Source organism: Moschus berezovskii, chromosome X (assembly GCF_049115385.1).
Source record: "Moschus berezovskii isolate FMDL1 chromosome X, NW_MosBer_1.0, whole genome shotgun sequence".
Lineage (NCBI taxonomy): Eukaryota > Metazoa > Chordata > Mammalia > Artiodactyla > Moschidae > Moschus > Moschus berezovskii.
The window spans coordinates 3405146-3549324 of NC_142488.1; the positions used below are offsets into that span (position 1 = coordinate 3405146).

At 41.9% G+C, this 144179-nt stretch overlaps 1 protein-coding gene and 1 long non-coding RNA gene across 2 annotated transcripts; one reads left to right on the top strand and one right to left on the bottom strand.

The window, feature by feature from the left end:
- Window positions 1-36487: 36487 nt before the first annotated feature.
- On the top strand, window positions 36488-79257 carry LOC148773201 (odorant-binding protein-like). The gene is made up of 6 exons (XM_088834001.1): window positions 36488-36565; window positions 37038-37177; window positions 43772-43839; window positions 48364-48474; window positions 50400-50501; window positions 79139-79257. Exons 1-6 carry the CDS (start codon window positions 36488-36490, stop codon window positions 79255-79257), a joined length of 618 nt encoding a protein of 205 aa, XP_088690127.1.
- Window positions 79258-94953: 15696 nt separating this feature from the next.
- LOC129535571 (uncharacterized) lies at window positions 94954-99740 on the bottom strand. Its single transcript, XR_016036905.1, has 4 exons — window positions 99653-99740; window positions 97999-98100; window positions 97742-97785; window positions 94954-95113 (listed from the first exon to the last, which is right to left on the bottom strand). It is a non-coding gene; the product is annotated as an uncharacterized LOC129535571 (long non-coding RNA).
- Window positions 99741-144179: the final 44439 nt, after the last annotated feature.

Genomic DNA, 144179 nt, shown 5'->3' on the forward strand with positions numbered 1-144179 from the left:
TCTGTTAGTATGCAGGTTATTGTGTAAGATTTATTTTCTAAAAGTAATGATTGACTGTGTGGTTTATCCAAGGGAACACCATTTCCAAAGAGACCCTTGGAAAGAATCCTATTATTCTGAGGTGGGGAGCAGGTCAGCACAGAGTATTTGTAACCTTCTCTGCCCCAATGTGGGCTTTTTTCTCCTAAGTAGTAAGAGGTCGTTCTGGTAATGCACTGCTTCAAGTCATCTGAACAAGGCATATCAGTAGTTTATTTTCAGTGATTTCTCTACAGACCCCTTTTTACCCATTTAATCCTTAATATAATATTTACTCACTAACTCAGTTGTTTTTCCCAGTGAGCCAAAAAGGCTGGACAGCAGTTCTTGAAATTTTTAGAATTTTTAATGGAAAAAACAAATTTCCTAACTCAAGATCCCAGAAACAGTGAGTCATTTTGTTCACCTTTTTAAATTAAAATTTACTTATTTTCATCTTTATTTACTGCTTTTTTTTGTCAAATAAATACTTTAAATGATTTTTTTTCTTAGTACAGAAAAGAAGAAATGAGATTCAGATTTCCTGAGTCAACGAAGTGAGAACTGACCCAGTGCTGTCTGCTCCTGCGACTGATTGGAGATCAGATTCATTCATTTCAATTGAATTCAGACCTTTGAGGAGAGTTTGTCGTCTCAAGGGTGTCCTCAGCTCACATCCTCAGAGGATCACTTCCCTTCATGTTCACATGGACCGAAAATAGTATCTATATTTTATCCTTTTACTCTCTTTTCTTTCAGTTGCAAAGTCATGTTATCTCCATTGTTCATGCATTCCTCTGTATATTATCGTGTCATATTTTCAGCTGGAAAGTCTGCGTGATTGAAGGTTTCATGTCTCTGAATATCCTGAAACCGTTTCCTCTCCTTGTTCTTTCACCCAGATATTAATTTAATTTTTTTTTTGATCTGTTTCTTTATCTAGGCTGCCCCCATGCAGCATGCAGGTTCTTAGTTCTCCAACAGGGATGAAACCCGTATGAACCCTATACTCTGTGCAGGGGAAGGACAGGATCCTAACCACTGGACCACCAGAGAAGTCTCTGACTCGGATAAATTTCAGTGGTCCAGTGATCCCAGCTAACACTCCTTATCAACCCATCATCACCCTTCCATCTCTACTTTTGTACCGCCAGCATTCCCAGGGTTTCCTTTTGGACTCTTACCAACATGTGTCCCCTGGGAGTGTATCCTAGGCCCATCCCATCTTAGGAAGTCTTTCTAACTGCCAATCAAGGGGAGATTAGACACTAATTCTTCTCAGAGATTCTTGCGACAGTTGCAGTAATCGTGTTGGTTTCCACTGGTCTCCGTACTCTTCTTCCCTCCCTGTGCTCACACTCTGTTCTCTATATCTGCCTCTCTGTTTCTTCCGTACAAACGATATGCAGCTGATGAGAAGGTGGCGAAACACAGGGAGCACAGAGAGGCGCTCTGTGGTGACCTGGAGGGGTGAGATGCAGTGAGGGGAGGGGGCTCAAAAAGGATGTCATTAATGAATAATTACGGCTGATTTCCAATGTTGTATGGCAGGATCCCAGAGAACATTGTAAAACATTCTCCACCAATTAAAAGATAGAATTGAAAAGAAATAAGATTTCATTCTTAAGGAAACTGATTAAAAAAATCCTATTGTTTTATACTGCAAAGTCTCGTATGCCCTTTCATCCCAACTCTCTTTAATATTGGTGAAAATGTTGGCAATAGAATAATAAATAAAACCAGAACCATCCTATAAAAACAGTACTGCTGTAATTCCCTCCAAATAAGGCTAAGTACTGCTTGTTACAGCTTCCTGTTTTCTCCTCAAATTTATGCATATTTTTGTAACTGAGAAGCTTCTAACAACAGGTTATTAATTTTGCTTTACTTTTCTGTTTTTTCTTTTTTTAAATTTTTCTTTCTGTAATCACTGTTTTTACATTTTAGATTGCGCAACTCCTAACTAAACAGTGCTAGGAGGACTATTGATCTTGGCCACTCAAAATTCCAGGTTGCCTCAAGGATACATGGTCAAGGTTGCAATGCAGTTAGAGTCTAAAGTTGAACCAACAAAACACAAGCCCACTATTTTTAAGAAACTAATTGTATATATGACTTTTATTACACAAATATAGTACTAGATTTATTTCTGCATTAATTTATTTGTCTGCACCAGGTCTCAGTTGCTGCATGCAAAATCTTTGTTTCATCACAGCTGGGATCTTTAGTCATGGCACATGGGCTCTCTAGTTGTCCTACTGACAGACCAGTGAATCCGAGAAAGGTGTTGGGGAGGCAAGCAATAGGAATTACTTTGGACAGTCGGCTGAGAAGATGGTAGAAGAATGTCTCGAAGTAAACATCTTGTCAGGGTCTGGAGGCCAGGTTCTTGTATAGAGCTGAGGGAGAGCAGTGATGACAAACTAAAGTCAAAAGGCAGAATAGCACGTGAGAGTCAGTGAGGAAGTAAAGTAAAAAGGATTTTCAGTCTTGCAGATCATCCCAGAATGGGCCAGCCTTCGGAATGTGTGTGGTAATTTCTTTTATTTCTTTAATTTATTTTTATTGAAGGCTAAATATTTTACAATATTATATTGGCTGCTTTTGCCATACATTGACATGAATCTGCCCTGGGTGTACATGAGTTCCCCTTCTTCAACCCCTCCCTCCTCCCTCCTCTCCTTATCCTTCCTCTGGGTCATCCCTGCACACCAGCCCTGAGCATCCTGTAACATGCATGGACCCTGAACTGGCGATTCATTTCACATATGATAATATACATGTTTCAATGCCATTCTCCCAAATCATCCCACCCTCACTCTCTCCCACAGAGTCCCAAAGACTGTTCTATACATCTGTGTCTCTATTGCTGTCTTGTATACAGGGTTGTCATCTCCATCTTTCTAAATTCCATATATATGCATTAGTATACTGTGTTGGTGTTTTTCTTTCTGGCTTACTTCACTCTGTATAATAGGCTCTAGTTTCATCTACCTCATTAGAACTGATTCAAATGCATTCTTTTTAATGGCTGAGTAATACTCCATTGTGTACATGTACCAAAGCTTTCTTATCCATTTTTGTGCAAGTGGACATCTAGGTTGCTTCCATGTCCTTACTGTTATAAACAGTGCTGCGATGAATATTGGGGTACACGTGTCTCTTTCAATTCTGGTTTCCTTAGTGTGTATGCCCAGGAATGCGACTGCTGGATCATATGGCAGTTCTATTTCCACTTTTTTGAGGAATCGCCACACTGTTCTCCATAGTGGCTGTACTAGTTTGCATTCCCACCAACAGTGTAAGAGGGTTCCCTTCTCTCCACACCCTCTCCAGCATTTATTGCTTGTAGACTTTTGGATAGCAGCCATTCTGCCTGGTGTGAAATGGTATCTCATTGTGGTTTTGATTTGCATTTCTCTGATTATGAGGGATGTTCAGCATTTTTTAGTGTTTGTTAGCCACCTGTATGTCTTCTTTGGAGAAATGTCTCTTTAGTTCTTTGGCCCATTGTTTGATTGGGTGGTTTATTTTTCTGGAATTGAGCTGCAGGTGTTGCTTGTATATTTTAGAGATTAATTCTTTGTCAGTTATTTCATTTGCTATGATTTTCTCCCATTCTGAAGGCTGTCTTTTCACCTTGCATATAGTTTCCTTTGTTGTGCAGAAGCTTTTAATTTTAATTAGGTACCATTTGTATGTTTTTTCTTTTATTTCCAATATTCTGGTAGGTGGGTCATGGAGGATCCTGCTGTGATTTATGTCGGAGTGTGTTTTGCCTATGTTCTCCTCTAGGGGTTTTATAGTTTCTGGTCTTACATTGAGATCGTTCATCAATTTGGAGTTTATTTTTGTGTATGGTGTTAGGAAGTGTTCTGGTTTCATTCTTTTACAAGTGGCTGACCAGTTTTCCCAGCATCACTTGTTAACGATACTGTCTTTTCTCCATTTTATATTCTTGCCTCCTTTGTCAAAGATAAGGTGTCCATAAGTGCCTGGATTTATCTCTGGGCTTTCTATTTTGTTCCATTGGTCTATATTTCTGTCTTTATGCCAGTACCATACTGTCTTGATGACTGTGGCTTTGTTATACAGCCTGAAGTCCGGCAGGTTGATTCCCCCAGTTCCATTTTTCTTCCTCAAGATTGCTTTGGCTATTAGAGGTTTTTTGTATTTCCATACAAATTGTGAGATTATTTGTTCTAGCTCTGTGAAAAATATTGTTGGTAGCTTGGTAGACATTGCATTGAATGTATAAATTACTTTGAGTAGTATACTCATTTTCACAATATTTTTTCTTCCAATCCTCGAATACGGTATGTATTTCCATCTATTAGTGTCCTCTCTGTTTTCTTTCACCAGGGTTTTATAGTTCTCTATGTACAGGTCTTTTGTTTCTTTAGGTAGATATATTCCTAAGTATTTTATTCTTTTCGTTGCAACAGCGAATGGAATAGTTTCCTTAATTTCTCTTTCTATTTTCTCATTATTAGTGTATAGGAATGAAGGGATTTCTGTGTGTTGATTTTATATCCTGAAACTTTACTGTAATCATTGATTAGCTCTAGTAGTTTTCTGGTAGAGTCTTTAGGGTTGTCTGTGTAGAGGATCATGTCATCAGCGAACAGTGAAAGTTTTACTTCTTCTTTTCCAATGTGGATTCCTCTTATGTCTTTTTGTGCTCTGACTGCTGTGGCCAAAGCTTCTAAAACTATGTTGAATAGTAGTGGTCAGAGTGCGCACCCTTGTCTTTTCCTGACTTTAGGGGAAATGCTTTCAGTTTTTCACCATTGAGGATAATGTTTGCTGTGGGTTTGTCATATATAGCTTTTCTTATGTTGAGGTATGTTCCTTCTATTCCCAACTTCTGGAGGGTTTTTAATCATAAATGGATGTTGAATTTTGTTGAAGGCTTTCTCTACATCTACTGAGATAATCATATGATTTTTATTTTTCAGTTTGTTAATTTGGTGTATTACGTTGAATGATTTGCGGATATTGAAGAATCCTGGCATCCTTGGGATAAAGCCCACATGGTCATGATGTATGATCTTCTTATTGTGCTGTTGGATTCTGATTGCTAGAATTTTGTGAAGGATTTTTGCATCTACGTTCATCAGTGATATTTTCCTGTAGTTTTCCTTTTATGTGGGATCTTTACCAGGTTTTGGGATTGGTGTGATGGTGGCCTCATAGAATGAGTTTGGAAGTTTCCCTTCCTCAGCAATTTTCTGGAAGAGTTTGAGTAGAATAGGTGTTAGCTCTTCTCTAAATTTTTGGTAGAATTCAGCTGTGAAGCCGTCTGGACCTCGGCTTTTGTTTGCTGGAAGATTTCTGATTACCGTTTCAATTTCTATGCTTGTGATGGGTCTGTTCAGATTTTCTATTTCTTCCTGGTTCAGTTTTGGAAAGTTGTACTTTTCTAAGACTTTGTCCATTTCTTCCAAGTTGTCCATTTTATTGCATATAATTGCTGATAGTATTCTCTAATGATCCTTTGTATTTCTGTGTTGTCAGTTGTGATCTCTGCATTTTCATTTCTAATTTTATTGATTTGGTTCTTGTCCCTTTTTTTCTTGATGAGTCTGGCTAGTGGTTTGTCAATTTTATTTACCCTCTCTAAGAACCAGCTTTCGGTTTTGTTTTTTGCTATGGCCTCTTTTCCTTCTTTTGCATTTATTTCTGCCCTAATGTTTCAGATTACTTTCCTTCTACTAACCCTGGTGTTCTTCATTTCTTCCTTTTCTAGTTTCTTTAGGTGTAGAGTTCGGTTATTTAGTTGACTTTTTACTTGTTTCTTCAGGTGTGCCTGTATTGCTATGAACCTTCCCTTTAGCACTGCTTTTACAGTGTCCCAGAGGTTTTGGGTTGTCGTGTTTTCACTTTCATCATTTCTATGCATATTTTGATTTCCCTTTTGATTTGTTTGTGATTTGTTCATTATTCAGCAGCGTGTTGTTCAGCCTCCATATGTTGGCATTTTTAATAGTTTTTCTCGCGTAATTGAGATCTAATATTACTGCATTGTGGTCAGAAAAGATGCTTTGAATGATTTCAATGTTTTTTAATTTACCAAGGCTAGATTTATGGCCCAGGATGTGATCTATCCTGGAAAAGGTTCCATGTGCGCTTGAGAAAAAGGTGAAATTCATTGTTTTGGGGTGAAATGACCTATAGATATCTACTAAGTCTAACTGGTCTATTGTATCATTTAAAGTTTGTGTTTCCTTGTTAATTTTCTGTTTAGTTGATCTATCCATAGATGTAAGTGGGGTGCTAAAGTCGCCCACTATTATTGCATTGTTGTTAATATCCCCTTTCATACTTGTTAGTAATTGTCTTACATATTGCGGTGCTCCTATGTTGGGTGCATAAATATTTATAATTGTTATATCTTCTTCTTGGATTGATCCTTTGATCTTTACGTAGTTTTCTTCTTTGTTTCTTTTCACAGTCTTTGTTTTAATCTCTATTTTATCTGATATGAGTATTGCTACTCCTGCTTTCTTTTGGTCTCTATTTGCGTGGAATATCATTTTCCAGCCCTTCACTTTCAGTCTGTATGTGTCCCTCGTTTTGAGATGGGTTTCTTGTAGACAACATCTATGGGGGTCTTGATTTTGTATCCATTCAGCCAGCCTTTGTCTTTTGTTTAGGGCATTCAACCCATTTACGTTGAAGGTAGTTATTGATAAGTACGATACCATAGCCATTTTCTTTATTGCTTTGGGTTCAAGTTTATACACCCTTTCTGTGCTTGCTGTCTAGAGAAGATCCTTTAGCATTTGTTGGAGAGCTGTTTTGGTGATGCTGAATTCTCTCAGCTTTTGCTTCTCTGTAAAGCGTTTGATTTCTCCTTCATATTTGCATGAGATCCTTGCTGGGTACAGTAAGGCGTTAGGTTATTTTCTTTCATCACTTTAAGTATGTCTTGCCATTCCCTCCGGGCCTGAAGAGTTTCTGTTGAAAGATCAGCTGTTATCCTTATGGGAATCCCCTTGTGTGTAATTTCCTGCTTTTCTCTTGCTTCTTTTAATATTTGTTCTTTGTGTTTGATGTTTATTAATTGGATTAATATGTGTCTTGGGGTATTTCGCCTTGGGTTTATCCTGTTGGGGACTCTCTGGGTTTCTTGGACTTGGGTGATTATTTCTTTCCCTTTTTTTAGGACAGTTTTCAAGTATTATCTCCTCATGGTCTTTCTTTTTGTCTACTTCTTTTTCTGGGAATCCTATGGTTCGAATGTTGGGAAGTTTAGCATTGTCCCAGAGTTCTCTAAAATTGTCCTCATTTCTATCAATTCGTTTTTCTTTTTTCCTCGCTGGTTCATTTATTTCTACAATTCTATCTTCTAGCTCGCTTATCCTGTCTTCTGCCTCTGTTATTCTACTGTTTGTTCCCTCCAGAGTGTTTCTGATCTCATCTATTGCATTTTTCATTGTATATTGACTTTTTATTTCCTCTAAATCCTTATGGAATCTTTCTTGCATCTTCTCAATACTTTTCCCCAGGTTATCTATCTGTAACTCCATTTTGCTTTCAAGATTTTGAATCATTTTCACCAGCAAAATTCAAGATTCTTTATCAGGTAGATTCCCTATATCTTCCTCTTTTGTTTGTGTTGGTGGGCATTTATCTTGTTCCTTTACTTCCTGGATATTTCTCTGCCTCTTCATCTTGCTTACATTGCCTTGCTTGGGGTGGCCTTTCCGTCTTCTGGCAGTTTGTGGAGTTCTCTTTATTATGTAGTTTCCTCACTGTGTGTGGAGTTGGACGGGTGACTTGTCAAGCTTCCCTGGTTAGGGCAGCTTGTGTCAGTGTTCTGTTGAGAGGAGCTGGATTTCTTCTCTCTGGAGTGTAATGAATTGTCCAGTAATGAGTTATGAGATGTCAGTGGGTTTGGAGTGACTTTTGGCAGCCTGTATATTGAAGCTCAGGGCTATTTTCCTGTGTTGCTGGAGAATTTGCGTGGTATGTCTAGCTCTGGAACTTGTTGACCCTTGGGTGCTGTTTGGTTTTAGTGTAGGTATGGAGGCAGTTGATGAGCTCCTATCGATTAATGTTCCCTGGAGTCAGGAGTTCTCTGATATTCTCAAGATTTGGGCTTAAGCCTCTTCCCGCTGGTTTTCGGTCTTATTCTTGGAGTAGCCTCTAGACTTCTCTATCTGTCATTTCCAAGGTGGTTCCCTCTGTATTAGCTTCTGCTTGGTGGTCTATTCAGTGTCTACTTTCAGCCCTGACACTAGGGGGCGGTGGTGGACACTTTTTAAGGGTAAGTTTTTCAGTCTTTTTCTGGGAAGGGAGGAATGCTGCAGGCAAATATCTCTGGAGTCTGTGGGGAGTTCTCGCAGTGTCTCAGCCACAATGGGTTTGTCCCCACTCACAGCATGTGTGCTGTACCAGTCTACAATGCACAGTCTCTAGGTGCTCTGCTGGGAACTGTCCGAGGCCAGAGCTGGGTTGTATGCACTTCCCAGGTCTGAGTGGCTCAAGTTCAGTTTCTCGGGTACTCCACACAGGCGCAGGCTTCGTTGGGCCTGCGTTTTGTGCCTTCCCTGGTCCAAGCAGCGCAGGTGACCAGGTGTTTTTTCAGTGTGGTCTCTGTAACTTATGGCCTCCCCAGTCCCTTCCATTTGGTTTTCTGTGTGTACAACCGACGCAATTTTTGAGGCGGATAGCTACCGGCCCGAGCGCAAGAAGTCTTGATTAGCAACAAAGCCAGCCTGCAGTTTGGTATCGGATGCATTTCTGAGGCCGTGGTTGTTCCCTCTGGCTCTGGTTGCACTCCCTGCCTGTCTCGGAGGGGGATGAGGTTCTTTGTTCTGTGAGCGGGGCTGGCAGAGTCTTAGGTTAGGTCTTTCCACCTTTTCACGATGGAAGCTATCCCAGTCTGCTTTGCTATCCCCAGTTAGTTCTCTCAGATGGTTCTCGTGGCATTTATGCCCAGTCCTCTCTCTAAGCAGTTCAGCCGACTCCTCCCTGCCCAGCCCCCTCTTGCTAATGGCGGATGCAGGCGTCTGCGCTGCTTCTCCTCTTGGAGTTAATGTTTGGCGGGTAATCTGTGGGTTTTAATTCTTTCTTTCTTTTTCTGGCTGGTAATGTGGCCCTCTGAGGTTCCAAGGCTTGCCACAGACTCGCCAGTGAGTGTTTCCTGGTGTTTGGAAACTTCACTCTTTTTAAAGCCTCCCTAGCCTGGACGGAGCACCGTCCTTACTTCTTTTGTGTCTCTTTTTATCTTTGATGTTTTTTCCTACCTCCTTTTGAAGACAATGGACTGCTTTTCTGGGTGCCTGATGTCCTCTGCCAGCATTCAGAAGTTTTTTGGTGGACTTTACTCTGCCTTAAAATGTTCCCTTGATGAATTTGTGGGGGAGAAAGTGGTCTCTCCGTCCTGTTCCTACACTATCTTGTTCCCTTCCCCTGGGTAATTTCTTCTTTTCATAGCTGGGTAGGGTCAGTTTATCTCCCTGTGAGCTGAGAAAAGGCACTTTCACAGTCAGGCTGAAGGGTAGTGCCTTCTGAGGCAGGCCATAAGATATGATTATAGTAAGAATGGCAACAGAAAGCAAGTTAAAGAAACAGTTACAAATGGACTCACCTTTGGTTCTTCGCTAAGTTCGACACTCTCACAGTCCATTCCACAATCTTATGGAAAAAGTGGGTAGTGGCTGTTCTGCTTCATCAGAAGGACGCTTCTGGGAGTGTCAAGGGACGGGGCTCTGAGTGTGGGTATGGCATAATTCCTCCTGGAGGAGGCCGCCATTAACCCCACCATAGAGTTGCCAGAACTTACACAGGACTCGAAATAGACTCTTGGAGGGTACAGCAGGAATTTGTGCACCAGGACCCAGGAAAAAGGAACAGTGACCCCACAGGAGACTGTCCCGGACTTGCCTGTGGGTGTCCGGGAGTCTCTGGTGGGTGAAAGTGTGGATTGGTTGTGGCCTGCTCAGGGTTAAGCACAGGAACTCTAGCAGTACATGCATGGGAATATTTGAGGGAGGTCACCATTATCTTCAATACTTGCACCATAGTTTGGCCCTGAGGGAACACAGCTCCACCCATCAACAGAAAACTGGATTAAAGATTTAGTGAGCAGGGCCTCACCAATCAGAACAAGACCCAGTATCCCCCTCAGTGAGACTATCCCATCAGGAATGTTTCATAACCTTCTGATCCTGTTCCATCAGAGGTCAGATAAACTAAAAATCACAATCATAGAAAACTAAACAATCTAATCACATGGAAGACTGCCTTGTGTAACTCAATGAAATATGAGCCAGGCTGTGTAGGGCCAGCCAAGATGGACAGGGCGTGGTGGAGAGATATGACAAAATGCGGTCCATTGGAGAAAGGAATGGCAAACCACTTCAGAATTCCTGCCTAGAGAACCCTATAAAGAGTAAGAAAAGGCAAAAAGATACGGCACTGAACGATCACCTCCCCAAGTCAGTAGGTGACCAATAGGCTACTGGAGATCAATGGAGAAATATCTCTAGAAAGAATGAAGAGACGGAGCCAAAGCAAAAACAGTACCCTGCTGTGGATGTGACTGGTGATACAAGCAATGTCCGATGCTGTAAAGAGCAATATTGAAGGAACCTAGAATGATAGTTCCATAAATCAAGGTAAATTGGAAGTGATCAAACAGGAGGTGGCAAGAGTGAATGTCGACATTTTCGGAACCAGCGAACTAAAATAGACTGGATTGAGTGACTTGAGCTCAGATGACCATTATATCGACGTCTATGGGCAGGAATCCCTTAGAAAATGGATCAGCCATCATAGTCAACCAAAGAGTCCAAAATACAGTACTTGGATGCAGTCTCAGAAACGACAGAATGATCTCTGTTCATTTCCAAGAGAAACTATTCAATATCACGGTAATCCAAGTCTATGCCCAGACCAGTAATGTTGAAGAAGCTAAAGTTGAAAAATACTATGAAGACCCACAAGACCTTCTATAACTAACAAAATAAAAAAGATATTCTTTTCATTATAGGGCCTGGAAGGCAAAGTAGGAAGTCAAAAAACACCTGGAATAATAGGCACATTTGACTTGGAGTAAAGAATGAAGCTGGACAAAGGCTAACAGAGTTCTGCCCAGAGAATGCACTGGTCATAGCAAATACCCTCTTCCAAAAATACAAAAGAAGTCTAGACACATGGACATCATCAGATGGTCAGCACTGAAATCACATTGATTATATTCTTTGCAGCCAAAGATAGAGAAACTCTATGCAGTCAGCAAAAACGAGCCCGGCAGCAGACTGTGGCTCAGATCGTGAACTCCTTATTGCCAAAGTCAGCCAGAAAATGAAGCAAGTAGGGAAAACCACTAGACCATTCAGTTCAGTTCAGTCGCTCAGTCGTGACCCTAGGAATCACAGCATGCCAGACCTCCCTGTCCATCACCAACTCCCGGAGTTCACTCAAACTCATGTCCATCGAGTCGGTAATGCCATCCAGCCATCTCATTCTCTGTCGTTCCCATCTCCTCCCACCGCCAATCCTTCCTAGCATCAGATTCTTCCAGTGAGTCAACTCGTTGCATGAGGTGGCCAAAATATTGGAGTTTTAGCTTTAGAATCAGTCCTTCCAATCAACACCCAGGATTGATCTACTTTAGAATGGACTGGTTGGATATCCTTGCAGTCCAAGATACTCTCAGGCATCTTCTCCAGCACCACAGTTCAAAGGCATCAATTCTTCAGTGATCAGCTTTCATTACAGTCCAAATATCACATTCAAATATGACCACGGCGAGGAATGACCTAAATCATATCCCTAACGATTACACAGTGGAAGTGAGAAATAAATTTAAGGGACTAGATCTGATAGACAGACTTACTGAAGAACATTGGACAGAGGTACATGACATTGTACACAAGACAGGGAGCAAAACCGTCCCCAAGAAAATAAATGAAAAAAAAAAAAGGTGTCTGAGGAGGCCTTACCAATAGTTGTGAAAAGAAGAGAAGCAAAATGCAAAGGAGAAAAGGAAAGATATAAGCATCTGAATTCTGAGTTCCAAAGAATAGCAAAGAGAGGTAAGAAAGACTTCCTGAGCGATCAATGCAAAGGAATAAAGGAAAACAATAGTATGGGAAAGACCAAAGATCTTTTCACGAAAATTAGAGATATCAAGGGATCATGTCATGCAAAGATGGGCTGTAGAAAAGACTGAAATTATAGGGACCTAACAGAAGCAGAAGATATTAAGAAGAAGTGGCAGGAATACACAGAACAAGTGTTCAAAGAAGATCTTCAATACCCAGATAATCACGATGGTGTGATCACTCACATAGAGTCAGACATCCTGGAATGTGCAGTCAAGTGGCCTTAGGAAACCTCACTACGAAGAAACCTAGTGGAGGTGATGGAGTTCCGGAGGAGCTCTTTGAAATCCTGAAAGACGATGATGTGAAATTGCTTGACTAATTATGCCAGCTAAATGGGAAAGCTCAGCAGTGGACACAGGAATGAAAAAGTTCTTTTTTCATTCCCACCCTAAAGAAAGGTAGTGCCAAAGAACGCTCAAAGTACCGCAAAATAGCACTCATCTCACATGCTAGTAAAGTCATGCTCAAAATTCTCCAAGCCAGATTTCAGCAATATGTGAACCGTGAACTTCCAGATGTTCAAGCTGGTTTTACAAAAAGCAGAGAAACCAGAGATCAAATTGGCAACATCTGCTGAATTATCGAAAAAGCACGAGAATTCCAGAAAAATATCTATTTCTGCTTTACTGACTAGGCTAAAGCCTTTGACTGTATGGATCAGAAAAAACTATGAAACTTCTGAAAGAGATGGGAATAGCAGACCACCTGACCTGCCTTTTGAGAAACCTGTATGCAGGTCAGGAACCAACATTTAGAACTTGACATGGAACAACAGACTGGTTCCCAAAAGGAAAAAGAGTCCGTCAAGGCTGTATATTGCCACCCTGCTTATATAACGTATATGAAGAGTACATCATGAGAAATGCTTGGCTGGAAGAAGAACAAGCTGGAATCAAGACTGTCGGGACAAATATCAATAATCTCAGATAAGCAGATGACCCCACGATTATGGCAGAAAGTGAAGAGGAACTAAAGAGCCTCTTGATGAAAGTGAAAGAGGAGAGTGAAAAATGTGGCTTAAAGCTCAACATTCAGAAAACCAAAATCATTGCATCTGGTTCCATCACTTCACGTGAATTAGATGGGTAAACAGTGGAAGCAGTGTCAGACTTTATTTTTTGGGTTCCAAAATCACTGCAGATGGTGACTGTAGCCATGAAATGAAAAGACGTTTTCTCCTTGGAAGGAAAGTTATGACCCACCTACATAGCATATTAAAAAGCAGAGATATTATTTTGTCAGCCAAGGTCCATCTAGTCAAGGCTATGGTTTCTCCAGTGGTCATGTATGGATGTGAGAGTTGGACTGAAAAAAGAGAGCTGAGCACTGAAAAATTGATGCTTTTGAACTGTGGTGTTGGAGAAGACTCTTGAGAATCCCTTGAACTGCAAGGAGATTCACGCAGTCCATCCTAAATGAGATCAGTCCTGAGTGTTCATTGGAAGGACTGATGCTGAAGTTTAAGCTCCAATATTTTAACCACGTCATGTGAAGAGTTGATTATGGTGGGAGCAATTGGGGGCAGGAGGAGAAGGGGAGACAGAGGATGAGATGGCTGGATGGCATCACCGACTCGATGGACATGAGTATGGGTGAACTCAGGGAGTTGGTGATGGACAGGGAGACCTGGGTGCTGCGATTCATAGGGTCACAAAGATTCGGACACGACTAAGTGATTGAACTGAACTGAATACTAATGTCATCCTGGGCATTCCGTGCACAAGCCTTAGTGAGTGGAATGTATGTTCCTTTCTTGAGAATGAATAGGATGCATTTCAGACACTCTCCTTTGATCAGACTGACCCCTTCCGTACAGTACACTGGAAGTGAAAGTGTTAGTCGCTCAGGCCTGTCCATCTCTTTAGGATGCTTTGGACTGTAGCCAACCAGGCTCCTCTGTCCATGGCATTCTTCACTGGAGTGTGTTACCGTTTCCTCTTCCCGAGGATCTTCCTCACCCAAGGATAGACCTTGGGTCTTCTGCATTGCCAGCAGATTCTTTACCATCTGATCCATCAGAGAAGCCCGTATGGTGGAGGATCCATAACTCTGAACCATGATGCTTTAGTCTCCTTTCTCCCTCTTCCCTGGACACCTGAAGGCATGTCTACCAAATCTAGATAAGGAGTGTCTCTGATGAACACCTGTCCTATAAAAGGCACAGTTTCCTGATTACTTAATGTGGACATTTGTGTGTTTTAAATGAGTTGACTTTTGCACAGTCCTGCATGTGCAGGGCAGATATTCAATCGATTTATTTAAACCCTCAGCAATCAAATAACACGAATCAAGACATGATGTAATGATGGGGAGCAATACGATGTGAGAGGGAGTGTGAGTGTGAAGAGAGCAGGATCATGTTAATCAGAAACCAGCAAAGTCGTCTTCATGTTGTTGATCTTGATTCCACGGAGACAAGGGTATGTCTGGTCTCAGTGAATCTTTCCGTAGGTGAATAAAAGAGAACCAGACGTTGAGTAGAGTTGACCGTGTGATGGCTGACAGGGGTAGGCCTCAGGCAGTCAGCTGTCCAGGGTACAGGGAGCTGGTCGCTGAGCCAGTGTCCAACTCCAGGTGGACGTTAGCACTCCACATCTCTGTGACTGTAATTCCCTGTGGAATTGTCCCTAGGTTGGACACAAGGTTGGAAATTTACTTGGGGATTGATTCTATGAATAATGATTTCACAATGCATGTACATTTTCATCTAATGATGATTTTAAGGCTTGGTAATTTCAGCAGACAAATCAAATCCTGCAAGTTTTGTCTTTTGGATCTTCAAGAATTTAATTCTTTACTTTTTTCACATATTAGAGTATAGTTCATTATCAATGTTGCATTGATTTCAGGTGTACATCCAAGTGATTATATATACAAAAATTAGTATCTATTATTTTTCTGATTCCTTTCCCATTTAGGTTTTACAGAGTATTGCGTACAGGTCTTTGTGCTGTGCAGTTGAAAACTGTTCTCTATCCATACTGTATATAATAGTTTGTATCTAATAACCCCACACTTCTCAGAGTGTAAGGTATCTGCAAACAATTCAGGAGACCCAGGTTCGATCCCTGTGTTGGTGAGATCCTGTGTAGGATGGAATGACTACCCTCGCCAGAATTTTTACCTGCAGAATCCCATGCACAGTGAAGTCTGGAAGGCTATGGTGCATGGGGTCACAGAGGTTTGGACATGACTGAGCAACTAGCCCTTTCTTTCACTTTCTCTTTCCAAGCACAAACCTCCCCACTTTTCTCTTCCCCAAGTCCCTCCGACTTGACAACCACAAGTCTGTTGTCCACGTCTGTGAGCCTGTTTCTGTTTTGTAAATAAATTCCTCCATGTCATGGTTTAGATTCCAAGCAGAAGTGATATCTATGAGAAAGTGAAAGTCACTCAGTCGTGTCCAACCCTCCGTGACCCATTGGACTGTAGCCCACCAGGTTCTTCTGTCCATGGAGATGCTCCAGGTAAGAATACTGGAGTGTGTTGCCGTTTCAGTATCCAGGGGATTTTCCTGAAACAGAGATCGAATGTGGGTCTCCTGAATTGTTGGCAAATTTGTGACCATCTGAACCATGGCATTTTATCAACACCAAAATTAAAGGTGGACTCTAAAGAAAGCTGAGCACCAAAGAATTGATGCTTTTGAACTGTGGAGTTGGAGAAGACTCTTGAGAGCCCCTTGGACTGCAAGGATATCCAACCAGTTCATCCTAAAGGAAATCAGTCCTGATATTCATTGGAAGTACTGATGTAGAAGCTATAACTCCAATACTTTGGCCACCTAATGCGAATAAATGACCTATTTGAAAACATCCTGATGCTGGGGATGATTGGAGGGTTTGGAGACGGGGAGGAGAAAGGATGAGATGGTTGGAGGTCATCACTGACTCAATGGACATGAGTTAGAGCAAGCTTCGGGAGTTCATAATGGACAGGGAGGCCTGGAATACGGCAATCCATGTGGTCACAAAGAGTTGGATATGACAAGTAGTGAACTAAACTGAAGACTATAAGTGATATTTCTGGCATTGGTCATTATCTTTCTGACTTGTGCATCCATGTTGCTGTAAATAGAGTTAGTTGCTTCTTTTTCTGGCTGAGTAATGTTCCCTTGAATATAGGTACCACTTCTTTGTTATCACATTCACCTAGATGCTCGTTCTTTTAGTCACTCTTTTTGTTAAGATTCTTTCTCAAAAGAACATTAAGCGCCATACTTTAGCTTAGATCAGTGTCTTTTCTGGAGGTTGTATTTGTTTAGAAAGCTTAAATATCTCCCTTTTGGAACATCTGAGAGACCAGATCCAGACATCCTAGACTGAGAAGTTAAGTGGGTCTTAGGAAGCATTATAAAACAACGCTAGTGGAGGTGACAGAATTCAAGTTGTCTTCTTTAAAATCCTGAAAAATGATGCTGTTAAAGGGCTGCAAGCAATGTGTCAGCAACTTTCGAAACCTTGGCAGTGGCCAAGGACTGGAAAAGGTCAGTTTCCATTTCAATCTCAAAGAAGGACCATGACAAAGAATGTTCAAATTACCGCACTGCTGTGCTCATTTCACATGCGAGCAAGATAGTGCTCAAGATCCTTCAAGTCAAGATTCAGAGGTACATGATCAGAAAACTCCCAGAAATATAGGCTTGATTAAGAAAAGGTAGAATAACACGATCAAATTGTCAACATTCAGTGGGTCATGGAGAGAGCAAGGCAATTCCAGAAAAAACAATTTTTTTCCGGCTTCATTATGGGAAAGCTTTTGACTTTGTGGATCACAACAAACTGCGGAAAATTCTTCAAGATATGGTAATACTGGATTGCCTTACCAGGCTTCAGAGAAACCTGTATGTGGATCAGTCAGCAACAGTGAGAACTGGACATGGAACAACATATTGGTTCAAAATTGGAAAAGAGTACAAGATAGCAAAAACGGTCATGAGGCTTCTATAACTTATATGCAGAGTACATCATACTAAACCCCAGGCTGGATGAATGACAAACTGGAATCAAGATTGCTGGAAGAAATAGCAACAGCATCAGACATGCAGATGATACAACTTTATGGAAGAGAGTGAAGAGGAACTAAAGAGTCTCATGATAATGGTGCAAGAGGAGACTGAAAAAGCTGGTCTCAAACTCAACATTCAACACCAGGAAGATCATGGCCTCTGGTCCCTCACTTTATGGCAAATAGAAAGTGCAAGAGTGGACGCAGTGACAGGTTTTATCTTCTTGGGCTCGAAAATCTCTGAGGATTGTGACTGTAACCACGTAATTAAAGATAACTGATACTGGGAAGGACAGCTATGACAACCCAAAACAGCTTATTAAAATTCAGAGGCATCACTTTACCAACAAAGGTTATTTTAGTCAAATGAATGTTTTTTTTTTCCCCGTATTTATGTATGGATTTGAGAGTTGGACCATAAAGAAGGCTGCGCACCAACGAACTGATGCTTTTGAATAGTGGTGCTGGAGAAGACCCTTGAGAGTCCCTTGGACTGCAAGGAGATCCAACCAGTCTATCCTAAAGGAAATCAGTCCTGAATATTCATTGGAAGGACTGATGCTGAAGCTGAAGTCCCAGTCATTTGGCCACCTGATGTGAAGAACTGACTCACTGCAAAAGACCCTGATGCTGGGAATATTTGAAGGCTGGTGGAGAAGGGGATGAAAGAGGATTAGATGGTTGGATGGCATTATCCGCTCAAAGTACATGAATTTGAGCAAACTCTGGAAGATCATGGAGGACAGGGAACTTGGTGTGGTACAGCTCATGGGGTAATGGAGAGTCAGACATGACATAGCGAGTTAATATCAACAAGAAGGATGTGGTAAACTTGAGTGTATATCGATTTTGTAGGATTCTCACAGATAATTTTCAACAGATTTATGAACTGAGGTCCCGCACACCACAACTAGACTGTACTCCACCATCACCACAAGTGGAGAAAGCCCAAGGGGAAAAGGGAAGACTCAGCAAATCAAAAATAAATAAATAAAAATCAGAAAAAGAATCTGTTAGGTTTATCTGCACGCACGTTCTATAAAGCATCTTAGGCTTCTCAGAACACACATTCTATAAAGCATCTTAGTAAGACAGCAAGGAGTGGCTGGTTAATTGTAGGAAACGGTGTGGATGAGGAAAATCGTACCTCCTTCTGTTGCCATGGATAACCGCAGCATTCTGTCCAAGCATGAAGTGAGTGGGTCCATACAGGATGGACCGTTCTTCATGCCCGCCATGGGCCACAGTAATCTAACTGACAAGTTAAGGGTGGGCTGCTTGTATCTTTTCTCTCTCTCACAGATGCGGGTCTCAATGAATTTCAACACATAAGTGGGGACGAAAACACTCTCTTAGTGTATAATATCAACGTGGATGGACATGGCAAGGAGACAGAACTGGTGGAATTATTTGGTAGGTATGATATTCTAAAATTCCCATAACCACTGTCATGCAACAGGTACACTGTCAGGACTTTCATTCAGAATATCAGGAGGTGCTGACAGTATTCCATATTCAGGGTGCAAGGCCTGCTTATTTATGCTCACCAAATGAAGGATCCTGGAAGGTAATTTACCAAGAAAGAGGAGGCCATAGGGTGCAGAATATCACATCATCAGGCATTTCACAATGATTCCTATGTGTTGAAATCTTAAAAGAAATGAAGTTTTGCTAGAATATTTTATTTTACATATGTCAACAAATTTCAAGCCATGTCTGTAATGAAGCTGACTTTATTTCATGTTTAAAATTTTATTTATATTTTAATTGAAGGATAACTGCTTTATAGATTGTACTGTTTTCTGCCAAATACCAATATGAATCAGCCATAGGTAAACATATGATTGTGTGAAAGGTGCTCAGTCTTGTCTGACTGTTTGTGACCCCATGGACTATAAAGTCCATAGACTTCATGAGGCCAGAATACTGGAATGGGTAGCCTTTCCCTTCTCCAGGGTAACTTCCCAACACACAGATCAAACCCAGGGCTCCCACACTACAGGAGAGTTCTTTACTAGCAGAGTCACAGGGAAGTCAATAGGTATATATATATATATATACACACACACATATATGTCCCTTCCATTTTGAAACTGCCTCCTATCTCCCTCCCACCCCTCTAGGTTGAAATAGAGCCCCTGTTTGAGTTCCCTGAGACATACAGCAAATTCCCATTGGCTATCTATTTTTCATATGTTCATGTCATTTTGCATATTTCTTGACCATACATCTTACCGTCTCCTCCCCTCTCCCCATGCACATACGTCTCTTCTCTATGACTGATTCTCCACTGATGCCCTGCAAATAAGTCCATTATCAGTACCATCTTTCTAGATTCCATAGATATGCAGATTCCATATGTATGTGTTAGTATACAATAACAGTTTTTTGATACACTGTAAGCCTTGGAACACTTATAAGATAAACCTTTGACCTGTTCCATGTTTCAAATGCATTGTTCTTATCAACACTGATATCATCCCGTCAAGTAACCACACAGGAGCACTAACAGGTGTGTGTGCCATGCGGACAACAGATGTCTATTTCAGAAAAGGTTACTGGGTAGAATGGTAGGTTCATGAAAGAGTAAATCACACCTGTTATTATGTGTGATCAGGTGAATGTGTCCGTGGAAGGACAGAAAGGTGGTTCCTACTAAGTCTGGTGTACAAACAGATATGAGAGGCAGGTATATATGCGAGGAAGGTGAGACAAGTAAGTAGGTTCCATAGTAGGATGGGCTCAGCCCCAAATTCATGAAGATCCTGGCAAGATTTTGGGGGTCCAGCTCCTGATGCTGAGGAGTAAGTTGTTCTACTAACCAAGCTGGACTGGGGTCAATTCTTAAGACAAAAGCACATGTTTGTGTCGTGGGAACCACTGAGAGCTCTTAGATTCTACAAGTGAACATCTGATTGTCACGTTCCATTTCTTCTTCTGTAGACTGAGAAATTTCCATGGGTTCCCGGGGGTTGACAATTCTGTTTTTTGCTCGGTGATTTTACAGGCAAAGGAAATAATGTAGACTCGAAATACAAAGAGAAGTTCGACAAGGCGGTGGGAGAAAAAGGGATTCCAGAAAAAAATGTCCTGGACTTCACCGACATTGGTAAAGGAATTAAATTTTTTCCCTGCACATACCATTCACCTGTTGTGTATAAACCAGAAAACAAGTCAACTTATTCAAAATGTCTTCTTCCACAAGTAATCTCTTTTAAGATCCGTTATTAAAACAAAGGAAGGAAGGAAGGAAGAAAACTTGGAAATGCTGGGGAATGTTAGTAATCGGTGGCTCTTTCATTGCTCCCATTTTGTTTTTCCCTAGATAACTGTACAGAGGAGTGAAAAAAAGTGACTCTGACACTCTTGTAAGTAAACACAGTCCATTATTAACTCTGCCCCTTTCAGATGAAGCAACAAGTAACACTATTATTTCATATTTGTGAAATGTTAGTTCCACCACTTTAAATGTATCACTAAAGAATTTTTTGTTCAATAATGTCGCTGCTCTTGAGGCATATTATTGAAAGCACTTTGATAAATTAACGCCAAGCAGCTGTGGTGAGAGAGTCTTATCCTGCAGAAATCTTGCAGACCAGAGTCATTTGACAGAAGCAGGAATTCCCATGAGTTGGTGGAAATTATTAGTGTTCCCATCAGTCCTGATCTCGTGGTTGTCCCCACACATTCCTCCCCCAAGAGAATCGATATGAAACAGAGCTCTGCTTCCCTGAAGCACGGCTTCCCTGATACCTCAGTTGGTAAAGAAACCGCCTGCAATGCAGGAGACCCCGGATCGATTCCTGGGTCTGGAGGATCTGCTGGAGAAAGGAAAGGCTACCCACTCAAGTATTCTTGGGCTTCCCTTGAGGCTCAGTGGGGGAGACCTGGGTTGAATCCCTGGGTTGGGAAGATTCCCTGGAGAAGGGAAAGGCTTCTCCAGTATACTGGTGTGGTGAGTTCCATGGACTGTCATGGTCCATGGCATTAAAGGAGTTGGAGATGACCGAGCGACTTCCACTTTCACACTTTCCGCAAGACCAGTGTTTGATCTCATATGATTCCGAGAGAAACAGTAGATGTCTTCCCACCACACTGTCTGAAACATGCATTTGCGATGTATTCCTACTCAGATGTTCCAAAAGGGAGATATTTTAGCTTTCTAAACTAACACAACCTCCAGAAAGGACACTGATCTAAGCTAAAGTGTGGCGTTTAATGTTCTGTTGAGAAAGAATCTTAACAAAAAGTGTGACTAAAAGCACGAGCATCCAGGAAAATGTGATAACAAAGATGTGGTACCTATATTCAATGGAACATTACTCAGCCAGAAAAAGAAGCAACTAACTCTATTTACAGCAACAGGGATGCACAAGTCAGAAAGAGAATGACCAATGCCAGAAATATCACTTATAGTCCTCAGTTTAGTTCACTACTTGTCATATCCAACTCTTTGTGACCACATGGATTGCCGTATTCCAGGCCTCCCTGTCCATTATGAACTTCCGAAGCTTACTCTAACTCATGTCCATTGAGTCAGTGATGACCTCCAACCATCTCATCCTTTCTCCTCCCCGTCTCCAAACCCTCCAATCATCCCCAGCATCAGGATGTTTTCAAATAGGTCATTTATTCGCATTAGGTGGCCAAAGTATTGGAGTTATAGCTTCTACATCAGTACTTCCAATGAATATCAGGACTGATTTCCTTTAGGGTGAACTGGTTGGATATCCTTGCAGTCCAAGGGGCTCTCAAGAGTCTTCTCCAACTCCACAGTTCAAAAGCATCAATTCTTCGGCACTAATCTTTCTTTAGAGTTCACCTTTCATTTTAGTGTTGATAAAATGCCATGGTTCAGATGGTCACAAATTTGCCAACAATTCAGGAGACCCACATTCGATCCCTGTTTCAGGAAGATCCCCTGGATACTGAAACGGCAACACACTCCAATATTCTTACCTGGAGCATCTCCATGGACAGAAGAACCTGGTGGGCTACAGTCCAATGGGTCACGGAGGGTTGGACACGACTGAGTGACCTTCACTTTCTCATAGATATCACTTCTGCTTGGAATCTAAACCATGACATGGAGGAATTTATTTACAAAACAGAAACAGGCTCACAGACGTGGACAACAGACTTGTGGTTGTCAATTCGGAGAGACTTGGGGAAGAGAAGAGTGGGGAGGTTTGTGCTTGAAAAGAGAAAGTGAAAGAAAGGGCTAGTTGCTCAGTCATGTTCAAATCTCTGTGACCCCATGCACCATAGCCTTCCAGACTTCACTGTGCATGGGATTCTGCAGGTAAAAATACTGGCGAGGGTAGCCTTTCCATCCTATACAGGATCTCACCAACACAGGGATCGAACCTGGGTCTCCTGAATTGTTTGCAGATACCTTACACTCTGAGAAGTGTGGGGTTATTAGATACAAACTATTATATACAGTATGGATAGAGAACAGTTTTCAACTGCACAGCACAGAGGACTGTACTCAATACTCTGTAAAACCTAAATGGGAAAGGAATCAAAAAAATAATAGATACTAATTTTTGTATGTATAATTACTTGGCTTTACACCTGAAATCAATGCCACATTGATAATCAACTATACTCTAATATTTAAAAAAGTAAAGAATTTAATTCTTGAAAACCCAAAAGAAAAAAGTTGCAGGATTTGATTTGTCTGCTGAAATTACCTAGCCTTAAAATCATCACTAGATGAAAATGTACATGCATTGTGAAATCATTATTCATAGAATCAATCCCCAAGTAAATTTCCAACGTTGTGTCTATCCTAGGGACAATTCCACAGGGAACTTACTGTCACAGAGATGTGGAGTGCTGACGTCCACCTGAAGTTGGACAATTGCTCAGCGACCAGCTCCCTGTACCCTGAACACCTGACTGCCTGAGGCCTACCCCTGTCAGCCACCACACGGTCGACTCTACTAAACCTCTAGTGCTCTTTTATTCACCTACAGAAAGATTCACTGAGACCAGACATGTCTTTGTCTCTGTGGAATCAAGATCAACAACAGGAAGACGACTTTCCTGGTTCCTGATTAACATGATCCTGCTCTCTTCACACTCACACTCCCTCTCACATCGTATTGCTCCCCGTCACTACATCTTGTCTTGATTAGTGTTATTTGATTGCTGAGGGTTTAAATAAATCGATTGAATATCTGCCCTGCACATGCATGTCTGTGCAAAGGTCAACTCTTTTAAAACACACAAATGTCCACATTAAGTATCCAGGAAACTGTGCCTTTCATAGGACAGGTGTTCATCAGAGACACTCCTTATGTAGATTTGGTAGACATGCCTTCAGGTGTCCAGGGAAGAGGGAGAAAAGAGACTAAAGCACCATGAGTCAGAGTTATGGATCCTCCACCATACGGTCTCCTCTGATGGATCAGATGGTAAAAAATCTGTCTGAAATGCAGAAGACCCAAGGTCTATCCGTGGGTGAGGAAGATCCTCGGAAAGAGGAAACGGTATCCCACTCCAGTGAAGAATGCCATGGACAGAGGAGCCTGGTTGGCTATAGTCCATAGCATCCTAAAGAGATGGACAGGCCTGAGCGACTAATACGTTCATTTCCAGTGTACTGTACGGAAGGGGTCAGTCTGATCAAAGGAGAGTGTCTAAAATGCATCCTATTCATTCCCAAGAAAGGAACATACATTCCACTCACTAAGGCTTGTGCACAGAAAGCGCAGGATGACATTACTATTCAGTTCAATCACTTCGGCGTGTTCGAATCTCTACGACCTGATGAATCGCAGCACCCAGGTCTCCCTGTCCATCACCAACTCCCGGAGTTCATCCAAATTCATGTCCATCGAGTTGGTGAGGCCATCCAACCATCTCATCCTCTGTCTTCCCCTTCTCCTCCTGCCCCCAATCCCTCCCACCATAAGGGTCTCTCCCAGTGAATCAACTCTTCACATGAGGTGGTCAAAGTATTGGAGTTTAAGCTTCAGCATCAGTCCTTCCAATGAACACCCAGGACTGATCTCATTTAGGATGGACTGCGTGAATCTCCTTGCAGTCCAAGGGACTCTCAAGAGTCTTCTCCAACACCACAGTTCAAAAGCATCAATTCTTCAGTGCTCAGCTCTCTTTTTCAGTCCAACTCTCACATCCATACATGACCACTGGAGAAACCATAGTCTTGACTAGATGGACCTTGGTTGACAAAATAATATCTCTGCTTTTTAATAGGCTATGTAGGTGGGTCATAACTTTCCTTCCAAGAAGAAAGTGTCTTTTCATTTCATGGCTACAGTCACCATCTGCAGTGATTTTGGAACCCAAAAAATAAAGTCTGACACAGTTTCTACTGTTTCCCCATCTAGTTCATGTGAAGTGATGGAACCAGATGCCACGATTTTGGTTTTCTGAATGTTGAGCTTTAAGCCAACTTTTTCACTCTCCTCTTTCACTTTCATCAAGAGGCTTTTTAGTTCCTCTTCACTTTCTGCCATAATCGTGGGGTCATCTGCATATCGGAGGTTATTGATATTTGTCCTGAAAGTCTTGATTCCAGCTTGTGCTTCTTCCAGCCAAGCATTTCTCATGATGTACTCTGCATATACTTTACATAAGCAGGGTGGCAATATACAGCCTTGACGGAATCTTTTTCCTTTTGGGAACCAGTCTGTTGTTCCATGTCCAGTTCTAACTGTTGTTTCCTGACCTGCATACAGGTTTCTCAAAAGGCAGGTCAGGTGGTCTGGTATTCCCATCTCTTTCAGAAGTTTCATAGTTTATTCTGATCCATACAGTCAAAGGCTTTGGCATAGTCAATAAAGCAGAAATAGATAGTTTTCTGGAATTCTCGTGCTTTTTCGATGATTCAGCGGATGTTGGCAATTTGATCTCTGGTTCCTCTGCTTTTTCTAAAACCAGCTTGAACTTCTGGAAGTTCACAGTTCACATATTGCTGTAATCTGACTTCGAGAATTTTGAGCATGACTGTACTAGCATGTGAGATGAGTGCTATTTTTCGGTACTTTGAGCATTCTTTGGCATTACCTTTCTTTAGGATTGGAATGAAAACTGACCTTTTTCATTCCTGTGTCCACTGCTGAGTTTTCCCAATTGGCTGGCACAATTAGTCAAGCACTTTCACATCATCATCTTTCAGGATTTCAAAGAGCTCAACCGGAACTCCATCACCTCCACTAGGTTTCTTCGTAGTGAGGCTTCCTAAGGCCCACATGACTTCACATTCCAGGATGTCTGACTCTATGTGAGTGATCATACCATTGTGCTTATCTGGGTCTTGAAGATCTTCTTTGTGCAGTTGTTCTGTGTATATTTGCCCCCTCTTCTAAATATCTTCTGCTTCTGTTAGGTCCCTACAATTTTAGTCCTTTATCGAGCCCATCTTTGCATGAAGTGTTCCCTTGATATCTCTAATTTTCTTCAAAAGATCTCTAGTCTTTCCCATTTATTGTTTTCCTTTATTCCTTTGCATTGATCACTCAGGAAGTCTTTCTTACCTCTCTTTGCTATTCTTTGAAACTCTGCATTCAGATGCTTATATCTTTCCTTTTCTCCTTTGCCTTTTGCTTCTCTTCTTTTCACAACTATTAGTAAGGTCTCCTCAGACACGTTTTTTTGTTTTGTTTTTGTTTTTTTCATTTCTTTTTCTTGGGGATGGTTTTGCTCCCTGTCTGTTGTACAATGTCATAGACCTCCGTACATTGTTCTTCAGTAACTCTGTCTATCAGATTTAGTCCCTTAAATCTATTTCTCACTTCCACTGTTTAATCGTTAGAGATATGATTTGGTCATTCCTTCCCATGGTCATATATGAATGCGAGAGTTGGACTGTGAAGAAAGCTGATCGCCGAAGAATTGATGCCTTTGAACTGTGGTGCTGGAGAAGACGCTTGAGAGTCCCTTGGACTGCAAGGAGACCCAACCAGTCCATTCTAAAGGAGATCAATCCTGGGTGTTGATTGGAAGGACTGATTCTAAAGCTAAAACTCCAATACTTTGGCCAACTCATGCGACGAGTTGACTCACTGGAAAGAGTCTGATGCTAGGAAGGATTAGGGGTGGGAGGAGACTATGGCGCAAGTATTGAAGATAATGGTGACCTCCCTCAAATGGTCCCATGCATGTACTGCTAGAGTTCCTGTGCTTAACCCTGAAGCAGGCCAACATCAATCCACACCTTCAACCACCAGAGACTCCCCGAAACCCATAGCTAATTCCGGGACAGTCTCCTGTGGGGTCACTGTTCCTTTTTCCTTGATCCTGGTGCACAAATTCCTGCTGTGCCCTCCAAGAGTCTATTTCGAGTCCTGTGTAAGTTCTGGCAACTCTATGGTGGGGTTAATGGCGGCCTCCTCCAGGAGGAATTATGCCATACCCACACCTGAAGCCCCTGTCCCTTGACACTCCCAGAAGCGTCCCTCTGATGAAGCAGAACAGCCACTGCCCTTTTTTTCCATAAGATTGTGAAATGGACTTTTAGAGTGTCGAACTCTAGCGAAGAACCAAAGATGACTCCAGTTGGAACTGTTTCTTTGACTTGCTTTCTGTTGCCATTCTTATTATAATCATACATTATGGCTTGCCTCAGAAGGCCCTACCCTTCAGCCTGACTGTTAAAGTGCCTTTTCTCAGCTCACACGGAGATAAACTGACCCTACCCAGCTATGAAAAGAAGAAATTACCGAGGGGGAGGGAACAAGAGTCGGAGGGATAGGACGGCAAGACCACTTTCTCCCCCACAAATTCATCAAGACAACATTTGAACGCGGATTAAAGTCCACCAAACAACTTCTGAATGCTGGCAGAGGACATCAGGCACCCAGAGAAACAGCCCATTGTCTTCAAAAGAGTTAGGTAAAACATAAAAGATAAAAAGAGAGACAAAAGAAGTAAGGATGGAGCTCCGTCCTGGGTAGGGAGGCTTGAAAAAGAGAGAAGTTTCCAAACACCAGGAAACACTCACTGGCGATTCTGTGGAAGCCTTTGAACCTCAGAGGGCTAAGAGAACAATCTGAGAGAACTAACTGGGGCTAGAAAAGCAGACTGGGATAGCGTATCTCGTGAAGGGTGGAAAGACCTAACCTAATACTCCACCAGCCCCGCTCACAGAACAAAGGACTGAGCAGAGTGAGCTGGCTGTGGTCGGCCCAAACCCCATGCCCCGCCGAGACAGGCAGGGAGGGCAGCCAGAGTCACAGGGGGCAACCGCGGCCCCAGAAACGCATCTGATACCAAACTGCAGGCTGGCTTTGTTGCTAATCAAGACTTCTTGAGCTCGGGCCTGTTGATATCCGCCTCAGAAAGTGCGCCAGTTGTATACCCAGAAAACCGAGCGGCAGAGACTGGGGAGGCCATAAGTTACAGAAACCGCACTCACAAAACACCTGGTCACCTGAGCTGCTTGGACAGGGGAAGGCACAAAACGCAGGCCCAACGAAGCCTGTGCCTGTGTGGAGTACTCTAGAAACTGAACTCGAGCCGATCAGACCTGGGAAGTGCATAGAACCCAGCTCCGGCCTCAGACAGTTCCCAGCAGAGCAACCTAGAGCCTATGCAGTATAGACTGGGACAGCACACGTGCTGTGAGTGGGGACAAACCCATTGTGGCTGAGACACTGTGAGCATTCCCCACAGATGCCAGAGATATTTGTCTGCAGCGTTCCTCCCTTCCCAGAACAGGACTGAAAAATGACCCTTAAAAAGTGTCCACCACTGCCCCCTAGTGTCAGGGTTGAAATTAGACACTGAAGAGATCAGCAAACAGAAGCTTAAAACAGAGAGAACCGCCTTGGAAATGACAGATAGGGAAGTCTAGAGGCTACTCCAAGAATAAGACCGAAAACCAGAGGGAAGAGGCTTAAGCCCGAATCCTGAGAACACCAAAGAACTCCTGACTGCAGCGAAAATTAATCGATAGGAGCTCATCAAACACCTCCATACCTACACTACAACCAAGCACCACCCAAGGGTCAATAAGTTCCAGAGCTAGACATACCACACAAATTCTCTAGCAAGACTGGAAAATAGCCCTGAGCTTCAATATACACGCTGCCTAAAGTCACTCCAAACCCACTGACATCTCATAACTCATTACTGGACAATTCATCAAATTCCAGAGAGAAGAAATCCAGCTCCACCCACCAGAACACTGACACAAGCTTCCCTATCCAGGGAACCTTGACAAGTCACCCATCCAACCCCACACACAGCGAGGAAACTACATAATAAAGAGAACTCCACAAACTGCCAGAAGACAGGAAGGCCACTCCAAGCAAAGCATTATAAGCAAGATGAAGAGACAGAGAAATACCCAGCAAGTAAAGGTACAAGATAAATGCCCACCAACACAAACAAAAGAGGAAGATACAGGGAATCTACCTGATAAAGAATTTCGATTTTTGATGGTGAAATTGATTCAAAATCTTGAAAGCAAATTGGAGTTACAGATAGATAACCTGGAGAAGAGGATTGAGAAGATGCAAGAAAGATTCCATAAGGATGTAGAGGAAATAAAAAGTCAATATACAACGAACAATGCAATAGATGAGATCAGAAACACTCTGGAGGGAACAAACAGTAGAATAACAGAGGCAGAAGACAGGATAAGCAAACCAGATGATAGAATTGTAGAAATAAATGAACCAGAGAGGATAAAAGAAAAACGAATTGATAGAAATGAGGACAATATTAGAGACCTCTGGGAAAATGTTAAACGTCCCAACATTCGAATCATGAGAGTCCCAGAAGAAGAAGAAGACAAAAAGAAAGGAGATAATATTTGAAAACTTTCCTAAAATAGGGAAAGAAATAATCAAACAAGTCCAAGAAAGCCAGAGTCCCCAACAGGTTAATCCCAAGGTGAAATACCCCAAGACACAAATTAATCAAATTAATAAAGATCAAACACAAAGAACAAATATTAAAAGCATCAAGGGAAAAGCAGCAAATAACACCCAAGGGGATTCCCATAAGGATAACAGCTGATCTTTCAACAGAATCTCTTCAGGCCAGGAGGGAATGGCAAGACATACTTAAAGTGATCAAAGAAAATAACCTAACCCCTTATTGTACCCAGCAAGGATCCCATTCAAATACGAAGGAGAAATCAAACGCTTTACAGAGAAGCAAAAGCTGAGAGAATTCAGCATCACCAAAAGAGCTCTCCAACAAATGCTAAAGGATCTTCTCTAGACAGGAAGCACAGAAAGGATGTATTAACTCGTACCCAAAGCAATAAAGAAAAAGGCAACTGGATCATACATATCAATAATCACCTTAAACATAAATGGGTTGAATGCCACAACCGAAAGACAAAGGCTGGTTGAATGGATACAAAAACAAGACCCCCATATATGTTGTGTAAAAGAGACCCACCTCAGAATGAGGGACACAAACAGACTGAAAGTGAAGGTCTGGAAAAAGATATTCCACGCAAATAGAGACCACAAGAAAGCAGGAGTAGCAATACTCATATCAGATAAAATAGAGATTAAAACAAAGACTGTGAAAAGAGACAAAGATGGAAACTACATAATCATCAAAGGATAAATCCCAGAACAAGATATAACAATTATAAATATTTATGCACCCAACATAGGAGCACTGCAATATGTAAGACAATTACTAACAAGTATGAAAGGGGAAATTAACAACAATGCAATAATAGTGGGAGATTTTAATACCCCACTTACATCTATGGATAGATCAACTAAACAGAAAATTAACAAGGAAACACAAACTTTCAATGATACAATAGAACAGGTAGACATAATATATATCTATAGGATATTTCACCCCAAAACAATGAATTTCACCATTTTCTCAAGCGCACATGGAACCTTTTCCAGGATAGATCACATCCTGGGCCATAAATCTAGCCTTGGTAAATTCAAAAACATTGAAATCATTCCAAGCATCTTTTCTGACCACAATGCAGTAAGATTAGATCTCAATTACAGGAGAAAAACATTAAAATGCCAACATATGGAGGCAGAACAACACACTGCTGAATAATGAACAAACCACAGAAGAAATCAAAAGAGAAATCAAAATATGCATAGAAATGAATGAAACTGAAAACACGACAACCCAAAACCTCTGGGACACTGTAAAAGCAGTGCTAAGGGGAAGGTTCAGAGCAATACAGGCACACCTCAAGAAACAAGAAAAAAGTCAACTAAAGAACCTAACTCTACACCTAAAGAAACTAGAAAAGGAAGAAATGAAGAACCCCGGGGTTAGTAGAAGGAAAGCAATCTGAAACATTAGGGCAGAAATAAATCCAAAAGAAACAAAAGAGGCCATAGCAAAAATCAACAAAGCCGAAAGCTGGTTCTTAGAGAGGGTAAATAAAATTGACAAACCACTAGCCAGACTCATCAAGAAATAAAGGGACAAGAACCAAATCAATAAAATTAGAAATGAAAATGGAGAGATCACAACCGACAACACAGAAATACAAAGGATCATTAGAGAATACTATCAGCAGTTATATGGAAATAAAATGGACAACTTGGAAGAAATGGACAAAGTCTTGTCAAAGTACAACTTTCTAAAACTGAACCAGGAAGAAATAGAAAATCTGAACAGACCCATCACAAGCACAGAAATACAAGCTGTAATCAAAAATCTTCCAGCAAACAAAAGCCGAGGTCCAGACGGCTTCATAGATGAATTCTACCAAAAGTTTAGAGAAGAGCTAACACCTATTCTACTCAAACTCTTCCAGAAAATTGCTGAGGAAGGGAAACTTCCAAACTCATTCTATGAGGCAACCAACACACTAATCGCAAAACCTGGTAAATATCCCACAAAAAAAGAAAACTACAGGCCAATATCACTGATGAACATAGATGCAAAAATCCTTCACAAAATTCTAGCAATCAGAATTCAACAACACAATAAGAAGATCATACATCATGACCATGTAGGCTTTATCCCAGGAATGCAAGGATTCTTCAATATCCGCAAATCAATCAATGTAATACACCACATTAACAAACTGAAAAATAAAAATCATATGATTATCTCAGTAGATGCAGAGAAAGCTTTCGACAAAATTCAACATCCATTTATGATAAAAACCCTCCAGAAGTTGGGAAAAGAAGGAACATACCTCAACATAATAAAAGCTATATATGACAAAACCACAGCAAACATTATCCTCAATGGTGAAAACTGAAAGCATTTCCCCTAAAGTTAGGAACAAGACAAGGGTGTGCACTCTAACCACTACTATTCAACATAGTTTCAGAAGTTTTGGCGACAGCAGTCAGAGCAGAAAAAGACGTAAGAGGAATCCACATTGGAAAAGAAGAGGTAAAAGTTTCACAGTTCGCAGATGACATGATCCTCTACACAGACAACCCTAAAGACTCTACCAGAAAACTACTAGAGCTAATCAATGAATACAGGAAAGATGCGGGATATAAAATCAACACACAGAAATCCCTTCATTCCTGTACACTAATAATTAGAAAATAGAAAGAGAAATTAAGGAAAGTATTCCATTCACTGTTGCAACGAAAAGAATAAAATACTTAGGAATATATCTACCTAAAGAAACAAAAGACCTGTACATAGAGAACTATAAAACCCTGGTGAAAGAAATCAGAGAGGACACTAAGAGGTGGAGAAATATACCGTGTTGGAGGATTGGAAGAAAAAATATTGTGAAAATGAGTATACTACTCAAAGTAATTTATACATGCAATGCAATGCCTATCAAGCTACCAACGATGTTTTTCACAGAGCTAGAACAAATAATCTCATAATTTGTATGAAAATACCAAAAACTTTGAATAGCCCAAGCAATGTTGAAGAAAAATGGAACTGGGGGAATCAACCTGCCGGACTTCAGCCTCTATAACAAAGCCACAGTCACCAAGAAAGTATGGTTCTAGCATAAAGACAGAAATATAGACCAATGGAACAAAATAGAAAGCCCAGAGATAAATCCAGTCACTTATGGACACCTTACCTTTGACAAAGGAGGCAAGAATATAAAATGGAGAAAAGACAGTCTCTTTAACAAGTGGTGCTGGGAAAACTGGTCAGACACTTGGAAAAGAATGAAACTAGAACACTTCCTAACACCATACACAAAAATAAACTCCAAATGGATGAAAGATCTCAATGTAAGACCAGAAACTATAAAACTCCTAGAGGAGAACATAGGCAAAACACGCTCCGAAATAAATCACAGCAGGATCCTCCATGACCCACCTCCCAGAATATTGGAAATAAAAGCAAAAATATACAAATGGGACCTAAGTAAAATTAAAAGCTTCTGCACAGCAAAGGAACCTATAAGCAAGGTGAAAAGACAGCCTTCAGAATGGGAGAAAATCATAGCAAATAAAACAACTGACAAAGAATTAATCTCAAAAATATACAAGCAACATCTGCAGCTCAATTCCAGAAAAATAAACTACCCAATCAAATAATGGGCCAAAGAACTAAACAGACATTTCTCCAAAGAAGACATCAGGTGGCTAACAAACACATGAAAAAGTGCTCAACATCCCTCATAATCAGAGAAATGCAAATCAAAACCAGAATGAAATACCATTTCACACCAGGCAGAATGGCTGCTATCCAAAAGTCTACATGCAATAAATGCTGGAGAGGGTGTGGAGAGAAGGGAACCCTCTTACACTGTTGGTGGGAATGCAAACTCGTTCAGCCACTGTGGAGAACAGTGTGGAGATTCCTCAAAAAACTGGAAATAGAACTGCCATATGATCCAGCAATCGCATTCCTCGGCATAAACACTGAGGAAACCAGAATTGAAAGAGACACGGGTACCCCAATGTTCATCGCAGTACTGTTTATAACAGTCAGGACATGGAAGCAACCTATTTGTCCATCTGCAGACGAATGGAAAAGAAAGCTTCGATACATGAACACAATGGAGTATTACTCAGCCATTAAAAAAATACATTTGAATCAGTTCTAATGAGGTAGATGAAACTAGAGCCTATTATACAGAGTCAAGTAAGCCAGAAAGAAAAACACCAGCACAGTGTACTAATGCATATATATGTAATTTAGAAAGATGGAAATGGCAACCCTGTATGCAAGACAGCAAAAGAGACACAGATGTATAGAACAGTCTTTGGGACTCTGTGGGAGTGGGTGAGGGTGGTATGATTTGGGAGAATGGCATTGAAACATGTATATTATCACATGTGAAACGAATCACCAGTTCAGGGTTGATGCATGTTACAGGATGCTCGGGGCTGGTGTGTGGGGATGACCCAGAGGAAGCATAAGGGGAAGAGGGAGGTTGGAGAGGGGTTCAAAAAGGGGAACTCATGTACACGCGGGGCAGATTCTTGTCAATGTATGCAAAACCAACCAATATATTGCAACATAATTAGCCTTCAATAAAAATAAATTTAAAAAAAAAAAGAATAAATTACCACACAAATTCCGAAGGCTGGCCCATCCTGGGATGTTCTGCAAGACTGAAAATCCTTTTTACTTTACTTTCTCACTGACTCTCACACTCTATTCTGCCTTTTGACTTTAGTTTGTCATCACTGCTCTCCCTCTGGCTCTATAAAAGACCTGGCCTCCAGACCCTGACAAGATGGTTTCTTCGAGACATTCGTCTACCATCGTCTCAGCCAAATGTCCAAAGTAATTTCGATTCCTTGCAGTCCCACCACCTTTCTGGGATTCACTGGTCTGTCAGTAGCACAACTAGAGAGTCCATGTGCCATGACTAAAGACCCCAGCTGTGATGAAACAAAGATTTTGCGTGCAGCAACTGAGACCTGGTGCAGACAAATAAATTAATGCAGAAATAAATAAATCTAATACTATATTTTTGTAATAAAAGTCATATACACAATTACTTTCTTAAAAATAGTGGGCTTGTGTTTTGTTGGCTCAACCTTAGACTCTAACTGCATTGCAACCTTGACCATGTATCCTGGAGGCAAGCTGGAATTTTGAGTGGCCAAGATCAATAGGCCTCCTAGCACTGTTTAGTTAGGAGTTGCACAATCTAAAATGTAAAAACAGTGGTTACAGAAAGAAACAGAAAAGTAAAGCAAAATTAATAACCTGTTGTTAGAGGCTTCTCAGTTTCAAAAATACGAATAAATTTGAGGAGAAAACAGGAAGCTGTACCAAGCAGTACTTAGCTTTATTTGGAGGGAGTTACAGCAGTACTGTTTTTGTAAGATGGTTCTGGTTTTATTTATTATTCTATTGCCTACATTTTCACCAATATTAAGGAGAGCTGGGCTGAAAGGGCATACAAGACCTTTCAGTACAAAGCAATAGGTTTTTTTTTTTTTTAATCAGTTTCCTTAAGAATGAAATCTTATTTCTTTTCAATTCTATTTTTTAATTGGTGGAGAATGTTTTACAATGTTCTCTGGGCTCCTGCCAATGCAAATCAGCCATAATTATTCATTAATCACCTCCTTTTTGTGCCCCCTCCCCTCACCGCATTTCACCCCTCCAGGACATCACAAGCGCCTCTCTGGGCTCCCTGTGTTTCACCAACTTCTCATCAGCTGCATATCGTTTGCGGGGAAGAAACAGAGAGGCAGATATAGAGAACAGAGTGTGAGCACAGGGAGGGAAGAAGAGTACGGAGGCCAGTGGAAACCAACAGGATTACTGCAACTGTCGCAAGAATCTCTGAGAACTAGTGTCTAATTTCCCCTTGATTGGCAGTTAGAAAGACTTCCTAAGATTGGATGGGCCTAGGATACACTCCCAGGGGACACACGTTGGTAAGAGTACAAAAGGAAACTTTGGGAATGCTGGTGGTACAAAAGTAGAGATGGAGGGGTGATGATAAAGGGTATTAGCTGGGATCAATTGACCACTCAAATTTATCTGAGTCAGGGACTTCTCTCGTGGTCCAGTGGTTAGGATTCTGTCCTTCCCCTGCACAGAGTATAGGGTTCATACGGGTTTCATCCCTGCAGGAGAACTAAGAACCTGAATGCTGAATGGGTCAGCCTAGATAAAGAAACAAACCAAAAAAAAAAAAACAAAGAAAATTAATATCTGGGTCAAAGACCAAGGAGAGGAAACGGATTCAGGATATTCAAAGATATGAAACCTTCAATCACGCACTTTCCAGCTGAAAATATGACACGATAATATACAGAGGAATGCAGGAACAATGGAGATAACATGATAAAGTAAAAGGAAAAAATATAGATACTATTGTCAGTCCAGGTGAACATGAAGGGAAGTGATCCTCTGAGGATGTGAGCTGAGGCCGCCCTTGAGACGACAAACTCCCCTCAAAGGTCTGAATTCAATCCAAATGAAGGAATCTGAGCTCCAATCAGTCCCAGGAGCAGACAGCACTGGGTCAATTCTCACTTAGTTGACTCAGGAAATGTGAATCTCATTTCTTCTTTCCTATACTCAGAAAAAAATGAATCTTTTAAAGTATTTATTTGACAAATAACAGTGAATGAAGATGAAAATAAGTAAATTTTGATTAAAAAAAAAGACCAAAAAATAAAAAAATACTCACTGTTTCAGTGACCTACTGTTAGGAATTTTGATTTTTCCATTAAAAATTCTAACAATGGCAGGAACCTCTGTCCAGCGTTTTTTGCTCACTGTGAGAAACAACTGAGTTAGTGAATAAATATTGTATTACAGATTAAATTGGTAAAACGGTGTCTGGACAGAAATCACTGAAAATAAACTACTGATAGGCCTTCTTCAGATGACTTTCAGCAGTGTATTACCAGATCGCCCTCTTAGTACTTAGGAGGAAAAAGCCCACATTGGGGCAGGAGAAGGTGATGAATACTCTGTGCTGACCTGCTCCCCACCTCAGAATAATAGGATTCTTTCCAAGGTTCTCTTAGGAAATAGTGTTCCCTTGGCTAAACCACACTGTCAATCTTTACTTTTACAAAATAAATCTTACACTATCTCTTCCATATTAACAGAACCATGCAGAAGTGAGGCATATGTACCTGGGACAGCTCATCTCATTTTGGATCTCTTGATAAGCAGGAAAATAAATAATTGTCCTCTTGCTATATTGCAGGTACTGCAGTTTCTCACTTTAAAGGTCAAATGCCCACATCCACATATGCTTCTCTTAAAACAAATATCATTATTAAAATGACAGAATGCCAGAAAAGTTTATCTCTGCCAACAAGGATACTGAAGGTGCCATCTGTTTTAACTGTGGTCATATGACGAACAACCATTGGTTCAGGATGTGTCACGCCAACAGATACAGGCTATAAAAGCGGCAGCACTTTTGCATCCTTTCCAACCACTGGGACACCCTCGGCTTCTAGAGCAGAAGGGCCACGAGACTCAACAAGATGAAGGCTCTGCTATTCAGTCTTGTCCTCGGTCTGCTTGTTGCCAGTCAAGGTGAAGCTCAGACAGACGCCTCACAGGTACCAGGGCATTTGAACGGTGGACAAGCTTGGGAGGAGTTCTTAGCGTGTATCCGTGTGAGTGTCCTTTTCGAGGTTTTGGTCATGTGGACTGCTAAGTCTCGCCATCTCCCTGCAACTGAAAATTGCTCCATTCACTGGCTCTATGCCTGCTGTTTGTGAGGTCTGTATCATCTCTACCATCCATTCATCGGCTCTCGTGTATGTTCACTACTCGTGTAAAACCGAAGGATGGTCTCACAGGTGTTGGATTGGGTCTCCTGCATTTGACAACATAGCTCAAGCTATCTCAGTAATACCTCAATTATTTCCTTTATCTGAATTGAGTTTTCACGTGATTATATACGTAGGGCTGTGTTGATAAAGATAGGTAACTTCTGCTAAGTGAAAGGGCAGGGAACCACCTGAGGGATGGTATCGGGCAGAATTTACATAGATGGACTAAGTATTCTGAACGGATCTTTGCTTTTAGTTTACAGGAAGATGGTTAACCCAATACACGGCAGCCAATAACAAAGAGAAGATCACCGAGGGGGGGCCATTCCATGCTTTCAAGCGTTATATTGAGATTGATGAAGAAAATGGCACAATACACTTACAATTTTATGTCAAGTAAGTAAAACTCACCCAAAAGGAAAACACCTGTAAACTCTGGCCTGAGGGAGGGTGTCTCTTCCCCGTCTGCAGGAAGTTCTCGGGGTGATGTTGAGAGGAAGACACACTGAGCTGTGGGGCTGAGCTGGGGAGAGGGCAGTTTCTCTGTGAGCACCAGGGAATGTCCCGAAAAGTCTGCAGAGAGGGGAAACCAGAAGCTCCACTGTCATCAACTCATTAGAGAAAATAGGGAGGAAACAGCCGAGGAAAGAGGCTCATGTCCTGGAACCCACAGTTCCCACCAGGCGCTTGACCCCTTCCTGCAGAATTTGTAAGAGACGGTTCCCATTGAGCCCAGAAGTGAGAACAGTGGGGAGAGCACACAGTGAGCTCTGCCCTCGGGGCTTCCTCACGGGAAATTTCAACATCACTGAGTTTCCCAAAGTCGTCAGAGCCCCTAGTGACTTTCCCAAGTCCCTTCCCAGGCGCATCCATTGCACGTGACAGCAGTTCGATCACTGGTTTGGGAAGATCCCCTGGAGGAGGAAATGGTGACCCATTTCAGTATTCTTGCCTGGAGAATCCCATGAACAGAGATACCTGCTGTTCTATATAGTCCAAGGGGTCGCAAAAAGTCAGACAGCACTGAGCAACCAAGCACACACACACAGAGATCCAAGTACCATTCATGGAATGTCCACTATACGGCAGATGGTATCCTAGGAACATGCAAAGTATGGCAGAAATCAACACATTTCTTCAGCAATTATCTCCTACCCAACTCCACCCGAAAAAAGCAAACCAGAACATGGAACCTCAGGTATACATTGTGAGGAATAAAAATATTAAGAACAGAAACAACTAAATATGTTATGCTTGGAGATATTGCTTTATAAATATATATCACGGATTATGTATTGTATATAACCATATGTTACATAGCATCAGTTCATTCGCTCAGTTGTGTCTGACTCTTTGTGACCCCATGAACTGCAGCAAGCCAGGCATCCGTGTCCATCAACAACTCCCATACTTCACTCAAACTCATGTCCATTGAGATGGTAATGCCATCCAACCATCTCATCCGCTGCCGTCCCATTCTCCTATTGCCCTCCATCTTTCCCAGCATCAGGGTCTTTTCCGAGGAGTCAGTTCTTTGCATCAGGTGGCCAGAGTATTGGACTTTCAGCTTAGCATCAGCCTTTCCAATGAATATTCAGGACTGATTTCTTTAGGATGGGCTGGTTGTATCTCCTTCCACTTCAAGGGACTCTCAAGAATCTTCTCCAATACCACAGTTCAAAAGCATCTATTTTTCGGTGCTCAGCTTTTTTTTTACATTCCCGCCTCACATCCATACATGACAACTGGAAAATCCATAGCCTTGTCTAGATAGACCTTTGTTGGCAAAGTAATGTCTCTGCTTTTTAATATACCATCTCGATTGGTCATAACTTCCCTTCCAAGGAGTAAGAGTCTTTTAATATCCTGTCTGCAATCAGCATCTGCAGTGATTTTGGAGCCCCCAAAGATAAAGTCTGACAGTGTTTGCACTGCTTCCCCATCGATTTCCCATGAAGTGGTGGGACCAGATGCCATGATCTTAGTTTTCTGAATGTGGAGTTTCAAGCCAAACTTTTCATTCTCTTCTTTCACTTTCATCACGAGGCGCTTTAGTTCCTCTTCACTTTCTGCTATATGGGTAGTGTCATCTGCATATCTGAGGTTATTAATATTTTTCCTGGCAATCTTGATTCCAGCTTGCACTTCTGCCAGCCCAGTGTTTCTCATGATGTACTCTGCATATAAGTTAAATAAGCAGGGTGATATATACAGCCTTGACGAACTCCTTTTCCTATTTGGAACCACTCTGTTGTTCCATGTCCAGCTCTAACTGTTGCTTCCTGACCTGCATATACGTTTCTCAAGAGGCAGGTCAGGTGGTCTGGTATTCCCATCTTTTAAAGAATTTTCCACAGTTTATTGTGATTCACACAGTCAAAGGCTATGGCATAGTCATTAAACCCGAAATAGATGTTTTGGAACACTTTTGCTCTTTTGACGATCCAACAGATGTTGTCAATTTGATCTCTTGCCCCTCTGCCTTTCCTAAAACCTTCTGGAACATCTGGAAGTTCACGGTTCATGACTTGTTGAAGTCTGTCTTGGAGAATTTTGAGCATTACTTTGCTAATATGTGAGATGATTTCAATTGTTTGGCAGTTTGAACATTCCTTGCTATTCCCTTCCTTTGGCATTGGGATGAAAGCTGGCATTTTCCTGTCCTGTGGCCACTGCTGAGTTGTCCAAATGTATTGCCATATTGAGTGCAGCACTTTCATAGCATCATCGTTTAGTATTTGAGATAGCTCAACTGGAATTGCATAACCTCCGCTAGCTTTGTTCATAGTGATGCTTCCGTGGGCCATCTTCACTTCACATTCCTGGATGTCTGGCTCCTGGTCAGTAATCACACAATCGAGATTATCTGAGCCGTAAAAGTCTTTTTTGTATAGTTTTCTTTGTATTCTTGCCACCTCCTCTTAATATCTTCTGCTTCTCTTCGGTCCATTTCTGTCTTTATTGTGCCCATCTTTGCATGGAAAGTTCTCTTCAGTTCAGTTCAGTTCAGTGTCTCAGTCGTGTCCGAATCTTTGCGATCCCATGAATCACAGCACGCCAGGCCTCCCTGTCCATCACCAACACCCGGAGTTCACGCAAACTCATGTCCATCGAGTCAGTAATGCCATCCAGCCATCTCACTCTCCGTCGTCCCCGTGTCCTCCCATCTCCAATCCCTCCCAGCATCATACTACTTTCCAGTAAGTCATTTCGTCGCATGAAATGGCCAAAGTATTGGAGTTTCAACTTTAGCATCAGTCCTTCCAATGAACATCCAGGATTGATCTCCTTTTGAATGGACTGGTTGCATATCCTTGCAGTCCAAGGGACTCTCAAGAGTCTTCTCTAGCACCACAGTTCAAAAGCATCAATTCTCTAGCATCACAGTTCGGCGATCAGCGTTCTTCACAGTCCAACTCTCACATCCATACACGAGCACGGGAAAAACCATAGCCTTGACTAGAAGGACCTTGATTGGCAAAGTAATGTCTCTGCTTTTTACTATGCTATCAAGTTTGGTCATAACTTTCCTTCCAAGGAGTAAGAGCTTTTAATTTCCTGGCTGCAATCAGCCTCTGCAGTGATTTTGCAGCCCCCAAAAATAAAGTTTGACACTCTTTCCCCTATTTCCCCATCTATTTCCCATGAAGTGATGGGACCAGATGCCATGATCTTCGTTTTCTGAACGTTGAGCTTCAAGCCAACCTATTCACTCTAGTCTTTCACTTTCATCAAGAGGCCTTTGACTTCCTCTTCACTTTCTGCCATAAGGGTGGTGTCATCTGCATATCTAAGGTTATTGATATTTCTCCCGGCAATCTTGATTCCAGCTTGTGCTTCTTCCAGCCCAGCGTTCCTCATGATGTACTCTGCATATAAGTTAAATAAGCAAGGTGACACTATACAACCTTGACGGACTCCTTCTCCTATTTGGAACCAGTCTGTTGTTCCATGTCCAGTTCTAACTGTTGCTTCCTGACCTGCATAGTATCTCTAATTTTCTTGAAAAGATCGCTAGTCTTCTGCATTATATTATTTTCCTCTATTTCTTTGCACTGACCACTGAGGAAGGTTTTCTTATCTCTCCCTGCTATTCTTTGGAACTCTGCATGCAAACGGGTGTATCTGTCTTTTTCTCCTTAGCTTTTTGCTCTCTTCTTTTCACAGCTATTTGTAAGGCCCCTCAGATAGCCATTTGCTTTTATTCATTTCTTTACCTTGGGCATGATCTTGCTCCCTGTCTCCTATGCAATGTCACGAACCTCCGTCCATACTTCATCAGGCACTCTGTGTATCAGATCTAGTCCCTTAAATCTATTTCTCACTTCCACTGTTTAATCATAAGGGATTTGATTTAGGTCATATCTGAATGATCTAGTGGTTTTCCCTACTTTCTTCAATTTAAGTCAGAATTTGGCAATATGGAGTTCATGATCTGAGCCACAGTCAGGTCCCACTCTTCTTTTGGCGGACTGTATACAGCTTCTCCATCTTTGGCTGCAAAGAACATAATCTATCTGACCTCACTGTTGGCCATCTGGAGATGTCCATGTGTAGAGTCTTCTCTTATGCTGTTGAAGAGGCTGTTTGCTATAACCAATTCGTTCTCTTTGCAAAGCTCTTTTACCCTTTACCCTGATTCATTCTGTACTCCAAGGTCAAATTTGCTTGTTACTCCAGGAGTTTCTTGACTTCCAACTTTTGCATTCCAGTCCCCTATAATGAAGAGGATTTCTTTCTAGGATGTTCGTTCTAAAACGTCTTGGAAGTCCTCATGAAACCATTCTATTTCAGCTTCTTCAATGTTACTGGTTGGAGCATAGACTTGGATAACCGTGCTATTGATTGGTTTGCCTTGGAAATGAACAGAGGTCATTCTGTCGTTTTTGAGACTTCATCCAAGGTCTGCATTCCCGACTCTTTTGTTGACCATGATGGCTACTCCATTTCTTCTAAGGGATTCCTGCCCACAGTAGTAGGTATACTGTTCATCTGAGTTAATAATTCACCCATTCCAGTCCATTTCAGTTCACTGATTCCTAGAGTGTCAATGTTCACTCTTGCCATCTCTTGTTTTACCGCTTCAAATCGTCTTAATTCTTGCACCTAACATTCCAGGTTCCTATGCAATTTTGCTCTTTACAGCATGGGACCTTGCTTCTATCACCAATAACATCCCAAATGGTCGTTGTTTTTGCCATCCCTTCATTCTTTCTGGATTTTGTGTCTACTGATCTCCAGTAGCATATTGGGCACCTACCGACCTGGTGAGTTCACCTTTCAATGTCTATTATTTGCCTTTTCATACTGTCCTTTTCTTTACTCATCACTACATGTCTACGCCTAGAGCCATAGGTAAGAATAGATCTGCATATTCTAAACATCTTGGCTCTTCACGTGAGCAAATTATGCAGTCTGAATCATGTTTCCCAGCGTCCTCTCTCAGCACCAAGTTTAAAACTGTTATCAGTATCTGCATATGAAAGGAATCACGTTTTCCAAGCCATATGAAAGGAGTTTGTCTGCTCAGATAAAATGTTGTGTATTTGCAGTTATTTTGGATAATTGTTGTGTTCCCACTTTGTGGTTGTTTTTCAGTGAGCTCAATACATTTCAATTCCCTAATGACTAAGAGGGCTTCCCTAATAGTTGAGTTGGTAACAAAAGTCTGCCTGCAATGCAGGAGACCCTGGTTCAATTCCTGGGTCAGGAAGATCCCCTGGAGAAGGGATAGACTACCACTCCCGTATTCTGGCCTGGAGAAGTCCATGGACTCTATAGTCCATGGGGTCACAAAGAGGTAACATGAATGAGTGACTTGCACTTTCACTTTCAATGGCTGAGAACACTCACCACACTTCACTGTGGGCATTCTTTTCCAAGGTGTCTCTTCAAAATTTAATGCAGTTCCTATGGGGTAAAATGCCTTTTAGTATTTGTTTCATGAAAATTCTTTAAATGGGCCAAATACACCTTTATCACATACATGTACAGAGGACAAATGTGAAGCCACGTACTCCTGTTATAGAGGTGACAATATATACTTATCATATACTATATCCATAAATTTCTTCATGATATCGTACAAACACATCTTGCGTATTTAAGAGTTTGCTTGTGTAAGTGTCCGTGTGAGTGTGAAATGTGTCTGTATACAGACTTGTGTCTTTCAAGTTTATTCCTCATATGGTATTGTGATGGAGGAAGAGTGTGTGTTTAGAGAAAATTAAACTTTTTTTTTAAATTTGTGATTTTTTTCTCTCATATTGTCTAATGAGGGCTTCCCTGGGAGCTCTTACATTGTGTAATAAAGCCTGGTGGATTTCATGTTGTCTGATAAGGCCTGGTGGCTCTCATATTGTTTAATAAGGGCTTTCCTGATATCTCAGAGGGTAAAGAATCTGCCTGTAATGCAGGAGACCCAGATTCGATCTCTGGGTCAGGAAATTCCCATGCAGAAGGAAATGGCAACCCACTCCAGTCTTCTTGCCTGGAGTTTCCCACAGACAGAGGAGGAGACTGGTGGGCTACAGTCCATGGGGTCGCAGAGAGTCAGACACAACTGAGTGACAAACTCTTTCCTTTCATTGTCTAATGAATCACTGCCAGGGTTGTGACCATGCTCAAGGTTTGTCTTGATGGCTATGCCTCTCAATTTTCAGAAACCATATAAAGGAAAAGTTCATTCTTTTTCTTTCTTCCTAAAATTCTAGATTTCACCATGGTTATTGTCTTACACACGACCTGTTTTGTATCTGTGGTTATCTTTGGAACTACTAGTCAGATTTAGTGTGTCGACAAATCATCCTTGCCGCTTGATAATTGCTGGATCTGAGACAGCATATGTTGTCTCTTTTGAAGGCCAATTTGTTCACCAGCACTGAGGTGATACCTGACACATATTCTTGGGTGTCATACAGAAAGAATCCTAAATATACATCAAGTTTTTATTATGTTAATCAACCAACATGAATATATTTTGTTTTTAAGGAAGAATGGAGAATGCATCAAAAAATATGTCTCAGGCACAAAGGAAGGAAACGTTTATGCTCTTGACTGTAAGTATGAATGTTTCACTGGAAAGACGACGTTCAGGTAGAAATCTTGGTCTCAGCTTTCTTCACTAATCCCATACACCTGAATTCTACTCCCACTGAAAATCAGAGGTCAGGGACTGGAAAGCCTTCCCTCAACGGAGTGTTACTCAGCGAGACCAGATCCAGACGTCTTAGACCGTGAAGTTAAGTGGGTCTTAGGAAGCATTATGGAGAAGGCAATGGCAAGTCACTCCAGTACTGTTGCCTGGAGAATTCCATGGATGGAGGAGCCTGGTAGGCTGCAGTCCGTGGGGTCGCTAAGGGTCGGACACGACTGAGAGACTTCACTTTCACTTTCACACATTGGAGAAGGAAATGGGAACCCACTCCAGTGTTCTTGCCTGGAGAATCCCGGGGTCGGGGGAGCCTGGTGGGTTTCCATCTATGGGGTCACACAGAGTCGGACATGACTGAAATGACTTAGCAGCAGCAGCAGGAAGCATTATAAAATACGCTAGTGGAGGTGACAGAATTCAAACTGTGCTCTTTAAAATCCTAAAAAGTGATGCTGATAAGGGTTGTAAGCAATGTGTCAGCAACTTTGGAAACCTTGGGAGTGGCCACAGAACTGGAAAAGGTCAGTTTCCATTTCAATCTCCAAGAAAGACCATGACAAAAAATGTTCAAACTACCGAACAGCTATGCTCACTTCACATGCGAGCAAGGTTCAGTTCAGTGCAGTTCAGTCGCTCAGTCGTGTCCGACACTTTGCGACCCCATGAATCACAGCATGCCAGGCCTCCCTGTCCATCACCAACTCCCGGAGTTCACTCAAACTCATGTCCATCGAGTCAGTGATGCCATCCAGCCATCTCATTCTCTGTCATCCCCTTCTCCTCCTGCCCCCAATCCTTCCCAGCATCAGAGTCTTTTCCAGTGAGTGCTCAAGATCCTTCAAGTCAAGATTCAGCGGTACATGATCAGACAACTACCAGAAATATAGTCTTTTTTTGGAAAAGGCAGATGAACCCGATCTAATTGTCAACATTCACAGGATCATGGAGAAAGCAAGGCAATTCCAGAAAAAAAACAGTTTTTTTTTTTTTTTCTGCTTCATTGACTATGGTAAAACTTTTGACTTTGTGGAACACAACAAACTGTGGAAAATTCTTCAAGATATGGTAATCCTGGATTGCCTTACCAGGCTTCAGAGAAACCTGTATGTGGATCAGTCAGCAATAGTGAGAACTGGACACGCAACAACAGATTGGTTCAAAATTGGGAAAAGAGTACAAGATAGTATATACGGTCATGCGGCTTCTATAACTTATATACAAAGTACATCATGCTGAGTGTCAGGCTGGGTGAAAGACAAGGTGGAATCAAGATTGCTGGAAGAAATAGCAACAGCATCAGATATGCAGATGATACAACTTTATGGCTGAGATTGAAGAGGAACTAAAGAGTCTCATGATAACGGAGCAAGAGGAGACTGAAAAAGCTGGTCTCAAACTCAACATTCAACACCAGGAAGATCATGGCCTCTGGTCCCCTCACTTCATGGCAAATAGAAAGTGCAAGAGTGGACGCAGTGACAGGTTTTCTCTTCTTGGACTCGAAAATCTCTGAGGATTGTGACTTCAGCCACGTAATTAAAGATAACTGATATTTGGAAAGAAGGCTGTGACAAACCAAGAGAGCTTAGTAAAATGCAGATACATCACTTTGCCAACAACGGCCCGTTTAGTCAAAAGTATGTTTATTTTTTTCCCCGCATTTATGTATGGATTTGAGCGTTGGACCGTAAAGAAGGCTGCGCACCAAATAACTGACGCTTTTAAACCGTGGTGCTGGGGAAGACTCTTGAGAGTGACTTGGACTGCAAGGAGATCAAACCAGTCCATTCTAAAGGAAACCAGTCCTGAATATTCATTGGAAGGACCGATGCTGAAGCTGAAGTCCCAGTACGTGGGCCACCTGATGGAAAGAACTGACTCATTGGAAAAGACCCTTATGCTGGGAAAATTTAAAGGCGGGAGGACAAGGGGATGACAGAGGATTATATGGTTGGATTGCAGTATCGACTAAAGTACACGAATTTGAGCAAATTCTGGAAGGTCATGGAGGACAGGGAACTTGGTGCAGTACAGTTCATGGGGTCATGGAGATTCAGACATGACATAGTGATTTAATATCAATAAGAACAACGTGGCTAACCATGAGTGTATAATTTCTATTTTTTAGGAGTCTCACAGAAAATTTACAACTGGTTTATGAACTAAGATCACGGGGTCTATATTGAGATGGCACATTAGTGCCATTCACTTTTATTTAATTATTTTTAATTTTAATTGGAGGCTAATTACTTTACATTATTGTATTGGTTTTGCCATACATTGACATGAATCTGCTCCGGGTGTACATGTGTTCCCCATCTTGAACCCCCTCCCGCCTCCCTCCCCATCCCATTCCTCTGGTTCATCCCAGTTCACCAGCCCTGAGCATCACTTTTTAAAAAGAATCTTATAATATCTGAGTCCATTCAAATTTAGATGGAGGAACTTGAACTCAAGGAAATCATCGAGAGTTCAACCATAAAGGCAGCTTCTATACAAAGCAATGGGCATGCTGGCTAAGCTTTGTATCTCTGAGCTCTTTATAATGGCCCTAAATAGCATTATTATTTTCACACAGCCTAAAGGATACATGTTTGATTAAAATTTAAACACATCAATATGTGATCACAACCCTTTCCTAAACGAAGAAGTCACACAGTACATATGGCATAGCCACAAATTAGTAAAATTCATGCCTGAAATATTTCCCCATACTTTGATGGATAGCTTCTGATATTTGAAGTTTTCAAAATTGTGCTTTCATTTTTCTTATTCCCACTATATGGTTTCTTTTCGCCGAATCATGAATGCTTCCACTGTCTTTATCCTTCTCCATTTTTGCAATCCATTTTAGCATGAATTTTACACAGTGACTAAAGAAGGAAGACAACAGAAATGCAAGACTCTAGGGTACCAGCCATTGCCGCGTTCAGGTTTGTTTGGAAACAGTGAAGTGTAGCTACCTCAGGCCCAGTTACCAGCAGTGGCCTTGATGGTGACCTGAAGCCCAGGAGACAGGTTTGCTCTCACTTTTGTATCACATTCATTAACATCACAGTCAATTCATTGATGTTGCTATGTCCACCTTGGTAAATACATGGTGAACCACAAGTGGTCACTGATAATCTGAAGACATTCGTTGTCTGAATTAAGCTGTCCCAACGTGAGAAAGGCTTGTGGACTTAGCATGGCCTTGGGAAAATTGCATATTCTTGTCAGGGCTATGAGAGTCTGAAGCTGCTTTGGATGCCTTTTTTTTTTTTTTTTTAAGCACACTGATAATTTTCAGTGGCTCAGACACTGAGCAGTGGTGTTTGCAGGCTTCAGTAATACAGATGTTCATTTTCACATTCCATGTTGCTGAATGATTGCAGGAAGGTGAGATGGAGGCCAGGAGAGAGAGAATGGACATAGAGGGTGTGGCGGTGACACACAGTAGGTCAGAGCTGTTTCTTGTCCAGACACGCGGGCAGGGCAGAGGGGAGTTGCAGTGCTCCAGGTGGGGAAGGAGCTCACCACTAGGAGGTCACTGCCTACCTGTCCCAGCAGGTAAGCTGTCTTCACACCAACAGACACGGCAGGGGGCTGTATCATACTCCAGTGTGAAGGGTCGGGAAACACAATACTTAAAGTGCTCAAAAGGTTGCCTGGCCTAATGTCACCACTCAGGAACAGAAGTTGATGAACCCAAGGTAGGCTGACATTGGCCAATAGAAACCAATTCCATGGCTGGGGTCACAGCAATACAAAAAATTTTTGAACCTCGATTGGATAATATGTGTATGCTGCTTAAAACACTCTTGGGACTTCCCTGGTGGTCCCGCGGATAAGAATCTGCCAGCCAGGGCAGGAAACATAGGTTCAATCCCTAGTCCAAGAAGGTCCCACATGCCATGTCGGAACTAAGCTCATGTACCAAAACTACTGATCCTGCACTCTAGAACTCCGAGCTGTAACTACTGAAGCTCATGCACCCCAGTGCCTATGCTCAGCAACAAGAGAAGCCACTGCAGTGAGAAGTTCGCACAACACAATTAGACTGTACTCCACCGTCCCCACAAGTGGACAAAGCCCACGGGCAGCAGGGAAGACTCAGCAAATCAAAAATAATTAATTATAAATGCAGAAAAAGAATCTGTTAGGTTTATCAGCACACACGTTCTATAAAGCATCTTAGGCTTCTCAGAACACACATTCTATAAAGCATCTTAGTAAGACAGCAAGGAGTGACTGATTAATTGTAGGAAAAGGTGGGGATGAGGAAAATCGTACCTCCTTCTGTGGCCATGGTTAACGGCAGCATTCTGTGCAGGATGAAGTGAGTGGGTCCATACACGATGGACCGTTCTTCATGCCCGCCGTGTGTCACAATAATCTAACTGACAACAAGTTAAGGTGGGGCTGTTTGTATCTTTTCTCTCTCTCACAGACGCGGGTCACAATGAACTTCAACCCATTAGTGGGGACGAGAACACGCTCTTAACATATAATGTCAACCTGGATGGACATGGCAAGGAGACAAAACTGGTGGAATTATTTGGTAGGTATGATATTAAATTCCCATAACCATTGTCATGTAACACGCACACTGTAAGGACTTTCATTCAGAATATCAGGAAGTGCTGACAGCATTCCAAATTCAGGGTGCAAGGCCTGCGTGTTTATGCTCACCAAATTAAGGATCCTGGAAGGTAATCTACCAAGAAACAGGAGGCCATAGGGTGCAGAATATCACATCATCAGGCATTTCACAATGATTCCTATGTGTTCAAATATTAGAAAATGAAGTTTTGCTGGAATATTTTATTTTACATATGTCAACATATTTCAAGTCATGTCTATAATGAGGATGACAAATAATCAAAATATACAGTGTACCTTAGGAATAATTCCAGCTACTGAATAAATACTTGGTGTTTAACAAATATCAATAGGCTTTTTACCAAATTTATTCTTTGTACCTTGAGAAATGCAAATACAGAAGGCATACTATAAAATTTTTTCAGTATAGGACTTTTGACTTTGAAGAGAGAACTTAACCTAGGCCCGATGTTGTTTCAAGGACAGACACCTTCTCCAAATCTCAGTTACAGGCTCACGTTAATATAAACAGAAGTTCAAAGTTTTAGTGACTGAAAAGTTTTTCATTTTAATGACACAAATCCCTAAAGTCATGCTGATGAAGTTTTAATATAAAAAATTAGGTAAAATTTTATTTATTTATTTTAAATAAATAAATTTTAAAATTTTATTTATTTTTTAATTGAAGGATAACTGCTTTATAGATTCTACTGTTTTCTGCCATATACCAACACAAATCAGCCATAGGTATACATATGCTTGTGTGAAAGTTGCTCAGTCATATCTGACTCTTTGTGACTCCATGGACTATACAGTCCATTGAATTCATCAGGCCAGAATACTGGAATGGGTAGCCTTTCCCTTCTCCAGGGTAACTTCCCAACCCACAGATAAAGCTCAGGGCACCCACATTGCAGCAGAGTTCTTTCCTAGCAGAGTCACAAGGGAAGTCAATAGGTATATATATGACCCTTCCCTTTTGAAACTGCCTCCCATCTCCCTCCCACCCCTCTAGGTTGATATAGAGCCCCTGTTTGAGTTCCCTGAGACATACAGCAAATTCCCACTGGCTACCTATTTTAACTATGGTCATGTCATTTTGCATGATACTCTCTCCATATATCGCACCGTCTCCTCCCCTCTCCCCATGCACATACGTCTCTTCTCTATGACTGATTCTCCACTGATGCGCTGAAAATAAGTCCATTTTCAGTACCATCATTCTAGATTCCATAAGTATGTGTTAGTATACAATATCAGTTTTCTGATGCACTGTAAGCCTTGGAACACTTATAAGAAAATCTTTGACCTGTTCCATGTTTCAAATGCATTGTTCTTATGAAAACTGATATCACCCACTCAAGTAACCATGCAGAAGCACTGAGAGGTGTGTGTGCCATGGGGACAACAGTTGTCTATTTCAGAAAATGTTATTGGGTACAATGGCAGGTTCATGAAAGAGTAAATCACGCCCTGTTATTATGTGTGATCCGGTGAATGTGTCCATGGAAGGGGAGAAAGGTGGTTCCTACTAAGCTTGGTGTACAAACAGATATGAGAGGCAGGTATATACGCGAGGAAGGTGAGACAAGCAAGTAGGCTCCATATTAGGATGGACTCAGCCCCAAATTCACGAAGATCCTGGCAAGTTTTTGGGGTCCAGGTCCTGATGCTGAGGAGTAGGGTGTCCTACTCACCAAGTTGGACTGGGGTCAATTCTTAAGACAGAAAGCACATATTTGTCTCATGGGAACCACTGAAAGCTCTTAGATTCCAGAATTGAACATATGATTGTCACGTTCCATTTCTTCTTCTGTAGATTCAGAAATTTCCATGGGTTCCCCGGGGGTCGACAATTCTGTTTTCTGTTCTGTGATTTTACAGGCAAAGGAAATAATGTAGACTCGAAATACAAAGAGAAGTTTGACAGCATGGTGAGAGAAAAAGGGATTCCGGAAGAAAATGTCCTGAACTTAATCGACATTGGTAAAGGAATCATACTTTTTCCCCTGCCCATATCACTCACTTGTTGTGTATAAACCAGAAAACGAGTCAGCTTATTCAAAATATCTTCTTACACATTTAATCTCTTTGAAGATACTTTATTACAAGAAAGGAAGGAAGGAAGAAAACTTGGAAATGCTGGGGAGTGTTTCATTTCTCCCATTTTGTTTTTCCCTAGATAACTGTCCAGAGGAGTGAAAAAAAAGTGACTCTGGCACTCTCGTAAGTAAACTCAGTCCGTTTTAAACGATGCCCCTTCCAGATGAAGCAATAAGATAACAATGTTATTTCATATGTGTGAAATGTTTGTCCCACCACTTTAAATGTATCACTGAAGAATTTTCTATTCTGTAATATTGCTGCTCTTGAGCCATATTATTGTAAACACTTTGATTAATTAACGCCAAGCAGCTGTGGTGAGAGAGTCTTATCCTACAGAAATCTTGCAGACTAGAGTCATCTGACAGAAGCAGGAATCCCCATGAGTTGGTGGAAATTATTAGTGTTCCCATCAGCCCTGACCTCGTGGTTGTCCCCACACATTCCTCCCCCAAGAGAATCGGTATGAAACAGAGCTCTGCTTCCCTGAAGCAGGGCTTCCCTGATACCTCAGTTGCTAAAGAATCCGCCTGCAATGCAGGAGACCCCGGGTCGATTCCGGGGTCTGGAGGATCTGATGGAGAATGGAAAGGCTACTCCAGTATTCTTGGCCTTCCATTGTGGCTCAGTGGGGGAGACCTGGGTTGGATCCCTGGGTTGGGAAGATTCCCTGGAGAAGGGAAAGGTTTCTCCAGTATACTAGTGTGGTGAATTCCATGGATTGTCACGGTCCATAGCATTACAAGGAGTTGGAGATGACCGAGCGACTTCCACTTTCACACTTTTCACAAGACCAGTGTTTGATCTCATATGATTCCGAGAGAAACAGTAGATGCCTTCCCACCACACTGTCTGAAACATGCATTTGCAATATATTCCTACTCAGATGTCATGGCGTTTAATGCTCTGTCGAGAAAGAATCTTAACAAAAAGAGTGACTAAAAGCACGAGCATCCAGGTGAATGTGATAACAGCGATGTGGTACCTATTTTCAATGGAACAATACTCAGCAAGAAAAAGAAGCAACTAACTCTATTTACAGCAACGTGGATGGACCAAGATATTTGTCACGCTGAGTGAAAGAACTCAGAAAGAGAAAGACCAATGCCAGAAATGTCACTTCTAGGTTTCAGTTTAGTTCACTAATTGTCATATCCAACTCTTTGTGACCCCATGGACTGCCGTATTCCAGGAATCCCTGTCCATCATGAACTCTCAGAACTTGCTCTAACTCATGTCCATTGAGTCAGTGATGACATCCAACCATCTCATCCTTTCTCGTCCCCGTCTCCAACGCCTCCAATCATCCCCAGCATCAGGATGTTTTCAAATAGGTCATTTATTCGCATTAAGTGGCCAAAGTATTGGAGTTATAGCTTCTACATCAGTACTTCCAATGATTATCAAGACTGATTTCCTTTAGGGTGGACTGGTTGGGTCTCCTTGCAGTCCAAGGGACTCTCAAGGGTCTTCTACAACTCCACAGTTCAAAAGCATCAATTCCTTGGCGCTCAGCTTTCTTTAGAGTCCACCTTTCATTTTAGTGTAGATAAATGCCATGGTTCAGATGGTCACAAATTTGCCAACAATGCAGGAGACCCACATTTGATCCCTGTTTCAGGAAGATCCCCTGGAGAGTGAAATGGTAGCACACTCTCTTATTCTTGCCTGGAGCATCTCCATGGACAGAGGAACCTGGTGGACTACAGTCCAAGGGGTCACCAAGAGTTGCACACGACAGAGTGACTTTCACTTTCTCAAAGATATCACTTGTGCTTGGAATCTAAACCATGACATAGAGGAAAATATTTACAAAACGGAAACAGGCTCACAGAAGTGGAGAACAAACTTGTGGTTGTCAAATCGGAGGGACTTGGGGAAGAGAAGAATTGGGAGGTTTGTGGTTGAAAAGGGAAAGTGGAAGAAAGGGCTAGTTGCTCAGTCATGTCCGAATCTCTGCGACCCCATGCACCATAGCCTTCCAGACTCCTCTGTGCATGGGATTCTGTAGGGAAAAATACAGGCGAGGGTAGCCATTCCCTCCTATATAGGATCTCACCAACACAGGGATTGAACCTGGGTCTCCTGAATTGTTTGCAGATATCTTACACTCTGAGAAGTGTGAGGTTAGTAGATGCAAACTATTATATACAGGATGGATAGAGAATAATTTTCAACTGCATAGCACATGGGACTGTACACAATACTCTGTAAAGCCTAAATGGGAAAAGAATCTGAAAAAGAATAGATCCTAGTTTTTGTATGTAGAATCACTTGCCTGTACACCTGAAATCAATGCAACATAGATAATCAACTATACTCTATAATTTAAAAAGCAAAGAAGTTAATTCTTGAGGACCCAGAAGACAAAACTTGCAGGATTAGAGCTGTCTGCTGCAATTACCGAGCCTTAAAACCATCACTAGAGGAAGATGTATATGCATTGTGAAATCATTCTCATAGAACCAATCCCCATGGGGAATTTCCAAACTTGTGTACATCCTAGGGACAATTCCACGGGCAACTTGCTGTCACAGAGATGTGGAGTGTTGAGGTCCACCTGGAATTGGACACTGGCTCAACTACCACCTCCCTGTAACCTGGACAGCTGACTGCCTGAAGCTCACCCCTGTCAGCCATTACACCGTTGACTGAACTAAACCTCTGGTTCTCTTTTATTTACCTAGAAAAAGAGTCACTGAGACCAGACATGTCCTTGTGTCCGTGGAATCAAGATCAACAACACGAAGACGACTTTCCTCGTTCCTGATTAACATGATCCTGCTCTCTTCACACTCACACTCCCACTTCCACCTCATCGCTCCCCATCATTACATCATGGCTTGATTCGTGTTATTTGATTGTTGAGGGTTTAAATAAATCGATTGAATATCTGCCCTGCACACGCATGTCTGTACAAAAGTCACCTCATTTAAAACACACAAAGTCCACATTAAGTATCCAGGAAACTGTGCCTTTCATAGGACAGGGGTTCATCAGAGACACTCCTTATGTAGATTTGGTAGATATGCCCTCAGATGTCCAGGGAAGAGGGAGAAAGGAGACTAAAGCATCATGGGGCAGGGTTATACATCCTCCACCATATGGGCTTCTCTGATGGATCAGATGGTAAAGAATCTGCCTGAAATGCAGAAGACCCAAGGTCTATCCTTGGGGGAGGAAGATCCTCGGGAAGAGGAAACGGTAACCCACTCCAGTGAAGAATGCCATGGACAGAGGAGCCTGGTTGGCTACAGTCCATAGCATCCTAAAGAGATGGACAGGCCTGAGCGACTAACACTTTCACTTTCTGTCTCCTGTTCGGAAGGGGTCAGTCTGATCAAAGGAAAGTGTCTAAAATGCATCTTATTCATTCCCAAGAAAGGAACATACATTCCACTCACTAAGGCTTGTGCACAGAAAGCGCAGGATGACATTACTGTTCTATTCAGTTCAATTATTCAGTCGTCTCTAAATCTTTGCGACCCCATGAATCGCAGCATGCCAGGCCTCCCTGTCCATCACCAACCTCCGGATTTCACACAAACTCATGCTCATTGAGTCGGCGATGCCATCCAGCCATCTCATCCTCTGTCGTCCCCTTCTCCTCCTGCCCCCAATCCCTACCAGCATAAGGGTCTTTCCCAGTGAGTCAACTCTTCACATGAGCTGCCCAAACTATTGAAGCTTCAGCTTCAGCTTCAGTCCTTCCAAGGAACACCCAGCACTTATCTCATTTAAGATGGACTGTTTGGATCTCCTTGCAGTCCAAGGGACTTTCAAGAGTCTTCTCCAACACCACAGTTCAAAAGCATCAATTCTTCAGTGCTCAGCTCTCTTTTATAGTCCAACTCTCACATCCATACATGACCACGGGAAAACCCATAGCCTTGGCTAGATGGACCTTAGTTGACAAAATAATATCTCTGCTTTTTAATATGCTGTGTAGGTGGGTCATAACTTTCCTTCCAATGAGTAAGCGTCTTTCCATTTCATGGTTATTATCACCATCTGCAGTGATTTTGGAACCCAAAAAATAAAGTTTGACACTGTTTCCCCCTAAAGTTCCCATGAAGTGATGGAACCAGATGCCATGATTTTGGTTTTCTGAATGTTGTGATTTCAGTCAACTTTTTCACTCTCCTCTTTCACTTTCATCAAGAGGCTCTTTAGTTCCTCTTCACTTTCTGCCATAACAGTGGTGTCATCTGCATACCTGAGGTTATTGACCATGTATCCTTGAGGCAACCTGGAATTTTGAGTGGCCAAGATCAATAAGCCTCCTAGCAGTGTTAAGTTAGGAATTGTGCAATCTAAAATGTAAAAACAGTGGTTACAGAAAAAAAAAGAAAGAAAAGAAACCAGAAAAGTAAAACAAAATTAATAATCTGTTGTTAGAGGCTTCTCAGTTACAAAAACATGAATGAATTTGAGGAGAAAACAGGAAGATGTACCAAGCAGTACTTAGCATTATTTGTACGGAGTTACAGCAGTAAAAATTTTGTAAGATGGTTCTGGTTTTATTACTATTCTATTGCCTACATTTTGACCAATATTAATGAGAGTTGGGATGAAAGGGTAAAAGAGACCTTTCAGTACAAAGCAATAGAATTATTTTTTTATCAGTTTCCTTAGGAATGAAACCTTATTTCTTTTCTATTCTATCTTTTAGTGAGTGGAGAATGTTTTACAATGTTCTCTTGGCTTCTGCCATGCTGCTGCTGCTGCTAAGTCGCTTCAGTCGTGTCCAACTCTTTTGCAACCCCATAGACGGCAGCCCACCAGGCTTCCCCGTCCCCGGGATTCTCCAGGCAAGAACACTGGAGTGGGTTGCCATTTGCCATACAACAGTGCAAATCAGCAAAAATTATTATTTACTCACCTGCCTTTTGAGCTGCTCCCCTCACACCATCTCACCTTTCCAGAACATCACAAGCGACTCTCTGGGCTCCGTGTTTCACCAACTTCTCATCAGCTACATATCGTTTGCAGGGAAGAAACAGAGAGGCAGATATAGAGAACAGAGTGTGAGCACAGGGAGGGAAGAAGAGTGCTGAGACCAGTGGAAACCAACACGATTACTGCAACTGTCGCAAGAATCTCTGAGAAGAATTAGTGTCTAATTGCCCCTTGATTGGCAGTTAGAAAGACTTCCTAAGATGGGATGGGCCTAGGATACACTCCCAGGGGACACACGTTGGTAAGAGTCCAAAAGAAAACTTTGGGAATGCTGGTGGTACAAAAGTAGAGATGGAAGGGTGATGATAAGTGGTGTTAGCTGGGATCAATTGACCACTCAAATTTATCTGAGTCAAGGACTTCTCTCGTGGTCCAGTGGTTAGGATCCTGTCCTTCCCCTGCACAGAGTATAGGGTTCATTGGGGTTTCATCCCTGTTGGAGAACTAAGAACCTGCATGCTGCATGGGGCAGCCAAGATAAAGAAACAGACAAAAGAAAGAAAGAAAGAAAATGAATATCTGGGTCAAAGACCAAAGAGAGGAAATGGTTTCAGGATATTCAGAGACATGAAACCTTCAATCACGCAGACTTTCCAGCTGAAAATATGACAGGATAATATACAGAGGAATGCATGAACAAAGGAGATAACATGATTTTGCAACTGAAAGAAAAGAGAGCAAAAGGAGAAAATATAAATACTATTGTCTGTCCATGTGAACATGAAGGGAAGTGATCCTCTGAGGATGTGAGCTGAGGATGCCCTTGAGAGGACAAAGTCTCCTCAAAGGTCTGAATTCATTCCAAATGAAGGAATCTGAGCTCCAATCAGTCCCAGGAGCAGACAGCACTGGGTCAGTTCTCACTTAGTTGACTCGGGAAATCTGAATCTCATTTCTTCTTTTCTATACTCAGAAAAACATCTCTTCACAGCCACTCCAGCAAAGTGCAGCCGCTGTACCTTACCTTGGATGAGGGGTTTTTCCTCAAGGCCGCCCCTCCTGACCTTGAATGCGGAGTAGCTCCTCTCGGCCCTCCTGTGCCCGCTCAGCCACTGCCTGTTGGATGTGGGGTCTCTCCTCTTGGCCGCTGGCCCTGGCATCAGGCGTGGGGTAGCTCCTCTCGGCCGCGCCTCTTTGCCTGGTCGGCTGAAACGGGGCTGGCATCTCTCGCGTGAAGGTAAGAAAAACGCAAATAAGATGGTAGGTATTGCCACGGGGCATCAGAGGGCAGACACACTGAAATCATAATCACAGGAAACTAGTCGATCTGATCACATGGACCACAGCCGAATGTGGTCCACTGGAGAAGGGAATGGCAAACCACTTCAGTATACTAGCCTTGAGAACCCCATGAAGAATATCAAAGGGCAAAATGATAGGATACTAAATGAGGAATTCCCCAGGTCGGTAGGGGCCCAGTATGCTACTGGAGATCAGAGGAGAAGTAACTCTAGAAGGAATAAAGGGATGGAGCAAAAGCAAAACCAATACCCAGTTGTGGATGTGACTGGTGATGGAAGCAAGGTCCGGTGCTGTAAAGAGCAATATTGCATAGGAACCTGGAATGTTAGGTCCATGAATCAAGGCAAATTGGAAGTGGTCAACCAGGAGATGGCAAGAGTGAATGTCGACATTCTAGGAATCAGTGAACGAAAATGGACTGGAATGGGTGAATTTAACTCAGATGGCTATTATATCTACTACTGTGGGCAGGAATCCCTTAGAAGAAATGGAGTAGCCATCATGGTCAACCAAAGAGTCCAAAATGCATTACTTGGATGCAATCTTAAAAACGACAGAATGATTTCTGTTCTTTTCCAAGGCAAACCATTCACTATTACAGTAACCCAAGCCTATAACCCAACCAGTAACGCTGAAGAAGCCGAAGTTGAACAGTTCTATGAAGACCTCCAAGACCTTTTAGAACTAACACCCAAAAAAGATGTCCTTTTCATTATAGGGGACTGGAATGCAAAAGTAGGAAGTCAAGAAACACATGGAGTAACAGGCAAATTTGGCCTTGGAACACGAAATGAAGCAGGGCAAAGGCTAATAGAGTTTTGCCAAGAGAACGCACTGGTCATAGCAAACACCCTCTTCCAACAACACAAGAGAAGAATCTACACATGGACATCACCAGATGGTCAACACCGAAATCAGATTGATTACATTCTTTGCAGCCAAAGATGGAGAAGCTGTATGCAGTTAGCAAAAACAAGACCAGGAGCTGACTGTGGCTCAGATCATGAACTCCTTATTGCCAAATTCAGACTTAAATTGAAGAAAGTAGGGAAAGCCACTAGACCATTCAGATATGACCTAAATCAAATCCCTTATGATTATAGAAATAGATTTAAGGGTCTAAATCTGATAGATAGAGTACCTGATGAACTCTGGATGGAGGTTCCTGACATTGTACAGGAGACAGGGACCAAGACCATCCCCATGGAAAAGAAATGCAAAAAAGCAAAATGGCTGTCTGAGGAGACCTTACAAATAGCTGTGAAAAGAAGAGAAGCGAAAAGCAGAGGAGAAAAGGAAAGATATAAGCATCTGAATGCAGAGTTCGAAAGAATAGCAAGGAGAGATAAGAAAGCCTTCCTCAGTGATCAATGCAAAGAAATAGAGGAAAACAACAGAATAGGAAAAACAAGAGATCTCTTCAAGAAAATAGGAGATTCCAAGGGAATATTTCATGCAAAGATGGGCTCGATAAAGGACAGAAATGGTATGGACCTAACCGAAGCAGAAGATATTAAGAAGAGGTGGCAGGAATACACAGAAGAACTGTACAGAAAAGATCTCCACGAATAAGATAGTCAAGATAACGTGATCACTGACCTAGAGCCAGACATCTTGGAATGTGAAGTCAAGTGGGCCTTAGAGAGCATCACTACGAACAAAGCTAGTGGTGGTGATGGAAATCCAGTTGAGCTATTTCAAATCTTGAAAGATGATGCTGTAGAAGTGCTGCACTCAATATGCCAGCAAATTTGGAAAACTCAGCAATGGCCACAGGACTGGAAAAGGTCAGTCTTCATTCCAATCCCAAAGGAAGGCAATGCCAAAGAACGCTCAAACTACTGCACAATTGCACTCATCTCACACGCTAGTAAAGTCATGCTCAAAATTCTCCAAGCCAGGCTTCAGCAATATGTGAACCGTGAACTTCCAGATGTTCAAGCAGGTTTTAGAAAAGGCAGAGGCACCAGAGATCAAATTGCCAACAACCGCTGGATCATGGAGAAAGCAAGAGAGTTCCAGAAAAACATCTATTTCTGCTTCATTGACTATGCCAACGCCTTTATGTGTGGATCACAATAAACTGTGGAACATTCTGAAAGAGTTGGGAATAGCAGACCACCTGACCTGCCTCTTGAGAAACCTGTATGCAGGTCAGGAAGCAATAGTTAGAACTGGACATGGAACAACAGACTGGTTCCAAATAGGAAAAGGAATGCGTCAAGGCTGTATTTTGTCACCTTATTTCTTTAACTTATATGCAAAGTACATCATGAGGAACGCTGGGCTGGAAGAAGCACAAGCTGGAATCAAGATTGCTGGAAGAAATATCAATAATCTCAGATATGCAGATGACAATGCCCTTATGGCAGAAAGTGAAGAGGAACTCAAAAGCCTCTTGATGAAAGTGAAAGAGGAGAGTGAAAAGGTTGGCTTGAAGCTCAACATTCAGAAAACAAAGATCATGGCATCTGGTCCCATCACTTCATGGGAAATAGATGGAAAAACAGTGGAAACAGTGTCAGACTTTATTTTTTTGGGCTCCAAAATCACTGCAGATGCTGATTGCAGCCATGAAATTAAAAGACGCTTACTCCTTGGAAGGAAAGTTATGACCAACCCTGATAATATACTAAAAAGCAGAGACATTACTTTGCAACCAAGGTCCATCTAGTCAAGGCTATGGTTTTTCCCTTGGTCATGTATGGATGTGAGAGCTGGACTGTGAAGAAAGCTGATGGCCGAAGAATTGATGCTTTTGAACTGTGGTGTTGGAGAAAACTCTTGAGAATCCCTTTTACCGCCAGGAGATCCAACCAGTCCATTCTAAGGGAGATCGCTCCTGGGTGTTCATTGGAAAGACTGATGCTTAAGCTGAAACTGCAATACTTTGGCCACCTCATGCGACGAGTTGACTCACTGGAAAAGATTCTGATGCTGGGAAGGTTTGGGGGCGGGAGGAGAAGGGGACGACCGAGAATGGGATAGCTGGATGGAATCACTGACTCTGTGAACATGAGTTTGAGTGACCTCTAGGAGTTGGTGATGGACAGGGAGGCGTTGCGTGCTGTGATTCATGGGGTCGCAGAGAGTCGGACACGACTGAGCAACTGAACTGAACTGAACTGATACTCAGAAAAAAAAAATCTTTTAAAGTATTTATTTGCCTATTAACAGTGAATGAAGATGAAAATAAGTAAATTTTGATTAAAAAGAAAAAAAAAAAGACTCACTGTTTCAGTGACCTTGTGTTAGGAATTTGCTTTTTCCATTAAAAACTCTAAGAATTGTAAGAACTGCTATTCAGATTTTTTTTTGCTCAAGGGAGAAAGAACTGAGTTAGTGAGTAAATATTATATTAAGGATTAAATGGGTAAAAGGGTGTCTAGACAGAAATCGCTGAAAATAAACTACTGATATGCCTTCAACAGATGACTTTAAGCAGCATATAACCAGATCGCCCTCTTAGTACTTAGGAGGAAAAAGCCCACATTGGGGCAGGAGAAGGTGACGAATACTCTGTGCTACCTGCTCCCCACCTCAGAATAATAGGATTCTTTCCAAGGGACTCTTTGGAAATAGTGTTCCCTTGGCTAAATCACAAAGTCAATCTTTACTTTTAGAAAATAAATCTTACACTATCTCCTCCATATTAACAGAACCTTGCAGAAGTGAGGGATATGTAAATTGGACAGCTCATCTCATTTTGGATCTCGTGATAAGCAGGAAAATAAATAATTGTCTTCTTGCATTATTGGATGTACTGCAGTTTCTCACTTTAAAGGTCAAATGCCCACATCCACATATGCTTCTCTTAAAACAAATATCATTATTAAAATGACAGAATGCCAGAAAAGTTTATCTCTGCCAACCAGGATCCTGAAGGTGCCGTCTGTTTTAACTGTGGTCATTTGACGAACAACCATTGGTTCACGATGTGTCACGCCAACAGATGCAGGCTACAAAAGTCGCAGCACTTTTGCATCCTCTCCAACCACTGGGACACCCTCAGCTTCTAGAGCAGAAGGGCCACGAGACTCAACAAGATGAAGGCTCTGCTGTTCAGTCTTGTCCTCGGTCTGCTTGTTGCCATTCAAGGTGAAGCTCAGACAGACGCCTCACAGGTACCAGGGCATTTGAACGGTGGACAAGCTTGGGAGGAGTTCTTAGCGTGTATCCGTGTGAGTGTCCTTTTTGAGGTTTGGTCATGTGGACTGCTAAGTCTCGCCATCTCCCTGCAACTGAAAATTGCTCCATTCGCTGGCTCTATGCCTGCTGTTTGTGATGTCTGTATCATCTCTACCATCCATTTATCGGCTCTCTTGTATGTTCACTACTCTTGCAAAACCAATGGATGATCTCTCAGCTGTTGGATTGGGTCTCTTGCATTTGACAACATAGCTCAAGCTATCTCAGTAATACCTCAATTATTTCCTTTATCTGACTTGAGTTTTCACATGATTTTATACCTAGGGCTGTGTTAGTAAAGATAGGTAACTTCTGCTAAGTGAAAGGGCAGGGAATCTCCTGAGGGATTGTATCGAGCAGAATTTACAGAGATGAACTAAGATTTCTGAAGGTAATTTTGCTTTTAGTTTACAGGAAGATGGTTAACCCAATACACGTCAGCCAGTAACATGGAGAAGATCACCGAGGGGGCGCCATTCCCCGGTTTCATGAGTTACATTGAGCTTGATGAAGAAAATGGAACAATACTGATGCACTTTTATGTAGTAAGTAAAAGTCACCCAAAAGGAAAACACCTCTAAACTCTGGCCTGAGGGAGGGTGTCTCTTCCCCGTCTGCAGGAAGCTCTCTGGCTGATGTTGAGAGGAAGACTCCCTGAGCTGTGGGGCTGAGCAGGGATCCTGGGCTGGGAGGAGGGCAGTTTCACTGTGAGCACCAGCGAATGTCCTGATAATTCTGCGGATTGGGGGAACCAGAAGCTCACTGTCATCAACTCATTACAGTAAAGAGGGACACAGCCGAGGGAAGAGGCTCATGTCCTGGAACCCACAGTCCCCACCAGGCGCTTGACCCCTTCCTGCAGAATTTGTAAGAGACGGTTCCCACTGAGCCCAGAAGTGAGAGCAGGGGGAGCCCACACAGTGAGCTCTGCCCTCGGGGCTTCCTCATGGGAGGTTTCAACATTACTGAGTTTCCCAAAGTCGTCAGAGCCCCTAGTGACTTTCCCAAATCCTTTCCCAGGCACTGCCATTGCACGTGACAGCAGTTCAATCCCTGCGTCAGGAAGATCCCCTGGAGAAGGAAATGGTGACCCACTTCAGTATTTTTGCCTGGAGAATCCCATGAACAGAGATGCCTGCTGGGCGATAGTCCAAGGGTTCGCAATAGGTCAGACAGGACTGAGCAACCAACCAACCACACACAGAGATCCAAGTACCATTCATGGAATGTCCACTATATTTTAGGTGGTATGCTAGGAACATGCAAAGTATGGCAAAAATCAACACATTTGTTCAGCCATTATCTCCCACCCCACCCCACCCGAAAGAAACCAGAACATGTAAACTCAGGTATACATTGTGAGGAATAAAAGTATTAAGAACAGAAACAACTAAATATTTAATGCTTGGGGATATTGCTTTATAAATATATATCACGGATTATGTATTACATATAACCATATGGTTGATAGCATCAGTTCATTCGCTCAGTCGTGTCTGTCACTTTACGACCCCATGAACTGCAACAAGCCAGGCCTCCCTGTCCTTCAACAAGTCTCAGACTTCACTCAAACTCATGTCCATTGAGACGGTAATACCATCCAACCATCTCATCCTCTGTCGTCCCATTCACCTCTCGCCCTCAATCTTTCCCAGAATCAGGGTTTTTTTGTCCAAGGAGTCAGTTCTTTACATCAGGTGGCCAGAGTATTGGACTTTCAGCTTTGCATCAGCCTTTCCAATAAATACGCAGGACTGATTTCTTTAGGATGGACTGGTTGGGTGTCCTTGCAGTTCAAGGGACTCTCAAGAATCTTCTCCAATACCACAGTTCAAAAGCATCTATTTTTTGGTGCTCAGCTTTTTTTTACAGTCCAAGCCTGACATCCGTACATGACAACTGGAAACACCATAGCCTTGACTAGATAGACCTTTGTTGGCAAAGTAAAGTCTCTGCTTTTTAATATGCCATCTCGATTGGTCTTAACTTTCCTTCCAAGAAGTAAGCGTCTTTTAATTTCATGTCTGCAATCAGGATCTGCAGTGATTTTGGAGCCCCCAAAAATAAATTCTGACACTGTTTCCACTGCTTCCCCATCTATTTCGCATGAAGTGATGGGACCGGATACCAGGATCTTACTTTTCGGAATGTGGAGTTTCAAGCCAACTTTTCCACTCTCCTCTTTCACTTTCATCACGAAGCTCTCTAGTTCTTCTTTATTTTTGCCGTTAGGGTGGTGTCAATTGCACATCTGTGGTTATTAATATTTTTCCTGGCAATCTTGATTCCAGCTTGCACTCTGCCAGCCCAGTGTTTCTCATGATGTACTCTGCATATAAGTTAAATAAGCAGGGTGATATATACAGCCTTGACAAACTGCTTTTCCTATCTGGAACCAGTCTGTTGTTCCATGTCCAGTTCTAACTGTTGCTTCCTGACCTGCATATACGTTTCTCAAGAGGCAGGTCAAATGGTCCGTTATTCCCATCTCTTAAAGAATTTTCCACAGTTTACTGTGATTCACACAGTCAAAGGCTTTGGCATAGTCAGTAAACACGAAATAGATGTTTTGGAACACTTTTGCTCTTTTGATGATCCAACAGATGTTGTCAATTTGATCTCTGGTTCCTCTGCCTTTTCTAAAACCTTCTGGAACATCTGGAAGTTCACGGTTCATGACTTGTTGAAGTCTGTCTTGGAGAATTTTGAGCATTACTTTGCTAGTGTGTGAGATGAGTTCAATTGTTTGGTAGTTTGAGCATTCTTTGCTATTCCCTTTCTTTGGCATTGGGATGAAAGCTGTCATTTTCTTGTCCTGTGGCCACTGCTGAGTTCTCCAAATTTATTGCCATATTAAGTGCAGCACTTTCATTGCATCATCATTTAGTATTTGAGATAGCTCAACTGGAATTCCATCACCTCCACTAGCTTTGTTCATAGTGATGCTTCAGAAGGCCCAGTTCACTTCTCATTACTGGATGTCTCTCTCCTGGTCAGTGATCACACCATCGTGATTATCTGGGCCGAAAAGGTCTTTTTTGTACAGTTCTTCTGTGTATTCTTGCCAACTCTTCTTAACATCTTCTGCTTCTGTTCGGTCTATTTCTGTCCTTTATTGTGCCCATCTTTGCATGGAAAGTTCCCTTAGTATCTCTACTTGTCTTGAAGAGATCTCTAGTCTTTTGCGTTATATTATTTTCCTCTATTTCTTTGCACTGACCACTGAGGAAAGCTTTCTTATCTCTCCCTGCTATTCTTTGGAACTCTGCATGGAAACGGGTATATCTGTTTTTTTCTCCATTGCTTTTTGCTTCTCTTCTTTTCACAGCTATTTGTAAGGCCCTTCAGATAGCCACTGTGCTTTTATTCATTTCTTGACCTTGGGGATGATCTTGCTCCCTGTCTCCCATGCAATGTCACCAACCACCATCCATAGTTCATCAGGCACTCTTTCTATCAAATCTAGTCCCTGAAAACTATTTCTCACTTCCACTGTTTAATCATAAGGGATTTGATTCAGGTCATATCTGAATGGTCTAGTGGTTTTCCCTACTTTCTTCAATTTAAGTCAGAATTTGGCAATATGGTGTTCATGATCTGAGCCACAGTCAGGTCCCACTCTTCTTTTGCCGGACTGTATACAGCTTCTCCATCTTTGGCTGAAAGAACATAATCTATCTGATCTCAGTGTTGGCCATCTGGTGATGTCCACGTGTAGAGTCTTCTCTTGTTCTGTTGGAAGACAATGTTTGCTAAGACCAGTTCGTTCTCTTCGCAAAACTCTATTAGCCTTTGCCCTGCTTCATTCTGTACTCCAAGGCCAAATTTACTTGTTACTCCAGGTGTTTCTTGACTTCCAATTTCTCCATTCAAGTACCCTATAATGAAAAGGACTTCTTTTTGGGTTGTTACTTCTAAAACATCTTGTAGATCCTCATAAAACCGTTCTATTTCAGCTTCTTCAATGTTACTGGTTGGGGCATAGACTTGGATTACCGTACTGTTGATTGGTTTGCCTTGGAAACAAACAGAGGACATTCTGTCGTTTTTGAGATTGCATCAAAGTTCTGCATTTCCAACTCTTTTGTTGACTATGATGGCTACTCCATTTCTTCTAAGGGATTCCTGCCCACAGTAGTAGATACAATGGTCATGTGAGTTAAATTCACCCATTCCATGTCCATTTTAGTTCACTGATTCCTAGAGTGTCAGTGTTCACTCTTGCCATCTCTTGTTTGACCACTTCCAATTTGTCTTGATTCATGCACCTAACAGTCCATGTTCCTATGCAATATAGCTCTTTACAGCATAGGACCTTGCTTCTATCACCAGTAACATCCCCAAATGGGTGTTGTTTTTGCCATCCCTTCATTCTTTCTGGACTTCTTTTTCTACTGATCTTCAGTATCATATTGGGCACCTATTGACCTTGGGAGTTCACCTTTCAGTGTCCTATTATTTGCCTTTTCATACCGCCCTTTTCTTTACTCGTTATTAAATGTCTACGCCTAGAGCCATAGGTAAGAACAGATCTGCTTATTCTAAACTTTTCTGGCTCTTCACGTGAGAAAATTATGCACTCTGAATCATATTCCCCACCTTCCCTCTCTCAGCACAAAGTTTAAAGATGTAATCAGCGTCTGCATATGCAAGACGTTTTCCAAGCCAAATGAAAGGAGTTTGTCTGCTCAGATAAAATGTTGTGTATTTGCAGTTATGTTGGATAATTGCTGTGTTCCCACTTTGTGGTTGGTTTTCAGTGAATTCAATGCATTTCAATTCCCTAATGACTAAGAGGGCTTCCCTGATAGCTCAGGTAGTAAAGAATCTGCCTGCAATGCAAGAGAGCCTGGTTCAATTCCTGGGTCAGGAAGATGCTCTGGAGAAGGGATAGGCTACCAACTCCAGTATTCTGGCCTGGAGAATTCCATGGACTGTATAGCCCATGGGGTCAGAAAGAGGCAACATGAATGAGTGACTTGCATTTTCACTTTCAATGACTAAGAACACTCACCACACTTCACTGTGGGCATTCTTTTCCAAGGTGTCTGTTCAAAAATCAATCCAGTTCCTGTAGAGTTATATTCCTTTTAGTATTTGTTTCATGAAAATTCTTTATATGGGCCAAATACACATTTATCACATACATGTACAGTATGTGAAGCCACGTACTCCTGTTATAGAGGTGACAATATATACTTATCATATACTATATCCATAAATTTCTTCATGATATCATACAAACACATCGTGTGTATTTAAGTGTTTGCTTGTGTAAGTGTCCGTGAGAGTGCAAAATGTGTCTGTATACAGACATGTGTCTTTCAAGTTTAATCCTCATATGGTATTGAGATGGAGGAAGAGTGTGTGTTTGGAGAAAATTAAACTTTCTTTAAATTTTGTGATTTTGGGCTCTCATATTGTCTAATGAGGGCTTCCCTGGGGGCTCTTATATTGTGTAAGAAAGCCTGTTGGATTTCATATTGTCTAATAAGTTCTGGCGGCTCTCTTATTGTCTAAAAAGGGCTTTCTCTGGTGTCTCAGAGTGTAAAAAATCTGTCTATAATGCAGGATACCTGGATCCGATCTCAGGGTCAGGAAACTCCCATGCAGAAGGATTTCGCAACCCACTCCAGTCTTCTTGCCTGGAGTTTCCCACAGACAGAGGAGGAGACTGGTGGGCTACAGTCCATGGGGTCGCAGAGAGTCAGACACAACTGAATGACAAACACTTTCCCTTTCATTGTCTAATAAATCAGTGCCAGGGTTGTGACAATGCTCAAGGTTTGTCTTGAAGGCTAAGCCTCTCATTTTTCAGAAACCATATAAAGGAAAAGTTCATTGTTTTTCTTTCTTCCTAAAATTCTACATTTCACCATGTTTATTGTCTTTGCACACGACCTGTTTTGTATCTGTGGTTACCTTTGGAACTACTAGTCAGATTTAGCGTGTAGACAGATCATCCTTGCCGCTTGATATATGCTGGATCTGAGACAACATATTTTGTCTCTTTTGAAGGTCAAATTGTTCACCAGCACTGAGGTGATACCTGACACATATTCTTGGGTGTCACAAAGAAAGAATCCTAAATATACATCAAATTTTTATTATGCTAATCAATCAACATGAACATATTTTGTTTTTAATGAAGAATGGAGAATGCATAGAAAAATATGTCTCAGGCACAAAGGAAGGAAACGTTTATGCTCTTGACTGTAAGTATGAATGTTTCAGTGGAAAGACGACGTTCAGGTAGAAATCTTGGTCTCAGCTTTCTTCACTAACCCCATACACCTGAATTCTACTCCCACTAAATTCAGAGGTCAGGGACTGGATAGCCTTGCCTCAACGGAGTGTTACACAGAGAGACCAGATCCAAACATCCTAGACTGAGAAGTTAAGTGGGTCTTAGGAAGCATTATAAAACAACGCTAGTGGAGGTGACAGAATTCAAGTTGTCTTCTTTAAAATCCTGAAAAATGATACTGTTAAAGGGCTGCAAGCAATGTGTCAGCAACTTTGGAAACCTTGACAGTGGCCAAGGACTGGAAACGGTCAGTTTCCATTTCAATCTCCAAGAAGGACCATGACAAAGAATGTTCAAACTACCGCACTGCTGTGCTCATTTCACATGCGAGCAAGATAGTGCTCAAGATCCTTCAAGTCAAGATTCAGAGGTACATAATCAGAAAACTTCCAGAAATATAGGCTTGATTAAGAAAAGGTAGAATAACACGATGAAATTGTCAACATTCAGTGGGTCATGGAGAGAGCAAGGCAATTCCAGAAAAAACAATTTTTTTCCTGCTTCATTATGGGAAAGCTTTTGACTTTGTGGATCACAACAAACTGCGGAAAATTCTTCAAGATATGGTAATACTGGATTGCCTTACCAGGCTTCAGAGAAACCTATATGTGGATCAGTCAGCAACAGTGAGAACTGGACATGGAACAACATATTGGTTCAAAATTGGGAAAAGAGTACAAGATAGCAAATACGGTCATGCGGCTTCTATAACTTATATGCAGAGTACATCATGCTAAACCCCAGGCCGGATGAATGACAAACTGGAATCAAGATTGCTGGAAAAAATAGCAACAGCATCAGATATGCAGATGATACAACTTTATGGAAGAGAGTGAAGAGGAACTAAAGAGTCTCATGATAACGGTGCAAGAGGAGACTGAAAAAGCTGTTCTCAAACTCAACATTCAACACCAGGAAGATCATGGCCTCTGGTCCCTCACTTTATGGCAAATAGAAAGTGCAAGAGTGGACGCAGTGACAGGTTTTATCTTCTTGGGCTCGAAAATCTCTGAGGATTGTGACTGTAACCACGTAATTAAAGATAACTGATACTGGGAAGGACAGCTATGACAATCCAAAACAGCTTATTAAAATGCAGAGACATCACTTTACCAACAAAGGTCGTTTTAGTCAACTGAATGTTTTTTTTTCCCCCGTATTTATGTATGGATTTGAGAGTTGGACTATAAAGAAGGCTGCGCACCAACGAATTGATGCTTTTGAATAGTGGTGCTGGAGAAGACCCTTGAGAGTCCCTTGGACTACAAGGATATCCAACCAGTCCATCCTAAAGGAAATCAGTCCTGAATATACATTGGAAAGAATGATGCTGCAGCTGAAGTCCCAGTCCTTTGGCCACCTGATGTGAAGAACTGACTCATTGCACAAGACCCTGATGCTGGGAATATTTGAAGGCTGGTGGAGAAGGGGATGACAGAGGATTAGATGGTTGGATGGCATTATCGGCTCAAAGTACACTAATTTGAGCAAAATCTGGAAGCTCATAGAGGACAGGGAACTTGGTGTGGTACAGCTCATGGGGTAATGGAGAGTCAGACATGACATAGAGATTTAATATCAACAAGAAGGATGTGGTAAACTTGAGTGTATATCGATTTTGTAGGATTCTCACAGATAATTTTCAACAGATTTATGAACTGAGGTCCCGCACACCACAACTAGACTGTACTCCACCGTCACCACAAGTGGAGAAAGCCAACGGGCAACAGGGAAGACTCAGCAAATCAAAAATAAATAAATAAAAATCAGAAAAAGAATCTGTTAGGTTTCTCTGCATGCACGTTCTATAAAGCATCTTAGGCTTCTCAGAACACACATTCTATAAAGCATCTTAGTAAGACAGCAAAGAGTGGCTGGTTAATTGTAGGAAAAGTTGTGGATGAGGAAAATCGTACCTCCTTCTGTTGCCATGGATAACGGTAGCATTCTGTCCAAGCATGAAGTGAGTGGGTCCATACAGGATGGACCGTTCTTCATGCCCGCCATGTGCCACAATAATCTAACTGACAAGTTAAGGGTGGGCTGCTTGTATCTTTTCTCTCTCTCACAGATGCGGGTCTCAATGAATTTCAACACATTAGTGGGGACGAGAACACTCTCTTAGTGTATAATATCAACGTGGATGGACATGGCAAGGAGACAGAACTGGTGGGATTATTTGGTAGGTATGATATCCTAAAATTCCCATAACCACTGTCATGTAACAGGTACACTGTCAGGACTTTCATTCAGAATATCAGGAGGTGCTGACAGTATTCCATATTCAGGGTGCAAGGCCTGCGTATTTATGCTCACCAAATGAAGGATCCTGGAAGGTAATTTACCAAGAAAGAGGAGGCCATAGGGTGCAGAATATCACATCATCAGGCATTTCACAATGATTCCTATGTGCTGAAATCTTAAAAAAAAAATGCAGTTTTGCTAGAATATTTTATTTTACATATGTCAACAAATTTCAAGCCATGTCTGTAATGAAGCTGACTTCATTTCATGTTTAAAATTTTATTTATTTTTTAATTGAAGGATAACTGCTTTATAGATTGTACTGTTTTCTGCCAAATATCAACATGAATCAGCCATAGGTAAACATATGATTGTGTGAAAGGTGGTCAGTCTTGTCTGACTCTTTGTGACCCCATGGACTATACAGTCCATCGAATTCATCAGGTCTGAATACTGGAATGGGCAGCCTTTCCCTTCTCCAGGGTAACTTCCCAACACACAGATCAAACCCAGGGCTCCCACACTACAGGAGAGTTCTTTACTAGCAGAGTCACAGGGAAGTCAATAGGTATATATATACATACACATATATGTCCCTTCCATTTTGAAACTGCCTCCTATCTCCCTCCCACCCCTCTAGGTTGAAATAGAGCCCCTGTTTGAGTTCCCTGAGACATACAGCAAATTCCCATTGGCTATCTATTTTTCATATGTTCATGTCATTTTGCATATTTCTCTGACCATACATCTTACCGTCTCCTCCCCTCTCCCCATGCACATACGTCTCTTCTCTATGACTGATTCTCCACTGATGCCCTGCAAATAAGTCCATTATCAGTACCATCTTTCTAGATTCCATAGATATGCAGATTCCATATGTATATGTTAGTATACAATAACAGTTTTTTGATACACTGTAAGCCTTGGAACACTTATCAGATAAACCTTTGACATGTTCCATGTTTCAAATGCATTGTTCTTATCAACACTGATATCACCCCGTCAAGTAACCACACAGGAGCACTAAGAGGTGTGTGTGCCATGCGGACAACAGGTGTCTATTTCAGAAAATGTTACTGGGTAGAATGGTAGGTTCATGAAAGAGTAAATCACGCCCTGTTTTTATGTGTGATCAGGTGAATGTGTCCGTGGAAGGAGAGAAAGGTGGTTCCTACTAAGCCTGGTGTACAAACAGATATGAGACGCAGGTATATACGCAAGGAAGGTGAGACAAGTAAGTAGGTTCCATAGTAGGATGGGCTCAGCCCCAAATTCATGAAGATCCTGGCAAGTTTTGGGGGTCCAGCTCCTGATGCTGAGGAGTAAGTTGTTCTACTAACCAAGTTGGACTGGGGTCAATTCTTACGACAAAAGCACATGTTTGTGTCGTGGGAACCATTGAGCGCTCTTGGATTCTACAAGTGAACATCTGATTGTCACGTTCCATTTCTACTTCTGTAGATTGAGAAATTTCCATGGGTTCCCGGGGGTCGACAATTCTGTTTTTTGCTCGGTGATTTTACTGGCAAAGGAAATAATGTAGACTCGAAATAAAAAGAGAAGTTCGACAACGCGGTGAGAGAAAAGGGGATTCCAGAAGAAAATGTCCTGGACTTCATCGACATTGGTAAAGGAATTAAATTTTTTCCCTGCACATACCATTCACCTGTTGTGTATAAACCAGAAAACAAGTCAACTTATTCAAAATGTCTTCTTCCACAAGTAATCTCTTTTAAGATCCATTATTAAAACAAAGGAAGGAAGGAAGGAAGAAAACTTGGAAGTGCTCGGGAATGTTAGTAATCGGTGGCTCTTTCATTTCTCCCATTTTGTTTTTCTTATTTTGTTTTTCATTTCTCCCATTTTGTTTTTCAGAGGAGTGAAAAAAAGTGACTCTGACACTCTTGTAAGTAAACACAGTCCATTATTAACGCTACCCCTTCCAGATGAAGCAACAAGTAACACTGTTATTTCATATTTGTGAAATGTTAGTTCCACCACTTTAAATGTATCACTAAAGAATTTTTTGTTCAATAATGTCGCTGCTCTTGAGCCATATTATTGAAAGCACTTTGATTAATTAATGCCAAGCAGCTGTGGTGAGAGTCTTATCCTGCAGAAATCTTGCAGATTAGAGTCATCTGACAGAAGCAGGAATCCCCATGAGTTGGTGGAAATTATTAGTGTCCCCATCCGTCCTGACGTCGGGGTTGTGCCCACTCATTCCTCCCCCAAGAGAATCGGTATGAAACAGAGCTCTGCTTCCCTGAAGCAGGGCTTCCCTGATACCTCAATTGGTCAAGAATCCGCCTGCAATGCAGGAGACCCCGGATCGATTCCTGGGTCTAGAGGATCTGCTGGAGAATGAAAGGCTACCCATTCCAGTATTCTTGGGCTTCCCTTGTGGCTCAATGGGGGAGACCTGGGTTGAATCCCTGGGTTGGGAAGATTCCCTGGAGAAGGGAAAGGCTTCTCCAGTATACTGGTGTGGTGAGTTCCATGGACTGTCATGGTTCATGGCATTAAAGGAGTTGGAGATGACCAAGCGACTTCCACTTTCACACTTTCCGCAAGACCACTGTTTGATCTCATATGATTCCGAGAGAAACAGTAGATGCCTTCCAACCACACTGTCTGAAACATGCATTTGCGATATATTCCTTCTCTGGTCTCACCTCCTAGTGGTGAGTTCCTTCCCCACCTGGAGCGCTGCCCCTCCGCTCTGCCCTGCCTGCGTGTTTGGACAAGAAGCAGCTCTGACCTACTGTGTGTCACCGCCACACTCCCTATATCCTGGCCTCCATCTCACCTTCCTGCAATCACTCAGCAACGTGGAATGTAAAAATGCACATCTGTATTCCCGAAGCCTGCAAACAGCACTGCTCAGTGTCTGAGCCACTGAAAATTATCAGTGTGCTTAATAAAAAAAAAGAAAAAATAGAAGGCATCCAACGCAGCTTCAGACTCTCATAGCCCTGACAAGAATATGCAATTTTCCCAAGGCCATGCTGAGTTCACCATCCTTGCTCACGTTGGGACAGCTTAATTGAAACTATGAATGTCCTCAGATTATCAGTGACCACTTGTGGTTCACCATGGATTTACCAAGGTGGACATAGCAACATCAATGAATTGACTGTGATGTTAATGAAGGTGACAGGAAAGTGAAAGCAAAGCTGTCTTCAGGGCGTCAGGTACCATCAAGGCCACTGCTGGTAACTGGGCCTGAGGTAGCTTCACTTCACCGTTTCTAAACAAACCTGAAGGCTGCAATGGTTGGTCCCCTAGAGACCTTTCAAGAAGTTTTGCACTTTTGTTGTCTTCCTTCTTAAGTCACTGTGTAAATTTCAAGCTAAAATGGATTGCAAAAATGGAGAAGAGTAAGGCAGTGGAAGCGTTCATGACTTGGCCAAAAGAAAACATATAGTGGGAATAAGAAAAATGAATCTTGACTTGAAGGATCTTGAGCACTCACTGGAAAAGACTCTGATGCTGGGAAGAATTGGGGGAGGGAGGAGAAGGGGACGACAGAGAATGAGATGGCTGGATGGCATCACCGACTCGATGCACTTGAGTTTGAGTGAACTCTGGGAGTTGGTGATGGACAGCGAGGCCTGGCGTACTGTGATTCATGGGGTCGCAAAGGGTCGGACACGACTGAGGGACTGAACTGAACTGAACTGAACCTTGTTCGCATGTGAAGTGAGCATAGCCGTGTGGTAGTTTGAACATTGTTTGTCATGGTCCTTCTTGGAGATTGAAATGGAAAATGACCTTTTCCAGTTCTGTGGCCACTGCCAAGGTTTCCAAAGTTGCTGACACATTGCTTGCAGCCCTTTAACAGCATCACTTTTTAGGATTTTAAGAGCACAGCTTGAATTCTGTCACCTCCACTAACATTGTTTCATAATGCTTCCTAAGACCCACTTAACTTCTCAGTCTAGGATGTCTGGATCTGGTCTCCCTGAGTAACACTCCGTTGAGGGAAGGCTATCCAGTCCCTGACCTCTGATTTTTAGTGGGAGTAGAATTCAGGTGCATGGGGTTAGTGAAGAAAGCTGAGACCAAGATTTCTACCTGAACGTCATCTTTCCAGTGAAACTTTCATACTTACAGTCAATAGCATAAACGTTTCCTTCCTTTGTGCCTGAGACATATTTTTCTATGCATTCTCCGTTCTTCCTTAAAAACAAAATATATTCATGTTGGTTGATTAACATAATAAAAATTTGGATTCTTTCTGTATGTCACCCAAGAATATGTGTCAGGTATCACCTCAGTGCTGGTGAACAATTTGACCTTCAAAAGAGACAAAATAGGTTGTCTGAGATCCAGCATATATCAATCGGCAAAGATGATTTGTCTACACGCTAAATTTGACTAGTAGTTACAGAGATAACCACAGACACAAAGCAGGTCGTGTGTAAAGCAATAAACATGGCGAAATCTAGAATTTTAGGAAGAAAGGAAAAGAATGAACTTTTCCTTTATATGGATTCTGAAAACTGAGAGGCTTAGCCATCAAGAAAAACCTTGAGCATGGTCACAACCCTGGCAGTGATTCATTAGACAATGACAGTGAAAGAGTTTGTCATTCAGTTGTGTCTGACTCTCTGTGAACCCATGGACTGTAGCCCAACAGTCTCCTCCTCTGTCTGTGGGAAACTCCAGGCAAGAAGCCTGGAGTGGGTTGCCATTTCCTTCTGCATGGGAATTTCCTGACCCAGAGATCGAATCCGGGTCTCCTGCATTACAGGCAGATTCTTTACCCTCTGAGACACCAGGGAAAGCCCTTATTAGACAATATGAGAGCCACCAGGCCTTATTAGAAAACATGAAATCCACCAGGCTTTCTTTCACAATATACGAGGCCCCAGGGAAGCCCTCATTAGACAATATAAGAGCCCAAAATCACACAATTTAAAAAAAGTTTAATTTTCTCCAAACACACACTCTTCCTCCATCACAATACCATATGAGGATTAAACTTGAAAGACACGTGTCTGTATACAGACAGATTTTACACTCACACGGACACTTAACAAGCAAAAACTTTAGTACACACGATGTGTTTGTACGATATCATGAAGAAATTTATGGATACACTATATGATAAGTATATATTGTCAGCTCTATAACAGGAGTACGTGGCTTCACATATGTCCTCTGTACATGTATGTGAAAAAGGTGTATTTGGCCCATTTAAAGAATTTTCATGAAACAAATACTAAAAGGGAAATAACTCTACAGGGACTGGATTAATTTTTGAATAGACACCTTGGAAAAGAATGCCCACAGTGAAGTGTGGTGAGTGTTCTTAGTCATTGAAAGTGAAAGTGCAAGTCATTCAGTCATGTTTCCTATTTGCGACCCCATGGACTATAGATTCCATGAAATTCTCCAGGCCAGAATACGTGAGTTGGTAGCCTATCCTTTCTCCAGTGCATCTTCCTGACCCAGGAATTTAACCAGGGTCTCCTGCATTGCAGGCAGATTCTTTACCACCTCAGCTATCAGGGAAGCCCTCTGAGTCATTAGGGAATTGAAAGGCATTGAACTCACTGAAAAACAACCACAAAGTGGGAACACAGAAATTATCCAACATAACTGCAAATACAAAAAAATTTTATCTGAGCAGACAAACTCCTTTCATTTGGCTTGGAAAACGTGATTCCTTGCATATGCAGACACTGATAACTGTTTTAAATTTTGTGCTGCGAGAGGAAGGTGGGGAAGATGATTCAGACTGCATAATTTTCTCACGAGAAGAGCCAAAACGTTTGCAACATGCTGATCTGTTCTTACCTCTGGATCTAGGCATAGACATTTAATGATGAGTAAAGAAAAGGACAGTATGAAAAGGCAAAAAATAAGACACTGGAAGGTGAACTCCCTAGGTCGGTAAGGGCACAGTATGCTAGTGGAGATCAGTAGAGAAAGAAGTCAAGAAAGAATGAAGGGATGCCGAAAACAACGTCCATTTGGAGATGTTACTGGTGATAGAAGTAAGGTCTGATGCTGTAAAGAGGAATATTGCATAGGAACCTGGACTGTTAGGTGCATGAATCAAGACAAATTGGAAGTGGTCAAACAAGAGATGGCAAGAGTGAACATTGACACTCTAGGAATCAGTGAACTAAAATGGACTGGAATGGGTGAATATTAACTCAGATGAACAATATACCTACCAATGTGAGCAGGAATCCCATAGAAGAAATGGAGTAGCCAACATGGTCAAGAAAAGAGTCGGGAATGCAGAACTTTGATGCAATCTCAAAAACGACAGAATGATCTCTGTTCATTTCGAAGGAAAGCCAATCAACAGTACGGTAATCCAAGTCTATGCCCCAACCAGTTATATTGAAGAAGCTGAAATAGAATGGCTTTATGAGGCCCTACAAGACATTTTAGAACTAGCATCATAAAAAGAATTCCTTTTCATTATAGGGGACTGGAATGGAAAAGTTGGAAGTCAAGAAACAGCTGGAGTAACAAGCACATTTGGCCTTGGAGTACAGAATGAAGCAGGGCAAAGGCTAATAAGCTTTGTGAAGAGAACGAACTGGTTATAGCAAACAGCCTCTTCCAGCAGCACAAGAGAAGACTCTACATATGGACATCACCAGATGGCCAAAACTGAGATCAGATAGATTATGTTCTTTCAGCCAAAGATGGAGAAACTGTATACAGTACAGCAAAAGAAGACCAGGAGCTGACTGTGGCTCAGATCATGAACTCCATATTGCCAAATTCTGACTTAAATTGAAGAAAGTAGGGAAAACCTTTAGACCATCCAGATATGACCTAAATCAAATGCCTTCTGATTAAACAGTGGAAGTGAGAAATAGATTTCAGGGACTAGATCTGATACACAGAGTCCCTGATGAAGTATGGAAAGAGGTTCGTGACATTGCATGGGAGACCGGGAGCAAGATCATCCCGAAGGTAAAGAAATGAATAAAAGCAAAATGGCTGTCTGAAGGGCCTTACAAATAGCTGTGAAAAGAAGAGAAGCAAAAAGCAAAGGAGAAAAAGACAGATATACCCATTTGCATGCAGAGTTCCAAAGAATAGCAGGGAGAGATAAGAAAGCCTTCCTCAGTGATCAGTGCAAGGAAATAGAGGAAAATCATATAATGCGAAAGACTAGCGATCTCTTCAAGAAAAGTAGAGATCCTAAGGGAACATCCCATGCAAAGATGGGCACAATAAAGACAGAAATGGACCGAACAGAAGCAGAAGATATAAAGAAGAGGTGGCAAGAATACACAGAAAACTATACAAAAAAGACCTTTTCGGCCCAGATATCATGATGGTGTGATCACTGACCAGAGCCAGACATCCAGGAATGTGAAGTGAAGATGGCCCACGGAAGCATCACTATGAACAAAGCTAGTGGAGGTGATGCAATTCCAGTTGAGCTATCTCAAATACTAAACGATGATGCTATGAAAGTGCTGCACTCAATATGGCAATAAATTTGGACAACTCCGCAGTGGCCACAGGACAGGAAAATGCCAGCTTTCATCCCAATGCCAAAGGAAGGGAATAGCAAGAAATGCTCAAACTACCAAACAATTGAACTCATCTCACACACTAGCAAAGTAATGCTCAAAATTCTCTAAGACAGACTTCAACAAGTCATGAACCGTGAACTTCCAGAAGTTCCAAAGGTTTTAGAAAAGGCAGAGGAACCAGAGATCAAATTGACAACATCTGTTGGATCATCAAAAGAGCAAAATAGTTCCAGAAAACCATCTATTTCGAGTTTACTGACTATGCCCAAAGCCTTTGACTGTGTGAATCACAATAAACTGGAAATTCTTAAAGAGATGGAAATACCGGATCATCTGACCTCCCTCTTGAGAAATGTATATGCAGGTCAGGAAGCAACAGTTAGAACTGGACATGGAACAGCAGACTTGTTCCAAATAGAAAAAGCAGTTTGTCAAGGCTGTATATATCACCCTGCTTATTTAACTTATATGCAGAATATATCATGAGAAACACTGGGCTGGCAGAAGTGCAAGCTGGAATCAAGATTGCCAGGAAAATTATTAATAACCACAGAGGTGCTGTTGACACCACCCTAATGGCAAAAATAAACAAGAACTAGAAAGTCTCGTAATGAAAGTGAAAGAGCAGAGTGGAAAAGTTGGCTTGAAACTCCACATTCCGAAAACTAAGATCCTGGCATCCGGTCCCATCACTTCATGGGAAATAGATGGGGAAGCAGTGGAAACAGTGTCAGACTTTATTTTTTGGGGCTCCAAAATCACTGCAGATCCTGATTGCAGACATGAAATTAAAAGACGCCTGCTCATTGGAAGAAAGTTATGACCAATCAAGGTGGCATATTAAAAAGCAGAGACATTACTTTGCCAACAAAGGTCTATCTTGTCAAGGCTATGGTTTTTCCAGTTGTCATGTATGGATGTGAGGCTTGGATTGTAAAAAAAGCTGAGCACCAAAAAATAGATGCTTTTGATCTTTGGTATTGGAGAAGATTCTTGAGAGTCCCTTGAAGTGCAAGGAGATCCAACCAGTCCATCCTAAAGAAATCAGTCCTAAATATTCATTGGAAAGGCTGATGCTAAGCTGAAATTCCAATACTCTGGCTACCTGATATAAAGAACTGACTCCTTGGAAAAAACCCTGAAGCTGGGAAAGATTGACGGCAACAGGTGAATGGGACGACAGAGGATGAGATGGTTGGATGGTATTACCGTCTCAATGGACCTGAGTTGGGTGAAGTCTGAGAGTTGTTGATAGACAGGGAGGCCTGGCTTGCTGCAGTTCATGGGGTCGCAAAGTGACAGACACGACTGAGCGAATGAACTGATGCTATCAACCATATGGTTATATATAATACATAATCGGTGATATATATTTATAAAGCAATATATCCAAGCATAAAATGTTTAGTTGTTTCTGTTCTTAATACTTTTATTCCTCACAATGTATACCTGAGTTTACATGTTCTGTTTTTTTTCGGGTGGGGTGGGGTGGGAGATAATTGCTGAACAAATGTGTTGATTTTTGCCATACTTTGCACGTTCCTAGGAAACCATCTGCACTATAGTGGACATTCCATGAATGGTACTTGGATCTCTGTGTGTGTGTGGTTGGTTGCTCAGTCCTGTCTGACCTATTGCGAACCCTTGGACTATCGCCCAGCAGGCATCTCTGTTCATGGGATTCTCCAGGCAAGAATACTGAAGTGGGTCACCATTTCCTTCTCCAGGGGATCTTCCTGACCCAGGGATTGAACTGCTATCACGTGTAATGGCAGCGCCTGGGAAGGGACTTGGGAAAGTCACTAGGGGCTCTGACGACTTTTGGAAACTCAGCAATGTTGAAACCTCCCATGAGGAAGCCCCGAAGGCAGAGCTCACTGTATTCTCTCCCCCTGCTCTCACTTCTGGGCTTAGTGGGAACCGTCTCTTACAAATTCTGCAGGAAGGGGTCAAGCGCCTAGTGGGGACTGTGGGTTCCAGGACATGAGCCTCTTCCCTCGGCTGTGTCCCTCTTTATTGTAATGAGTTGATGACAGTGAGCTTCTGGTTCCCCCTCTCTGCAGAGGTTTCGGGACAATCCCTGGTGCTCACAGGGATACTGACCTCCCCCCAGCTCAGTATCCCTGCTCAGCCCCACAGCTCAGGGCGTCTTCCTCTCAACATCAGCCAGAGAGCTGCCTGAAGATGGGGGAGAGACACCCTCCCTCAGGCCAGAGTTTAGAGGTGTTTTCCTTTTGGGTGACTTTTACTTACTTGACATAAAAGTGCATCAGTATTGTTCCATTTTCTTCATGAAGCTCAATGTAACGCATGAAAGCGTGGAATGCCCCCCCCCTCAGTGATCTTCTCTTTGTTACTGGCCGCCACGTATTGGGTTAACCATCTTCCTGTAAGCTAAAAGCAAAATTCCCTTCAGAAATCTTAGTCCATCTCTGTAAATTCTGCTCGATACCATCCCTCAGGAGATTCCCTGTCCTTTCACTTAGCAGAAGTTACCTATTTTTATGAACACAGCCCTAGGTATAAAATCACGTGAAAACTCAAGTCAGATAAAGGAAATAATTGAGGTATTACTGAGATAGCTTGAGTTATGTTGTCAAATGCAAGAGACCCAATCCAACAGCTGTGAGATCATCCTTCGGTTTTACAAAAGTAGTGAACATACATGAGAGCCGATGAATGGATGGTAGAGATGATACAGACCTCACAAACAGCAGGCATAGAGCCAGTGAATGGAGCAATTTTCAGTTGCAGGGAGATAGCGAGACTTAGCAGTCCACATGACCAAAACCTCGAAAAGGACACTCACACGGATACACGCTAAGAACTCCTCCCAAGCTTGGACCACCGTTCAAATACCCTGGTACCTGTGAGGCGTCTGTCTGAGCTTCACCTTGACTGGCAACAAGCAGACCGAGGACAAGACTGAACAGCAGAGCCTTCATCTTGTTGACTCTTTTGGCCCTTCTGCTCTAGAAGCTGAAGGTGTCCCAGTGGTTGGAGAAGATGCAAAAGTGCTGCCTCTTTTGTAGCCTGCATCTGTTGGCGTGACACATCATGAACCAATGCTTGTTTCTCTTATGACCACAGTTAAAACATAAGGCACCTTCAGTATCCTAGTTTGCAGAGATGAACTTTTCTGGCATCGGTCATGTTAATAACGATATTTGTTTTAAGAGAAGCATATGTGGATGTGGGCATTTGACCATTAAAGTGAGAAACTGCAGTACGTCCAATATTGCAAGAGGACAATTATTTATTTTCCTGCTTATCACGAGATCCAAAATGAGATGAGCTGTCCAAGGTACATATCCCTCACTTCTGCATGGTTCTGTTAATATGCAGGTGATAGTGTAAGATTTATTTTCTAAAAGTAATGATTGACAGTGTGGTTTAGCCAAGGGAACACTATTTCCAAAGAGACCCTTGGAAAGAATCCTATTATTCTGAGGTGGGGAGCAGGTTAGCACAGAGTATTTGTAACCCTCTCCTGCCCCAATGTGGGCTTTTTTCCTCTAAGTAGTAAGAAGTCGATCTGGTAATGCACTGCTTAAAGTCAACTGAAGAAGGCATATCAGTAGCTTATTTTCAGTGATTTCTGTAGAGACCCCCTTTTACCCATTTAAACCTTAATATAATATTTACTCACTAACTCAGTTGTTTCTCCCAGTGAGCAAAAAAGGCTGGATAGCAGTTCTTGAAATTTTTAGAATTTTTAATGGGAAAAAAAATTTCCTAACTCAAGATCACAGAAACAGGGAGTCATTTTGTTCATTTTTTACATCAAAATTTACTTATTTTCATCTTTATTCACTGTTTTTTTTTTTTCAAATAGATACTTTAAAAGATTTATTTTTTTCTGAGTATAGAAAAGAAGAAATGAGATTCAGATTTCCTGAGTCAACGAAGTGAGAAGTGACCCAGTGCTGTCTGCTCCTGCGACTGATTGGAGATCAGATTCATTCATTTCGATTGAATTCAGACCTTTGAGGAGAGTTTGTCGTCTCAAGGGCGTCCTCAGCTCACATCCTCAGAGGATCACTTCCCTTCATGTTCACATGGACCGAAAATAGTATCTATATTTTCTCCTTTTACTCTCTTTTCTTTCAGTTGCAAAGTCATGTTATCTCCATTGTTCATGCATTCCTCTGTATATTATCGTGTCATATTTTCAGCTGGAAAGTCTGCGTGATTGAAGGTTTCATGTCTCTGAATATCCTGAAACCGTTTCCTCTCCTTGTTCTTTGACCCAGATATTAATTTAATTTTTTTGTTTTTGAGTCTGTTTCTTTATCTAGACTGCCCCATGAAGCATGCAGGTTCTTAGTTCTCCAACAGGGATGAAACCCGTATGAACCCTATACTCTGTGCAGGGGAAGGACAGGATCCTAACCACTGGACCACCAGAGAAGTCTCTGACTCGGATAAATTTCAGTGGTCCAGTGATCCCAGCTAACACCCCTTATCAACCCATCATCACCCTTCCATCTCTATTTTGTACCGCCAGCATTCCCAGGGTTTTCTTTTGGACTCTTATCAACGTGTGCCCCTGGGAGTGTATCCTAGGCCCATCCCATCTTAGGAAGTCTTTCTAACTGCCAATCAAGGGGAGATTAGACACGAATTCTTCTCAGAGATTCTTGCGACAGTTGCAGTAATCGTGTTGGTTTCCACTGGTCTCCGTACTCTTCTTCCCTCCCTGTGCTCACACTCTGTTCTCTATATCTGCCTCTCTGTTTCTTCCCTGCAAACGATATGCAGCTGATGAGAAGGTGGCGAAACACAGGGAGCCCAGAGAGGCGCTCTGTGGTGACCTCGAGGGGTGAGATGCAGTGAGGGGTGGAGGCTCAAAAAGGAGGTGATTAATGAATAATTACAGCTGATTTCCAATGTTGTATGGCAGGAGCCCAGAGAACATTGTAAAACATTCTCCACCAATTAAAAGATAGAATAGAAAAGAAATAAGATTTCATTCTTAAGGAAACTGATTAAAAAAATCCTATTGCTTTATACTGCAAAGTCTCTTATGCCGTTTCATCCCAACTCTCTTTAATATTGGTGAAAATGTAGGCAATAGAATAATAAATAAAACCAGAACCATCCTATAGAAACAGTACTGCTGTAATTCCCTCCAAATAAGCCTAAGTACTGCTTGATACAGCTTCCTGTTTTCTCCTCAAATTTATTCATATTTTTGTAACTGAGAAGCCTCTAACAACAGGTTATTAATTTTCCTTTACTTTTCTGTTTTTCTTTTCTTTTTCTTTCTGTAACTACTGTTTTTACATTTTAGATTGTGCAACTCCTAACTAAACAGTGGTAGGAGGACTATTGATCTTGGCCACTCAAAATTCCAGGTTGCCTCAAGGATATATGGTCAAGATTGCAATGCAGTTAGAGTCTAAAGTTGAACCAACAAAACACAAGCCCACTGTTTTTAAGAAAGTAATTGTGTATATGACTTTTATTACAAAAATATAGTACTAGATTTATTTCTGCATTAATTTATTTGTCTGCACCAGGTCTCAGTTCCTGCACGTAAAATCTTTGTTTCATCATAGCTGGGGTCTTTAGTCACGGCACATGGACTCTCTAGTTGTGCTACTGACAGACCAGTGAGTCTGAGAAAGGTGGTGGGGAGACAAGCAATAGGAATTACTTTGGACAGTCGGCTGAGAAGATGTAGACGAATGTCTCGAAGTAACCATCTTGTCAGGGTCTGGAGGCCAGGTTCTTGTATAAAGCCAGAGGAAGAGCAGTGATGACAAACTAAAGTCAAAAGGCAGAATAGCACGTGAGAGTCAGTGAGGAAGTAAAGTAAAAAGGATTTTCAGTCTTGCAGATCTTCCCAGGAATGGCCAGCCTTCGGAATGTGTGTGGTAATTTCTTTTATTTATTTAATTTATTTTTATTGAAGGCTAATTGTTTTACAATATTATATTGGCTGCTTTTGCCATACATTGACATGAATCTGCCCCGCCTGTATATGAGTTCCCCTTCTTCAACCCCTCCGTCCTCCCTCCTCCCCTTATCCTTCCTCTGGGTCATCCCCGCACACAAGCCCTGAGCATCCTGTAACATGCATCGACCCTGAACTGGTGATTCATTTCACATATGATAATATACATGTTTCAGTGCCATTCTCCCAAATCATCCCACCCTCACCCTCTCCCACAGAGTCCCAAAGACTGCTCTATACATCTGTGTCTCTTTTGCTGTCTTGTATACAGGGTTGTCATCTCCATCTTTCTAAATTCCATATATATGCATTAGTATACTGTGCTGCTGTTTTTCTTTCTGGCTTACTTCACTCTGAATAATAGGCTCTAGTTTCATCTACCTCATTAGAACTGATTCAAATGCATTCTTTTTAATGGCTGAGTAATACTCCATTGTGTATGTGTACCAAAGCTTTCTTATCCATTTGTCTGCAGATGGACATCTAGGTTGCTTCCATATCCTTAGTGTTATAAACAGTGCTGCGATGAATATTAGGGTACACGTGTCTCTTTCAATTCTGGTTTCCTCAGTGTGTATGCCCAGGAATGCGATTGCTGGATCATATGGCAGTTCTATTTCCAGTTTTTTGAGGAATCTCCACACTGTTTTCCATAGTGGCTGTACTAGTTTGCATTCCCACCAACAGTGTAAGAGGGTTCCCTTCTCTCCACAGCCTCTCCAGCATTTATTGCTTGTAGACTTTTGATAGCAGCCATTCTGGCTGGTGTGAAATGGTATTTCATTGTGGTTTTGATTTTCATTTCTCTGATTATGAGGGATGTTGAGCATTATTTCAAGTGTTTGTTAGCCACCTGTATGTCTTCTTTGGAGAAATGTCTGTTTAGTTCTTTGGCCTATTGTTTGATTGGGTCATTTATTTTTCTGGAATTGAGCTGCAGGTGTTGCTTGTATATTTTAGAGATTAAATCTTTGTCAGTTATTTCATTTGCTATGATTTTCTCCCATTCTGAAGGCTGTCTTTTCACCTTGCTTATAATTTCCTTTGTTGTGCAGAAGCTTTTAATTTTAATTAGGTCCCATTTGTATATTTTTGCTTTTATTTCCAATATTCTGGGAGGTGGGTCATGGAGGATCCTGCTGTGATTTATGTCGGAGTGTGTTTTGCCTATGTTCTCCTCTAGGAGTTTTATAGTTTCTGGTCTTACATTGAGATCTTTCATCCATTTGGAGTTTATTTTTGTGTATGGTGTTACGAAGTGTTCTGGTTTCATTCTTTTACAAGCGGCTGACCAGTTTTCCCAGCATCACTTGTTAACGATACTGTCTTTTCTCCATTTTATATTCTTGCCTCCTTTGTCACAGATAAGGTGTCCATAAGTGCCTGGATTTATCTCTGAGCTTTCTATTTTCTTCCATTGGTCTATATTTCTGTCTTTATGCCAGTACCATACTGTCTTGATGACTGTGGCTTTGTTATACAGCCTGAAGTCCGGCAGGTTGATTCCCCCAGTTCCATTTTTCTTCCTCAAGATTGCTTTGGCTATTCGAGGTTTTTTGTATTTCCATACAAATTGTGAGATTATTTGTTCTAGCTCTTTGAAAAATATCGTTGGTAGCTTGATAGGCATTGCATTGAATGTATAAATTACTTTGAGTAGTATACTCATTTTCACAATATTTTTTCTTCCAATCCTCAAACACGGTATATTTTTCCATCTATTAGTGTCCTCTCTGTTTTCTTTCACCAGGGTTTTATAGTTCTCTATGTACAGGTCTTTGTTTCTTTAGGTAGATATATTCCTAAGTATTTTATTCTTTTCGTTGCAACAGTGAATGGAATAGTTTCCTTAATTTCTCTTTCTATTTTCTCATTATTAGTGTATAGGAATGAAGGGATTTCTGTGTGTTGATTTTATATCCTGCAACTTTACTGTAATCATTGATTAGCTCTAGTAGTTTTCTGGTAGAGTCTTTAGAGTTTTCTGTGTAGAGGATCATGTCATCAGCGAACAGTAAAAGTTTTACTTCTTCTTTTCCAATGTGGATTCCTCTTATGTCTTTTTCTGCTCTGACTGCTGTGGCCAAAGCTTCTAAAACTATGTTGAATAGTAGTGGTGAGAGTGCGCACCCTTGTCTTTTCCTGACTTTAGGGGAAATGCTTTCACTTTTTCACCATTGAGGATAAAGTTTGCTGTGGGTTTGTCATAAATAGCTTTTATTATGTTGAGGTATGTTCCTTCTATTCCCAACTTCTGGAGGGTTTTTAATCATAAATGGATGTTGAATTTTGTCGAAGGCTTTCTCTGCATCTACTGAGATAATCATATGATTTTTATTTTTCAGTTTATTAATGTGGTGTATTACGTTGATTGATTTGCGGATATTGAAGAATCCTTGCATCCCTGGGATAAAGCCCATATGGTCATGATGTTGGATCTTCTTATTGTGCTGTTGGATTCTGATTGCTAGAATTTTCTTAAGGATATTTGCATCTATGTTCATCAGTGATATTTTCCTGTAGTTTTCCTTTTATGTGGAATCTTTACCAGGTTTTGGGATTGGTGTGATGGTGGCCTCATAGAATGAGTTTGGAAGTTTACCTTCCTCAGCAACTTTCTGGAAGAGTTTGAGTAGAATAGGTGTTAGCTCTTCTCTAAATTTTTGGTAGAATTCAGCTGTGAAGCCGTCTGGACCTCGGCTTTTGTTTGCTGGAAGATTTCTGATTACCTTTTCAATTTCTGTGCTTTTGATGGGTCTGTTCAGATTTTCTATTTCTTCCTGGTTCAATTTTGGAAAGTTGTACTTTTCTAAGCCTTTGTCCATTTCTTCCAAGTTGTCCATTTTATTGCATATAATTGTTGATAGTATTCTCTAATGATCCTTTTTATTTCTGTGTTGTCGGTTGTGATCTCTCCATTTTCATTTCTAATTTTATTGATTTGGTTCTTGTCCCTTTGTTTCTTGATGAGTCTGGCTAGTGGTTTGTCAGTTTTATTTACCCTCTCTAAGAACCAGCTTTCGGTTTTGTTTTTTGCTATGGCCTCTTTTCCTTCTTTTGCATTTATTTCTGCCCTAATGTTTCAGATTTCTTTCATTCTACTAACCCTGGGTTTCTTCATTTCTTCCTTTTCTAGTTTCTTTAGATGTAGGGTTAGGTTATTTAGTTGACATTTTTCTTGTTTCTTGAGGTGTGCCTCTATTGCTCTGAACCTTCCCCTTAGCACTGCTTTTACAGTGTTCCAGAGGTTTTGGGTTTTTGTGTTTTCACTTTCATCATTTCTATGCATATTTTGATTTCTCTTTTGATTTCTTCTGTGGTTTGTTCATTATTCAGCAGCGTGTTGTTCAGCCTCCATTTGTTGGCATTTTTAATAGTTTTTCTCCTGTAATTGAGATCTAATCTTACTGCATTGTGGTCAGAAAAGATGCTTGTAATGATTTCAATGTTTTTTAATTTACCAAGGCTAGATTTATGGCCCAGGATGTGATCTATCCTGTAAAAGGTTCCGTGTGCGCTTGAGAAAAAGGTGAAATTCATTGTTTTGTGGTGAAATGACCTATAGATATCTATTAAGTCTACCTGGTCTATTGTATCATTTAAAGTTTGTGTTTCCTTGTTAATTTTCTGTTTAGTTGATCTATCCATAGATGTAAGTGGGGTACTAAACTCTCCCACTATTATTGCATTATTGATAATATCCCCTTTCATACTTATTAGTAATTGTCTTACGTATTGCGGTGCTCCTATGTTGAGTGCATAAATATTTATAATTGTTATATCTTCTTCTTGGATTGATCCTTTGATCATTATGTAGTTTTCTTCTTTGTCTCTTTTCACAGTCTTTGTTTTAATCTCTATTTTATCAGATATGAGTATTGCTACTCCTGCTTTCTTTTGGTCTCTATTTGCGTGGAATATCTTTTTCCAGCCCTTCACTTTCAGTCTGTATGTGTCCCTCGTTTTGAGGTGGGTCTCTTGTAGACAACATATATGGGGGTCTTGTTTTTGTACCCATTCAGCCAGCCTTTGTCTTTTGTTTAAGGCATTCAACCCATTTACGTTTAAGGTAGTTATTGATAAGTATGATACCATAGCCATTTTCTTTATTGCTTTGGGTTCAAGTTTATACACCCCTTCTGTGCTTGCTGTCTAGAGAAGATCCTTTAGCATTTGTTGGAGAGCTGTTTTGGTGATGCTGATTTCTCTCAGCTTTTGCTTGTCTGTAAAGCTTTTGATTTCTCCTTCATATTTGAATGAGATCCTTGTTGGGTACAGTAATCTGGGCTGTAGGTTATCTTCTTTCATCACTTCAAGTATGTCTTGCCATTCCCTCCTGGCCTGAAGAGTTTCTGTTGAAAGAATAGCTGTTATCCATATGGGAATCCCCTTGTGTGTTATTTGCTGCTTTTCCCTTGCTGCTTTTAATATTTGTTCTTTGTGTTTGCTATTTATTAATTTGATTAATTTGTGTCTTGGGGTATTTCGCCTTGGGTTTTTCCTGTTGGGGACTCTCTGGGTTTCTTGGACTTGGGTGATTATTTCTTTCCCTATTTTAGGACAGTTTTCAACTATTATCTCCTCATGGTCTTTCTTTTTGTCTTCTTCTTCTTCTGGGAATCCTATGATTCGAATGTTGGGATGTTTAGCATTGTCCCAGAGTTCTCTAAAATTGTCCTAATTTCTATCAATTCGTTTTTCTTTTTTCCTCTCTGGTTCATTTATTTCTACAATTCTATCTTCTAGCTCACTTATCCTGTCTTCTGCCTCTGTTATTCTACTGTTTGTTCCCTCCAGAGTATTTCTGATCTCATCTATTGCATTTTTCATTGTATATTGACTTTTTATTTCCTCTAAATCCTTATGGAATCTTTCTTGCATCTTCTCAATCCTTTTCTCCAGGTTTTCTATCTGTAACTCCATTTTGCTTTCAAGATTTTGAATCATTTTCACCAGCAATATTCAAGATTCTTTATCGGGTAGATTCCCTATATCTTCCTCTTTTGTTTGTGTTGGTGGGCATTTATCTTGTTCCTTTACTTGCTGGATATTTCTCTGCTTCTTCATCTTGCTTATATTGCTTTGCTTGGGGTGGCCTTTCCATCTTCTGGCAGTTTGTGGAGTTCTCTTTATTATGTAGTTTCCTTGCTGTGTGTGGGGTTGGTTGGGTGGCTTGTCAAGGTTTCCTGGTTAGGGCAGCTTGTGTCAGTGTTCTGGTGAGAGGAGCTGGATTTCTTCTCTCTGGAGTGTAATGAATTGTCCAGTAATGAGTTATGAGATGTCAGTGGGTTTGGAGTGACTTTTGGCAGCCTGTATATTGAAGCTCAGGGCTATTTTCCTGTGTTGCTGGAGAATTTGCGTGGTATGTCTAGCTCTGGAACTTGTTGACCCTTGGGTGGTGTTTGGTTTTAGTGTAGGTATGGAGGCATTTGATGAGCTCCTATCGATTAATGTTCCCTGGAGTCAGGAGTTCTCTGGTGTTCTCAGGATTCGGGCTTAAGCCTCTTTCCTCTGGTTTTCGGTCTTATTCTTGGAGTAGCCTCTAGACTTCTCTATCTGTCATTTCCAAGGTGGTTCCCTCTGTTTTAGCTTCTGGTTGGTGGTCTCTTCAGTGTCTAATTTCAGCCCTGACACTAGGGCGCGGTGGTGGACACTTTTTAAGGGTCAGTTTTTCAGTCTTTTTCTGGAAAGGGAGGAACGCTGCAGACAAATATCTCTGGCATCTGTGGGGATTGCTCGCAGTGTCTCAGCCACAGTGGGTTTGTCCCCACTCACAGCATGTGTGCTGTCTCAGTCTATACTGCACAGGCTCTAGGTTGCTCTGCTGGGAATTGTCCGAGGCCGGAGCTGGGTTGTATGCACTTCCCAGGTCTGAGCGGCTCAAGTTCAGTTTCTCGGGTACTCCACACAGGCGCAGGCTAGGTAGGGCCTGCGTTTTGTGCCTTCCCCTGTCCAAGCAGCTCAGGTGACCAGGTGTTTTGTGAGTGCGGTCTCTGTAACTTATGGCCTCCCCAGTCCCTGCCACTCGGTTTTCTGGGTGTACAACCGACGCACTTTCTGAGGTGGATATCGAACGGCCCGAGCCCAAGAAATCTTGATTAGCAACAAAGCCTGCCTGCAGTTTGGTATCGGATGTGTTTCTGGATCCGCGGTTGCCCCCTCTGGCTCTGGCTGCTATCCCTGCCTGTCTCGGTGGGGGATGGGGTTCTTTGTTCTCTGAGTGGTGCTGGCACCGTCTTAGGTTAGCTCTTTCCACCTTTTCACGGGGGACGCTATCCCAGTCTGCTTTGCTATCCCCAGTTAGTTCTCTCAGATGGTTCTCATGGCTTTCATGCCCAGTCCTCTCTCTAAGCAGTTCAGCCGACTCCTCCCTGCCCAGCCCCCTCTTGCTAATGGCGGATGCAGGCGTCAGTGCTGCATCTCCTCTTGGAGTTAATGTTTGGCGGGTAATCTGTGGGTTTTAATTCTTTCTTTCTTTTTCCTCCTGGTTATGTGGCCCTCTGAGGTTCCAAAGCTTGCCACAGACTCACCAGTCAGTGTTTCCTGGTGTTTGGAAACTTCTCTCCCTAGCGTGGACGGAGCACCATCCTTACTTCTTCTGTGTCTCTTCTTCTCTTTTATGTTTTTTTCTACCTCCTTTTGAAGACAATGGCTGCTTTTCTGGGTGCCTGATGTCCTCTGCCAGCATTCAGAAGTTGCTTGGTGGACTTTACTCCGCGTTCAAATGTTCTCTTGATGAATTTGTGGGGGAGAAAGTGGTCTCTCCATCCTGTTCCTCCGCTATCTTGTTTCCTTCCCCTGGGTAATTTCTTCTTTTCATAGCTGGGTAGGGTCAGTTTATCTCCCTGTGAGCTGAGAAAACGCACTTTCACAGTCAGGCTGAAGGGTAGGGCCTTCTGAGGCAGGCCATAATGTATGATTATAGTAAGAATGGCAACAGAAAGCAAGTCAAAGTAACAGTTCCAAATGGATTCACCTTTGGTTCTTCGCCAAATTCGACACTCTCAAAGTCCATTCCACAATCTTATGGAAAAGAGGGTAATGGCTGTTCTGCTTCATCAGAAGGACGCTTCTGGGAGTGTCAAGGGACAGGGGCTCCGGGAGTGGGTATGGCATAATTCCTCCTGGAGGAGGCCGCCATTAACCCCACGATAGAGTTGGCAGAACTTACACAGGACTCGAAATAGACTCTTGGAGGGCACAGCAGGAATTTGTGCACCAGGACCAAGGAGAAAGGAACAGTGACCCCACAGGAGACTGTCCCGGACTTGCCTATGGGTGTCCGGGACTCTCTGTTGGGTGAAAGTGTGGATTGGTGGTGGCCTGTTTCAGGGTAAAGCACAGGAACTCTAGCAGTACATGCATGGGACAATTTGAGGGAGGTCACCATTATCTTCAATACTTGCACCATAGTTTGGCCCGGAGGGAACACAGCTCCACCCATCAACCGAAAACTGGATTAAAGATTTACTGAGCAGGGCCTCACCAATCAGAACAAGACCCAGTATCCCCCTCAGTGAGACTATCCTATCAGGAATCTTTCATAAGCTTCTAATCCTTTTCCATCAGAGGTCAGATAAACTAAAAATCACAATCATAGAAAACTAAACAATCTAATGACATGGACGACCGCCTTTTCTAACTCAATAAAATATGAGCCAGGCTGTGTACGGCCAGCCAAGAATGACGGGGCGTGGTGGAGAGATATGACAAAATGCGGTCCATTGGAGAAAGGAATGGCAAACCACTTCCGAATTCCTTCCTAGAGAACCCCATAAACAGTAAGAAAAGGCAAAAAGATGCGGCACTGAACGATCACCGCCCCAAGTCAGTAGGCGACCAATAGGCTACTGGAGATCAAAGGAGAAATATCTCCAGAAAGGTTGAAGAGACGGAGCCAAAGCAAAAACAGTACCTTGCTGTGGATGTGACTGGTGATACAAACAATGTCCGATGCTGTAAAGAGCAATATTGCTTAGGAACCTGGAATGATAGTTCCATAAATCAAGGTAAATTGGAAGTGATCAAACAGGAGGTGGCAAGAGTGAATGTCGACATTTTCGGAACCAGCGAACTAAAATAGACTGGATTGAGTGAATTGAGCTCAGATGACCATTATATCGACTTCTGTGGGCAGGAATCCCTTAGAAAATGGATCAGCCATCATAGTCAACCAAAGAGTCCAAAATGCAGTACTTGAATGCAGTCTCAGAAACGACAGAAGGATCTCTGTTCATTTCCAAGAGAAACTATTCAATATCACGGTAATCCAAGTCTATGCCCAGACCAGTAATGTTGAAGAAGCTAGAGTTCAACAATACTATGAAGACTTACAAGACCTTCTATAACTAACAAAATAAAAAAAGATGTCCTTTTCATTATAAGGCCTGGAAGACAAAGTAGGATGTCAAAACGCACCTGGAGTAACAGGCACATTTGACTTGGAGTACAGAATGAAGCTGGACAAAGGCTAACAGAGTTCTGCCCAAAGAATGTACTGGTCATAGCAAATACCCGCTTCCAAAAATACAAGAGAAGTCTAGACACATGGACATCCTCAGATGGTCAGCACTGAAATCACATTGATTATATTCTTTGCAGCCAAAGATAGAGAAACTCTATGTAGTCAGCAAAAACAAGCCCGGCAGCAGACTGTGGCTCAGATCGTGAAATCCTTATTGCCAAAGTCAGCCATAAAATGAAGAAAGTAGGGAAAACCACTAGACCATTCAGTTCAGTTCAGTCGCTCAGTCGTGACCCTACGAATCACAGCACGCCAGACCTCCCTGTCCATCACCAACTCCCGGAGTTCACTCAAACTCATGTCCATCGAGTCGGTAATGCCATCTAGCCATCTCATTCTCTGTCGTCCCCGTCTCCTCCCACCGCCAATCCTTCCTAGCATCAGATTCTTCCAGTGAGTCAACTCGTTGCATGAGGTGGCCAAAATATTGGAGTTTTAGCTTTAGAATCAGTCCTTCCAATCAACACCCAGGATTGATCTACTTTAGAATGGACTGGTTGGATATCCTTGCAGTCCAAGATACTCTCAAGCATCTTCTCCAGCAACAGAGTTCAAAGCCATCAATTCTTTGGCGATCAGCTTTCATCACAGTCCAACTATCACATTCAAATATGACCACGGCGAGGAATGACCTAAATCATATCCCTAACGATTACACAGTGGAAGTGAGAAATATATTTAAGGGACTAGATCTGATAGACAGAGTTACTGAAGAACATTGGACAGAGGTTCATGACATTGTACACAAGACAGGGAGCAAAACCATCCCCAAGAAAAATAAATGAAAAAAAAAAAAAAAGGTGTCTGAGGAGGCCTTACCAATAGTTGTGAAAAGAAGAGAAGCAAAAGGCAAAGGAGAAAAGGAAAGATATAAGCATCTGAATGCAGAGTTCCAAAGAATAGGAAAGAGAAGTAAGAAAGACTTCCTGAGCGATCAATGCAAAGGAATAAAGAAAAACAATAGAATGGGAAAGACTAGAGATCTTTTCACGAAAATTAGAGATATCAAGGGACCATTTCATGCAAAGATGGGCTGTAGAAAGGACTGAAATTACAGGGACCTAACAGAAGCGGAAGATATTAAGAAGAAGTGGCAAGAATACACAGAACAACTGTACAAAGAAGATCTTCAAGACCCAGATAATCACGATGGTGTGATCACTCACATAGAGTCAGACATCCTGGAATGTGCAGTCAAGTGGGCCTTAGGAAACCTCACTACGAAGAAACCTAGTGGAGGTGATGGAGTTCCGGTTGAGCTCTTTTAAATCCTGAAAGGTGATGATGTGACAGTGCTTGACTAATTATGCCAGCCAATTGGGAAAACTCAGCAGTGGACGCAGGAATGAAAAAGTTCTTTTTTCATTCCAACCCTAAAGAAAGGTAGTGCCAAAGAACGCTCAAAGTACCGCAAAATAGCACTCATCTCACATGCTAGTAAAGTCATGCTCAAAATTCTCCAAGCCAGATTTCAGCAATATGTGAACCGTGAACTTCCAGATGTTCAAGCCGGTTTTAGAAAAAGCAGAGGAACCAGAGATCAAATTGCCAACATCCGCTGAATCATCGAAAAAGCACGAGAATTCCAGAAAAAATATCTATTTCTGGTTTATTGACTATGCCAAAGCCTTTGACTGTATGGATCAGAATAAACTATGAAACTTCTGAAAGAGATGGGAATACCAGATCACATGACCTGCCTTTTGAGGAACCTGTATGCAGGTCAGGAGACAACAGTTAGAACTGGACATGGAACAACAGACTGGTTCCCAAAAGGAAAAAGAGTCCGTCAAGGCTGTATATTGCCACCCTGCATATATAAAGTATATGCAGAGTACATCATGAGAAATGCTGGGCTGGAAGAAGCACAAGCTGGAATCAAGACTGTCGGGACTAATATCAATAACCTCAGATATGCAGATGACCCCACCATTATGGCAGAAAGTGAAGAGGAACTAAAGAGCCTCTTGATGAAAGTGAAAGAGAAGAATGACGGGACTAATATCAATAACCTCAGATATGCAGATGACCCCACCATTATGGCAGAAAGTGAAGAGGAACTAAAGAGCCTCTTGATGAAAGTGAAAGAGGAGAATGAAAAAGTTGGCTTAAAGCTCAACATTCAGAAAACCAAAATCGTGGCATCTGGTTCCAACACTTCACGTGAACTAGATGGGGAGACAGTGGAAGCAGTGTCAAACTTTATTTTTGGGGGTTCCAAAATCACTGCAGATGGTGACTGTAGCCATGAAATGAAAAGACGCTTTCTCCTTGGGAGGAAAGTAATGACCCACCTACATAGCATATTAAAAAGCAGAGATATTATTTTGTCAACTAAGGTCCGTCTAGTCAAGGCTATGGTTTCTTCAGTGGTCTTGTATGGATGTGAGAGTTGGACTGAAAAAGAGAACTGAGCACTGAAAAATTGATGCTTTTGAACTGTGGTGTTGGAGAAGATTCTTGAGAGTCCCTTGGACTACAAGGAGATCCACGCAGTCCATCCTAAATGAGATCAGTCCTGGGTTTCATTGGAAGGAGTGATGCTGAAGCTTAAGCTCCAATACTTTGACCACCTCATGTGAAGATTTGATGCACTGGGAGCGACCCTTATGGTGGGAGGGATTGGGGGAAAGAGGAGAAGGGGAAGACAGAGGATGAGATGGCTGGATGGCATCACCGACTCAATGGACATGACTTTGGGTGAACTCCGGGAGTTGGTGATGAACAGGGAGGCCTGGGTTGTGTGATTCATACGGTCGCAAAGATTCGGACACGACTAAGCGATTGAACTGAACTGAAGAGTAATGTCATCCTGCGCTTTCCGTGCACAAGCCTTAGTGAGTAGAATGTATGTTCCTTTCTTGGGAATGAATAGGATGCATTTTAGACACTCTCCTTTGATCAGACTGACCCCTTCCGTACAGTACGCTGGAAATTAAAGTGTTAGTCGCTCAGGCCTGTCCATCTCTTTAGAATGCTATGGACTGTAGCCAACCAGGCTCCTCTGTCCATGGCATTCTTCACTGGAGTGGGTTACCGTTTCCTCTTCCCGAGGATCTTCCTCACCCAAGGATAGACCTTGGGTCTTCTGCATTGCCGGCAGATTCTTTACAATCTGATTCACCAGAGAAGCCAGTATGGTGAAGGATCCATAACTCTGACCCATGATGCTTTAGTCTCCTTTCTCCCTCTTGCCTGGACACCTGAAGGCATGTCTACCAAATCTACATAAGGAGTGTCTCTGATGCACACCTGTCCTATGAAAGGCACAGTTTCCTGGATACTTAATGTGGACATTTGTGTGTTTTAAATGAGCTGACTTTTGCACAGACATGCGTGTGCAGGGCAGATATTCAATCGATTTATTAAAACCCTCAGCAATCTAATAACACCAATCAAGACATGATGTAGTGACGGGGAGCGATACGATGGGAGAGGGAGTGTGAGTGTGAAGAGAGCAGGATCATGTTAATCAGGAACCAGGAAAGTCGTCTTCGTGTTGTTGATCTTGATTCCACGGATACAAGGCCATGTCTGGTCTCAGTGACTCTTTCTCTAGGTGAATAAAACAGAACCAGAGTTTAGTAGAGTCGACTGTGTGATGGCTGACAGGGGTGAGCCTCAGGCAGTCAGCTGTCCAGGGTACAGGGAGCTTGTCGCTGATCCAGTGTCCAATAACAGGTGGACCTCAGCATTCCACGTCTCTGTGACAGCAAGTTGCCTGTGGAATTTTCCCTAGCATGTACACAAGGTTGGAAATTTCCCATGGGGATTGATTCTATGAGTAATGATTTCACAATGCATGTACATCTTCATCTAGTGATGTTTTTAAGGCTCGGTATTTGCAGAAGACAACTCTAATCCTGCAACCTTTGTCGTTTGGGTCCTCAAGAATTAACTTCTTTACCTTTTTAAGTATAGAGCACAGTTGATTATCAATGTTGCATTGATTTCAGGTGTACAGCCAAGTGATTATACATACAAAAACAAGGATCTATTCTTTTTCAGATTCTTTTCCCATTTAGGCTTTACAGAGTATTGCATAGAGTCCCCAGTGCTATGCAGTTGAAAATTGTTCTCTATCCATCCTGTATATAATAGTTTGCATCTACTAACCCCACACTTCTCAGAGTGTAAGATATCTACAACAATTCAGGAGACCCAGGTTCGATCCCTGTGTTGGTGAGATCCTATATAGGAGGGAATGGCTACCCTTGCAAGCATTTTTACCTGCAGAATCCCACGCACAGAGGAGTCTGGAAGGCTATGGTGCATGGGGTCGCAGAGATTCGGACATGACTGAGCAACTAGCCCTTTCTTCCACTTTCCCTTTTCAACCACAAACCTCCCGATTCTTCTCTTCCCCAAGTCCCTCCGACTTGACAACCACAAGGTTGTTCTCCACTTCTGTGAGCCTGTTTCCATTTTGGAAATATTTTCCTCTATGTCATGGTTTAGATTCGAAGCAGAAGTGATATCTATGCAAAAGTGAAAGACACTCTGTCGTGTGCAACTCTCGGCGACCCCTTGGACTGTAGCCCACCAGGTTCCTCTGTCCATGGAGATGCTCCAGGCAAGAATAAAAGAGTGTGCTACCATTTCACTCTCCAGGGGATCTTCCTGAAACAGGGATCAAATGTGGGTCTCCTGCACTGTTGGCAAATTTGTGACCATCTGAACCATGGCATTTTATCTACACTAAAATGAAAGGTGGACTCTAAAGAAAGCTGAGCACCAAGGAATTGATGCTTTTGAACTGTGGAGTTGGAGAAGACCCTTGAGAGTCCCTTGGACTGCAAGGAGACCCAACCAGTCCACCCTAAAGGAAATCAGTCTTGATATTCATTGGAAGTACTGATGTAGAAGCTATAACTCCAATACTTTGGCCACGTAATGCGAATAAATGACCTATTTGAAAACATCCTGATGCTGGGGATGATTGGAGGGGTTGGAGACGGGGACGAGAATGGATGAGATGGTTGGATGTCATCACTGACTCAATGGACATGAGTGAGAGCAAGCTCCGAGAGTTCATGATGGACAGGGAGGCCTGGACTACGGCAGTCCATGGGGTCACAAAGAGTTGGATATGACAATTAGTGAACTAAACTGAAACCTAGAAGTGACATTTCTGGCATTGGTCTTTCTCTTTCTGACTTCTTTCACTCAGCGTGACAAATATCTTGGTCCATCCATGTTGCTGTAAATAGAGTTAGTTGCTTCTTTTTCTGGCTGAGTAATGTTCCATTGAATATAGGTACAACTTTGATATCACATTCACCTGGATGCTCGTGCTTTTAGTCACTCTTTGTTAAGATTCTTTCTCGACAGAGCATTAAACGCCATACTTTAGATCAGTGTCCTTTCTGGAGGTTGTATTAGTTTAGAAAGTTAAAATATCTCCCTTTTGGAACATCTGAGTGGGAATATATTGCAAATGCATGTTTCAGACTGTGTGGTAGGAAGGCATCTAATGTTTCTCTCGGAATCATATGAGATCAAACACTAGTCTTGTGAAAAGTGTGAAAGTGGAAGTCGCTCGGTCATCTCCAACTCCTTGTAATGCTATGGACCGTGACAATCCATGGAATTCACCACACTAGTATACTGGAGAAACCTTTCCCTTCTCCAGGGAATCTTCCCAACCCAGGGATCCAACCCAGGTCTCCCCCACTGAGCCACAAGGGAAGCCCAAGAATACTGGATTGGGTAGCCTTTCCTTTCTCCATCAGATCCTCCAGACCCAGGAATCGATCCGGGGTCTCCTGCATTGCAGGCAGATTCTTTAGCAACTGAGGTATCAGGGAAGCCCTGCTTTAGGGAAGCAGAGCTCTGTTTCATACCGATTCACTTGGGGGAGGAATGTGTGGGGACAATCACGGGGTCAGGGCTAATGGGAACACAAATAATTTCCACCAACTCATGGGGATTCCTGCTTCTGTCAGATGACTCTGGTCTGCAAGATTTCTGCAGGCTAAGACTCTATCATCACAGCTGCTTGGTGTTAATTAATCAAAGTGTTTGCAATAATATGGCTCAAGAGCAGGGACATTATGGAACAAAAAATTCTTTAGTCATACATTTAAAGTGGTGGAACAAACATTTCACACATGTGAAATAACTGTGTTACCTTATTGCTTCATCTGGAAGGGGCAGCGTTTATAACGGACTGAGTTTACTTACGAGAGTGTCAGGGTCACTTTTTTTTCACTCCTCTGGACAGTCATCTAGGGAAAAACAAAATGGGAGAAATGAAAGAGCCACCGATTAATAACACTCCCCAGCATTTCCAAGTTTTCTTCCTTCCTTCCTTTCTTGTAATAAAGGATCTTAAAAGAGATTAAATGTGGAAGAAGACATTTTGAATAAGTTGACTTGTTTTCTGTTTTATACACATCAGGTGAATGGTATGGGCAGGGGAAAAAGTATAATTCCTTTACCAATGTCGATTAAGTTCAGGACATTTTCTTCTGGAATCCCTTTTTCTCTCACCGCGTTGTCGAATTTCTCTTTGTATTTTGAGTCTACATTATTTCCTTTGCCTGTAAAATCACAGAGCAAAAAACAGAATTGTTGACCCCCGGGAACCCACGGAAATTTCTGAATCTACAGAAGAAGAAATGGAACGTGACAATCAGATGTTCAATTCTAGAATCTAAGAGCTTTCAATGGTTCCCACGACACAAACATGTGCTTTCTGTCTTAAGAATTGACGCCAGTCCAACTTGGTGAGTAGGACACCCTACTCCTCAGCATTAGGACCTGGATCCCAAAAACTTGCCAGGATCTTTGTGAATTTGGGGCTGTCTCCATCGTAATATGGAACCTACTTGCTTTTCTCACCTTCCTTGTGTATATACCGGCCTCTCATATCTGTTTGTACACCAAGCTGTGTAGGAACCACCTTTCTCCCCTTCCATGGACACATTCACTGGAACACACATAATAACAAGGCATGATTTACTCTTTCATGAACCTGCCATTGTACCCAATAACCTTTTCTGAGATAGACAACTGTTGTCCCCATGACACACACACCTCTCAGTGCTTCTGCGTGGTTACTTGAGGGGGTGATATCAGTTTTCATAAGAACAATGCATTTGAAACATGGAACAGGTCAAAGATTTATCTTATAAGTGTTCCAAGGCTTACAGTGCATCAGAAAACTGATATTGTATTCTAACACATACCTATGGAATCTAGAATGATGGTACTGAAAATGGACTTATTTTCAGCGCATCAGTGGAGAATCAGTCACAGAGAAGAGACGTATGTGCATGGGGAGAGGGGAGGAGACGGTGCGATATATGGAGAGAGTATCATGCAAAATGACATGACCATAAGTAAAATAGATAGTCAGTGGGAATTTGCTGTATGTCTCAGGGAACTCAAACAGGGGCTCTATATTAACCTAGAGGGGTGGGAGGGAGATGGGAGGCAATATCAAAAGGGAAGGGTCATATATATACCTATTGACTTCGTTGTGACTCTGCTAGGAAAGACCTCTCCTGCAATGTGGGTGCCCTGAGCTTGATCTGTGGGTTGGGAAGTTACCCTGGAGAAGGGAAAGGCTACCCATTCCAGTAGTCTGGCCTGATGGATTCAATGGACTGTATAGTCCATGGGGTCACAAAGAGTCAGATATGACTGAGCAACTTTCACACAAGCATAAGTATACCTATGGCTGATTCATGTTGTTATTTGGCAGAAAACAGTACAATCTGTAAAGAAGTTATCCTTCAAGAAAAAATAAATAAAATTTTAAACATGAAATAAAGTCATCCTCATTATAGATATGACTTGAAATATGTTGACATATGTAAAATTAAATATTCTAGGAAAACTTCATTTTTTAAAATTTGAACACATAGGAATCATTGTGAAATGCCTGATGATCTGATATTCTGCACCCTATGGCCTCCTGTTTCTTGGTAGAATTCCTTCCAGGATCCTTAATTTGGTGAGCATAAACACGCAGGCCTTGCACCCTGAATATGGAATGTTGTCAGCACCTCCTTATATTCTGAATGAAAGTCCTGACAGTGTACGTGTTACATGGCAATGTTTATGGAAATTTTAGAATACCATACCTACCAAATAATCCCACCAGTTTTGTCTCCTTGCCATGTCCATCCACGTTGACATCATATGCTAAGAGTGTGTTCTCGTCCCCACTAATGGGTTGAAATACATTGTGACCCGCGTCTGTGAGAGAGAGAAAAGATACAAACAGCCCCACCTTAACTTGTTGTCAGTTAGATTATTGTGACACACGGCGGGCATGAAGAACGGTCCATCGTGTATGGACCCACTCACTTCATGCTGCACAGAATGCTACCGTTAACCATGGCCACAGAAGGAGGTACGATTTTCCTCATCCCCACCTTTTCCTACAATTAACCAGTCACTCCTTGCTGTCTTACTAAGATGCTGTATAGAATGTGTGTTCTGAGAAGCCTAAGATGCTTTATAGAACGTGTGTGCTGATAAACCTAACAGATTCTTTTTCTGCATTTATAATTAATTATTTTTGATTTGCTGAGTCTTCCCTGCTGCCCGTGGGCTTTCTCCACTTGTGGTGACGGTGGAGTACAGTCTAATTGTGGTGTGCGAACTTCTCACGGCAGTGGCTTCTCTTGTTGCTGAGCATAGGCACTGGGGTACATGAGCTTCTGTAGTTACAGCTCGGAGTTCTAGAGCAGGATCAGTAGTTGTGGTACATGAGTTTAGTTCTGACACGGCATGTGGGATCTTCTTGGACTAGGGATTGAACCTATGTTTCCTGCCCTGGCTGGCAGATTCTTATCCGCGGGACCACCAGGGAAGTCCCCGAGAGTGTTTAAAGTAGCATACACATATTATCCAATCCAGGTTCAAAAATTATTTGTATTGCTGTGACCCCAGCCATGGAATTGGTTTCTATTGGCCAATGTCAGCCTACCTTGTGTTCATCACCTTCTGTTCCTGAGTGGTGACATCAGGCCAGGCAACCTTTTGAGCACTTTAAGTATTGTGTTTCCCGAGCCTTCACACTGGAGTATGATACAGCCCCCTGCCGTGTCTGTTGGTGTGAAGACAGCTTACCTGCTGGGACAGGTAGGCAGTGACCTCCTAGTGGTGAGCTCCTTCCCCACCTGGAGCACTGCCCCTCCCCTCTGCCCTTCCTGCGTGTCTGGACAAGAAGCAGCTCTGACCTACTGTGTGTCACCACCACACCCTCTATGTCCATTCTCTCTCTCCTGGCCTCCATCTCACCTTCCTGCAATCATTCAGCAACATAGAATGTGAAAATGAACATCTGTATTCCTGAAGCCTGCAAACACCACTGCTCAGTGTCTGAGCCACTGAAAATTATCAGTGTGCTTAAAAAAAAAAAAAAGAAGGCATCCAAAGCAGCTTCAGACTCTCATAGCCCTGACAAGAATAAGCAATTTTCCCAAGGCCATGCTGAGTCCACCAGCCTTGCTCACATTGGGACAGCTTAATTCAGACTATGAATGTCCTCAGATTATCAGTGACCACTTGTGGTTCACCATGGATTTACCAAGGTGGACACAGCAACATCAATGAATTGACTGTGATGTTAATGAAGGTGATAGGGAAGTGAGAGCAAACCTGTCTTCAGGGCATCAGGTCACCATCAAGGCCACTGCTGGTAACTGGGCCTGAGGTAGCTACACTTCACTGTTTCCAAACAAACCTGAACGCTGCAATGGCTGGTACCCTAGAGTCTTGCATTTCTGTTGTCTTCCTTCTTTAGTCACTGTGTAAAATTCATGCTAAAATGGATTGCAAAAATGGAGAAGGGTAAAGACAGTGGAAGCATTCATGATTCGGCGAAAAGAAACCATATAGTGGGAATAAGAAAAATGAAAGCACAATTTTGAAAACTTCAAATATCAGAAGCTATCCATCAAAGTATGGGGAAATATTTCAGGCATGAATTTTACTAATTTGTGGCTATCGCATATGTACTGTGTGACTTCTTCGTTTAGGAAAGGGTTGTGATCACATATTGATGTGTTTACATTTTAATCAAACATGTTTCCTTTAGGCTGTGTGAAAATAATAATGCTATTTAGGGGCATAAGCTCAGAGATACAAAGCTTAGCCAGCATGCCCGTTGCTTTGTATAGAAGCTGCCTTTATTGTTGAACTCTCGATGATTTCCTTGAGTTCAAGTTCCTCCATCTAACTTTGAATGGACTAAGATATTATAAGATTGTTTTTAAAAAGTGATGCTCGGGGCTGGTGAACTGGGATGAACCAGAGGAATGGGATGGGGAGGGAGGTGGGACGGGGGTTCAAGATGGGGAACACATGTACACCCGGAGCAGATTCATGTCAATGTATGGCAAAACCAATACAATAATGTCAAGTAATTAGCCTCCAATTAAAATTAAAAATAATTAAATAAAAGTGAATGGCACTAATGTGCCATCTCAATATAGACCCCGTGATCACAGTTCATAAACCAGTTGTAAATTTTCTGTGAGACTCCTACAAAATAAAAATTATACACTCATGGTTAGCCACGTTGTTCTTGTTGATATTAAATCGCTATGTCATGTCTGACTCTCCATGACCCCATGAACTGTACTGCACCAAGTTCCCTGGCCTCCATGACCTTCCAGAATTTGCTCAAATTCATGTACTTTGAGTCGATACTGCCATCCAACCATATAATCCTCTGTCATCCCCTTGTCCTCCCGCCTTTAAATTTTCCCAGCATGAGGGTCTTTTCCAATGAGTCAGTTCTTTCCATCAGGTGGCCAATGTACTGGGACTTCAGTTTCAGCATCGGTCCTTCCAATGAATATTCAGGACTGGTTTTCTTTAGAATGGACTAGTTTGAGCTCCTTGCAGTCCAAGTCAATCTCAAGAGTCTTCCCCCTCACCACCGTTTAAAAGCATCAGTTCTTTGGTGTGCAGCCTTCTTTACGGTCCAACGCTCAAATCCATACATAAATGCGGGAAAAAAAAATAAACATACTGTTGACTAAACGGACCTTTGTTGGCAAAGTGATGTATCTGCATTTTACCAAGCTCTCTTGGGTTGTCATAGCCTTTTCTCCAAATATCATCGTTAATTACGTGGCTGAAGTCACAATCCACAGAGATTTTCGAGTCCAAGAAGAGAAAACCTGTCACTGCGTCCACTCTTGCAGTTTCTATTTGCCATAAAGTGAGGGGACCAGAGGCCATGATCTTCCTGGTGTTGAATGTTGAGTTTGAGACCAGCTTTTTCAGTCTCTTCTTTCACCGTTATCATGAGACTCTTTAGTTCCTCTTCACTGTCTTCCATAAAGTTGTATTATCTGGATATCTGATGCTGTTGCTATTTCTTCCAGCAATCTTGATTCCAGCTTTTCTTTCATCCAGCCTGACACTCAGCATGATGTACTCTGTATATAAGTTATAGAAGCCGCATGACCGTATATACTATCTTGTACTCTTTCCCCAATTTCGAACCAATCTGTTGTTGCATGTCCAGTTCTCACTATTGCTGACTGATCCACATACAGGTTTCTCTGAAGCCTGGTAAGGCAATCCAGGATTACCATATCTTGAAGAATTTTCCACAGTTTGTTGTGATCCACAAAGTCAAAAGTTTTACCATAGTCAATGAAGCAGAAAAAAAAAATTGTTTCTTTTGTGGAACTGCCTTGCTTTCTCCATGATCCAGTGAATGTTGACAATTTGATCGGGTTCATCTGCCTTTTCCAAAAAAAAGCCTATATTTCTGGAAGTTGTCTGATCATGTACCACTGAATCTTGACTTGAAGGATCTTGAGCACTCACTGGAAAAGACTCTGATGCTGGGAAGGATTGGGGGCAGGAAGAGAAGGGGACACAGGGAATAAGATGGCTGGATGGCATCACTGACTCGATGGACATGAGTTTGAGTAAACTCCGGGAGTTGGTGATGGACAGGGAGGCCTGGCATGCTGTGATTCATGGGGTCGCAAAGTGTCGGACACGACTGAGCGACTGAACTGAACTGAACTGAACCTTGCTCGCATGTGAAGTGAGCATAGCCGTGCGGTAGTTTCAACATTCTTTGTCATGGTCCTTCTTGGAGATTGAAATGGAAACTGACCTTTTCCAGTTCTGTGGCCACTGCCAAGGTTTCCAAAGTTGCTGACACATTGCTTACAACCCTTATCATCATCACTTTTTAGGAGTTTAAAGAGCACAGTTTGAATTCTGTCACCTCCTCTAGCGTTTTTTATAATGCTTCCTGCTGCTGCTGCTAAGTCATTTCAGTCGTGTCCGACTCTGTGTGACCCCATAGATGGAAACCCACCAGGCTACCCCGACCCCGGGATTCTCCAGGCAAGAACACTGGAGTGGGTTGCCATTTCCTTCTCCAATGTGTGAAAGTGAAAGTGAAGTTGCTCAGTCGTGTCCGACCCTTAGCGACCACACGAACTGCAGCCTACCAGGCTCCTCCATCCATGGGATTCTCCAGGCAAGAGTACTGGAGTGACCTGCCATTGCCTTCTCCATAATGCTTCCTAAGACCCACTTAACTTCACAGTCTAGGATGTCTGGATCTGGTCTCTCTGAGTAACACTCCGTTGAGGGAAGGCTTTCCAGTCCCTGACCTCTGATTTTTAGTGGGAGTAGAAATCAGGTGTATGGGGTTATTGAAGAAAGCTGAGACCAAGATTTCTACCTGAACGTCGTCTTTCCAGTGAAACATTCATACTTACAGTCAATAGCGTAATAGTTTTCTTCCTTTGTGCCTGAGACATATTTTTCGATGCATTCTCCATTCTTCCTTAAAAACAAAATATATTCATGTTGGTTGATTAACATAATAAAAATATGATGTATATTTAGGATTCTTTCTGTATGACACCCAAGAATATGTGTCAGGTATCACCTCAGTGCTGGTGAACAAATTGACCTTCAAAAGAGACAACATATGCTGTCTCAGATCCAGCAAGTATCAAGCGGCCTGGATGATTTGTATACCCGCTAAATCTGACTAGTAGTTCCGAAGATAACCACAGATACAAAACAGGTCGTGTGTAAAGACAATAACCAAGGAAAAATCTAGAATTTTAGGAAGAAAGAAAGAAAAAGAATGAACTTCTCCTTTATATGGTTTCTGAAAAATGAGAGGCTTAGCCATCAAGACAAACCCTGAGCTTTATCACAACCCTGGCAGTGATTCATTAGACAATGAAAGGAAAGAGTTTGTCACTCAGTTGTGTCTGACTCTCTGCGAACCCATGGACTGTAGCCCACCAGTCTCCTCTGTCTGTGGGAAACTCCAGGCAAGAAGACTGGAGTGGGTTGCCATTTCCTTCTGCATGGGAATTTCCTGACCCAGAGATCGAATCCGGGTCTCCTGCATTACAGGCAGATTTTTTACCCTCTGAGACACCAGGAAAGCCCTTATTAAACAATATGAGAGCCACCAGGCCTTATTAGACAACATGAAATCCACCAGGCTTTATTACACAATGTAAGAGCCCCCAGGGAAGCCCTCATTAGACAATATGAGAGACAAAAATCACAAATTTTTTAAAAAAAGTTTAATTTTCTCTAAACACACACTCTTCCTCCATCACAATACCATATGAGGATTAAACTTGAAAGACACAAGTCGGTATACAGACACATTTCACACTCACACGGACACTTACACAAGCAAACTCTCAAATATGCATGATGTGTTTGTACGATATCATGAAGAAATTTATGGATATAGTATATGATAGGTATATATTTTCAGCTTTATAACAGGAGTACGTGGCTTCACATATGTCCTCTGTACATGTATGTGATAAAGGTGTATTTGGCCCATATAAAGAATTTTCATGAAACAAATACTAAAAGGCATTTAACCCCACAGGAACTGGATTAATTTTTGAACATACACCTTGGAAAAGAATGCCCACAGTGAAGTGTGGTGAGTGTTCTCAGCCATTGAAAGTGAAAGTGCAAGTCACTCATTCATGTTACCTCTTTGTGACCCCATGGACTATAGAGTCCATGGACTTCTCCAGGCCAGAATATGGGAGTGGTAGTCTATCCCTTCTCCAGGGGATCTTCCTGACCAAAGAAATGAAGCAGGGTCTCCTGAATTGCAGGCAGACTTTTATTACCAACTGAACTATTAGGGAAGCCCTCTTAGTCATTAGGGAATTGAAATGTATTGAACTCACTGAAAAACAACCACAAAGTGGGAACACAACAATTATCCAACATAACTGCAAATACACAACATTTTATCTGAGCAGACAAACTCCTTTAATTTGGCTTGGAAAACGTGATTCCTTTCATATGCAGACACTGATAACAGTTTTAAACTTGTTGCTGAGAGAGGCGGAGAAGGCAATGGCAAGCCACTCCAGCACTATTGCCTAGAAAATCCCATGGATGGAGGAGCCTGGTAGGCTGTAGTCCGTGGGGTCACTAAGGGTCGGACACGACTGAGCGACTTCACTTTCACTTTACACTTTCATACATTGGAGAAGGAAATGGCAACCCACTCCAGTGTTCTTGCCTGGAGAACCCCAGGGATGGGGAAGCTTGGTGGGCTTCCGTCTATGGGGTCACACAGAGTCGGACACGACTGAAGTGACTTGGCAGCAGCAGCAGCTGAGAGAGGACGCTGGGGAAGATGATTCAGACTGCATAATTTGCTCACGTGAAGAGCCAAGATGTTTAGAATATGCAGATCTATTCTTACCTATGGCTCTAGGCGTAGACATGTAGTGATGAGTAAAGAAAAGGACAGTATGAAAAGGCAAATAATAGACACTGAAAGATGAACTCCCCAGGTCGGTAGGTGCCCAATATGCTACTGGAGATCAGTAGACAAAAAGTCCAGAAAGAATGAAGGGATTGCAAAAACAACGACCATTTGGGATGTTATTGGTGATAGAAGCAAGGTCCGATGCTGTAAAAAGCAAAATTGCATAGGAACCTGGAATTTAGGTGCAAGAATTAAGACGATTTGAAGCAGTAAAACAAGAGATGGCAAGAGTGAACATTGACACTCTAAGAATCAGTGAACTAAAATGGACTGGAATGGGTGAATTATTAACTCAGATGAACAGTATACCTACTACTGTGGGCAGGAATCCCTTAGAAGAAATGGAGTAGCCATCATTGTCAACAAAAGAGTCGGGAATGCAGACCTTGGATGAAGTCTCAAAAACGACAGAATGACCTCTCTTCATTTAAAAGGCAAACCAATCAATAGCACGGTAGTCCAAGTCTGTGCTCCAACCAGTAGCATTGAAGAAGCTGAAATAGAATGGTTTCATGAGGACCTACAAGACGTTTTAGAACGAACATCCTAAAAAGAAATCCTCTTCATTATAGGGGACTGGAATGCAAAAGTTGGAAGTCAAGAAACTCCTGGAGTAACAAGCAAATTTGACCTTGGAGTACAGAATGAATCAGGGTAAAGGGTAAAAGAGCTTTGCAAAGAGAACGAACTGGTTATAGCAAACAGCCTCTTCAACAGCACAAGAGAAGACTCTACACATGGACATCTCCAGCTGGCCAACACTGAGATCAGATAGATTATGTTCTTTGCAGCCAAAGATGGAGAAGCTGTATACAGTCCGCCAAAAGAAGACCGGGACCTAACTGTGGCTCAGATCATGAACTCCATATTGCCAAATTCTGACTTGAAAAAAGTAGGGAAAACCACTAGACCATTTAGATATGACCTAAATCAAATCCCTTATGATTAAACAGTGGAAGTGAGAAATAGATTTCAGGGACTAGATCTGATACACAGAGTACCTGATGAAGTATGGACGGAGGTTCGTGACATTGCATGGGAGACAGGGAGCAAGATCATGCCCAAGGTAAAGAAATGAATAAAAGCAAATGGCTATCTGAGGGGCCTTACAAACAGCTGTGAAAAAAAGAGAGCAAAAAGATAAGGAGAAAAAGACAGATACACCCGTTTGCATGCAGAGTTTCAAAGAATAGCAGGGAGAGATAAGAAAACCTTCCTCAGTGGTCAGTGCAAAGAAATAGAGGAAAATAATATAATGCAGAAGACTAGCGATCTTTTCAAGAAAATTAGAGATACTATGCAGGTCAGGAAGCAACAGTTAGAACTGGACATGGAACAACAGACTGGTTCCAAATAGGACAAGCAGTCCGTCAAGGTTGTATAGTGTCACCTTGCTTATTTAACTTATATGCAGAGTACATCATGAGGAACGCTGGGCTGGAAGAAGCACAAGCTGGAATCAAGATTGCCGGGAGAAATATCAATAACCTCAGATATGCAGATGACACCACCCTTATGGCAGAAAGTGAAGAGGAAGTCAAAGGCATCTTGATGAAAGTGAAAGACCAGAATGAAAAGTTTGGCTTGAAGCTCAACATTCAGAAAACGAAGATCATGGCATCTGGTCCCATCACTTCATGGGAAATAGATGGGGAAATAGGGGAAAGAGTGTCAGACGTTATTTTTTGGGGCTCCAAAATCACTGCAGAGGCTGATTGCAGCCAGGAAATTAAAAGACGCTTACTCCTTGGAAGGAAAGTTATGACCAAACTTGATAGCATAGTAAAAAGCAGAGACATTACTTTGCCAATCAAGGTCCTTCTAGTCAAGGCTATGGTTTTTCCCGTGCTCGTGTATGGATGTGAGTGTTGATCTGTGAAGAACGCTGATCGCCGAAGAATTGATGCTTTTGAACTGTGGTGCTAGAGAAGACTCTTGAGAGTCCCTTGGACTGCAAGGAGATCCAAACAGTCCATTCAAAAGGAGATCAATCCTGGGTGTTCATTGGAAGGACTGATGCTAAAGTTGAAACTCCAATGCTTTGGCCACCTCATGCGACGAATTGACTCACTGGAAAGTAGTATGATGCTGGGAGGGATTGGAGGTGGGAGGACACGGGGACGACGGAGAGTGAGATGGCTGGATGGCATTACTGACTCGATGGACATGAGTTTGCGTGAACTCCGGGTGTTGGTGATGGACAGGGAGGCCTGGCGTTCTGTGATTCATGGGGTTGCAAAGATTCGGACACGACTGAGACACTGAACTGAACTGAACTGAAGAGAACATTCCATGCAAAGACGGGCACAATAAAGACAGAAATGAACCGAACAGAAGCAGAAGATATTAAGAGGAGGTGGCAAGAATACAAAGAAAACTATACAAAAAAGACTTTTACGGCTCAGATAATCTCGATTGTGTGATTACTGACCAGGAGCCAGACATCCAGGAATGTGAAATGAAGATGGCCCACGAAGCATCACTATGAACAAAGCTAGTGGAGGTGATGCAATTCCAGTTGAGCTATCTCAAATACTAAACGATGATGCTATGAAAGTGCTGCACTCAATATGGCAATACATTTGGACAACTCAGCAGTGGCCACAGGACAGGAAAATGCCAGCTTTCATCCCAATGCCAAAGGAAGGGAATAGCAAAGATTGCTCAAACTGCCAAACAATTGAACTCATCTCACACACTAGCAAAGTAATGCTCAAAATTCTCCAAGACAGACTTCAACAAGTCATGAACCGTGAACTTCCAGATGTTCCAGAAGGTTTTAGAAAAGACAGAGGAACCAGAGATCAAATTGACAACATCCGTTTTATCATCAAAAGAGCAAAAGTGTTCCAAAACATCTATTTCGGGTTTACTGACTATGTCATAGGCTTTGACTGTGTGAATCATAATAAACTGTGGAAAATTCTTTAAGAGATCGGAATACTCGACCACCTGACTTGCCTCTTGAGAAACATATATGCAGGTAAGGAAGCAACAGTTAGAACTGGACATGGAACAACAGACTGGTTCCAAATAGGAAAAGGAGTTCGTCAATGCTATATATATCACCCTGCTTATTTAACTTATATGCAGAGTACATCATGAGAAACACTGGGCTGGCAGAAGTGCAAGCTGGAATCAAGATTGCCAGGATAAATATCAATAACCTCAAATATGCAGATGACACTACTCTTATGGCAGAAAGTGAAGAGGAACTAAAGCGCCTCGTGATGAAAGTGAAAGAGGAGAATGCAAAGTTTGGCTTGAAACTCCACATTGAGAAAACTAGGGTCATGGCATCTGGTCCCACCACTTCATGGGAAATAGATGGGGAAGCAGTGGAAACACTGTCAAACTTTATTTTGGGGGGCTCCAAAATCACTGCAGATTGCAAAATCACTGCTGATTGCAGACATGAAATTAAAAGACGCTTACTCCTTGGAAGGGAAGTTATGACCAATCGAGATGGTATATTAAAAAGCAGAGACATTACTTTGCCAACAAAGGTCTATCTAGTCAAGGCTATGGATTTTCCAGTTGTCATGTATGGATGTGAGGCGGGAATGTAAAAAAAAAGCTGAGCACCAAAAAAGAGATGCTTTTGAACTGTGGTATTGGAGAAGATTCTTGAGAGTCCCTTGAAGTGCAAGGAGATCCAATCAGTCCATCCTAAAGAAATCAGTCCTGAATATTCATTGGAAAGGCTGATGCTAAGCTGAAAGTCCAATACTCTGGCCACCTGATGCAAAGAGCTGACTCCTCGGAAAAGACCCTGATGCTGGGAAAGATGGAGGGCAATAGGAGAATGGGACGGCAGCGGATGAGATGGTTGGATGGCATTACCATCTCAATGGACATGAGTTTGAGTGAACTATGGGAGTTGTTGATGGACACGGATGCCTGGCTTGCTGCAGTTCATGGGGTCACAAAGAGTCAGACACAACTGAGCGAATGAACTGATGCTATGTAACATATGGTTATATACAATACATAATCCGTGATATATATTTATAAAGCAATATCTCCACCATAAAATATTTAGTTGTTTCTGTTCTTAATACTATTATTCCTAACAATGTATACCTGAGGTTCCATGTTCTGGTTTGCTTTTTTCGGGTGGAGTTGGGTAGGAGATAATTGCTGAAGAAATGTGTTGATTTCTGCCATACTTTGCATGTTCCTAGGATACCATCTGCCGTATAGTGGACATTCCATGAATGGTACTTGGATCTCTGTGTGTGTGTGCTTGGTTGCTCAGTGCTGTCTGACTTTTTGCGACCCCTTGGACTATATAGAACAGCAGGTATCTCTGTTCATGGGATTCTCCAGGCAAGAATACTGAAATGGTTCACCATTTCCTCCTCCAGGGGATCTTCCCAAACCAGTGATCGAACTGCTGTCACGTGCAATGGATGCGCCTGGGAAGGGACTTGGGAAAGTCACTAGGGGCTCTGACGACTTTGGGAAACTCAGTGATGTTGAAACCTTCCGTGAGGAAGCCCCGAGGGCAGAGCTCACTGTGTGCTCTCCCCACTGTTCTCACTTCTGGGCTCAATGGGAACCGTCTCTTACAAATTCTGCAAGGAAGGGGTCAAGCGCCTGGTGGGAACTGTGGGTTCCAGGACATGAGCCTCTTTCCTCGGCTGTGTCCCTATTTTCTCTAATGAGTTGATGACAGTGCAGCTTCTGGTTTCCCCTCTCTGCAGACTTTTCGGGACATTCCCTGGTGCTCACAGAGAAACTGCCCTCCCCCCAGCTGAGTATCCCTGCTCAGCCCCACAGCTCAGGGAGTCTTCCTCTCAACATCAGCCAGAGAACTTCCTGCAGACGGGGAAGAGACACCCTCCCTCAGGCCAGAGTTTAGAGGTGTTTTCATTTTGGGTGACTTTTACTTACTTGACATAAAAGTGCATCAGTATTGTTCCATTTTCTTCATCAAGCTCAACGTAACGCATGAAAGCGTGGAATGGCCCACCCTCGGTGATCTTCTCTTTGTTACTGGCTGCCACGTATTGGGTTAACCATCTTCCTGTAAACTAAAAGCAAAGATCCGTTCAGAAATTTTAGTCCATCTCTGTAAATTCTGCCCGACACCATCCCTCAGGTGGTTCCCTGCACTTTCACTTAGCAGAAGTTACCTATCTTTATGAACACAGCCCTACGTATAAAATCACGTGAAAACTCATGTCAGATAAAGGAAATAATTGAGGTATTACTGAGATAGCTTGAGCTATGTTGTCAAATGCAAGAGACCCAATCCAACACCTGTGAGACCATCCTTCGGTTTTACACGAGTAGTGAACATACATGAGAGCCGATGAATGGATGGTAGAGATGATACAGACATCACAAACAGCAGGCATAGAGCCAGTGAATGGAGCAATTTTTAGTTGCAGGGAGATGGCGAGACTTAGCAGTCCACATGACCAAACCTCGAAAAGGACACTCACACGGATACACACTAAGAACCCCTCCCAAGCTTGGACCACCGTTCAAATGCCCTGTTACCTGTGAGGCGTCTGTCTGAGCTTCACCTTGACTGGCAACAAGCAGACCGAGGACAAGACTGAACAGCAGAGCCTTCATCTTGTTGACTCTCGTGGCCCTTCTGCTCTAGAAGCCGAGGGTGTCCCAGTGGTTGGAAAGGATGCAAAAGTGCTGCCGCTTTTATAGCCTGTATCTGTTGGCGTGACACATCCTGAACCAATGGTTGTTCATCATATGACCACAGCTAAAACAGACGGCACCTTCAGTATCCTTGTTGGCAGAGATAAACTTTTCTGGCATTCTGTCATTTTAATAATGATATTTGTTTTAAGAGAAGCATATGTGGATGTGGGCATTTGACCTTTAAAGTGAGAAACTGCAGTACGTCCAATATTGCAAGAGGACAATTATTTATTTTCCTGCTTATCAAGAGATCCAAAATGAGATGAGCTGTCCAAGGTACATATCCCTCACTTCTGCATGGTTCTGTTAATATGGAAGAGATAGTGTAAGATTTATTTTGTAAAAGTAAAGATTGACAGTGTGGTTTAGCCAAGGGAACACTATTTCCTAAGAGAACCTTGGAAAGAACCCTATTATTCTGAGGTGGGGAGCAGGTCAGCACAGAGTATTCGTCACCTTCTCCTGCCCCAATATGGGCTTTTTCCTCCTAAGTACTAAGAGGGCGATCTGGTAATACACTGCTGAAAGTCATCTGAAGAAGGCCTATCAGTAGTTTATTTTCAGTGATTTATGTCCAGACACCGTTTTACCAATTTAATCTGTAATACAATATTTATTCACTAACTCAGTTGTTTCTCCCAGTGAGCAAAAAACGCTGGACAGAGGTTCCTGCCATTGTTAGAATTTTTAATGGAAAAATCAAAATTCCTAACAGTAGGTCACTGAAACAGCGAGTCATTTTTTATTTTTTGGTCTTTTTTTTTAATCAAAATTTACTTATTTTCATCTTCATTCACTGTTATTTGTCAAATAAATACTTTAAAAGATTCATTTTTTTCTGAGTATAGGAAAGAAGAAATGAGATTCACATTTCCTGAGTCAACTAAGTGAGAATTGACCCAGTGCTGTCTGCTCCTGGGACTGATTGGAGCTCAGATTCCTTCATTTGGATTGAATTCAGACCTTTGAGGGGAGTTTGTCATCTCAAGGGCGGCCTCAGCTCACATCCTCAGAGGATCACTTCCCTTCATGTTCACCTGGACCGACAATAGTATCTATATTTTTTCCTTTTACTTTATCATGTTATCTCCATTGTTCCTGCATTCCTCTGTATATTATCGTGTCATATTTTCAGCTGGAAAGTGCGTGATTGAAGGTTTCATATCTTTGAATATCCTGAATCCGTTTCCTCTCCTTGGTCTTTGACCCAGATATTAATTTTCTTTGTTTTTTTGTTTTTTTTGGTTTGTTTCTTTATCTAGGCTGACCCATTCAGCATTCAGGTTCTTAGTTCTCCTGCAGGGATGAAACCCGTATGAACCCTATACTCTGTGCAGGGGAAGGACAGAATCCTAACCACTGGACCACCAGAGAATTCCCTGACTCAGATAAATTTGAGTGGTCAATTGATCCCAGCTAACACCCTTTATCATCACCCTTCCATCTCTACTTTTGTACCGCCAGCATTCCCAAAGTTTCCTTTTGGACTCTTACCAACGTGTGTCCCCTGGGAGTGTATCCTAGGCCCATCCCATCTTAGGAAGTCTTTCTAACTGCCAATCAAGGGGAAATTAGACACTAGTTCTTCTCAGAGATTCTTGCAACAGTTGCAGTAATCGTGTTGGTTTCCACTGGCCTCCGTACTCTTCTTCCCTCCCTGTGCTCACACTCTGTTCTCTATATCTGCCTCTCTGTTTCTTCCCCGCAAACGATATGCAGCTGATGAGAAGTTGGTGAAACACAGGGAGCCCAGAGAGGCGCTTGTGATGTCCTGGAGGGGTGAAATGCGGTGAGGGGAGGGGGCACAAAGAGGAGGTGATTAATGAATAATTATGGCTGATTTGCATTGGCAGGAGCCCAGAGAACATTGTAAAACATTCTCCACCAATTAAAAGATAGAATTGAAAAGAAATAAGATTTCATTCTTAAGGAAACTGATTAAAAAAAAAAAAAACCTATTGCTTTGTACTGAAAGGTCTTGTATGCCCTTTCAGCCCAACTGTCCTTAATACTGGTGAAAATGTAGGCAATAGAATAATAAATAAAACCAGAACCATCTTACAAAAACAGTACTGCTGTAACTCCCTCCAAATACAGCTAAGTACTGCTTGGTACAGCTTCCTGTTTTCTCCTCAAATTTATTCGTATTTTTGAAACTGAGAAGCCTCTAACAACAGGTTATTAATTTTGCTTTACTTTTCTGTTTTTCTTTTCTTTTTCTTTCTGTAACCACTGTTTTTACATTTTAGATTGCGCAACTCCTAACTAAACAGTGCTAGGAGGCCTATTGATCTTGGCCACTCAAAATTCCAGCTTGCCTCAAGGATACATGGTCAAGGTTGCAATGCAGTTAGAGTCTAAGGTTGAGCCAACAAAACACAAGCCCACTATTTTTAAGAAAGTAATTGTGTATATGACTTTTATTACAAAAATATAGTATTAGATTTATTTATTTATGCATTAATTTATTTGTATGCACCAAGTTTTAGTTGCGGCATGCAAAATCTTTGTTTCATCACAGCTGGGGTCTTTAGTCATGGCACATGGACTCTCTAGTTGTGCTACTGACAGACCAGTGAATCCCAGAAAGGTGGTGGGGCGGCAAGGAATCGAAATTACTTTGGACATTTGGCTGAGACGATGGTAGACGAATGTCTTGAAGAAACCATCTTCTCAGGGTCTGGAGGCCAGGTTCTTTTATAGAGCCAGAGGGAGACCAGTGATGACAAACTAAAGTCAAAAGGCAGAATAGAGTGTGAGAGTCAGTGAGAAAGTAAACCAAAAAGGATTTTCAGTCTTGCAGAACATCCCAGGATGGGCCAGCCTTCGGAATTTGTGTGGTAATTTATTCTTTTTTTTTAATTTATTTTTATTGAAGGTTAATTATGCTACAATATATTGGTTGGTTTTGCATACATTGACATGAATCTGCCCCGCGTGTACATGAGTTCCCCTTTTTGAACCCCTCTCCCACCTCCCTCTTCCCCTTATGCTTCCTCTGGGTCATCCCCACACACCAGCCCCGAGCATCCTGTAACATGCATCAACCCTGAACTGGTGATTCGTTTCACATGTGATAATATACATGTTTCAATGCCATTCTCCCAAATCATCCCACCCTCGCCCTCTCCCACAGAGTCCCAAAGACTGTTCTATACATCTGTGTCTCTTTTGCTGTCTTGCATACAGGGTTGCCATTTCCATCTTTCTAAATTCCATATATATGCATTAGTATACTGTGCTGGTGTTTTTCTTTCTGGATTACTTCACTCTGTATAATAGACTCTAGTTTCATCTACCTCATTAGAACTGATTCAAATGCATTTTTTTAATGGCTGAGTAATACTCCATTGTGTTCATGTATCGAAGCTTTCTTTTCCATTCGTCTGCAGATGGACGTCTAGGTTGCTTCCATGTCCTGACTGTTATAAACAGTACTGCGATGAACATTGGGGTACACGTGTCTCTTTCAATTCTGGTTTCCTCAGTGTGTATGCCGAGGAATGCGATTGCTGGATCATATGGCAGTTCTATTTCCAGTTTTTTGAGGAATCTCCACATTGTTCTCCACAGTGGCTGTACTAGTTTGCATTCCCACCAACAGTGTAAAAGGGTTCCCTTCTCTCCACACCCTCTCCAGCATTTATTGCATGTAGACTTTTGGATAGCAGCCATTCTGCCTGGTGTGAAATGGTATTTCATTGTGGTTTTGATTTGCATTTCTCTGATTATGAGGGATGTTGAGCACTTTTTCATGTGTTTGTTAGCCACCTGATGTCTTCTTTGGAGAAATGTCTGTTTAGTTCTTTGGCCCATTATTTGATTGGGTCGTTTATTTTTCTGGAATTGAGCTGCAGATGTTGTTTGTATATTTTTGAGATTAATTCTTTGTCAGTTGTTTTATTTGCTATGATTTTCTCCCATTCTGAAGGCTGTCTTTTCACCTTGCTTATAGGTTCCTTTGCTGTGCAGAAGCTTTTAATTTTACTTAGGTCCCATTTGTATATTTTTGCTTTTATTTCCAATATTCTGGGAGGTGGGTCATGGAGGATCCTGCTGTGATTTATTTCGGAGCGTGTTTTGCCTATGTTCTCCTCTAGGAGTTTTATAGTTTCTGGTCTTACATTGAGATCTTTCATCCATTTGGAGTTTATTTTTGTGTATGGTGTTAGGAAGTGTTCTAGTTTCATTCTTTTCCAAGTGTCTGACCAGTTTTCCCAGCACCACTTGTTAAAGAGACTGTCTTTTCTCCATTTTATATTCTTGCCTCCTTTGTCAAAGGTAAGGTGTCCATAAGTGCCTGGATTTATCTCTGGGCTTTCTATTTTGTTCCATTGGTCTATATTTCTGTCTTTATGCTAGAACCATACTTTCTTGATGACTGTGGCTTTGTTATAGAGGCTGAAGTCCGGCAGGTTGATTCCCGCAGTTCCATTTTTCTTCAACATTGCTTGGGCTATTCGAAGTTTTTGGTATTTCCATACAAATTATGAGATTATTTGTTCTAGCTCTGTGAAAAACATCGTTGGTAGCTTGATAGGCATTGCATTGCATGTATAAATTACTTTGAGTAGTATACTCATTTTCACAATATTTTTTCTTCCAATCCTCCAACACGGTATATTTCTCCATCTCTTAGTGTCCTCTCTGATTTCTTTCACCAGGGTTTTATAGTTCTCTATGTACAGGTCTTTTGTTTCTTTAGGTAGATGTATTCCTAAGTATTTTATTCTTTTCGTTGCAACAGTGAATGGAATAGTTTCCTTAATTTCTCTTTCTATTTTCTAATTATTAGTGTACAGGAATGAAGGGATTTCTGTGTGTTGATTTTATATCCCGCATCTTTACTGTATTCATTGATTAGCTCTAGTAGTTTTCTGGTAGAGTCTTTAGGGTTGTCTGTGTAGAGAATCATGTCATCTGCGAACAGTGAAAGTTTTACCTCTTCTTTTCCAATGTGGATTCCTCTTATGTCTTTTTCTGCTCTGACTGCTGTCGCCAAACTTCTGAAACTATGTTGAAGAGTAGTGGTGAGAGTGCACACCCTTGTCTTGTTCCTGACTTTAGGGGAAATGCTTTCAGTTTTCACCATTGAGGACAATGTTTGCTGTGGTTTTGTCATATATAGCTTTTATTATGTTGAGGTATGTTCCTTCTTTTCCCAAATTCTGGAGGGTTTTTATCATAAATGGATGTTGAATTTTGTCGAAGGTTTTCTCTGCATCTACTGAGATAATCATATGATTTTTATTTTTCAGTTTGTTAATGTGGTGTATTACATTGATTGATTTGCGGATATTGAATAATCCTTGCATTCCTGGGATAAAGCCTACATGGTCATGATGTATGATCTTCTTATTGTGTTGTTGGATTCTGATTGCTAGAATTTTGTGAAGGATTTTTGCATCTATGTTCATCAGTGATATTGGCCTGTAGTTTTCTTTTTCTGTGGGATCTTGACCAGGTTCTGGGATTAGTGTGTTGGTTGCCTCATAGAATGAGTTTGGAAGTTTCCCTTCCTCAGCAATTTCCTGGAAGAGTTTGAGTAGAATAGGTGTTAGCTCTTCTCTAAACTTTTGGTAGAATTCATCTATGAAGCCGTCTGGACCTCGGCTTTTGTTTGTTGGAAGATTTTTGATTACAGCTTGTATTTCTGTGCTTGTGATGGGTCTGTTCAGATTTTCTATTTCTTCCTGGTTCAGTTTTAGAAAGTTGTACTTTGACAAGACTTTGTCCATTTCTTCCAAGTTGTCCATTTTATTGCCATATAACTGCTGATAGTATTCTCTAATGATCCTTTGTATTTCTGTGTTGTCGGTTGTGATCTCTCCATTTTCATTTCTAATTTTATTGATTTGGTTCTTGTCCCTTTGTTTCTTGATGAGTCTGGCTAGTGGTTTGTCAATTTTATTTACCCTCTCTAAGAACCAGCTTTCGGCTTTGTTGATTTATGCTATGGCCTCTTTTGTTTCTTTTGCATTTATTTCTGCCCTAATGTTTCAGATTTCTTTCCTTCTACTAACCCTGAGGTTCTTCATTTCTTCCTTTTCTAGTTTCTTTAGGTGTAGAGTTAGGTTATTTAGTTGACTTTTTTCTTGTTTCTTGAGGTGTGCCTGTATTGCTCTGAACCTTCCCCTTAGCACTGCTTTTACAGTGTCCCAGAGGTTTTGGGTTGTCGTGTTTTCAGTTTCATTCATTTCTATGCATATTTTGATTTCTCTTTTGATTTCTTCTGTGGTTTGTTCATTATTCAGCAGTGTGTTGTTCTGCCTCCATATGTTGGCATTTTAATGTTTTTCTCCTGTAATTGAGATCTAATCTTACTGCATTGTGGTCAGAAAAGATGCTTGGAATGATTTCAATGTTTTTGAATTTACCAAGGCTAGATTTATGGCCCAGGATGTGATCTATCCTGGAAAAGGTTCCGTGTGCGCTTGAGAAAATGGTGAAATTCATTGTTTTGGGGTGAAATATCCTATAGATATATATTATGTCTACCTGGTCTATTGTATCATTGAAAGTTTGTGTTTCCTTGTTAATTTTCTGTTTAGTTGATCTATCCATAGATGTAAGTGGGGTATTAAAATCTCCCACTATTATTGCATTGTTGTTAATTTCCCCTTTCATACTTGTTAGTAATTGTCTTACATATTGCAGTGCTCCTATGTTGGGTGCATAAATATTTATAATTGTTAGATCTTGTTCTGGGATTTATCCTTTGATGATTATGTAGTTTCCATCTTTGTCTCTTTTCACAGTCTTTGTTTTAATCTCTATTTTATCTGATATGAGTATTGCTACTCCTGCTTTCTTGTGGTCTCTATTTGCGTGGAATATCTTTTTCCAGCCCTTCACTTTCAGTCTGTTTGTGTCCCTCGTTCTGAGGTGGGTCTCTTGTACACAACATATATCGGGGTCTTGTTTTTGTATCCATTCAACCAGCCTTTGTCTTTTGGTTGGGGCATTCAACCCATTTATGTTTAAGGTGATTATTGATATGTATGATCCCGTTGCCTTTTTCTTTATTGCTTTGGGTACGAGTTAATACATCCTTTCTGTGCTTCCTGTCTAGAGAAGATCCTTTAGCATTTGTTGGAGAGCTCTTTTGGTGATGCTGAATTCTCTCAGCTTTTGCTTCTCTGTAAAGCGTTTGATTTCTCCTTCGTATTTGAATGAGATCCTTGCTGGGTACAATAAGGGGTTAGGTTATTTTCTTTGATCACTTTAAGTATGTCTTGCCATTCCCTCCTGGCCTGAAGAGTTTCTGTTGAAAGATCAGCTGTTATCCTTATGGGAATCCCCTTGGGTGTTATTTGCTGCTTTTCCCTTGATGCTTTTAATATTTGTTCTTTGTGTTTGATGTTTATTAATTTGATTAATTTGTGTCTTGGGGTATTTCACCCTGGGATTATCCTGTTGGGGACTCTGGCTTTCTTGGACTTGGGTGATTATTTCTTTCCCTATTTTAGGAAAGTTTTCAACTATTATCTCCTCATGGTCTTTCTTTTTGTCTTCTTCTTATTCTGGGACTCTTATGATTCGAATGTTGGGATGTTTAACATTGTCCCAGAGGTCTCTAATATTCTGCTCATTTCTATCAATTCGTTTTTCTTTTTTCCTCTCTGGTTCATTTATTTCTACAGTTCTATCATCTGGTTTGCTTATCCTGTCTTCTGCCTCTGTTATTCTACTGTTTGTTCCCTCCAGAGTGTTTCTGATCTCATCTATTGCATTATTCATTGTATATTGACTTTTTATTTCCTCTACATCCTTATGGAATCTTTCTTGCATCTTCTCAATCCTCTTCTCCAGGTTATCTATCTGTAACTCCAATTTGCTTTCAAGATTTTGAATCAATTTCACCATCAAAAATCGAAATTCTTTATCAGGTAGATTCCCTGTATCTTCCTCTTTTGTTTGTGTTGATGGGCATTTATCTTGTACCTTTACTTGCTGGGTATTTCTCTGTCTCTTCATCTTGCTTATAATGCTTTGCTTGGAGTGGCCTTCCCGTCTTCTGGCAGTTTGTGGAGTTCTCTTTCTTATGTAGTTTCCTCGCTGTGCGTGGGGTTGGATGGGTGACTTGTCAAGGTTCCCTGGATAGGGAAGCTTGTGTCAGTGTTCTGGTGGGTGGAGCTGGATTTCTTCTCTCTGGAATTTGATGAATTGTCCAGTAATGAGTTATGAGATGTCAGTGGGTTTGGAGTGACTTTAGGCAGCGTGTATATTGAAGCTCAGGGCTATTTTCCAGTCTTGCTAGAGAATTTGCGTGGTATGTCTAGCTCTGGAACTTATTGACCCTTGGGTGGTGCTTGGTTGTAGTGTAGGTATGGAGGCGTTTGATGAGCTCGTATCGATTAATTTTCGCTGCAGTCAGGAGTTCTCTGGTGTTCTCAGGATTCGGGCTTAAGCCTCTTCCCTCTGGTTTTCGGTCTTATTCTTGGAGTAGCCTCTAGACTTCCCTATCTGTAATTTCCAAGGCGGTTCTCTCTGTTTTAAGCTTCTGTTTGCTGGTCTCTTCAGTGTCTAGTTTCAACCCTGACACTAGGGGGCAGTGGTGGACACTTTTTAAGGGTCATTTCTCAGTCCTGTTCTGGGAAGGGAGGAACGCTGCAGACAAATATCTCTGGCATCTGTGGGGAGTGCTCACAGTGTCTCAGCCACAATGGGTTTGTCCCCACTCACAGCACGTGTGCTGTCCCAGTCTATACTGCATAGGCTCTAGGTTGCTCTGCTGGGAACTGTCTGAGGCCGGAGCTGGGTTCTATGAACTTCCCAGGTCTGATCGGCTCGAGTTCAGTTTCTAGAGTACTCCACACAGGCGTAGGCTTCGTTGCGCCTGCGTTTTGTGCCTTCCCCTGTCCAAGCAGCTCAGGTGACCAGGTGTTTTGTGAGTGCGGTTTCTGTAACTTACGGCCTCCCCAGTCTCTGCCGCTCGGCTTTCTGGGTATACAACCGGCTCTCTTTCTGAGGCGGATATCAACAGGCCCGAGCTCAAGAAGTCTTGATTAGCAACAAAGCCAGCCTGCAGTTTGGTATCAGATGCGTTTCTGGGGCCGCGGTTGCCCCCTCTGACTCTGGCTGCCTCCCTGCCTGTCTCGGCGGGGCATGGGGTTTGGGCCGACCGCAGCCAGCTCACTCTGCTCAGTCCTTTGTTCTGTGAGTGGGGCTGGTGGAGTATTAGGTTAGGTCTTTCCACGCTTCACGAGATACGCTATCCCAGTCTGCTTTTCTAGCCCCAGTTAGTTCTCTCAGATTGTTCTCTTAGCCCTCTGAGGTTCAAAGGCTTCCACAGACTTGCCAGTGAGTGTTTCCTGGTGTTTGGAAACTTCCCTCTTTTTAAAGCCTCCCTACCCAGGACGGAGTTCCATCCTTACTTCTTTTGTCTCTCTTTTTATCTTTTATGTTTTACCTAACTCTTTTGAAGACAATGGGCTGTTTCTCTGGGTGCCTGATGTCCTCTGCCAGCATTCAGAAGTTGTTTGGTGGACTTTAATCGGCGTTCAAATGTTGTCTTGATGAATTTGTGGGGGAGAAAGTGGTCTTGCCGTCCTATTCCTCCGACTCTTGTTCCCTCCCCCTCGGTAATTTCTTCTTTTCATAGCTGGGTAGGGTCAGTTTATCTCCGTGTGAGCTGAGAAAAGGCACTTTAACAGTCAGGCTGAAGGGTGGGGCCTTCTGAGGCAAGCCATAATGTATGATTATAATAAGAATGGCAACAGAACGCAAGTCAAAGAAACAGTTCCAACTGGAGTCATTTTTGGTTCTTCGCTAGAGTTCGACACTCTAAAAGTCCATTTCACAATCTTATGGAAAAAGAGGGCAGTGGCTGTTCTGCTTCATCAGAGGGACGCTTCTGGGAGTGTCAAGGGACAGGGGCTTCAGGTGTGGGTATGGCATAATTCCTCCTGGAGGAGGCCGCCATTAACCCCACCATAGAGTTGCCAGAACTTACACAGGACTCGAAATAGACTCTTGGAGGGCACAGCAGGAATTTGTGCACCAGGACCAAGGAGAAAGGAACAGTGACCCCACAGGAGACTGTCCCGGAATTAGCTATGGGTGTCGGGGAGTCTCTGGTGGTTGAAGGTGTGGATTGATGTTGGCCTGCTTCAGGGTTAAACACAGGAACTCTAGCAGTACATGAATGGGACCATTTGAGGGAGGTCACCATTATCTTCAATACTTGCACCATAGTCTCCTCCCACCCCTAATCCTTCCTAGCATCAGACTCTTTTCCAGTGAGTCAACTCGTCACATGAGTTGGCCAAAGTATTGGAGTTTTAGCTTTAGAATCAATCCTTCCAATCAACACCCAGGATTGATCTACTTTAGAATGGACTGGTTGGATCTCCTTGCAGTCCAAGGGACTCTCAAGCGTCTTCTCCAGCACCACAGTTAAAAGGCATCAATTCTTCGGCGATCAGCTTTCTTCACAGTCCAACTCTCGCATTCATATATGACCATGGGAAGGAATGACCAAATCATATCTCTAACGATTAAACAGTGGAAGTGAGAAATAGATTTAAGGGACTAAATCTGATAGACAGAGCTACTGAAGAACAATGTACGGAGGTTTATGACATTGTACAACAGACAGGGAGCAAAACCATCCCCAAGAAAAAGAAATGAAAAAAAAAAAAAAAAAACGTGTCTGAGGAGGCCTTACCAATAGTTGTGAAAAGAAGATAAGCAAAAGGCAAAGGAGAAAAGGAAAGATATAAGCATCTCAATGTAGAGTTTCAAAGAATAGCAAAGAGAGGTAACAAAGACTTCCTGAGCGATCAATGCAAAGGAATAAAGGAAAACAATAAATGGGAAAGACTAGAGATCTTTTCACGAAAATTAGAGATATCAAGGGAACACTTCATGCAAAGATGGGCTCGATAAAGGACTGAAATTGTAGGGACCTAACAGAAGCAGAAGATATTTAGAAGAGGGGGCAAATATACACAGAACAACTGCACAAAGAAGATCTTCAAGACCCAGATAATCACGATGGTGTGATCACTCACATAGAGTCAGACATCCTGGAATGTGAAGTCATGTGGGCCTTAGGAAGCCTCACTACGAAGAAACCTAGTGGAGGTGATGGAGTTCCGGTTGAGCTCTTTGAAATCCTGAAAGATGATGATGTGAAAGTGCTTGACTAATTGTGCCAGCCAATTGGGAAAACTCAGCAGTGGACACAGGAATGAAAAAGGTCAGTTTTCATTCCAATCCTAAAGAAAGGTAATGCCAAAGAATGCTCAAAGTACCGAAAAATAGCACTCATCTCACATGCTAGTAAAGTCATGCTCAAAATTCTCCAAGTCAGATTACAGCAATATGTGAACTGTGAAATTCCAGAAGTTCAAGCTGGTTTTAGAAAAAGCAGAGGAACCAGAGATCAAATTGCCAACATCTGCTGAATCATCGAAAAAGCACGAGAATTCCAGAAAAATATCTATTTCTGCTTTATTGACTATGCCAAAGCCTTTGACAGTATGGATCAGAATAAACTATGAAACTTCTGAAAGAGATGGGAATACCAGATCACCTGACCTTCCTTTTGAGAAACCTGTATGCAGGTCAGGAAACAACAGTTAGAACTTGACATGGAACAACAGACTGGTTCCCAAAAGGAAAAAGATTCCGTCAAGGCTGTATATTGCCACCCTGCTAATGTAACGTACATGCAGAGTACATCATGAGAAATGCTGGGCTGGAAGAAGCACAAGCTGGAATCAAGACTGTCAGGACAAATATCAGTAACCTCCGATATGCAGATGACCCCACGATTATGGCAGAAAATGAAGAGGAACTAAAAAGCCTCTTGATGAAATTGAAAGAGGAGAGTGAAAAAGTTGGCTTAAAGCTCAACATTCAGAAAACCAAAATCATGGCATCTGGTTCCATCACTTCACATGAACTAGATGGGGAAACAGTAGAAACAGTGTCAGACTTTATTTTTTGGGTTCCAAAATCACTGCAGATGGTGACTGTAGCGATGAAATGAAAAGACTCATTCTTCTTGGAAGGAAAGTTATGACCCACCTACATAGCCTATTAAAAAGCAGAGATATTATTTTGTCAACCAAGGTCCATCTAGTCAAGACTATGGTTTCTCCAGTGGTCATGTATGGATGTGAGAGTTGGACTGAAAAAGAGAGCTGAGCACTGAAGAATTGATGCTTTTGAACTGTGGTGTTGGAGAAGACTCTTGAGAGTCCCTTGGACTGCAAGGAGATCCACGCAGTCCATCCTTAATGAGATCAGTCCTGGGTTTTCATTGGAAGGACTGATGCTGAAGCTTAAGCTCCAATACTTTGACCATCTCCTGTGAAGAGTTGATTCACTGGAAGCGACCCTTATGGTGGGAGGGATTGGGGGCAGGAGGAGAAGGGGAAGACAGAGGATGAGATGGCTGGATGGCATCACCAACTCGATGGACATGAGTTTGGGTGAACTCCGGGAGTTGGTGATGGACAGGGAGATCTGGCTGCTGCGATTCATCGGGTCGCAGAGATTCGAACACGCCTAAGTGATTGAACTGAACTGAATAGTAATGTCATCCTGCGCTTTCTGTGCACAAGCCTTAGTGAGTGGAATGCATGTTCCTTTCTTGGGAATGAGTAGGATGCATTTTAGACACTCTCCTTTGATCATACTGACCCCTTCCTTACAGTACACTGGAAATGAACGTATTAGTCGCTCAGGCCTGTCCATCTCTTTAGGATGCTATGAACAATAGCCAACCAGGCTCCTCTGTCCATGGCATTCTTCACTGGAGTGGGTTACCGTTTCCTCTTCCCGAGGATCTTCCTCACCCAAGGATAGACCTTGGGTCTTCTGCAATGCCGGCAGATTCTTTACCATCTGATCCATCAGAGAAGCCCGTATGGTGGAGGATCCATAACTCTGACTCATGATGCTTTAGTCTCCTTTCTCCCTCTTCCCTGGACACCTGAAGGCATCTCTACCAAATCTACATAAGGAGTGTCTCTGATGAACACCTGTCCTATGAAAGGCACAGTTTCCTGGATACTTAATGTGGACATTTGTGTGTTTTAAAAGAGTTGACCTTTGTACAGACATGCATGTGCTGGGCAGATATTCAATCAATTTATTTAAACCCTCAGCAATCAAATAACACTAATCAAGACAAGATGTAGTGACGGGGAGCAATACGATGTGAGAGGGAGTGTGAGTGTGAAGAGAGCAGGATCATGTTAATCAGGAACCAGCAAAGTCATCTTCGTGTTGTTGATCTTGATTCCACAGAGACAAAGACATGTCTGGTCTCAGTGAATCTTTCTGTAGGTGAATAAAAGAGAACCAGAAGTTTAGTAGAGTCGACCGTGTGATGGCTGACAGGGGTAGGCCTCAGGCAGTCAGCTGTTCAGGGTACAGGGAGCTGGTCGCTGAGCAATTGTCCAACTCCAGGTGGACGTCAGCACTCCACATTTCTGTGACAGTAAGTTCCCTGTGGAATTGTCCCTAGGATAGACACAACGTTGGAAATTTCCTTGGGGATTGATTCTATGAATAATGATTTCACAATGCATGTACATTTTCATCTAGTGATGATTTTAAGGCTTGGTAATTTCAGCAGACAAATCAAATCCTGCAACTTTTTTCTTTTGGGTTTTCAAGAATTAAATTCTTTACTTTTTTAAATATTAGAGTATAGTTGATTATCAATGTGGCATTGATTTCAGGTGTGAAGCGAAGTAATTATACATACAAAAATTAGTATCTATTATTTTTCTGATTCCTTTCCCATTTATGTTTTACAGAGTATTGCGTACAGTCCTCTGTGCTGTGCAGAGAAAACTGTTCTCTATCCATACTGTATATAATAGTTTGTATCTAATAACCCCACACTTCTCAGAGTGTAAGGTATCTGCAAACAATTCAGGAGACCCAGGTTCGATCCCTGTGTTGGTGAGATCCTGTATAGGATGGAAAGGCTACCCTCGCCAGTATTTTTACCTGCAGAATCCCATGCACAGTGAAGTCTGGAAGGCTATGGTGCATGGAGTCACAGAGATTTGAACATGACTGAGCAACTAGCCCTTTCTTTCACTTTCTCTTTTCAAGCACAAACCTCCCCACTCTTCTCTTCCCCAAGTCCCTCCGACTTGACAACCACAAGTCTGTTGTCCACGTCTGTGAGCCTGTTTCTGTTTTGTAAATAAATTCCTCCATGTCATGGTTTAGATTCCAAGCAGAAGTGATATCTATGAGAAAGTGAAAGTCACTCAGTCGTGTTCAACCCTCCGTGACCCATTGGACTGTAGCACACCAGGTTCTTCTGTCCATGGAGATGCTCCAGGTAAGAATACTGGAGTGTGTTGCCGTTTCAGTATCCAAGGGATCTTCCTGAAACAGGGATCGAATGTGGGTCTCCTGAATTGTTGGCAAATTTGTGACCATCTGAACCATGGCATTTTATCAACACTAAAATGAAAGGTGGACTCTAAAGAAAGATTAGTGCCGAAGAATTGATGCTTTTGAACTGTGGAGTTGGAGAAGACTCTTGAGAGTCCCTTGGACTGCAAGGATATCCAACCAGTTCATCCTAAAGGAAATCAGTCCTGATATTCTTTGGAAGTACTGATGTAGAAGCTATAACTCCAATACTTTGGCCACCTAATGCGAATAAATGACCTGTTTGAAAACATCCTGATGCTGGGGATGATTGGAGGGTTTGGAGACGGGGAGGAGAAAGGATGAGATGGTTGGAGTTCATCACTGACTCAATGGACATGAATTAGAGTAAGCTTCAGAAGTTCATAATGGACAGGGAGGCCTGGAATACGGCAATCCATGTGGTCACAAAGAGTTGGATATGACAAGTAGTGAACTAAACTGAAGACTATAAGTGATATTTCTGGCATTGCTCTTTCTCTTTCTGACTTGTGCATCCCTGTTGGGGTAAATAGCGTTAGTTGCTTCTTTTTCTGGCTGAGTAATGTTCCATTGAATATAGGTACCACATCTTTGTTATCACATTTTCCTGGATGCTCGTGCTTTTAGTCACACTTTTTGTTAAGATTCTTTCTCAACAGAACATTAAACGCCACACTTTAGCTTAGATCATTGTCCTTTCTGGAGGTTGTGTTAGTTTAGAAAGCTAAAATATCTCCCTTTTGAAACATCTGAGTAGGAATATATCGCAAATGCATGTTTCAGACAGTGTGGTGGGAAGACATCTACTGTTTCTCTCGGAATCATATGAGATCAAACAGTGGTCTTGCGGAAAGTGTGAAAGTGGAAGTCGCTCGGTCATCTCCAACTCCTTTAATGCCATGGACCATGACAGTCCATGGAACTCACCACACCAGTATACTGGAGAAGCCTTTCCCTTCTCCAAGGAATCTTCCCAACCCAGGGATTCAACCCAGGTCTCCCCCACTGAGCCACAAGGGAAGCCCAAGAATAGTGGAGTGGGTAGCCTTTCCTTTCTCCAGAAGATCCTCCAGACCCAGGAATCGATCCGGGGTCTCCTGCATTGCAGACGGTTTCTTTACCAACTGAGGTATCAGGGAAGCCGTGCTTCAGGGAAGCAGAGCTCTGTTTCATACCGATTCTCTTGGGGGAGGAATGTGTGGGGACAACCACGAGGTCAGGACTGATGGGAACACTAATAATTTCCACCAACTCATGGGAATTCCTGCTTCTGTCAAATGACTCTGGTTTGCAAGATTTCTGAAGGACAAGACTCTCTCACCACAGCTGCTTGGCGTTAATTAATCAAAGTGCTTTCAATAATATGGCTCAAGAGCAGCAATATTATTGAACAAAAAATTCTTTAGTGATACATTTAAATTGGTGGAACTAACATTTCACAAATATGAAATAACTGTGTTACTTGTTGCTTCATCTGAAAGGGACAGCGTTAATAATGGACTGTGTTTACTTACGAGAGTGTCAGAGTCACTTTTTTTCACTCCTCTGGACAGTTATCTAGGGAAAAACAAAATGGCAGAAATGAAGGAGCCACCGATTACTAACATTCCCCAGCATTTCCAAGTTTTCTTCCTTCCTTCCTTCCTTTGTTTTAATAACGGATATTAAAAGAGATTACTTGTGGAAGAAGACATTTTGAATAAGTTGACTTGTTTTCTGGTTTATACACAACAGGTGAATGGTATGTGCAGGGAAAAAAATTAATTCTTTTACCAATGTCGGTGAAGTCCAGGGCATTTTCTTCTGGAATCCCCTTTTCTCTCACCGCGTTGTCGAACTTCTCTTTGTATTTCAAGTCTACATTATTTCCTTTGCCGGTAAAATCACCGAGCAAAAAACAGAATTGTCGACCCCCGGGAACCCATGGAAATTTCTCAGTCTACAGAAGAAGAAATGGAACGTGACAATCAGATGTTCACTTGTAGAATCTAAGAGCTCTCAATGGTTCCCACGACACAAACATGTGCTTTTGTCTTAAGAATTGACCCCAGTCCAACTTGGAGAGTAGAACACCTTACTCCTCAGCATCAGGAGCTGAACTCCAAAATCTTGCCAGGATCTTCATGAATTTGGGGCTGAGCCCATCCTACTATGGAACCTACTTACTTGTCTCACATTCCTTGCATATATACCTGCCTCTCATATCTGTTTGTACACCAGGCTTAGTAGAAACCACCTTTCTGTCCTTCCATGGACACATTCACCTGATCACACATAACAACAGGCGTGATTTACTCTTTCATGGACCTACCATTCTACCCAGTAACCTTTTCTGAAATAGACACCTGTTGTCCGCATGGCACACACAGGTGTTAGTGTTCCTGTGTGGTTACTTGATTGGGTGATATCAGTGTTGATAAGAACAATGCATTTGAAACATGGAACAGGTCAAAGGTTTATCTTATAAGTGTTCCAAGGCTTACAGTGTATCAAAAAACTGATATTGTATACTAAGACATACATACGGAATCTGCATATCTATGGAATCTAGAAAGATGGTACTGATAATGGACTTATTTGCAGGGCATCAGTGGAGAATCAGTCATAGAGGAGAGACGTATGTGCATGTGGAGAGGGGAGGAGACGGTGAGATGTATGGTCAGAGAAATATGCAAAATGACATGAACATATGAAAAATAGATAGCCAATGGGAATTTGCTGTATGTTTCAGGGAACTCAATCAGGGGCTCTATCTCAACCTAGAGGGGTGGGAGGGAGATAGGAGGCAGTTTCAAAATGGAAGGGACATATATATATATATAGAGAGAGAGAGAGAGAGAGACTTCCCTGTGACTCTGCTAGTAAAGAACTCTCCTGTAGTGTGGGAGCCCTGGGTTTGATCTGTGTGTTGGGAAGTTACCCTGGAGAAGGGAAAGGCTACCCATTCCAGTATTCAGACCTCATGAATTCGATGGACTGTACAGTCCATGGGGTCACAAAGAGTCAGACAAGACTGAGCACCTTTCACACAATCATATGTTTACCTATGGCTGATTCATGTTGGTATTTGGCAGAAAACAGTACAATCTATAAAGCAGTTATCCTTCAATTAAAATATAAATAAAATTTTAAACATGAAATAAAGTCAGCTTCATTACAGACATGGCTTGAAATTTGTTGACATATGTAAAATAAAATATTCTAGCAAAACTTCATTTTTTTTAAGATTTCAACACATAGGAATCATTGTGAAATGCCTGATGATGTGATATTCTGCACCCTATGGCCTCCTGTTTCTTGGTAAATTACCTTCCAGGATCCTTCATTTGGTGAGCCTAAATACGCAGGCCTTGCACCCTGAATATGGAATACTGTCAGCATCTCCTGATATTCTGAATGAAAGTCCTGACAGTGTACCTGTTACATGACAGTGGTTATGGGAATTTTAGAATATCATACCTACCAAATAATCCCACCAGTTCTGTTTCCTTGCCATGTCCATCCACGTTGATATTATACACTAAGAGAGTGTTCTCGTCCCCGCTAATGAGTTGAAATTCATTGCGACCCGCATCTGTGTGAGAGAGAAAAGATACAAGCAGCCCAACCTTAACTTATCAGTTAGATTATTGTGGCACATGGCGGGCATGAAGAACGGTCCATCCTGTATGGACCCACTCACTTCATGCTTGGACAGAATGCTACCGTTATCCATGGCAAAAGAAGGAGGTACGATTTTCCTCATCCACACCGTTTCCTACAATTAACCAGCCACTCCTTGCTGTCTTACTAAGATGCTTTATAGAATGTGTGTTCTGAGAAGCCTAAGATGCTTTATAGAACGTGCATGCAGAGAAACCTAACAGATTCTTTTTCTGATTTTTATTTATTTATTTTTGATTTTCTGAGTCTTCCCTGTTGCCCGTGGGCTTTCTCCACTTGTGGTGACGGTGGAGTACAGTCTAGTTGTGGTGTGCGGGACCTCAGTTCATAAATCTGTTGAAAATTATCTGTGAGAATCCTACAAAATCGATATACACTCACGTTTACCACATCCTTCTTGTTGATATTAAATCGCTATGTCATGTCTGACTCTCCATGACCCCATGAGCTGTACCACACCAAGTTCCCTGTCCTCCGTGATCTTCTAGAGTTTGCTCAAATTCGTGTTCTTTGAGCCGATAATTCCATCCAACCATCTAATCCTCTGTCATCCCTTTCTCCACCAGCCTTCAAATATTCCCAGCATCAGGGTCTTTTTCAAAGAGTCAGTTCTTCACATCAGGTGGCCAAAGGACTGGGACTTCAGCTTCAGCATCATTCCTTCCAATGAATATTCAGGACTGATTTCCTTTAGGATGGACTGGTTGGATCTCCTTGCAGTCCAAGGGACTCTCAAGGGTCTTCTCCAGCACCACTATTCAAAAGCATCAGTTCGTTGGTGCGCAGCATTCTTTATGGTCCAACTCTCAAATCCATACATAAATAAGGGAAAAAAAAAACATTCAGTTGACTAAAAAGACCTTTGTTGGTAAAGTGATGCCTCTGAATTTTAATAAGCTGTTTTGGGTTGTCATAGCTGTCCTTCCCAGTATCAGTTATCTTTAATTATGTGGTTACAGTCACAATCCTCAGAGATTTTCGAACCCAAGAAGATAAAACCTGTCACTGCGTCCACTCTTGCACTTTCTATTTGCCATAAAGTGAGGGACCAGAGGCCATGATCTTCCTGGTGTTGAATGTTGAGTTTGAGACCAGCTTTTTCAGTCTCCTCTTGCACCGTTATCATGAGACTCTTTAGTTCCTCTTCACTCTCTTCCATAAAGATGTATCATCTGCATATCTGATGCTGTTGCTATTTCTTCCAGCAATCTTGATTCCAGTTTGTCATTCATCCAGCCTAGGGTTTAGCATGATGTACTCTGCATATAAGTAATAGAAGCCACATGACCGTATTTGCTATCTTGTACTCTTTTCCAAATTTTGAACCAATATGTTGTTCCATGTCCAGTTCTCACTGTTGCTGACTGATCCACATACAGGTTTCTCTGAAGCCTGGTAAGGCAATCCAGTATTACCATATCTTGAAGAATTTTCCGCAGTTTGTTGTGATCCACAAAGTCAAAAGCTTTCCCATAATGAAGCCGGAAAAAAAATTGTTTTTTCTGGAATTTCCTTGCTCTCTCCATGACCCACTGAATGTTGACAATTTGATCGTGTTATTCTACCTTTTCTTAATCAAGCCTATATTTCTGGAAGTTTTCTGATCATGTACCTCTGAATCTTGACTTGAAGGATCTTGAGCACTATCTTGCTCGCATGTGAAATGAGCACAGCAGTGCGGTAGTTTGAACATTCTTTGTCATGGTCCTTCTTTGAGATTGAAGTGGAAACTGATCTTTTCCAGTCCTTGGCCACTGGCAAGGTTTCCAAAGTTGCTGACACATTACTTGCAGCCCTTTAACAGCATCATTTTTCAGGATTTTAAAGAAGACAACTTGAATTCTGTCACCTCCACTAGCGTTGTTTTATAATGCTTCCTAACACCCACTTAACTTCTCAGTCTAGGATATCTGGATCTGGTCTCTCAGATGTTCCAAAAGGGAGATATTTAAGCTTTCAAAACTAATACAACCTCCAGAAAGGACACTGATCTAAGCTAAAGTATGGCGTTTAATGTTCTGTTGAGAAAGAATCTTAACAAAAAGAGTGACTAAAAGCACGAGCATCCAGGTGAATGTGATAACAAGATGTGGTACCTATATTCAATGGAACATTACTCAGCCAGAAAAAGAAGCAACTACCTCTATTTACAGCAACATGGATGCACAAGTCAGAAAGAGAAAGACCAATGCCAGAAATATCACTTATAGTCTTCAGTTTAGTTCACTACTTGTCATATCCAACTCTTTGTGACCACATGGATTGCCGTATTCCAGGCCTCCCTGTCCATTATGAACTCCCGAAGCTTGCTCTAACTCATGTCCATTGAGTCAGTGATGACATCCAACCATCTCATTCTTTCTCCTCCCCGTCTCCAAACCCTCCAATCATCCCCAGCATCAGGATGTTTTCAAATAGGTCATTTATTCGCATTAGGTGGCCAAAGTATTGGAGTTATAGCTTCTACATCAGTACTTCCAATGAATATCAGGACTGATTTCCTTTAGGATGAACTTGTTGGATATCCTTGAAGTCCAAGGGACTCTCAAGAGTCTTTTCCAACTCCACAGTTCAAAAGCATCAATTCTTTGGTGCTCAGCTTTCTTTAGAGTCCACCTTTCATTTTAGTGTTGATAAAATGCCATGGTTCAGATGGTCACAAATTTGCCAACAATTCAGGAGACCCACATTCGATCCCTGTTTCAGGAAGATCCCCTGGATACTGAAACGGCAACACACTCCAGTATTCTTACCTGGAGCATCTCCATGGACAGAAGAACCTGGTGGGCTACAGTCCAATGGGTCACGGAGAGTTAGACACGACTGAGTGACTTTCACTTTCTCATAGATATCACTTCTGCTTGGAATCTAAACCATGGCATGGAGGAATTTATTTACAAAACAGAAACAGGCTCACAGACGTGGACAACAGACTTGTGGTTGTCAAGTCGGAGGGACTTGGGGAAGAGAAGAGTGGAGAGGTTTGTGCTTGAAAAGAGAAAGTGAAAGAAAGGGCTAGTTGCTCAGTCATGTCCAAATCTCTGTGACCCCATGCACCATAGGCTTCCAGACTTCACTGTGCATGGGATTCTGCGGGTAAAAATACTGGCGAGGGTAGCCATTCCATCCTATACAGGATCTCACCAACACAGGGATCGAACCTGGGTCTCCTGAATTTTTTGCAGATACCTTACACTCTGAGAAGTCTGGCGTTATTAGATAAAAACTATTATATACAGTATGGATAGAGAACAGTTTTCAACTGCACAGCACAGAGGACAGTACGCAATACTCTGTAAAACCTAAATGGGAAAGGAATCAGAAAAATAATAGATACTAATTTTTGTATGTATAATTACTTGGCTGAACACCTGAAATCAATGCCACATTGATAATCAATTATACTCTAATATTTAAAAAAGTAAAGAATTTAATTCTTGAAGAGCCAAAAGACAAAACTTGCAGGATTTGATTTGTCTGCTGAAATTACCAAGCCTTATAATCATCACTAGATGAAAATGTACATGCATTGTGAAATCATTATTCATAGAATCAATCCCCAAGGAAATTTCCAACCTTGTGTCCATCCTAGGGACAATTCCACAGGGAACTTGCTGTCACAGAGATGTGGAGTGCTGAGGTCCACCTGGAGTTGGACAATGGCTCAGCGACCAGCTCCCTGTACCCTGGACAGCTGACTGCCTGAGGCCTACCCCTGTCAGCCATCACACGGTCGACTCTACTAAACCTCTAGTGCTCTTTTATTCACCTACAGAAAGATTCACTGAGACCAGACATGTCTTTGTCTCTGTGGAATCAAGATCAACAACACGAAGACGACTTTCCTGGCTCCTGATTAACATGATCCTGCTCTCTTCACACTCACACTCCCTCTCACATCGTATTGCTCCCCGTCACTACATCTTGTCTTGATTAGTGTTATTTGATTGCTGAGGGTTTAAATAAATCGATTGAATACCTGCCCTGCACATGCATGTCTGTGCAAAGGTCAACGCTTTTAAAACACACAAATGTCCACATTAAGTATCCAGGAAACTGTGCCTTTCATAGGACAGTTGTTCATCAGAGACATTCCTTATGTAGATTTGGTAGACATGCCTTCAGGTGTCCAGGGAAGAGGGAGAAAGGAGACTAAAGCATCATGAGTCAGAGTTATGGATCCTCCACCATACGGGCTTCTCTGATGGATCAGATGGTAAAGAATCTGCCGGCATTGCAGAAGACCCAAGGTCTATCCTTGGGTGAGGAAGATCCTCGGGAAGAGGAAACGGTAACCCACTCCAGTGAAGAATGCCATGGACAGAGGAGCCTGGTTGGCTATAGTCCATAGCATCCTAAAGAGATGGACAGACCTGAGCGACTAACACTTTCATTTCCAGTGTACTGTAAGGAAGGGGTCAGTATGATCAACGGAAAGTGTCTAAAATGTATCTTATCATTCCCAAGAAAGGAAAATACATACCACTCACTAAGGCTTGTGCACAGAAAGCGCAGGATGACATTACTATTCAGTTCAGTTCAATCACTTAGGCGTGTTCGAATCTTTGCGACCCGATGAAGCGCAGCACCCAGGTCTCCCTGTCCATCACCAACTCCCGGAGTTCACCCAAACTCATGTCCATCGAGTTGGTGATGCCATCCAGCCATCTCATCCTCTGTTTTCCCCTTCTCCTCCTGCCCCCAATCCCTCCCATAAGGGTCGCTTCCAATGAATCAACTCATCACATGAGGTGGTCAAAGTATTGGAGCCTAAGCTTCAGCATCAGTCCTTCCATTGAACACCCAGGACTGATCTCATTTAGGATGGACTGCGTGGATCTCCTAGCAGTTCAAGGGACTCTCAAGAGTCTTCTCCAACACCACAGTTCAAAAGCATCAATTCTTCAGTGCTCAGCTCTCTTTTTCAGTCCAACTCTCACATCCATACATGACCACTGGAGAAACCATAGCCTTGACTAGACGGACCTTGGTTGACAAAATAATATATCTGTTTTTAATATGCTATGTAGGTGGGTCATAACTTTCTTTCCAAGAAGAAAGCGTCTTTTCATTTCATCGCTACAGTCACCATCTGCAGTGATTTTGGAACCCAAAAAATAAAGTCTGACACTGTTTCCACTGTTTCCCCATCTAGTTCACGTGAAGTGATGGAACCAGATGCCATGATTTTGGTTTTCTGAATGTTGAGCTTTAAGCCAACTTTTTCACTCTCCTCTTTCACTTTCATCAAGAGGCTTTTAGTTCCTCTTCACTTTCTGCCATAATCGTGGGGTCACCTGCATATCTGAGGTTATTGATATTTGTCCTGACAGTCTTGATTCCAGCTTGTGCTTCTTCCAGCCCAGCATTTCTCATGATGTACTCTGCATATACATTATATAAGCAGGGTGGCAATATATAGCCTTGACGGACTCTTTTTCCTTTTGGGAACCAGTCTGTTGTTCCATGTCCAGTTCTAACTGTTGTTTCCTGACCTGCATACAGGTTTCTCAAAAGGAAGGTCAGGTGGTCTGGTATTCCCATCTCTTTCAGAAGTTTCATAGTTTATTCTGATCCATACAGTCAAAGGCTTTGGCATAGTCAATTAAGCAGAAATAGATATTTTTTCTGGAATTCTCGTGCTTTTTCGATGATTCAGCAGATGTTGGCAATTTGATCTCTGGTTCCTCTGCTTTTTCTAAAACCAGCTTGAACTTCTGGAAGTTCACGGTTCACATATTACTGAAACCTGACTTGGAGAATTTTGAGCATGACTTTACTAGCATGTGAGATGAGTGCTATTTTTCGGTACTTTGAGCATTCTTTGGCATTACCTTTCTTTAGGATTGGAATGAAAACTGACCTTTTTCATTCCTGTGTCCACTGCTGAGTTTTCCCAATTGGCTGGCACAATTAGTCAAGCACTTTCACATCATCATCTTTCAGGATTTCAAAGAGCTCAACCGGAACTCCATCACCTCCACTAGGTTTCTTCGTAGTGAGGCTTCCTACGGCCACTTGACTTCACATTCCAGGATGTCTGACTCTATGTGAGTGATCACACCATCGTGATTATCTGGGTCTTGAAGATCTTCTTTGTACAGTTGTTCTGTGTATTTTTGCCCCCTCTTCTAAATATCTTCTGCTTCTGTTAGGTCCCTACAATTTCAGTCCTTTATCGAGGCCATCTTTGCATGAAGTGTTCCCTTGATATCTCTAATTTTCGTGAAAAGATCTCTAGTCTTTCCCATTCTATTGTTTTCCTTTATTCCTTTGCATTGATCGCTCAGGAAGTCTTTCTTACCTCTCTTTGCTATTCTTTGGAACTCAGAATTCAGATGCTTATATCTTTCCTTTTCTCCTTTGCCTTTTGTTTCTCTTCTTTTCACAACTATTGGTAAGGCCTCCTCAGACACCTTTTTTTTTTTCATTTATTTTTCTTGGGGATGGTTTTGCTCCCTGTCTGGTGTACAATGTCATAAACCTCCGTACATTGTTCTTCAGTAACTCTGTATATCAGATCTAGTCCCTTAAATCCATTTCTCACTTCCACTGTGTAATCGTTAGAGATATGATTTGGTCATTCCTTCCCATGGTCATATATGAATGCGAGAGTTGGACTGTGAAGAAAGCTGATCGCCGAAGAATTAATGCCTTTGAACTGTGGTGCTGGAGAAGATGCTTGATAGTCCCTTGGACTGCAAGGAGATCCAACCAGTCCATTCTAAAGGAGATCAATCCTGGGTGTTGATTGGAAGGACTGATTCTAAAGCTAAAACTCCAATACTTTGGCCAACTCATGCGACGAGTTGACTCACTGGAAAAGAGTCTGATGCTAGGAAGTATTGGGGGTGGGAGAAGACGGGGATGACAGAGAATGAGATGGCTGGATGGCATCACCGACTCTGTGGACATGAGTTTGAGTGAATTCCAGGAGTTGGTGATGGACAGGGAGGCCTGGCGTGCTGTGATTCCTAGGGTCACAACTGAGCGACTGAACTGAACTGAACTGAAGTCAATGGTCTAGTGGTTTTCCCTACTTTCTTCATTTTATGGCTGACTTTGGCAATAAGGAGTTCACGATCTGAGCCACAGTCTGCTCCGGGCTTGTTTTTGCTGAATGCATAGAGTTTCTCTATCTTTGGCTGCAAAGAATATAATCAATCTGATTTCAGTGTTGACTATCTGATGATGTCCATGTGTAGGGTCTTCTCTTGTATTTTTGGAAGACGGTATTTGCTATGACCAGTGCATTCTCTGGGAAGAACTCTGTTAACCTTTGTCCAGCTTCATTCTGTACTCCAAGTCAAATGTGCCTGTTACTCCAGGTGTTTTTTGACTTCCTACTTTGCCTTCCAGGCCCTATAATGAAAAGAATATCTTTTTTATTTTGTTAGTTATAGAAGGTCTTGTGGGTCTTCATAGTATTTTTCAACTTTAGCTTCTTCGACATTACTGGTCTGGGCATAGACTTGGATTACTGTGATATTGAATAGTTTCTCTTGGAAATGAACAAAGATCTTTCTGTCGTTTTTGAGACTGCATCCAAGTACCGCATTTTGGACTCTAGTTGACTAAGATGTCTGCTCCATTTCTTCTAAGGGATTCCTGCCCACAGTAGTCGATATAATGGTCATCTGAGCTCAATTGACTCAGTCCAGTCTATTTTAGGTCGCTGGTTCCTAAAATGTCAACATTCACTCTTGCCACCTCCTGTTTGATCACTTCCAATTTACCTTGATTTATGGAACTATCATTCCAGGTTCCTATGCAATATTGCTCTTTACAGTATCGGACATTGCTTGTATCACCGGTCACATCCACAGCAGGGTGCTGTTTTTGTTTTGGCTCCTCTCTTCATTCTTTCTGGAGATATTTCTCCATTGATCTCCAGTAGCCTATTGGTCACCTACTGAGTGGGGGAGGTGATTGTTCAGTGCCGTATCTTTTTGCCTTTTCATACAGTTTATGGCGTTCTCTAGGCAGGAATTCGGAAGTGGTTTGCCATTCCTTTCTCCAATGGACAACATTTTGTCATATCTCTCCACCATGACCTGTCCATCTTGGGTGGCCCTACACAGCCTGGCTCATAGTTACACTGAGTTAGGCAAGGCGGTCGTCCAAGTGATTAGATTGTTTAATTTTCTATGATTGTGATTTTTAGTTTATCTGCCCTTGATGGAAAAGGAACAGAAGCTTATGAAAGATTCCTCATGGGATAGAATCACTGAGAGGGATATTGGGTCTTATTCTGATTGGTGTGGCCCTGTTCAGTAAATCATTAATTGAATTTCTGTTTATGGGTGGAGCTGTGTTCCTTCCCTGATATTTACCTGAGGCCTAACTATGGTGCAAGTATTGAAGATAATGGTGACCTCCCTCAAAAAATCTCATGCATGTACTGCTAAAGTTCCTGTGCTTAACCCTGAAGCAGGCCACCACCAATCCACACCTTCACCCAGCAGAGACTCCCGGACACCCACAGGCAAGTCCGGGACAGTCTCCTGTGGGGTCACTGTTCCTTTTTCCTGGGTCCTGGGGCAAAAATTACTGCTGTGCCCTCCAAGTGTCTATTTCGCGACCTGTGTAAGTTCTGGCAACTCTATGGTGGGGTTAATGGCAGCTTCTTCCAGGAGGAATTATGCCATACCCACACCCGGAGCCCCTGTCCCTTGACACTCCCAGAAACATCCTTCTGATGAAGCCAGAACAGCCCCTACCCTCTTTTTCCATAAGATTGTGGAATGGACTTTGAGAGTGTCGAACTTAGCGAAGAACCAAAGGTGAATCCATTTGGAATTGTTTCTTTTACTTGCTTTCTGTTGCCATTCTTATTATAATCATACATTATGGCCTGCATCAGAAAGCCCTACCCTTCAGCCTGATTGTGAAAGTGCCTTTTCTCATCTCACAGGGAGATAAACTGACCCTACCCAGCTATGAAAAGAAGAAATTACCGAGGGGAAGGGAACAAGATGGCGGAGGAATAGGACGGCGAGACAACTTTCTCCCCCACAAATTCATCAAGAGAACATTTGAACGTGGAGTAAAGTCCACCAAACAACTTCTGAATGCTGGCAGAGGACATCAGGCACCCATAAAAGCAGCCCATTGTCTTCAAAAGGATGCAGGAAAAAACATAAAAGATAAAAAGAGAGACAGAAGAAGTCAAGATGGAGCTCCATCCTCGGAAGGGAGGCTTTAAAAAGAGAGAAGTTTCCAAACACCAGGAAGCACTCACTGGCAAGTCTGTGGCAAGCCTTGGAACCTCAGAGGGCCACATAACCAAGAGGAAAAAGAAAGAAATAATTAAAACCCACAGATTACCTTCCAAACAGTAACTCCAAGAGGAGAAGCAATGCAGACGCCTGCATCCACCATTAGCAAGCGGGGGCTGGGCAGGGAGGAGTCAGCTGAACTGCTTAGAGAGAGGACTGGGCATGAATGCCGCGAGAACCATCTGAGAGAACTAACTGGGGATAGCAAAGCAGACTGGGATAGCTTCCCTCGTGAAAAGGCGGAAAGACCTAACCTAAGACACCGCCAGCTCCACAAACAGAAAAAAGGACTGAGCAGAACGAGCCAGCTGTGATCAGCCCAAACCCCATCCTCCACCGAGACAGGCAGGGAGGCCAGCCAGAGCCAGAGGGGGCAACCGTGGCCCCAGAAACGCATCTGATACCAATCTGCAGGCTGGCTTTGCTGCTAATCAAGACTTCTTAGGCTCAGGCCGGTTGATATCCGCCTCAGAAAGTGCGTCGGTTGTACACCCAGAAAACCGAGTGGCAGGGACTGGGGAGGCCATAAGTTACAGAGACCGCACTCACAAAACAACAGGTCACCTGAGCTGCTTGGACCGGGGAAGGCACAAAACGCAGGCCCTACCTAGCCTGCACCTGTGTGGAGTACCTGAGAAACTGAACTTGAGCCGCTCAGACCTGGGAAGTGCATACAACCCAGCTCTGGCCTCGGACAGTTCCCAGCAGAGCACCTAGAGACTGTGCAGTGTAGACTGGGACAGCACACGTGCTGTGAGTGGGGACAAACCCATTTGGGCTGAGAGACTGCGAACACTCCCCACAGATGCCAGAGATATTTGTCTGCAGCATTCCTCCCTTCCCAGAACAGGACTGAAAAACTGACCCTTAAAAAGTGTCCACCACCGCCCCCTAGTGTCAGGGCTGAAATTAGACACTGAAGAGACCACCAACCAGAAGTTAAAACAGAGGGAACCGCCTTGGAAATGACAGATAGAGAAGTCTAGAGGCTACTCCAAGAATAAGACCGAAAACCAGAGGGAAGAGGCTTAGGCCGAATCCTGAGAACACCAGAGAACTCCTGACTGCAGGGAACATTAATTGATAGGAGCTCATCAAACGCCTCCATACCTACACTAAAACCAAGCACCACCCAAGGGTCAACAAGTTCCAGAGCTAGACATACCACGCAAATTCTCCAGCAAAACAGGAAAATAGCCCTGAGCTTCAATATACAGGCTGCCCAAAGTCACTCCAAACCCACTGAAATCTCATAACTCATTACTGGACAATTCATTACACTCCAGAGAGAAGAAATCCAGCTCCTCCCACCAGAACACTGACACAAGCTACCCTAACCAGGGAACCTTGACAAGTCACCCATCAAACTCCACACACAGTAAGGAAACTACATAATAAAGAGAACTCCACAAACTGCCAGAATATGGAAAGGCCACCCCAAGCAAAGCAATATAAGCAAGATGAAGAGGCAGAGAAATACCCAGCAAGTAAAGGAACAAGATAAATGCCCACCAACACAAACAAAAGAGGAAGATATAGGGAATCTACCTGATAAAGAATCTTGAATTTTGCTGGTGAAAATGATTCAAACTCTTGAAAGCAAAATGGAGTTACAGATAGATAACCTGGAGAAAAGGATTGAGAAGATGCAAGAAAGATTCCATAAGGATGTAGAGGAAATAAAAAGTCAATATGCAATGAATAATGCAATAGATGAGATCAGAAACACTCTGGAGGGAACAAACAGTAGAATAACATAGGCAGAAGACAGGATAAGTGAGCTAGAAGACAGAATTGTAGAAATAAATGAACCAGAGAGGAAAAAAGAAAACGAATTGATAGAAATGAGGACAATGTTAGAGAACTCTGGGAAAATGTTAAACGTCCCAACATTCGAATCATAGGATTCCCAGAAGAAGAAGAAGACAAAAAGAAAGACCATGAGGAGATAATAGTTGAAAACTGTCCTAAAATAGGGAAAGAAATAATCACCCAAGTCCAAGAAAGCCAGAAAGTCCCCAACAGGATAAACCGAAGGCGAAATACCCCAAGACACAAATTAATCAAATTAATAAACATCAAACACAAAGAACAAATATTAAATGCAGCAAGGGAAAAGCAGCAAATTACACACAAGGGGATTCCCATATGGATAACAGCTGATCTTTCAACAGAAACTCTTCATGCCAGGAGGGAATGGCAAGACCTACTTAAAGTGATGAAAGAAAATAACCTAACCCCTTACTGTACCCAGCAAGGATCTCATTCAAATATGAAGGAGAAATCAAAAGCTTTACAGACAAGCAAAAGCTGAGAGAATTCAGCATCACCAAAACAGCTCTCCAACAAATGCTAAAGGATATTCTCTAGACAGCAAGCACAGAAAGGGTGTATAAACTTGAACCCAAAGCAATAAAGAAAATGGCTATGGTATTGTACTTATCAATAACTACCTTAAACATAAATGGGTTGAATGCCCGAACAAAAAGACAAAGGCTGGCTAAAAGGATACAATAACAAGACCCCCATATATGTTGTCTACAAGAGACCCACCTCGAAACGAGGGACACATACAGACTGAAAGTGAAGGGCTGGAAAAAGATATTCCACGCAAATAGAGACCAAAAGAAAGCAGGAGTAGCAATACTCATATCAGATAAAATAGAGATTAAAACAAAGACTGTGAAAAGAAACAAAGAAGAAAACTACGTAATGATCAAAGGATCAATCCAAGAAGAAGATATAACAATTATAAATATTTATGCACCCAACATAGGAGCACCGCAATATGTAAGACAATTACTAACCAATATGAAAGGGGATATTAACAACAATGCAATAATAGTGGGACAGTTTAGTACCCCACTTACAACTATGGATAGATCAACTAAACAGAAAATTAACAAGGAAACACAAACTTTAAATGATACAATAGACCAGTTAGATTTAATAGATATCTATAGGTCATTTCACCCCAAAACAATGAATTTCACCTTTTTCTCAAGTGCACACGGAACCTTTTCCAGGATAGATCACATCCTGGGCCATAAATCTAGCCTTGGTAAATTCAAAAACATTGAAATCATTCCAAGCATCTTTTCTGACCACAATGCAGTAAGATTAGATCTCAATTACAGGAGAAAAACTATTAAAAATGCCAACATATGGAGGCTGAACAACACGCTGCTGATTAATGAACAAACCACAGAAGAAATCAAAAGAGAAATCAAAATATGCATAGAAATGATGAAAGTGAAAACACGACAACCCAAAACCTCTGGGACACTGTAAAAGCAGTGCTAAGGGGAAGGTTCAGAGCAATACAGGCACACCTCAAGAAACAAGAAAAAATTCAACTAAATAACCTAACTGTACATCTAGAGAAACTAGAAAAGGAAGAAATGAAGAAACCCAGGGTTAGTAGAAGGAAAGAAATCTGAAACATTAGGGCAGAAATAAATGCAAAAGAAACAAAAGAGGCCATAGCAAAAATCAACAAAACCGAATGCTGGTTCTTAGAGAGGGTAAATAAAATTGACAAACCACTAGCCAGACTCATCAAGAAACAAAGGGACAAGAACCAAATCAATAAAATTAGAAATGAAAATGGAGAGATCACAACCAACAACACAGAAATACAAAGGATCATTAGAGAATACTATCAACAATTATACGGCAATAGAATGGACAACTTGGAAGAAATGGACAAAGTCTTAGAAAAGTACAACTTTCCAAAACTGAACCAGGAAGAAACAGAAAATCTGAACAGACCCATCACAAGCACAGAAATTGAAATGGTAATCAGAAATCTTCCAGCAAACAAAAGCCGAGGTCCAGATGGCTTCACAGCTGAATTCTACCAAAAATTTAGAGAAGAGCTAACACCTATTCTACTCAAACTCTTCCAGAAAATTGCTCAGGAAGGGAAACTTCCAAACTCATTCTATGAGGCCACCATCACACCAATCCCAAAACCTGGTAAAGATCCCACATAAAAGGAAAACTACAGGCCAATATCACTGATGAACATAGATGCAAAAATCCTTAAGAAAATTCTAGCAATCATAATCCAACAGCACAATAAGAGGATCATACATCATGACCATTTGGGCTTTATCACAGGGATGCAAGGATTTTTCAATATGCGCAAATCAATCAACGTAATACACAACATTAACAAACTGAAAAATAAAAATCATATGATTATCTCAGTAGATGCAGAGAAAGCCTTCGACAACATTCAACATCCATTTATGATAAAAACCCTCCAGAAGTTGGGAATAGAAGGAACATACCTCAACATAAGAAAAGCTATATATGACAAACCCACAGCAAACATTATCCTCAATGGTGAAAAAATGAAAGCGTTTCCCCTAAAGTCAGGAAAAGACAAGGGTGCGCACTCTCACCACTACTATTCAACATAGTTTTAGAAGCTTTGGGCACAGCAGTCAGAGCAGAAAAAGACATAAGAGGAATCCACATTGGAAAAGAAGAAGTAAAACTTTCACTGTTTGCTGATGACATGGTCCTCTACACAGAAAACCCTAAAGACTCTACCAGAAAAATACTAGAGCTAATCAATGATTACAGTAAAGTTGCAGGATATAAAATCAACACACAGAAATCCCTTCATTCCTATACACTAATAATGAGAAAATAGAAAGAGAAATTAAGGAAACTATTCCATTCACTGTTGCAACGAAAAGAATAAAATACTTAGGAATATATCTACCTAAAGAAACAAAGACCTGTACATAGAGAACTATAAAATCCTGGTGAAAGAAATCAGAGAGGACACTAATAGATCGAAAAATATACTGTGTTCGAGAATTGGAGAAAA

Excerpts from the sequence above, each read along its gene's own strand:
- LOC148773201 (XM_088834001.1), top strand. The coding sequence starts at position 36,488 with ATGAAGGCTCTGCTATTCAGTCTTGTCCTCGGTCTGCTTGTTGCCAGT. Across the intron at positions 43,840-48,363 it reads AAACGTTTATGCTCTTGACT|ACGCGGGTCACAATGAACTT; the intron begins GTAAGTATGAAT and ends TCTCTCTCACAG. Across the intron at positions 50,502-79,138 it reads CCTGAACTTAATCGACATTG|AGGTTTCGGGACAATCCCTG; the intron begins GTAAAGGAATCA and ends CCCTCTCTGCAG.